Source organism: Perca flavescens, chromosome 6 (assembly GCF_004354835.1).
Source record: "Perca flavescens isolate YP-PL-M2 chromosome 6, PFLA_1.0, whole genome shotgun sequence".
In the NCBI taxonomy this organism is placed as follows: domain Eukaryota; kingdom Metazoa; phylum Chordata; class Actinopteri; order Perciformes; family Percidae; genus Perca; species Perca flavescens.
In genome coordinates, this window is record NC_041336.1 from 30,098,965 (window position 1) to 30,220,860 (window position 121,896).

At 42.4% G+C, this 121,896-nt stretch overlaps 2 protein-coding genes across 4 annotated transcripts; both read right to left on the reverse strand.

The window, feature by feature from the left end:
- Positions 1 to 34,018: 34,018 nt before the first annotated feature.
- Positions 34,019 to 34,546, reverse strand: LOC114557338 (hepcidin-like). The gene is made up of 3 exons (XM_028580767.1): positions 34,469 to 34,546; positions 34,281 to 34,358; positions 34,019 to 34,114 (listed from the first exon to the last, which is right to left on the reverse strand). Exons 1-3 carry the CDS (start codon positions 34,544 to 34,546, stop codon positions 34,019 to 34,021), a joined length of 252 nt encoding a protein of 83 aa, XP_028436568.1.
- A 17,816-nt stretch (positions 34,547 to 52,362) lies between these two features.
- Positions 52,363 to 121,292, reverse strand: rspo2 (R-spondin 2). 3 transcript variants are annotated; one of them, XM_028581353.1, is made up of 6 exons: positions 121,199 to 121,292; positions 120,302 to 120,647; positions 90,418 to 90,606; positions 79,879 to 80,022; positions 78,691 to 78,879; positions 52,363 to 52,517 (listed from the first exon to the last, which is right to left on the reverse strand). In XM_028581353.1, the coding sequence occupies exons 2-6, from the start codon at positions 120,399 to 120,401 to the stop codon at positions 52,402 to 52,404; spliced, it is 738 nt and encodes a 245-aa protein (XP_028437154.1). In that variant the 5' UTR covers positions 120,402 to 120,647; positions 121,199 to 121,292; the 3' UTR covers positions 52,363 to 52,401. The 3 variants fall into 3 exon arrangements, with proteins under 3 accessions (XP_028437154.1, XP_028437152.1, XP_028437155.1); XM_028581351.1 differs by having other exon boundaries at positions 120,952 to 121,292; XM_028581354.1 differs by lacking the exon at positions 121,199 to 121,292 and having other exon boundaries at positions 120,302 to 120,728.
- Between the last annotated feature and the right edge of the window lie 604 nt (positions 121,293 to 121,896).

Here is a 121,896-nt window from a genome sequence, read left to right on the forward strand (position 1 = left end):
TTTTCATAAGAGTCAACATTATGAATAATGATCTTTCATCTCCATTCATGAAGGTTTATTTTCAAAGGAGTGAACAATCAGCTTTCCACTAAACAACACCCACTGATGCGGTGTGAAACAAGTTTTAAAATCAACATTAGTCCTGTTATGTCACAAAATGTCCCTTTTATTCTTCAAGAGACACTCGCTCACATGTCCCAACTGTCCCTGTGTGGAACGTTTCCCCTTTAAAAAGAATAAAGGAACACTAAGCTTAAAAGCATTGTTTCACTGACCTCTTTTGGTTTAAAGTCTCAAGTCTGTTGGACAAGTGACCACACACAGCAGATGTGCAAGTGCTTTGAGAGAATGGAGAGATGCCAAAATCCAAAATGCTGTGTTTATAAGCTGTGTCGCACCATCCTCTTTTATTGAACCGTCTTCTATCAGAATATAAACTGCTCCATGAAGGAGGGATGGTTTGCAGACAGAAAACTGGAAGAAAAGCTACAAATGTATTTTTTTTAATGAAATGATCTTATTGTCCCGTTTGCGACTAATGAGCATGCTAAATGACAGTTAGCAGGCTGGCTAGCTCAGAGGGCTTTCCCTGTCCCTCTTCACTAACTCTTTATTGAATGACATAATGTTCAACCCTGATAACAAAATGCGAGGGGGAAATTACGTAGGTTGATTTATGAAGACTGTGGTTAACTGCTCCTCTCTCTATCTGTATCTCTGCAGGGTAAACCCAGACAGCTAGCTAGACTATCTGTCCACTCTGAGTTTTCTGTTGCACGACTAAAACAACTTTTGAGCGTACAAACGTTCCACCGGAACAAGTTCCTTCCCGAGGCGATTTTGCAGCGGCACCGAGGGCTCCGTCCTGCGCTTAGCTCCACCCATGACAATGTGAATAAACCAGAGCACGTTTGTTTCCCATCCTGGAATGCGGACCTTCCTCCGCAGCGCTGTGGAGGAAGATCTGGCAATGCGAGAATAGGGGGGAATAAACAAAGCACGTTCCAGGCTTTCTAGTGAGCTACAGTAGTTCATCAACTAGGCCTTTTTTTGATCCCTACGTCCAGCTTGGACACTGTGCCACTTTCTAACCAGGCCTTTAAAAGTGAGTTAAGTTCACTTAACACACTGCATCAATGAGTACATGTACGCACCGTATTGCGCGTTATAGTCAAGCCTACCTGCGATGCGAATGACAGCCCTCTCTGCTGGATCCAGAACTTCCCCAGAGGATGACTTGGAGCGTTTAACCCGCTGAAGTTTGGACAGGTTCCAGGGTAGGGTGTCTCCAGGACAGGGGACGCTGCTGCCCTCTCCATAGCTTTCCTCCGCTGGGGTTTGATCCCTGCGTCTGTCTTTACGGCTCGCCATCTCCTTCCTACAAAAAGAGATTAAAAGTCAGAGTTTGAGAAAAGCTGGAGGAGTCGGAGCAGTAACTGTCATGCTTATTGTAAACTATACAACTTGAAATTCTCTAGGCAAGTACCAGGCTAATCATTAAACCACTGACTCTTTTATCTAATGGGCAGAAACCGAGGTCTTCTAACGCTTAACTGCCATTGAAATGTATGACAAGATAAACTCAAAGTACTTAACACTAGAGTGCCATAAAATGCAAAATGCAGTGCTAGACACAGAATGTACTGTGGCATATCATCGGTGGTGTGTGGAGATGGCAGCAGGGTGAGGCTCCATGACCACGATAACAGCACTGCATGGACCTTCACACGCTCATGCAAAATACCAGATGTTACATGGCACCTCCATGGCTTGTTTTGCTCTTCCTATGTGGGCTTTGGTCAGGGGATGAGAGATGAGTAAAGTAAAACTGATATAGCACTGCATTGTCAGAGTTACAGTGAACAGTTTTTTTAAATCGATGCTGTAGAACCAGAGAATTTTTTTTTATTATTATAAATTATTTTCACTAATGTCAAAACATGGCACCTACATTGCCCACAATGCAACTAGACCGCCAACAGTTCAGGATGGAGATTCAGGTGTGTTATGCTAGTAGCGGCTAATGTAAATTCACACTAATCTAGTTTCACTTTAAGAAAAGCCACTACATTTTGCCTAACAACACAACCAATCCAGCAAAAATAACACAGCAGCAGTAGGAAGTAGAAAAGTAGAAGAAGCAGCAAAAAAAATAAAGTAAGTACTTAACTTAATATCTAGCTGTCCAGACTGTCAGACACCGCCTACCAAGAGTCTGGGTCTGCCGAGGTTTCTTCCTAAAAGGGAGTTTTTTCTTGCCACTGTCGCAATAGCCACTGCTAATGCTTGCTCTTGAGGGAATTACTGTAATTGTTGGGGTTTTGGAATTTATAGAGTGTGGTCTAGACCTACTCTATCTGTAAAGTGTCTCGAGATAACTTTTGTTATGATTTGATACTATAAATAAAATTGAATTGAAATTAACTTTAACGCCACACCCCCAGATCTTTTTTTTTTTTCAAACTTGAAATCTCCAGCCCCAACTGGAGAGGTGCCAGTTCACCTCCTGGGCACTGCCAAGGTGCTCTTGAGCAAGGCACCTGCTCGGGGCGCCTTTGAAAAACATGAGTGATGAGTGAAAACATTGTAATTTCCCCTTGTGGGATTAATAAAGTATACATTATTATTATTATTATTATTATTACTATTATTATTATTATCCGCCACCAACCGCAGACTCAAGGGACATGTTATGTGTAACACTGGGGTTTCCCTACTGCGTATCACTGCTTTACATTGCTGACAATCACTCACTATAGTTTTGACCATCTGCTCAGTCTCTGACCTTTGAACTTGGGTTAAATATTTACCAGTAATGTGCAACAGCATCAGATACTGTATGAATAGAAGAGAAGAAATCACCTGTGTCATGTGTCAAATATCACAACTGAGTATGGCATCATGCCCATCCTATTCCCCATTAATGTCTTGCACAGTACATTGTGTGTAGTGCTAAGGGGAATAAATTGTCCTACTTGCAGTTAGAACTCACAGTGGCTGATATCAAGGCAAGTGCCACATAATAGCAAACAGTTTATTCAACCATGAAACGTTAAAAAGGTGTGTACAAATAAATGTGTGTGGAGACCAGACCTCACACAGCCGAGGGAACATACACACACATCATGGCAATGTTCCCGGCTTAGCGAAAATACGACCTAACACTGATTAACCTGAGTTACAGTTGACACAGAGTACAGTCTTTTCCCTAGGTATGTAAGCCTTAGGTGCACATATTTGGTGGGGGTTTGGGGTCCTCCCTCAAGAAAATGTTAAGCTTTTTAATAAAAAAAAAAAAAGAAATGCAATTTCACACCATTTTGGACCGTTATTATTACAATATGTGTGTCTAAAAAGTAGGAAATGATAGATAATAACATTTTAAAAGCTCAAAGACAAAACTAAATAAAAGTCCACTGGGGACCAACTACAATCATTAGAACTGAGAAAAGTAATTTATTAAGTTTTGACGCTCACCTCGATTTCCCATTCATTTGGATCACGTGCTGCCCGAAACAGCTTTGGTGCTGTGGGGAAACCCTGTGAGTAGTTGCACTAGTCCTCAGCACTCATCAACTGTCTGTATATGTGCCAAAAAAACTGAAGTGTTTCCTGATATGCTCTCTTAGGTTTACACCTCATGACACTTTATCTGTCACCTCATGACACAACCACTTAACTTTCTGTCAGAGGAAGTATTTCAAGAGAGCTACGAAAGTACCTGTAGTCTTTGACTGAACTACAGCAACGATGACTTGGAAAATACATGTTATTAAACCATTTGAGTCAAGGAATATTACTGTTGCCAATGACAAACCCACTGTAAGATATGGCTGATGCCGTAGGTGATAGCCCTACCCCTCTTGATGTCACAGTTCGGAGTTGAGTCTTTGGTGAAGTTATCATGCTGTACTTCTAAATGTTTGGCAATCCAGCTAGCACTAGGTCATGATGTCATCACAAAACAGCAACCAGGTTCTCAGACACAGTGTGGCTCATTATCGTACTGCATTATAGACCACACAGGAATGACACACACAAATGAATGGCCGCTGCTGCAGGATTACAGTGAAAGCAAGTCTACTAATTGGCTCATACATTTTGTAATGTCAAGAGTCTGAGTCTCACTATTAGTAGGCCCTTACCTAGCCCTACATGTGATAAGATAGCGGTCACTATGTTTGTGTTGTCACGCTGTTGACAGTAAACTGTGGAATTGGCTGTTTATTTAGGAATTGTAGTAGGAGCGGCAGATATGATTTAGAACATGTTACTTTCTAATTGAGACATTTTATTCAGGGATCTGGTGCAATTATGCATAATTTTTACTGGCCTGATGCACCTGCAACAAACTGATCCCAAGCACACACCAATATAGGAATAATGGGATGACTCAGGAAAGCAAGTTAACACTACTAGACTACTTGAACTGCTCGCCCAAACTCAAACCCATGCACACGCACACACACACGCACACACACACACACACACACACACACACACACACACACACACACACACACACACACACACAGGCAGTGAGAAGGTGTATTGTCTTACCTTACTGCTGTGCTGGATCAATGCGTAAAAGCCTGTCAAACTGCCATGAATGCCGGTGCTTCAGTCTGCAGTGTCCTGCAGGTTATCGCCAGCCAAAACAAATAAAGTGTGTGTGTGTGTGTGTGTGTGTGTGTGTGTGTGTGTGTGTGTCACACAGCAAACTGTAATGTTGAGATAGCCACTCCTTTTACAGGAGGCAGGGCTGGTATGGAGGAGGCTGGAGAGACGACCCGCCGTGCAGAATCCGCAGTCATCTGTGATGTTTCTCTAGCTCCGCTCGCTCTCTCCCATCTACATGCCTCCCCTGGCGACACCTCGGGATTTAAAGCTCGTTCGTCAATCATGCATTCGTTAACCGACACGAAATGCTGCTTCTGATCTTCATTACTTGCAGATATAAGGACGCAGGCGTCCTTGCCGGAAAACATTCACACCGCGGAGCTGCTGTGAAGCTGTGTACCGATCGAGAGCAATTAACAGAGAGCAGCAGGGTCTCGCGCTGCGGTGAAAAGCTGCATGACTCACTGATCGATTAAGTTTGCCTGGTTGTCCCGGCCCGGGCTGAGGACGGTTGTGTCTGCAGCGCTCTCAGAGGGAAGAGTTTAAGAAAATGAAGGTTTTAGGCTGTCATGGTGTTTGGATTATGCTATCCTAAAGTACTGGGATGGGAGTGAGGTATTTAATTAAATATCCACGTGTTAAGAAATGACATACATATAGGCTATACATACATAGCCTACATACATGCATACATAAGCTACATACATACATATAGGCTACATACATACTGTATACATACACATAGGCTACATACATACATATAGGCTACATACATACTGTATACATAAGCAAACATAGGCTACATACATACATAGGCTACATACATGCAAACATAGGCTATATAGGCTACATACATACATACATTGCCTACATACATACTTACTGTATACATACATAGGCTGTATATATACATACATACATACATACATACATACATACTGTATACATACATAGGCTATATACATACATACATAGGCTACATACATACTGTACATGCATACATAGGCTACATACATATACATATAGGCTACATACATACTGTATACATACGCATACGTAGGCTACATACATGCATGCATACATACATACTGTATAGGCTATATACATACATACTGTACATACATATACATACATACATAGGCTACATAGCCTACAGACAATATTTAAAAAAAAATGCAAACACAGTAAGACCTCATTCTGGGATCCATCACCATTACTTCATTGAGAAACATGTTGAAGCAACCAATATGGACAAACGATGTGTAAATCCTTTAAAATAAGGAAAAGACCTATGGAAAATTCTAAATTTGAGATTATATAATAATGATCTCCCCAGGGATCCACAAGGCCAGCATGTACTGTCAACAGCTCTGAGTCAGCATTTGTTCCTGTTATATGCTGCTTACCCAGCGGTTCCCACGATTATTTTGTGTTTTTAATTTAAATGCTTGAACATTTCCAGGCCTACGGAGCCCCTAAGGGGACATGAGAAAAAAAAAAAAAAAAAAGAAGAAGAACAAACACTCTTTGGGTGCCTGTGGCTCAGGAGGTAGAGCAGCTGTCAAATGATCGGAAAGTCAGCGGTTTCGATCCATGGCCCCTGCAGTCTGGATTTCAAAGTGTCCTTAAGCAAGATCCTGAACTCCAAATTGCTCTGAATTTGTGAATTTTTATCCCTCTCCTCATGATGAACTGGTGGCACCTTGCATGGTATCCTCTGCCATCAGGGTATATGTGTGTGTGAATGGGTGAATGCTGATTTGTAATGTACAGAACTTTTTTTCTTTTTAAAGATTGTTTTTTGAGCATGTTAGGCCTTTATTTGTATAGGACAGCTGAAGACATTAAAGGGGAGAGAGAGCGGGAATGACATGCAGCAAAGGGCCGCAGGTCGGAGTGGAGCCCGTGGCCGCTGCATCAAGGAGTAAACCTCTATATATGGGCGTGCGCTCTCTACAAGGTGAGCTACCCAGACGCCCATAATGTACAGAACTTTAAGTGGTTGCTAAGAGTAGTACTCTAAGGCTGTAACCTGTGACAAAGGGTTACGTGGCAGACATTGCTTTATTTTAAAGGCTAAAGGCCTAAAAGGTTGGCAACCACTGCTCTATATCAGCCAGTGGGCCCTGCATCAAGAATAAATAATGTGTGCAATCTATCCAGCACTGAGTAGTTATCATGCTGTGGGTAAATATATGGAATTAGCATTGACTGATAAAATATGATACCTATCATGTGCAGGTTCTTTGCATAAAAGGCTTATAATTGATTAATTTCTGTACTGCAGAAGCAAAGGACTGTAAATCTAGCCACTTATAATGTTGCAACCACTGGACATCCTCGCCACACTGCAGTATATGGCCCATTAGTACAGCCTGATGGTAAAAAGCACTGAGAAGTCTAGACATAATCACACTCCAGTGCGTAGGTCAGGTAATACATCCGCTCAGTGAAACTGGGTTTTGACATTTCCACGCAGAGCCTAATTGCAGATATCACAAATGCTTTCAATACATGTCTGCTCTGTTCCAAAAAAAAAAAATACATCACTGTGAAAAACTGTTCCATCTCTGCAAATCAGCCACTCCTCCCTTCCAAACCCAAAGTTAAACCATAAAGTGGATATATACCTTACTGCAGTATTTCAACTGAAGACAACATTGCAGTGAGGGTTGGAAAATATGACCATATATACATTATACTGTCTACCATCACAGATATTGTCATTCCATTTACACTGAGATAGCATTTGTTTGGCACTGCCAAACCAACGTTTGTGTGAAGGTTTCCAGCCAAACGATTATCCCCTGACTCCAGGAAACAAACAAATTCGTAGAAGTGATGCACAGCCTGCAGCTGAAACTCACATACAGCCCAGCTTGTTCAAAGATCACCATTTTCCAGTGGCGGAAAGTACGTACATTTACTCAGGTACCATACTGAAGTACAATTTTGAGGTACTTTTACTTCACTTGAGCATGTCCATTTTATGCTACTCTGTACTTCTTCTGCAATACACACTACACTTTACACACAATACAATCATCTATGGTAAGCTTGTAGAATGCATTGGTAAACCTTTTTGGCATGGGCCACCAATCAAAAAGCAGTGTCTAGTTGGGGCCCCTTGTCACATTTCAGATGTCTATGAATTGTAATTCCACCAAAGAGACATTTCTTCTCTAGAAGTCCTACATGGTTTCATTTAAATGACTGTTTAAAATCCAGTATTTCACAAAAAAACAAAGATCCAGTCCAAAAAACACAAATATGAGTAGCAGTAGGTAACCACTAGCTGCACCTCTAGCAGCTCCAACAATAAAATGCTTACATATTGATGCATCAGCAACAATCTAACAATGTCATGTATAATAGTAATCAATCTTTTGCTGTAGCAGTTTTACTTTTGATGTCTGAAGTAGTACATTTGATGATTATACATATTCACTTCAGGTACACTAAGATTTTGAATCCAGGACTTTTACTTGTTATAGAGTATTTTGACATTGCTGTTTTGGACTTTTATTTTATTTTTTTATTTTTTTCACTTCATGTTTATTTGACATGGGACAGATGCTTGGACATAGACATCTGTGCAACAAATTTCTACAGCTTCACAGCCTTTATAGCTATTACTAATTTCCAATGCCCATCCCTAGAAGGGCTTTTAACCAGTAATTAAAACAACATTAAACATTGCCACAATTAAACTACATAAAGCACATAAACATACAAGACACCTAAATCTGACCCCCCCATTGTACTTCTATCACAACTGGATCTAAATACGTCTTCCTCCCCTGCTGCTCTCTGCTGCGTTGGCGGTGTACCCTCTCACCTCTGCTTTCCAGGGAGAACTAAATTATCTTGTCAATGACAAATGTCTCACAATCCCCTTACAGTACAGTACATGTACGAGACATTCAGTGACCTGGAAAGGACACGGGTCCTACAGCCTTGAATGACACGGTGTGAGGGGAGGAATACACTATGGACTCCATTCATGTATGGAAGATTTTGAAAAATCTTTATTTGCCAACATCTTTCATGTGACTATACAGTACAGGTTTTTTGAGGCCATGCACAGAACCATCTTTTTACATTATGGGCATAACAGATTTATAGGTTATAATTCTAGAGAAAGAAGTGTACATATCTGGAAAAAAAATAGATTATGATAATAAGGAGAGGATTAAGGCAATAAACAAGTACATTTGAGAGATGAGAAGATGTTTCCTATCTTCAAAAGATAACCTTGACTTGCTCACAGCACTCAGGCTCGCTTCAAAACCTTCTGCTGTAGTTCTTATCTCAAAGACTACAAAGCCAAAGGCACCTGAGACATTCCCATTGTCATACACAGAGGCTAACTCTGCCTGACAAGCAGAAAGTGGTGTGGTGCTGCCAGTGAAACGGTTGTTAGGAATTAAGTGATGGCCTTTCAAATGTAGCACTGTCAGCTGTCTGATTGTATGAATATAAATGTGGCAAGCTGACACCTTGTGTGAAGTTACAACTGGCAGAATCAAGATGGAACCAATCTCACTAAAAGGCTACACGTCTGGTTAGCTGCAGACAGAGCTGACCACAGAGAGAAGCCTTTTTAACAAACTCACGTGTATGAAATATGAATAGGTACTACTACTACTGTAGATCAAGGTGCACCCCAGCAAATGGACTACTCTACTATAATAATCTACTCGTATTATCACATTATTTGACCATTTCTCTATTAGTTTAAGTACGATATATGTTAATGTCACACTATATAAGAGCATTTGGTAACGCTTTAGATTACGGCCTGCAACATAGACAGCAAGTGGCGGAGGCCAACCCTCACCTGAAACGAGTCTGACTTACTGCCAAGAACCCGGACACAGCTCTCACTTTGGTCGTACAGAGATTGGATGGCCCTGGGAAGAGACCCCCTCACCCCATACTTCCGCAGCACCTCCCACAATATCTCCCAGGGGACCTGGTCATACGCCTTTTCCAGATCCACAAAACACATGTAGACCGGTTGGGCATACTCCCAGGCTCCCTCCAGGATCCTTGCGAGAGTGAAGAGCTGGTCCGTTGTTCCACGACCAGGATGGAATCCGCATTGTTCCTCTTCAACCCGAGGATCGACTATCGGCCGAACCCTCCTTTCCAGCAGTAGACTTTACCAGGGAGGCTGAGAAGTGTGATACCCCTGTAATTGGCACACACCCTCTGCCACCCGGTCTGCCACTCCTTTGGCACTGTCCCAGACTTCCATGCAATGTTGAAGAGGCGTGTCAACCAGGACAGCCCCTCCACACCCAGAGCCTTGAGCATTTCTGGACGGATCTCATCAATCCCAGGGGCTTTGCCACTGTGGAGTTGTTTGACTACATCAGTGACTTCCACCTGGGAAATTGACAATGATCCCCCATCATCCTCCAGCTCTGCCTCTAACATAGAGGGCGTATTAGTCGGATTCAGGAGTTCCTCAAAGTGCTCCTTCCACCGCCCTATTACTTCCTCAGTTGAGCTCAACAGTGTCCCATCTTTACCGTACACAGCGTGGATGGTTCCCCGCTTCCCCCTCCTGAGGTGGCGAACAGTTTTCCAGAAGCACCTTGGTGCCGACCAAAAGTCCTTCTCCATGTCTTCTCTAAACTTCTCCCACACCCGCTGCTTTGCCTTTTTCACGGCAGAGGCTGCAGCCCTTCGGGCCCTTCGGGCCCTTCGGTACCCTGCAACCGCCTCCGGAGTCCTCTGGGATAACATATCCCGGAAAGACTCCTTCTTCAGTCGGACGGCTTCCCTGACCACCGGTGTCCACCACGGTGTTCGTGGGTTACCGCCCCTTGAGGCATCTAAGAACCTAAGACCACAGCTCCTCGCCGCAGCTTCAGCAAGGGAAACTTTGAACATTGTCCACTCGGGTTCAATGCCCCCAGCCTCCACAGGGATGCACGAAAAGCTCCGCCGGAGGTGTGAGTTGAAAGTCTGTCAGACAGGGGCCTCCTCCAGACGTTCCCAATTTACCCGCACTACCCGTTTGGGCTTACCAGGTCAGTCCAGAGTCTTCCCCCACCCCCTGACCCAACTCACCACCAGATGGTGATCAGTTGACAGCTCCGCCCCTCTCTTCACCCGAGTGTCCAAAACATACTGCCTCAGATCAGATGAAACGATTATAAAATCGATCATTGACCTTTGGCCTAGGGTGCTCTGGTACCACGTACACTTATGAGCATCCCTATGTTCGAACATGGTGTTTGTTATAGACAATCCATGACTAGCACAGAAGTCCAACAACAAACAACCACTCTGGTTTAGATCAGGGAGGACGTTCCTCCCAATCACGCCTCTCCATGTGTCTCCATCATTGCCCACGTGCGCGTTGAAGTCCCCCAGCAGAACAATGGAGTCCCCCACTGGAGCCCCATGCAGGACTCCACTCAAGGTCTCCAAGAAGACAGAATACTCCGAACTCTTGTTTGGTGCATATGCACAAACAACAGTCAGAGTTTTCCCCCCCACAACCTGCAGGCGTAGGGAGGCGACCCTCTCGTCCACCGGGGTAAACTCCAACGTAGCGGCGCTCAGCCGGGGACTTGTGAGTATCCCCACACCCGCCCGGCGCCTCACACCCTGGGCAACTCCGGAGAAGAAAAGAGTCCAACCCCTATCCAGGAGTATGGTTCCAGAACCGAGACTGTGCGTAGAGGTAAGCCCCACCAGATCTAACCGGTAGCGCTCCACCTCCCGCACCAGTTCCGGCTCCTTCCCCCAGAGAGAGGTGGCGTTCCACGTCCCCAGAGCCAGCGTCTGCTGCCCGGGTCTGGTCCGTCGAGGCCCCTGACCTTCACTGCCACCCGTGTAGCAGCGCACCCGACCCCAGCGGTTCCTCCCACAGGTGGTGGGCCCATGGGATAGAGAGGGAGTTGCCACGTTGCTTCTTCGGGCTGTGCCCGACCGGGCTCCGTGGCAAACCCGGCCACCAGGCGCTCACTGACGAGCCCGCCATCTGGGCCTGGCTCCAGACGGGGGCCCCGGGCTTCCTCCGGGCAGGGTAACTTCACCTCTTCTACGTTGGCTCATAGGGTTTTTGAACCATTCTTTGTCTGGCCCCTCACCTGAGACCACTTTGCCTTGGGAGACCCTACCAGGATCACACAGCTCCAGACAACACAGCCCTCAGGTTCATAGGGACACACAAACCTCTCCACTACGATAAGGTGATGGTTCTCGGAGAGGCGGAATGTAATGTTACCCAATATTTGTATATTTTTGTATAAAGTCTGTTCTAAAAATGGTACGCGATGAGCTGTAAACGACAACACTGCTGAACTTTATATATTTTAACCCGAGAATCTTTGGGACATTTTGGAAATGTTTGAACGTTTTAACACCAGTTTTTAAGCAAGCTTCAGCAATGTTCTCAGTTAGGACTCTCCCAGTGTCTCTGTGAACGACTGACATTTCTCACTCCCCTGTTTGGAGTCTCCTAGCTACCTTTCAGATCTACTCACTCATTCTGCCCAGTTTAATGTCTTTATTTGGTCTGTAACTTTCACTTCTTGCCAAAACAACAACAGAACCAATTGTCTTGATGAGGTTTTGCCTTCTGCTGTTTGTGTCTCTGCATTAATAACAAACGACTTAAAGGCCAATGCCAACATTCACAGAGAGCTTCGGATAATATATACATGTGTTTTTATTTATTTTATTTTTTTTACAATCCATTATCTTTAACGTCAGACAGACATTATTTATTGGTTGGATTATATTTGTTTATTTGTTTGTTAATTTCCTTGCCACTTCTTTTTATTTATGGATATGACTTTTTTCATCCTCGAATGATACCAATTGACGTACATCAAAACTTTTACATTTAAATAAAATAATAATTTTCACAAAGTTTCTGAATATAACAGCAACATGCAGGAAAAAAAAAACAATTGTGTACTCTAGAACAAAATCTGGCTAACAATTCACATCACCAGATTTGGCTACAGTACATCTAGAAGAAAAGAAAACCTTGTATAATATCTTTTGCCAGTCCAATATTGGCCTGAAATATTGATCTACTTAACAGCTATTTTGTATATATTTGTCTCTGTTTCTGTATTAACTGTATTAATTAATTAATTTTGTCAATAATGTTTGTTTGTGGATGTATGCACCAATCACCAAGGCAAAATACCACATGGACTACTGGAGTAGACTGGAGGTTGACTGACGGCATAAATCAACCTCAGTGATTCCAGTGAGAGAGAGAGAGAGAGAGAGAGAGAGAGACACACACACACACACACACACACACACACACACACACACACACACACACCTGCAGCAGCCAGGAATTATTACTAAACCAACACTGCCCTCCAGTGGAATTATAACAAATATTTCATCTATCATATTTTATTAAAAAGTGGGATTCAGTTCAGGTCATGGATTTTTTGCCTAATTCCTCACGAGAACAGTGTTAAGGAGGGTTCAGTTTTAGAGGTCGATTCCCATCGTCATTGGGGCATCGGTCAGAATGCATGAGTAAGCCACAGAGAAATTCAGTGCATTCAATGAAGATTCATTTAACAAAACGGGGTGAGGCAAATGATAATGGAAAACATAACAGAACAGACACACATGGGTTGGAGAATCAGCTGCCGCCCCATGTGAAGGTGTAGAAAAAACTGAGAGGGAGTGCAGTCATTAAATAAGGAGTAACCAGGTAAACTCAATCAGGTAATTAGGGTGGAAACAAAAGCCAATCAGTGGTGATGACAGGGGAGGAAAGAAAGTGAGGTACAGGAAGTGAGGTAGGTGTGGAAAGCAAGTGCCAAAATAAGATTAAAAAAAATAGGGATCTTTAGTACAGTCTTATTAAAGCCATTGGAAGAAACTCTGTTTTATCGACTAAGCCTCAGACATAACATTCGCCACATCAATGGACATCGTCCTATCCCTCAAGCACTTAACATTCTCCAGGCATCTACTTCCTTAACCAACGGAAATACCACCTTAGCCACCGTGGGCCTTTTTCTGTTTAAAGCATCATAAGACTGAGATTTTTTTTAATCTGTTTCTATGATGGAAGGCACATATTTTCAGAGAGCGTCACGCCAATGAAGCCAGAAAGTAATGACTGAAATGTGGAACGCTGTGGGAAATGTTATGTTCATTCTATATGGTTTACGTAAACAATAAATGGAAAGACTGAACGCAATCTCTCCCGCAATGAGTCACTTTTGGAGCAGACTGCATCATGGGAGAGTTTGTGCAGGCAGTAAGAGGGAAGCAGAGAACGTGTTTGCTGTAACGTTTGACCGTGTATAAACAATATTAAAGTGGATATATAATGTGATTATTACAAACCGCCAAACACGCTTGCACACACAGTCACACCACACTGGCGTGCAGGATGCATCGCTGGCTAGACGCACACACAAACACACGCATAATCCACACACATGGCGGAGTGCGAAACCACATATACACACATGAGCACTCACTCACCATAACCACATTCATACACACACGCACACTCCTGCAGTGCATACCTCGCCACTATTGGTCCAGACCCAGACACCGCATGCCAGTGCACCTCGCTCACTGAGCCGCAAGCCGCAGGAGTAGAAGAAGAAACAGATGGGTACCAGCTGTTTGGATGAGAGCCTCGGGTACACAGCTACTGTATTGCAACCCCACACACACACACAAACACACACACGCACACACACATGCATGCATGAACACAAACTCATTCAAGTTGTTTAACTGTGCCCCTGCCTATACTGCCTATAGTATTTACTCACACAGCATTTACAGGTGATGTATTGTTAGGGCTCTGTTAAACAGCTGAAGATGTGAGGTCATCAACCCACTGATGTTAAGATGCTAGACAGAGCAACTTTAAAGAGGATTTACAGTGCAGTCTGTAACTGTTTGGACAGAGCAATTAGTTTACCTCTCTACCTAGGCGGGCAACCTTCATTTAAGACAAGAGAAAAAGGAGATATGAAATATAGAGAAGAAAATGTATGAAACAAAAAAGTATGGTTGAAGAATGAAGAATCAAGAAATATCCAAAGGAAACAAATGGGTTTTAAGATGTGCACTGATTTGGCTTCTCTGAGACGAGCACATTCCATTTGAATTGAAAGAATAACTACTGGAGGTTAAAGTGCTGACTTTGAATGTGTTCACATCCATATAAAACAGTGTAGGAATGGTACAAGGCAACCAAAGTTTTTTTTATGCCAAAATGTTGAATGCTCTTGACTGTCCGAGCCAGTCACCCCACTGAACTTATGTTTCACTTTCTGAAGAAAAGAACTAGAACTAGACTGCTGCACTACAGGCCGGGCAGGGGAGACACCAGGTTTCTGTCAAATAATGTGCAACCAAATATTAAAGCTGCCCAAATCTATATTTACAATATCTCACAAAAGTGAGTACACCCCTCATATTTAGTAAATATTTCATTATATCTTTTAATGGGACAACACTGAAGAAATTACACTTTGCTACAATGTAAAGTATTAAGTGTACAGCTTGTATAACAGTGTAAATGTGCTGTCCCCTCAAAATAACTCAACACACAGCCATTAATGTCTAAACTGCTGGCAACAAAAGTGAGTACACCCCTATGTTAAATTCCCATAGAGGCAGGCAGATTTTTATTTTTAAAGGCCAGTTATTTCATGGATCCAGGATACTATGCATCCTGATAAAGTTCCCTTGGCCTTTGGAATTAAAATAGCCCCACATCATCACATACCCACCATACCTAGAGATTGGCATGGGGTACTTTCCATAAAATCATCTCTCAATGCAAATCAAACCAGCTATTAGGCTAACCGACATAAAACCATGCCAATCTCTAGGTATGGTGAAGGGTATGTGATGATGTGGGGCTATTTTAATTCCAAAGGCCAAGGGAACTTTAACAGGATGCATAGTATCCTGGATCCATGAAATAACATAGGGGTGTACTCACTTTTGTTGCCAGTAGTTTAGACATTAATGGCTGTGTGTTGAGTTATTTTGAGGGGACAGCACATTTACACTGTTATACAAGCTGTACACTTAATACTTTACATTGTAGCAAAGTGTCATTTCTTCAGTGCTGTCCCATTAAAAGATATAATGAAATATTTACTAAAATGTGAGGGGTGTACTCACTTTTGTGAGATACTGTATATGTTAACAATTGGTCAAATGACTGCATAATGTGAAAGGGCTCGCTACAAACAGTCCCACAGAGAATTATTACCTGACTTTACAGGTTTGCCTGAGCTGTATGGAGAGTTTTCAGGTTGTTTTGGCACCTTCACTCTCACGGCTATCAGTGTAGTTTCCAGCGGTAGCTGTTTCCAGCAAAAAGCTCTGATGAGCTCACTGTACACTACCTACCCACCACCAAACAGTAAACAGACAAAGTTAGCACCTAGCTGGTCAACATAGCAGAGCATTTAGCAGCTAAAGAACCAGGTTTTCTCCTTCAGGAGTTGGTGGAGACCAAAACAGAGCTAAAAGGAGAGCGAACATCCAACTTATATTTGTCAGTTGGAGACAAATAGGCAAGAGCTTGAAATGAATGTTAATGTTGCTTCACAGCTGCTGGATGTGTAAATACCTGTAGGTAAGTGTTTTCCATATCAACTTCATACAGTACAGGCCAAAAGTTTGGACACACCTTCTCATTCAGTGTGTTTCTTTATTTTCATGACTATTTACATTGAAGATTCTCACTGAAGGCATCAAAACTATGAATGAACACATATGGAATTATGTACTTAACAAAAAGTGTGAAATAACTGAAAACATGTCTTATATTTTAGATTCCTCAAAGTAGCCACCCTTTGGTTTTTTTGATAACTCTGAAAACCCTTGGTGTTCTCTCAATGAGCTTCATGAGGTAGTCACCTGAAATGGTTTTCACTTCACAGGTGAGCTTTGTCAGCGTTAATTAGTGGAATTTTTTCCCTTATTAATAAAAAAGCAAAGGGTGGGTACTTTGAAGAATCTAAAATATAAGACATGTTTTCAGTTATTTCACACTTTTTTTTAAGTACATAATTCCATATGTGTTCATTCATAGTTTTGATGCCTTCAGTGAGAATCTACAATGTAAATAGTCATAAAAATAAAAAGGAAACACATTTGAATGAGAAAGTGTGTCCAAACTTTTGGCCTGTACTGTATGTCCATAACATATCAGCGTGTTGTTTACAGCTTGTTCCGCTGACCTTAAATGTAAAAATATAATATATATATATATATATATATATATATATATATATATATATATATATATATATATATATATATATATATAAATAAGATGTTTCTTTTTTAAATTGTTTATGTTAACTGTCGAAATTAGTAATGTCTACTAAATATGTGGGAGGTATGTATTGTATAAAAAGGGGCTACAATTCCCTCTATAATTAATTTGATCTAAATATCCTGAAACTGAGGCTGACAGTTTTTTGACAGTACTTTAAAACCTGAATTATTATTAAAAGGTTTATTTAGATAGGGACAGATACAAAAAAAAAAACATAGATAAGCTTCAACAGTCATCTGATGTATGGATCATAGTGTTTTTAGCCGAAGCTAATTCTCAATTATTGTTTCAAGGCAATAGAAAAATGTGTCACTTGACTGTACTACTAGTTACAGGCTTCACTGCATAACGTCGCAATGTCATTAGTACCGGTGTAAGAGAGCAGGTGTATATGTTGAAATAGTATCACTTCGGAACAATACGTGTAGAGAGTTACAGTATATTTAAAAAAAAGATATGAAATTAATATATCTTCAGATGTTTGTTTTCTCAACAACTGTGACCACTGTTGCCTAAATAGACGTCAAGTCAACTGTGTACAATGAGGGCAGTGGATGCTGTTTATCCTTCAGGAAAGGATTCTTTCTTTCTTTCTTTCTTTCTTTCTTTCTTTCTTTCTTTTCTTTGTGTTTACTCCCAGAACCCAGCAATTTGTGATCCAACCTCAGCTATCAACTTTCTTCCTATGAGTCAACCGAGGTGGTGACTCCTTCAGCTCATTACAACATGACTTATTGAAACCAAAACTCTCCCTCTAATGCCTGAAATGTGCGTTTCCTCTGTCTGATGCCATTAGTTACAGCCAGCGGTTGTTCCCTCTTATTACACCCACTTTGAACCCAATCTGTCTCATTAAATAAAAAATAAAAAGAGATTCTGCATTGTGTGATGTACAGTAAAAGTTAGGGTTTAATCCATCAGTATTTGAGGGTGCTTGTGACAGTCCTGCCACTACAAACGTGACATTAAACATCACAGAACGCCATCTGCGCAGCTTACCGGCATCCTGGAGCGACACTCCACACTACTGTACCAGCCATTGAACACTGTGCAGGAAAGAAATGACAAATGGAAATGGTATTGTGTGTATGGTTGACCACGGCCGTCCTGAGATTTCCAGCTTCGGCGCTGATGTGGTCGGGCCAGTGTGGGTTTAGAGGGCAGACCGGAGCAACAGTAGGCTGGTTCGGGATCTTTTTCCCTCCCGAAGCCAACAGGATGTCTTTAATGAACCACAGTGTGTTTGAACTGTCGCATCTCACCATACAGCAGTCAGGGCCTCATCGCTGGCGTGCACAACATGAAAAGGAAGACGCAGTGAAATAAGAAACACACAAAAAAAAAGAAAGAAAGATGTATCACATCCAGTAAACGCTGTCTCCGAGTCAACGACCACAAATCAAATGTTGGCAATAATGGAGGGGAACATCTTTGGGTAGCGTATTGTAGAGGTTTCAAGTGACTGGGGATAGGGGGATGGGGGGATTGCAGATTGCAGCCAATGTTTTAGTGAAGACTGTAGTTGCTTGTTGATTTATTTCTGAGTTTATATTTTTTTAGGGAAACCCTGTTGTTTACCACGGGGTCCACCGTACTGGGGTTGACCCTGCTTGATTTCTACTTGCTGCTACTTGAGTGAGTTTACCTGCTCTGTCCACAAGATGGTGTTGCTGGTGTGTGGTACGAACTGAGCGGTGCCATCTATTGTGGCAGCAACAAAGGGAAAACAAGCTTGCATCATTATCACGATATATCTGCAAACTGTGCTGATGGTTCAGTAACTGGGAGTGTTGATATGCTGCATATTGTTTCAATTACTCCAAACTGTTGTTCCGGACCATGCCATAGGAAAATGCTCAAAATACTCCATGTTTGATCTTGTGGGCTCTTGTGAAACTGGAAATGAATGGTGATTAACTATAATGATGATCATCATGGTGAAAGGTTTTGTGCCACAGGTTATTTGACTGTGTAGAGTAGGCCTTAAAAAAAGGAAAGCCCCTCAAAAGGATTACAGTTTGGGAAGAATATTGCACGTGGATCTAACATTCAAGTCACATTGTAGTTGATGAAACAGCGGCAACCATAATTTACAGTCAGCAAATAAACTTTTGTCATATTTAATCCAAAAACAAAAAAAAAGGCCAATAGCTCAGACACAAATTCTATAAATGTGTGACAAAGAGGTTTTCTTTCCACGTTGCATGGCAGTGGGAAACATGTGAACTGCTTAGGTCTAGCTCAGTTTTATTTATGTGTGTACGTGTGCATGTGTGTGGTGTTGTAGTGGGAGGCTTTGTCGTGTTGAGTGAGGAAAAAAAGGATATGGCTATGATTAAAGTAGGCACTAAAGCAAAGGTGGTAATTGGGGTCATAAACACTCACTTTTCCATTTACCCCCCTAATGAAGCATTCCTGTTTATTCTGAGCAGCCGATTCATCAGAAAAAAAAAAACAGCATCCACTCCGAGCCAGATCTGCTTATGTTATGGTGGTGGCGTGACGAAGGATGTCAACAAATACGGAATGTACAGGACGCAGCATAAACAGGCTTACGCTACTTACTCAAATCAGAACATGAAAATCGGTCCACATCAGATCCGATGTTTTCGTCTACCGCAGTGAAGCTTTAGTGGACATTTTACCCTCTGATGCATAAATTATGAAAGCCTGAGTCAAACATTTTTTTTATGTGTTTTTACTCCTCTTAGGGCATGAAAAAAACCAAATATTCACTTTTACACAGTTACAGACATGTCCACTACACTGGACTACATGTGCATAAGCACTCAACATAAACAGTATAAACTTAATGGAAGAATGGATCAAATTGAGTTTTATCATAAATCCATGAACAATTATTTAATGTTATGCTTGGAAAAGCACTTAACCATACTTTCACACACTTTAACATTCTATAGCCCTATTGCAGCAGCAGTGGCAGCCAAAACTATCCCGTCCTGTTAGTAGTGTCTTGAGGAGTGTCTCGGGACAGTCAGACACTGTCCTGTGATTCCATGACTGTCCCGGGACAGTCAGACACTGTCCTGTACACTGTCCTGTGACTCCCATGACTGTCCTGCAACTCCCATGACTGTCCTGGGACAGTCAGACACTGTCCTGTGACACCCAGACACTGCCCTGTGATTCACAGACATTGTCCTATGACTCCCAGACACTGTCCTGTGACTCCCATGACTGTCCCGGGACAGTCAGACACTGTACTGCGACACCCAGACACTGTCCTGTGACACCCAGACACTGTCCTGTGACTCTCATGACTGTCCTGGGACAGTCAGACACTGTCCTGTGACACCCAGACACTGCCCTGTGATTCACAAACATTGTCCTATGACTCCCAGACACTGTCCTGTGACTCCCATGACTGTCCAGGGACAGTCAGACACTGTCCTGTGACACCCAGACACTGTCCTGTGACTCCCAGACACTGTACTGTGACACCCAGACACTGTCCTGTGACACCCAGACACTGTCCTGTGACACCCAGACACTGTCCTGTGACTCTCATGACTGTCCCGGGACAGTCAGACACTGTCCTGTGACTTCCAGACACTGTCTGACTGACTATGTGTCGCTTCTGGCTATGTCATGTACGGCTGTTATCTCATTGGTTGCGCTTTCGAGAGGTCAGCGGCAACTAGAAGTTGAAATAATTTGAACTTTGAGCGCAGCGCAAAACGGCAAATCCGAGTATTGCGCAACACCAGGGATAACGCAGCGCATAGTTGGGTGGGACTGCTCTTCCCAAAGGAAATCAATCACAAAGCGGTTTTGCCAGTTGTCAGCTATCATGTGTACCCCCGGGAAGTGTTAGCATTTCTACTTAGGGCTGGGCAATGTATTGATATTATGTCAATATCAATATATGAGGCTCGATATCGTCTTAGATTTTGGATATCATGAAAATCGTAATATGATACAATGTTTTTTACTGGTTTTAAAGGCTGCACTACAGTAAAGTGATGTCATGATGACTGTTCTAGCTGTTATATTATTTGCCGTTACCCAGTTAGTCATTATCTCCACATTACTGTTGAAATTATGTCATTGTGTAAATTTTCCGTGAAAGCAACAATAGTCAACCCTACAATATCGCCGCAATATTGACATCGATGTAGTTGGTCAAAAATATCGTAATATTTAATTGTCTCCATATGGCCCAGCTCTATTTCTACTCTACAAAAATTGAAAATGCGCATAAAAACAGGAGGATAGAAATGTACTTCCTTTCCTTTGGTTAATATGGAACATAATATAGAGTTCAATAAGGAGATGAAATATAAATCGGCCTGACTCTCAGCTTTTCTGTCCTCATCTCTTCCTCAGGTTTCTGCACGCACAAGCTGAAAGCCTATTGTTAACCAATCTCTTCAGACAGGGGTCAGTTTAGGAGACATTTTGGTCTACAACCTCTCACCTTTAGCCAAACATCCCCTCTTCCCCCCATCCTTAATGGATGAAGTGTTTGAAGGCTGGTTTAGAAAAGGGCTCAAACAATTAAGGACCTATATATTGGCACCGTGTTTAGATCTGTCCGCAACTCTCTAACAAATACAATCTCCCACATTCATATTTCTCGATATTTTCCAGATCGCCACTTTGTGAGAAACACCAATCCACAATTCCCACACCCCTAAATCTGCCTTAGATAACATCTTAGAGGTCAATATCAGTAACAGGGCTTCTATTTTTCGCATGCGTGGCTCATTTCATTTCCACGAGACCTACTCTCCTTTCTTTACGTACTACTGTATTGTTTATATTGGTTCTGGAAAATAATAAAAAATTCAAGTTTGTTTTTCTTTTACTTGTAGTTTTTATATTTTTTTTTTTGCATCCCATTAATTTAACTGACAGATGAAACACGAAAGTGATAGCTGGAAATGAAAAGAAAAATGTGTATGTATGTATGCATGTGTGTTTATGTGTAAGTATATATGCATGTATGACTTTGTATACATATATAAATAAGTGAAGAATTAAATTGTTTGTATACAAGTACAAAAGTAGAAAAAGGGGATAGGACCAGAAAAGTTTTTTTTACTTCTTCCTATTCCTCTTTGAACATTGGAATCCTTATTTGAATCATTTGCAATCATTTTGAAAGATATGTTTGCTGAGATTTTTTGTTGTTGTTGCTTGTGCTAAATGTACATGTTCTTATTTATCCTTTATCTTTTTTTTAACATGTTCAAAATAAACTAAACCAACTTGTTTTTACTACTTACAGTACTGATGGTGTGTGTGTGTGTGTGTGTGTGTGTGTCTGTATTTCCATATCTTGTTTTTACTTTAAGTTTAGGAGCCAGAGGTTGAGGAAGGGGCGTGGGGTTGGGAGGGTGGATGGGATTGAGGAAGTTGCATTATTCATTATATATATATATATATATATATATATATATATATATATACACATATACAGTGAGGAAAATAAGTATTTGAACACCCTGCTATTTTGCAAGTTCTCCCACTTAGAAATCATGGAGGGGTCTGAAATTGTCATCGTAGGTGCATGTCCACTGTGAGAGTCATAATCTAAAAAAAATAAATCCAGAAATCACAATATAAGATTTTTTAACTATTTATTTGTATGATACAGCTGCAAATAAGTATTTCAACAACTGAGAAAATCAATGTTAATATTTGGTACAGTAGCCTTTGTTTGCAAGTTCAGAGGTCAAACGTTTCCTGTAGTTTTTCACCAGGTTTGCACACACTGCAGGAGGGATTTTGGCCCACTCCTCCACACAGATCTTCTCTAGATCAGTCAGGGTTCTGGGCTGTCGCTGAGAAACACAGAGTTTGAGCTCCCTCCAAAGATTCTCTATTGGGTTTAGGTCTGGAGACTGGCTAGGCCACGCCAGAACCTTGATATGCTTCTTACAGAGCCACTCCTTGGTTATCCTGGCTGTGTGCTTCGGGTCATTGTCATGTTGGAAGACCCAGCCTCAACCCATCTTCAATGCTCTAACTGAGGGAAGGAGGTTGTTCCCCAAAATCTCGCAGTACATGGCCCCGGTCATCCTCTCCTTAATACAGTGCAGTCGCCCTGTCCCATGTGCAGAAAAACACTCCCAAAGCATGATGCTACCACCCCCATGCTTCACAGTAGGGATGGTGTTCTTGGGATGGTACTCATCATTCTTCTTCCTCCAAACACGGTTAGAGGAATTATGACCAAAAAGTTCTATTTTGGTCTCATCTGACCACATGACTTTCTCCCATGACTCCTCTGGATCATCCAAATGGTCATTGGCAAACTTAAGACGGGCCTTGACATGTGCTGGTTTAAGCAGGGGAACCTTCCGTGCCATGCATGATTTCAAACCATGACGTCTTAGTGTATTACCAACAGTAACTTTGGAAACGGTGGTCCCAGCTCTTTTCAGGTCATTGACCAGCTCCTCCCGTGTAGTTCTGGGCTGATTTCTCACCTTTCTTAGGATCATTGAGACCCCACGAGGTGAGATCTTGCATGGAGCCCCAGTCCGAGGGAGATTGTCATGTTTAGCTTCTTCCGTTTTCTAATGATTGCTCCAACAGTGGACCTTTTTTCACCAAGCTGCTTGGCAATTTCCCTGTAGCCTTTTCCAGCCTTTTGGAGGTGTACAATTTTGTCTCTAGTGTCTTTTGACAGCTCTTTGGTCTTGGCCATGTTAGTAGTTGGATTCTTACTGATTGTATGGGGTGGACAGGTGTCTTTATGCAGCTAACAACCTCAAACAGGTGCATCTTATTTAGGATAATAAATGGAGTGGAGGTGGACATTTTAAAGGCAGACTTCTAGCTGATGGACAGGTATTCAAATACTTATTTGCAGCTGTATCATACAAATAAATAGTTAAAAAATGATATATTGTGATTTCTGGATTTTTTTTTTTTTAGATTATGTCTCTCACAGTGGACATGCACCTACGTTGACAATTTCGGACCCCTCCATGATTTCCAAGTGGGAGAACTTGCAAAATAGTAGGGTGTTCAAATACTTATTTGCCTCACTGTATATATTAGTGCTATCAAACAATTAAAATATTTAATTGCGATTAATCGCATTAATGTCATAGTTAACTCACAATTAATTGCAACAATCGCACATTTTTATCTATTTTAAATGTCCCTTGATTTCTTTTTGTCCCATTATTTTTTTCTCATTTTAACTTATCAACATGCTACGATACTTTTAAAATGGCGCCTGAACCAAAAGATAAATATATTGAAAAAGGAGGAGCACCTTGTTCACTTGTATTTGTCTGTTCTGTATGTTCAAAAATATAAAACAATAAAATGTTGATCTAAAAAAAAAAGGAGCACAAAACGGTGAAAACAACCACTGGATGGGAAAAGGGTATTTTACAATTACAGTGAATGCACCACGAGGCTGGCGAGGCGAGCAACATGACATCATGACTGTGTTTTTCAGACTACAGTCCGGTGTTGGAGTCCTCTCCAGTGAAATACAGACACACTTTACACCGTTTAGCTGTAAACATTTGAACCGTGTTTAATCCAGCTGCTAGCTAACGGTAGGCTAACGTTACCTGCTGCTAAGTGTAGTGTTGACTGGCCTCCTGTGCGGCAATGTTTCAGTTCCCTCTAATGTCCGTTTTCGGAGCATCAGAAAGAAGCGCAGGCATCTAAGTGGTACCTAAATAAGGCACCGAAATCCGAAATGCTATTTGGTCCGGTAGATAACGGTCGTTAAAGCACCGGTGCCGTATTAGCACCGGGTCTCAGACCCCATTCAAAACGGCAATTTTTGTCGAAATGCGACTAGTTTGCAGGTATGTACTACTCTTTGTCCGGCTCGCTAGTTGTTGCAACAGCATGTGAAAAAACTACAAAGTTTGCTGGGCCAAAAAGAACATTAATCTCACGATAAAAAAATTTATGCCGTTAAAATGGGTTTGCGTTAACGCCGTTAACGCGTTTAACTGACAGCACTAATATATATATATATATATATATATATATATATATATATATATATATATTAAGTGTCCATTACACTTTTATTGCCTTTGTCATGGAAAAATCAATAAAAAGATTTGTCAAATAGTTGGTGGGAACACAGAATCCACGGCCCGCATGGATCAAGGCTGAAACAGATCCTGACAATGTGCACTGCAGGAGTGGGTCAGCCTGCTGATCATCCACACACATCAAGTTTCACCAGGACCTCACACGTCTCTAATGGTAAAGCTTTAGTGCGTAACTTTTTGATATTAACGAACGTCCGTTACATACATTACTACGTCCATTGCTAAATGAGTTGCTACAAAGCTAATTAAGACTATCAGCTCCACACCAGGCTCTCTGGATTTCTCAGTGTGGCTATGTTCAGAAGACTGTGGCGTCCGGCGACTTTCCCGCGCAGAAACTCGAGTGAAGATAATGACCTCTTCTGAAGAGTCCATCATGTTTTTTTAATCCTCCATGTCCTCCTTGGCTACTAGCAACCGCGTGGAGGAGGGCGGTCTGTTTTGTTGTCATTACTTAGAATTCCTCATGAGGGTGGCAGAAACAGCGCACTATAGCTTTAACTCCGAAAAAAACAACAACTTGAAACATATAACACATCTCTCTCAGGGGAGCCCTGTCAGCGTAGAACAGCACTGGGCAGAACAGCAATTACAAAATTGGTAAAGGTTGAATCACTGTTGTATAAACTGGCAATAGAAATGGACATTTAATCACAGGAAAATATTAACGATAATTACTTTTTGGCAGGGTGAGGTTGGTTTTAATTGCAGGTTATTACAGACTGCCACCTCTGAAGCTGTTAAAAAAAACAGAGACAAAAAAAAACTGATTAAGAAATGTAAAAAAAAAATTCAATAAAATAAGTATATCTAAAAACCTGACACATTGTTTTCATCCTCACACACACAAAACTCTCACAGCCATGCAGGAAGATGTAGTGTCTTTAATCTTTGGGAAACTGCCATCACTAAACGGAGTATTTCATGGCGGCTAAGAAAGGGGAAAGTAAAACATAAGATTCAGGGGTTATGACAGGGTCAGGCCTAATTCGTAGCTTAACAGCCATTTTTTTATCTATTTTTCTGCAATTGACCTGACTCGGTTTGCTCTCTGGTTGTGTCTTTACAGAGGTAGTCATCACTGGAGGACAGCGCTGTCACGCAGTCCAGACACAGGCTTGTTTTACTGCCGATCGGCCTCTGCCAGCTTCTCCGCACACACTGGCGGTGGCTGCTGCAATGCAGAGTGTCAAGACATAAGAGATATAAAGTCACAGTAACTGGCTGCTCGTAATCGTAAATATCAGGAGGGAGATGTCGCTGTTGACTCATAAGCAGTATCAGACGACCCAAGATGTCACAAAGGCCAAAAATTATAAACAGCTCATAAAAACGGTGTGTGTTTTTTATCACTGGTCTGACAAATGCTTTATTACGACCGGAAGTGCTTAACTAAATATAACGCCCGCCCTCTAGCTGCTTAGATTAGGATCTGTTTAACATTCTTCTCTTTCCTTTTAAAAAGCAACACATATCTGTTAGGACCATCTGCGTTTCCAGGTCAACCCCACTTTTAAACCTGATTCTTTTTTTCGACTTTGCCGCTCACCCCAGTACATGGAACGTTAATTTATCGTAATCCTTTGAAGAGGGGACCTGGAGGAAGCTCGCCCAGTCAGTGTGTTCCCTTTTGCCGTTTCAAGTCCAAATGCTGTGTGGCATGTTTGACATAGGGAATGAAAGGAACAACTCAGGCTGTTAGCTAGGAGAGAGCCAGGGTACAAGGCCACGGCAATCAGGAAAACTTGGTCCGGCACTAGGCATGACCTCAATAAAATACCTCCAGTCCTACTTTTAAAAGCATTAGTCCAGGGCAAATTAAAAAGTAGAGTGCAATTAAAAGAAATCACTGTGTAAATGTTAGCATGTGGAAGTTTTTCTTTTCCTCCCCCCCTTCCTCCTAGCTGAACAAAGAATGCCCCAGAGGCAGAGCTGCGCAGCTGCTGAATATTACTACACCCATGTGTTTTAAATAAGACCCCATTATAATCAAAATCATAAAAACTCTTAAACGTTTAAATTTAAGTTAACCAATGTAGAGTTCAAGACTTTGTGAGCATTTTTGTAGTTCCTAATTGAATCTTTGGAAGGAACAGATTGAGCAGCCATCAAAGGAGCCATCATTATTTGTAACAAATACAATGCTCTATTGAAAGTACTTAAAGGAAAAGTACATGTGATTACCAGTTCTATTTCTGTAAACATTTTGTGTTTGTCCTTATGACCAGACGATGCATCCATCCAGGGAAATGCCTCTGTTATGCAAGACCGCAAGAAAGAGTTTACAGAGCATGTTGACTGATACAATCAGCTGCAGCACACTGAAAATGTGTGTGATGTTAATAGGTTATTTCCAAAAAACTCAAAACTACACGGATTATGCAGCTGCACACTGGTAACATCAGAATTATGGGATGTCCTAGTGGCCTAGTGGTCTTGTAATGGATTCCTGGGTTCAATACACTAAGAGATATCTGTGTATTAGCAGTTGTATGAATGTATATTTTAACAGATTAAAACAGATAAAAAAATGTATAATTAAGATATAGTGTCTTCAGTCTTTGGGAAACTGTCATCAGAGTATTTTATGTCAGCTAAGAAAGGGGAAATAAAACTTAAGATTCAGGGGTTATGACAGGGTCAGACCTTAACAGAAATTCTACACAGAATGTGTTTCACAGTTGTATTTTAGTTTATTACATTTAAAATTACATAATCTGTGCTCCGTAATCTTTTATCCGTTTATATTTATATAAGCGACTTTGAGTTTTTGAAAAGCGCTATATAAATCCAATTTATTATTATTATTATTATTATTATTATTATTATTATTATTATTATTATTATTATTATCTACCACAGAGGCTGGTTTTCGGGGATTAAAGGCCACAGTGTCGCTTTTTTGACTTGCCGCTTTTTTAGACTTTTGTGACCCTTTATACAATGGTTTTGTTGCATTTTTCAACCTCTCTGAGGCCTTTCCGATGTTTTTGTTGCTTTTTTCGGCGTTTGGCGCTTTTTTGGACGTTTTTTTTTCCAAATGTTCCGTATTTAGTTTCCGTTTTTTAATTACGGGGCAGAGTCCGGGTAATGAGCTGCCAGAACATTTTCTGTTTATTTACGGATTTATTTCTTAGAGTTAGCAATGGTTTTCAGCTTCACTGCGTCTGGGACGGCTGCTATCGTGTATCCTCGCTCATAGCTCCTCGGAGATCCCACCTCGATCCTCGATCCTAGTTCCTCGGGTCAGGAATAAGAGCTTTGGGACGGCCTTCACAAAGGAGGGCCAGAAAGACTTCTGGTTCAGGCTAGGAGCAAGAAGATATCAAATAAGAGACTTGGGAAGCAGCTGTTGTTGGCTAAAGTTAACTAGTTCCATTTCACAACGTTTACTACGTGTTTAAACCTGCACTTGTGACGTTAAATAGAACGGTCACATGATTACGGTCACATGATTAATCCGCCACTGTGCAGCTGTAAATAGAATGGTCGTATTTGTCGTTTTTGGAGTCCATTGGAGTTTATCCAGAGCGACTTCCAAATGAATCTAGTAGACTCTGATACAACCGTCCTGTAGAACAAAACCCCCAAAAGAATAGACAAAAAAATATATACACTTCATTAAAACAGCTGACTTAATTAGACAACCTGCAGTAGTCAGAGGAACTCATTCAAAGTGGATTTGAAGTGAATTAATTTTCCGAGAAACCATAGGACCAATTTGCGGATACATTCGGTGGGGCCTACTGGTCTGCAGAAGTCTGCTGTATGCTCAACCCTTTAGTTAGAAGTCACTGAGGGTGTCGCCTCACACCAGGACAGATGAGTTTCCATGGGAGGAACAAAGATGTCTGGCCAAATCCACTTTTCCCCCTTATTAAAATGGATATTTCCGAGCTGTCAGAGGGTGAAGTCTGGGTTTTCAGAGAGCCTCGCTGACTTCTCGCTGACAGAGGGCTTCCTTTCCCCATAGGTTCAATATCTCCTGTGGCTCTCCCTCCCACCGTGTGGTATAGCGGGTTCCCGTTGGGTCCCGAGCCAGTACAGCTCTGGCAAGCTGTTCACTTTTCACTTAGCAGCACACACTAATTTACTGAGACTGAGACTTTCAGGTCCGCGGTGCATTTCCCACGTTCCAGCTGAGAAAATATATCATTAGTCCCTCATCGTGTAATGCTTGCCACGTTACGTTATAAAAGCTGGGTGTAAAGCGACATGGATAAAACAGGAGTGATTTCCAGTGTGCCTCATTTTGACTGCCTGCTTGGAATAAGTGGTGGGTGTTAAGAATTTAAAAAGGGGACAAGATGCGGTGTTGAAAAGGCCATTTTGCTTACTAAATACTCCTGGGTGGCTGGAAAACTAAGCATTTCCATTGCAAATGCCTCCAATAACGTATTACAGCCATACGAGTGTAAGCCTTTACGAGCCTGCCTTGAAAGTTATATGGATTAATTAACTTTCCAGGCAAATTAAGATTCCATGCTAATTGTAGTCTAGGTATGTTTAATGAGATCGAAACAGAAGATGGGTACTGCACAAATAAGTCCCCCCCCCCACATATGGTTACTCTCTGCTGTAACGCTTGATGAAAGAATAAAAAGAAGTTTGTTTACCGCTCAGAGGCAAAGACTCCACAGTTAGGCCGACATCCACAGAACTGTCGCAGAGTCCAACCTTTGTGTTGCTCTGTCATTACGCGCCGAGTGTGAGCGAAGACCCTTTTTTTGGCACGAGACCACATCTTTCTGGGTTCTTCGCTTCACAAACATTTTTACAGGCGTGACAGGCTGCGACCGAGCGGGCCGCAACAGACAGCTCTGTCACCTCAAAACAACCACCCCGCAGGGCCACACGGGACGGCTAAATATATCGCCTCCCAGGAACTGTTGAGTCTGACCGGCTATCTTGTGGCTTAATTAACTAACACAGGACACAGGCGCAGCAAATTAGAGGCCAGTGGAAGCTCTTTGACTGGATGCTTTGCAGGCTTACCACATGGCGACCACAGTGCAAATGGCCTCTAATATCACTCATTGATGCCATATTGTACACCCAGTCACCCCACTTCATAGGGCTGGGATGACATGCTTTAGTCCAGAGTCGATTCTTTCACGATACATGGGTGCCGATTCAATTTGCATTGCGATTTTCATTTCCTTCTTTAACAAAACCAAAAGTTGAAAAATACACTTCTAGAGACAATATATCATGGGACATTTCTATGAACTGATAGTTGTTCTAAGAAGAATGCACATCACGTATCATCAGTCTGTCAGTCTGACATTTATTTCATTTGTAAAGAAACAACTGCTTTTGCTCTGTTTTGCTGGAAACGGATATGATGTAGCGCCGCCGTATTATTTAGGTAAAACATTAGTAAAGAAAATATTTTTTTTTAAAACTATCGATTCGAAGAATCAGTTAAAAGAAAGATAGTCACAAAAGAAATCCTGATATATACGATTTTGTCCCCCACCCCTACCACTTTACATCTTTACTCTGTGTTTAGCATGTTACCCAGTGCTCCTACCCGTCCACATTACTTGGAAACCATCTTCTACACCTCCATCCCTCTGTATCCTTAATCACAAGTGCACAAGCCATTCATGTGGTAGCAATTTGGGCCGGGCCGACACCCAGTGGTGAATGTGCCTGACCCCTTTTCTGCCCCCTCTATCCCCCCCACTCCACCTCCGACACCCTCAGGAAAGCCACATCTATGGCAGGAGCCTTCAGGGCCCTTACTGTCGGCCCCAGCCCATTAAAGTCAGGGTTGTGTGTGTGTGTTGGCATCTACGAATCAGAAGTATTACAGGTTACAAAATGTTGTTCTGGGCATGTAAGTGACTTCAGCAATGAGTATGGCATAAACACAGTTTCAGAAGCACTATAATCCTATTTAAATACCATTACTGTGCAGTTCCTATTAAAGTCTCTCGCAAGGATCACTGGCATTTTAATGAAAGTCATAAGCATCCACGTTACCTAGTTAAAACCAGTGTGCCTTTGCAGTGGTATCTGCTATTATTTATATCTTTTATCAGGAGTAGTGGAAAAGGATAAAAAAGAGCTTACATTAAAGCAAAAATCCATGAATGCATTTATTACATCCTCATATTAGGAAATAGAGTAGCAGTTTCACTTTTTTTTGCATCCACAGTAGCAGAACACAGGTTTTGTTGGTGCAGGGGCTCCTGTTAAATTGTTTCATTGCCACAGAAAAGCAGTGCCCTTTGACTCCGTGCAAAAGACATCATCCGCTTACAAGCTCTCACAATAAAACCCACGCGCGCTGTAATAAGCCCCGCTTTGTTTCGAATACATCCAAGTGAAAACATTTATTGGACTAATTACAATGGACTCCCATTGGATTTTCTTCCTGTCTTACACATGCTTTGGCATTGTTCCCAGTATTGTGTCAGAACGTCTCACCAGCCATGGCTGTGGTTCTAACTGCCATGCATGGAAAGGCGAGGAGAGGAAGGAAGGGAAGGAAACAAGGAATAGTGGATTAACACTGTGGCGGTCGTGTGCTTTCCATGGTCAGAGGCCATACTTCATACATCTTATTTTCAAACAAAAACGCAGATGGAGTTTCTGTCACGGCCTTGTTTTGAGGGAATATGTAAAGATCGAGGGCACTGTGAGAGGTGCAAGGAGCCTGGGGGATGCTTTATGGGTTTGGTAGCGATTAGTCAGTCGTAAATAAGTCGAGGTAATTCCTAGTAGGAACAGCAAACGCATGGGAATGGGGCGGGGGGGGTGAGAACTGGACAGAGACAAAAACAGGATGATGTTGAGACAGGGACAGATGGGGTCAGTCCAGATAGGTATAGTAACCCTCCGAGATCATACCTCTTATGTCATATTCAATATTTCCAGATCAATACAGTGCAGAGACTTATATAGCCTACAAATCTATATATCTCTACATTCTTAAGATATTGAAAACAAAGGCAGTTGTTGCAGTGATGAACCACACATTTATTTTACATTCAATTACTTTTTGGACACAAATTATACATTATATATTATGTAAAACCAATCATTACATCAACATTGAATGTAAATATATCTTTTTTTATTTTGAACATGAGAAATGTAACACTGAATTCATTGGTAACTTACTGGTTTTATCTGGCAAATTGTACTTACATAAAAGCAAAATAACAAATGTCCCCCCCCCCCAGTTTCACTGCTTTTTATGTGCATTCAAGGAATATATTAAGTCTCAAACTCAAACTTAGACACTAAAAAAAAGCAGTGTCAAAGTGTACAGTGAACTTTTAAAAATAATGTATTTTGTTTTGTCCCTTATTGCTATTTTATATAATTGTTTATTCATCCCCTTTTACATAGATTCTTTGTTAATAACACTATTTTTTATGGTCATATTATTGTTTCTCTGGATCAGTATTTTGATTAGGTTACGTATCTGAAATGTATATTTGAATGTTTTTTCAATAAAGTTGTGAAAAAAACACTGTAGACTTACTTTTTTTTGTTTAGAAGCAGAGCAACGTGCCGTTTCAACGAGGTCTTCCATGCAATTGTAGGCCATCCAGAAGCTTCTTAATACATCATGGAATTGCAGTGTCTTTGTACAATAAATCCATAATTATGAATCCATAAATCAAGTTACGTAATGTTCGATATTTCAGCATCATTTCAAGATAGCTTTGTTCTGATTGTTTACCATGGTAGCTAGAATCTGGCCCTTTCCAGAGAGGTCTTCCCCTAGGACTTCCAGAAGCTTTCTAATCCAGTCTGGAACCGCAGTGTCTTTTCTGAGACTTTGCACAATAATTCAGGAACCATAAATCCACTGTTTATCTTGATTCCCGGAATGTTGTCAGGTGAGTGTGTCGACCAACCAGAGGCTGACTTCCTGATATGAATATCTTCTTTTTTGGTGTTTTCAATCACAATGTTGGAGATGCTGCCCCCTTCCTTACTGTGTTACTTTGCCGCTACGTATACTAAATGTGGAACGAACACTAAATGTGAAACGAACGGGCCAAAATAACGATATAACTGCATAAATGCAATCAATAGTGCATCGATTCTCAGAGCCGAGCTGCAGGTTATTCAGGCAGCCTGTATCGATGAGTGCAATTTGGATGTATCATAGCAGACAGGAAGTGCATTGGAGATGGCACAACTAACTTTTTGGATAAAGCACATGCACTTTTCAATCTAAAGAGTGTTATATTTGTGTTAGTTACAGACAGTGCTTAGTTTAATGTCCTCTGATTGCTAAGACGTGGGAGAACAAGTTTCAAAATCCAAAAGCCTTAGACATTATTGATCTCTGTGTGATTTCAACCCATTTCTGTGAGATTCAATTCCAGTTTAGTCTTTTGTATTTATAGTCATTTAGCAATGTATAGATACATGTGACATCCCAACAGTATAGATGTCTTTATAGCCCAGATTGTCTGGTCTAAAACATGAATGTGCAAAACAGGGTTGAGGTTATATAAGCATTATTACAAGGAAACCAGGCGAACCAAAGATTGGTTAAAAATGGCTTAAACCTCTGAGTGTTAAACACAACTGCAACGTTTTGTAAAGGTAAAAATACGATACAATGACGTTTTTCCCCTTCTTCAGCCTTTGTTCACAGCAGACATTTTGACTCGGTGTTACTCCTGAAATTCAAGACGGCTCAGTTCTGTCCAAATGTCCCAGGAGCCAGAAACTGAAGCAGCTAAATGGAATTCTGCCATCATAATTAATTATAATTATTAATAATAGTTATTATGTATCCACCTGTGTTTTACCTACTGTGACAAAATGGCTTCTTTGAAAAAGCTCAATTTCTAATTAAAACACAATTTCATATAGTGACATTCAACTTTATTGTGAAAATCCACAGCAGTATCAGATATTTAGCAAAACCAGTGGACAATGCAGTCACATCACTGAGTACATGCACATTAACTACAGCATGATGAAGTTTAGAAACATTTGAATTGTACAGTAGTTGTTGGAGCAGGAATTCTCAGAATCTGCAGCACAATCCGCAGACACCGGGGGTGCAGCAGCTGCAGCAAAAGCGACAATCATAGCTACGCTTGTGTCTGTTGTTATACGGCATCTGTGTGAAAGACAAAAGACATGAGCAATGTGTTCATCTCCAGCGTCATCACTCACTCTGTCTATTCTCTCTCCTTCTATAGAGAGCATCAGGGCACTTTGTAGGGAAAACACACATTCACTTCCATTTAAATTAGCTCAACGTCCATTCAGTTAGCTGAACGTACCTTCCATGAGTCCACCGATGTCTCCTCATGTTCAGCAGCCAGATTCTCAATGCCCATTGGCTCCTCCAGCTCTTGCACCTGTTGAGGAGTTGTGCACATTTACAGAAGGAACCACATTTTAGCATTTTGATAAAACATTTAAAGCTAATAAGTGAATGAAATGAGTTTAAGTCAGGTTCTTCAGTGACTGGGACAGCAGAGCTCTGCTGAATACAAATAAAGGTGAGCACGACAGCCACTGCAACTGCAACACTGAATGTCTTCATCCTAGGATGGTTCAAATTGTTCAATCAAGTAGACTTCTTCTGACCTTTTGGTGTCTCCGTCAGCTCTTTGAGGGAGTTCCCCTGTGTGATGGCTGAGTGTGTAAAACATGCTGATATTTATAAATCACTCAGGCCACTGTTGCTCCATCACTGGCAGCACTGACATGGCTCCAGGAATGGGCTGGCATCACTCCCTGGATGATACTGGGAATGGTTGGAGGAAAGTCCAGAGGAATGGGATGTTCCCTAGTTTTGATTGTAGGAATCTAATGTTAAAAGGAGACCATACACCATTCAAATGAAAAATAACATCCATTTAAAACAACACTGATGCACGACGATGCACATCTTACACCTACGACCTACGGCTTAGATATGTACACAGGGTTTGGCTTATTAAAGCTGAGGTAAGGTAACATACAGAATGTTTTAGTTACGAGAAACATGTAAAAATGAAAATAGCATTACAAAAGTTTACAATCCAGCTTAACATTTGGTCAGAAATTCAACAGCCTGCTGGTAATACTGTCAGAAAATGACTATTGAAATATAATAAGGAAAGTGTTTATTTCTTAAAATGAATAAAACCCATTTGCGCGCCGCTCTGGGTCAGCTGGCTGCCCTTGAACAACTGTCCTATAGGTTGTTTGACAAAGTGGAGGAGAACAACTTGAAATGGGGGAAGTATCACTCGTACACTTGGGACATTTAATGGCGTTCCGGCTCATAAACATAGCATTTAACTGGAAAACATGACCGATGCATACATTTTGATAGAATACTGTACCTACAAACAGTAAAGGCAAGGTTGTAAACTCAAGGGCTCTTCATCACTGTCTTTTTCCTTTTTTTTTTATTTCCTTTTTTATAATTTTCTAAAATGTATTTACAGTTTAGTTTTTGTCTATGTCTTCCTTTCATTCGATTTTGTTGTACATGTACTGCTTCATTTTTCTGATATGCATGTGTGCTTACATTTTCTGAAAAACCAATAAACTGTTAATCATTTAAAAAAATTAAAATAAAACCCATTTAAAAAAAAAAAAGAATAAGCACACACCAATTGTCCCTGGATGGAAATTCCCTGGATTGGACAAAGAAAACATGGTTAAATAAAATGTTTACATCATGTGGGACATCTTTTAGACTTCTTTCATCTTCAAGTGGAAGTAAGCTTAAATCGTTCAACTTCAGTTTCTTTAACGGATTTGATAAAAGCTTTATCAAAGAACACAACCAGACCACTGAGAAGTTATATTGTAATAATTGGTTGTATTATTAAAAGACAAGGTGATGATTGCTCTTAATATGTAAACAGATGTGGATCCATTCATTGTTTTATTTGTTGACACTGATGTTGTGGTCACATGACAGGCCAGCAGGGTTTTTCCAGGGTAAATGAGAGGGAGTAAAGTCGGGGAAATTGATTTTTGCACAAGATACTGGGCGTTTCCCAATATGTGTCTTGACTACTATTGACTTGTGTTCTTGTGTCCCTGTGAAACGTCATCTTGTGTTGCCAAAGTACTGTCCCAATACACAAGTTCGCATTTCGCCAAGAACAGTTAAAATTCCCGGATGTATTCTTGACATGCCCATTTACCGAGGATACATCGGTTGGTAACTTGTATGAACTTCGCAGCACCTGTATCCCAACATTCATTTCGGCATTCAATGATGGTTGGATTTCTAGTACATAGACAGCCCAAAAACGGGACAATTTTAACAATTTTTGCCATCTTTTTCATCACTAAATTTATTTCTGAGAACATTTTAGGCGAGAAATGAAAGGTTTAGATTTCAAATATAGGCAGTCTTGCGAAAATCTTTGCCGAATTGCCAATATGCTCATAGACTGTAGTCTTAGTATGAGATATGCACGTTTCTTTTCGGGAGACTTGTTTAAATTATGCCCTAGGCTATAGCCTACATTATATTTTGTATTTAGTTCATATTTTTGTATTTGTTTTCTGATTTATTAGAAGTTGAGTTTCAGTCTGTATGATAAATGAACAGTTGTACATAAAGTGGTAACCTGCTATGATATTTATGTAGACTAAAGGGGAGACACCAACCTTTATAATTTGAATTTCTAATTTCCATCTCCCTGGGCATATACAGTGCACTACAAATAATATAGAAAAGATAATTCCACATAATACTAATAGGAACACATAGGGCACACCAGTGCATATGCCTATTTTTTATTTTTATTTAAACTGACTTAAACTTATACACTAATAATAGGGATCGCGTTTCACTCTTTTGAGTAAGTAAAGGGTGTTTGAGCTAAACCATAAACAATAAAATTAAAGCTCAATTAGTTTTATTTTTCAATATTATTGCAATAGTTGTAGCATTATGAGGTTATCTTGTCCGGAGATTGTTTTAATACAAAGTGGTTATATTGTTGTGGTTTTTATATCTAGCTGTTATTTTGGAGCCTTGCAGGTAGCCTCTGTGCTGGGGGTGCTGAGCAATAACAGGCAGAACACACCATCTCAAATTGTTAACATCATTTTCTGTGCTTGTGAACTTGCAAGTTTATTTTTCCAAGAACAACCAGCAAGAACGTTCTCCCCAAGAACACAAGTCCGTACTTTGCATTCTTGGTATTGAGAAACGCCCTTTGAACTCTCTTTCCAGAGGGCAGTAGTTGGATGAGGGACCTGGCAGGGTGGAAGGGGTCGTCAAGCACTTTCTGCACTTCGCTGAAGGACATCCTTTCATGTCCCTATTGTCAGGGTCCCACCGCCACCAGCACTCACTCCTCCCCCGTCACTCACTCCCCTCAGCCACTCACAATCTCCTCAGTACTGATTACACACACACCTGCACTTCATTACACCACATCATCAGTTCACCACCTGCACCTCATTAGTCCACCACCTTCATAAGCAGCACACACACACATACACTCCTTGTCTGGTCTCGTTTGTATTACGACACTTAGACTCACTCTCGCCGACTACCTGTTATCCTACTAAGTACTTACCTGTTGAAGATCTGCCAGTTTGTTCCTGCTCTCAGTTCCTCCTGTTGGATTTTGCAATAAAGCTCAACTTTACTCACCTTCAGTCTGACTCCTGGTCTATCCGTGACACCTATATACAGTGGGGGAAATAAGTATTTGACCCCTTGCTGATTTTGCAGGTTTGCCCACTTACAAAGAATGCAAAAATCTACAATTTTAATCATATGTACATTCTAACAGTGAAAGACAGAATCCCAAAGAAAATTCCAGAAAATCACATCATATGAATTTATTAAAATTGATAACCATCTGATGAGGAAAAACAAGTATTTGACCCCCTGGACAAACAGCATGTTAATATTTTGTAGAAAAGCCATTATTGGCCAGCACAGATGTCAAACGGTTTTTATAGTTGGTGACAAGGTTTGTGCACATTTCGGCAGGGATGTTGGCCCACTCCTCCCTGCAGACAGCCTCCAAATCATTCAGGTTCCGAGGTTGTCGCCTGGCAACTCGAATTTTAAGCTCCCTCCAATGATTTTCAATCGGATTCAGGTCTGGAGACTGGCTAGGCCACTCCAGAACCTTGATGTGCTTCTTCTTCAGCCACTCTTTTGTTGCTTTGGCGGTGTGCTTAGGGTCGTTGTCGTGCTGAAACACCCATCCTCGACCCATCTTCAGCTCTCTCACTGAGGGAAGGAGATGTCGGTCCAGAATTCCACGATACATGGCCCCGTCCATCCTCCCCTCAATACGATGGAGTTGTCCCGTCCCCTTGGCTGAAAAGCACCCCCAAAGCATGATGTTGCCACCACCATGCTTGACGGTGGGGATGGTGTTCTTTGGGTTGTACTCGGTGTTCTTTGCCCTCCAAACACGACGAGTTGAGTTGAGGCCAAAAAGTTCTATTTTGGTCTCATCTGACCACATCACCTTCTTCCAGGCCTCTTCTGAGTAATCCAGGTGGTGAATGGCGAACTTCATGCGGGCCTGTACATGTTTCTTCTTGAGCAGGGGGACCTTGCGTGCGCTGCAGGATTTCAATCCATGACGGCGTAGTGTGTTACCAACCGTTTCTTTTGTAACTGTGGTCCCAGCTGCCTTCAGTTGATTCATCAGTTCCCCCCTTGTGGTTTTGGGATGATTCCTCATCAGGGACACCCCATGAGGCAAGATCTTGTGTGGAGGCCCAGACCGAGGGAGGTTGGCGGTGGTGTGGTGCTTCTTCCATTTCCTGATAACTGCACCGACAGTTGATCTTTTCTCTCCAAGTTGCTTTCCGATTCTCTTGTAGCCCATCCCAGCCTTGTGCAGATCAACAATCTTGTCCCTGATGTCCGTAGAAAGCTCTTTGGTCTTGCCCATGGTGGTGATGTTGGATGCTGGTTGTTTGGGTGTTGACAGGTGTCTTTTATACAGGTAACGAGGTGAGGCAGGTGTATTTGATGTAGATAATTGGTTCGGATTGGGGCTGTGTCTTAAAGAAAGACTAACTGGCTTGTAGGAGCCAGAATACTTGCTGTTTGTCCAGGGGGTCAAATACTTGTTTTTCCTCATCAGATGGTTATCAATTTTAATAAATTCATATGATGTGATTTTCTGGAATTTTCTTTGGGATTCTGTCTTTCACTGTTAGAATGTACATATGATTAAAATTGTAGATTTTTGCATTCTTTGTAAGTGGGAAAACCTGCAAAATCAGCAAGGGGTCAAATACTTATTTCCCCCACTATATATCCCATATACATTTTAAATAAATCTCCTATAATTCACATTTGTGCACACACACACACAGTACATTTTTTTTCTCCATACTATTTATTTTAAAACATGTGCAGCAACATCTTCATGTATGGAACTGTGTGTTCTTTCTGTAGAAAATAAAGGTTCATGGTAGATTTCATATTGTCACACTGGGCCCTGATTTTTACCTTTACCTTTACCCTCCCGTTCCCATTCCTCTGGACTTTCCTCCAACCATTCCCAGCATCATCCAGGGAGTAATGCAAGCCCATTTCTGTCAGGTCCATTAAGTCAAGAATACATGACAATAAAAATGATTTAGGAAATTATTTTTTTAATAATTGCATTTCAGCTAATAAATTCTGAATTAAATTTTTGGTGGTATGGCTCTGTTCAGGGAGTCCTCTGACCTTTCATGAGCACCATGAAATAGCAGAGAGTCAGAGGACAGCAGCAGCATTAGGGAACGCTCACATAGTTTAGGACTGTGTGAGCTGAACTATTCCCCCACATGAACAGAGCAGCAATGATGACATAGAAGCAAATGCCACATGACAAGGAGGAGCTGGGGAGGTGGCGGGCGGCAGAGAAGCAAGCAGCAAGCAGGTAGGAGCCCTTCATGGAACTGTTTGTTGACACTGACGTGATCATTTAAATTTTTTTTTACTAAGGTCAGAAGGGTTTTTTAATGAATTGTAAATTGGACAGCGTTTCATGAAGAAAGGGCTTTTGGTTATTGCACAAAATATTTGGATGGACTGAAGTTCATACAAATAAAAATGACCCCCGACTGTATCAGTGTTAACTACACAATGATTACTTTATTTGTTTTTTGAATATGTTTTTACACTCACAATCTTAATAACAAAAATAGGAAAAAAATGCAATTATAATAGTTTTTCTGTACTATTCTTAATATTATATCACTGTGATTACATTCTTATATATTTGTATAACATTGATCTATAAATAATTGGTAACAAATGCCAAGACATCAGGATAACTATTGCATTACGCTCAACGAGGAAACAAAAGCTTTTACAAAATCAGCTTTCACTATAGATGCCATCTTGCACTACGCTGAAGGAACGTTCTTTCACATCTCTCCTAGGGAGTTTATATATTTTTTGAATAAATCTCATATAATTCACATTAGTGCATATAAGCACAGAGAACATTTTGCTGCCTTACCATATATTTAAAAAATGTTCATCAAGTTCTTCAAGTATGAAACTGTGTGTTCTTTCTGTAGAAAATAAAGGTTCATGGTAGATTTCATATTGACTTGGCCCTGACTTTTACCCTCCTGTTCCCATTCCTCTGGACTTTCCTCCAACCATTTCCAGCATCATCCAGGGAGTGATGCCAGCCCATTCCCTGACGCATGTCAGGGCTGCCAGTGATGGAGCAATGCTGATATTTATAATCACTCAGGCCACTATTGCTCCATCCATTCCCTGGATGATGCTGGAAATATGTATATAGTATACCCTTGAAAGAATTTACAAGTACACCCCACGAGAATCAAGCCAGTTTTGGGCCTGATTCTCAGCTCAAGACAATGGTCAGCAAATCCCTGAAATATAATTTGTTTGGTTCTAAAAAGTGTCTTATGTCTTTGCCTTAAGTATTTTAAAAGTGGCAAATATTGAACAAGTTCGATATTTACGATCCTATATCCTGTTGTGAGACCACATGCGGACTGTCAGATTAGGATGAAACCATTACACATACATGTCTGTGCTTCAATTGCGTACAATCAATAACACATAACTGTGAAAATCAGGAAGAGAGAGTGTAATGGTAATGGTACGGTGTAACTCTAAACACTTTATATCTGCCATGCAAGCCAAAATACTGAGGTGTTCAAGTCAAGTCAAACAACAAGTTCCAGAGGCAACATCCATTTCCAAGGGTGATCTGCTGTCCAAGTGCTAAGCGGGCCCAGTTCAGCTCTGCTGCGCTCCGCCTGCTAGTGAAGGGAGGTATGGCATCTAGCCATGGTGGTATGCATGCTATTGTGTTACTTTCAGCATGGCTGGATCTCGCCTCACAATTATAATGACCACAAATGTCAAATAAATGGTCTGGTGTTAACTCAGTGCACAAATGATTAGGGAACACACACAGATAGACTCTGTGATGGAGTTATGAATGGCGAACAAACATACAGAGAGGTCCACATGCTATAAGTGACAAGCAGAGCATTGGCGAACCTGTGGTTGCTATTTAAACCTATGCGATTACGATTTTATTAACCACACGCACGCACAAGTGCGTGTACACGTCGGAGCACACACATTTACTCACAGTCACACATGCACAGACATGCAGTCTGGAGCCTGGCAGACTCCTGCTCTGATCCCACCCTCATGCAGCCTTGCAGGGGGTTGAGCGCCATGCCAGGCCTGCCTCGCGCCCAGACGGATGCCCATTACACGCCCCCATACCAACGGAGCTGCTGCCAAACCACACAAGGAGATAGTAAATGAGAGCAGAGGGTTCTGTTCAGCTTCACACACACACACCATGTGGTTTATTTTATCTGACTCATACCCACATACACACACAAAACACAATGCAGGCAGGCAGGCAGGCATCAATTAGGGGCCTGTTCATCAGTAAACTACAGTAGCTCTATAAATCTGCAAACTAGTGTTTTAAAGTGTACAACGGGCTCAAGTGGAAAGCTTTTCAAAGGATGCTACTGTTATTGAGAAGAACTGGAAGCTTTCGTTTTCCTGAGATAGGTCAGCCGCAAGATTGATGAGGTGGACACATGATCCCACTTCACCGACGGATGGGCTCCGTTCTGAACTTTGAATGGTCTGAATGCAGCCATAGTTTAGCATGACAGCATGCTAATTTCCGTAGTTAGTGCTGGATTAAAGGTGACTCTTTAGACTTATAAAAAATTCGACCTGATGATTGATGGCAGTAGATGAAAAGTCAGGAGATAACTTAAGTCATTACAATTCATCCTGAGGGACACATGAGTGTCCGTACCAAATTTAATGTCAGTTCTTCCAATAGTTGTCAAGACAGTTTACTCAAAAACCACACGTCAATTACACTCTGGCGCTAGAGGAAGTCAGGTCATAGGCGCCGATTTATGTTTTCCTCCGCGGGTGCTCACAGGCGCACGCCCTTTAAAAAAAGCTTGCATTTTAGAACCTTAGGAAATGGACAGCGGCCGACACGAACACACATGTCGATTAACTCGATAATAAAGCCGTAATGTAGGCTATCTTTCAACTCAGGACAGCGCCACTTCTCACAAATACGTGAGTTTACGAAGTTTAACTGACACATAACCGCGATCAGCTTCGTGGAAAGGATATGGAGCAGGGGACTGACAGCGACATAACCAATCACACTTTGACAGACGCTCCACTTAGCACCAACTGCAATGATTAATTTTAAATGAATGTAGCCTACTGGCAGTCTGGCACACGTATCGGGTATCGGCGCCTATGAGTCAGGTGATCACCAACGTCCTCAGGACTCATTATCTGGGAACCGTGAATGTCACGGAAACCCATCTATTAGTGACTGACATGGCCTTCCCTGCTGCCAGCATGGCTAAAAATGACAATTGTATGGTATTTTCTAGCAAAGTATATTAGTTAACTTGACTCTATGGATGGTAAAATACGAAACATTTTACAGACCAATTTCTCTTTAGTGAGCGACACCTTGCTATCTGATATCTAAAACTCTGGAATTGCTTTCTATCAGTGGCCCCCTTGATTGGATCCAGAGGTCCACATTATGTACAATATTGCCTGTAATATCTCATTTGACTGCTATTGTTTCAGACTCTTAAACGACAGATTAGTCATCACTTTCTACAGTTAATCACTTAAACCAGCAACAGCAGAGAGCGGAGTGTGAACCAGAGGCTCCACCGCAGGTCACACTCCACAGCAAAGGCTGGGAGCCATTCACACATGCACACACGCGCACACACACACACACACACACACACACACACACACACACACACACACACACACACACACACACACACACACACAGACACACTCAGGGGTAAGAACCACTGACATTAGGTCAAGACCTCCCCTACGACTGAGTTGATTAAACACGTTTCTACAACCCACCCAATAAAATGTGTTGTGCCGAGGATGAGGACTGTGTTGCACACACTGGGAGCATCACTGGCTCCAGGCTTCCCAGAGAGCCCAGCCCAGCCAGGGAGACTGACGTACAACACGCTGCTCCAGCGGCTCCACTTCCACCTCCTCGCTGTGCCTCGAGGGAGCAATCAACCTGGCTTGTTATAAGAAGGATAATGCCCGGGTGTACGTGTGTATATGTATGAATGAATATTTCCTCCACAGACCCTCCAAGTGGAGGCAAAGGTTGCTTCGGAACCATGGCGCTGCATAATCGAGTCTTGAATGAAGGCGGGCAGGGGGAGATAAACATTCCTGGACAATGAGACCCTCCGTTACCCCCTGCTGTGCTCATACCCACTTAAAATGTGCTTACCCACAATGCAACACTTGGCTCAAGTGAATAGCCCCCCTGGAACCAGTGCAGTGCCACTACAGAATAACACAGCCCCGCTCCTAGAAGCCACAAGTGTCAGCTATGGTTCAGATACAAGCCTTCTGGGCCCTTAGTGAGCACATTATATCCAATTCAACTGGTCTTAATATACTTTAATAAGACCTGTTTTTGATTAATTCTCCCTTGAAACTGGTAGTAACACAGCTACTAGGCACATATAAAAATTGAATGAATGGAGTAAGGCTGCCAGAGAGTCAGAAGGGGGAAAATAGGAATCCTTGTGGATTTGTCCTCACCGGCTGGCTCTTGAGCCCTATATAATGCCTGTGCCCATGGCTCTGAGAGCACCAGTATAGAGGAAATATTTGCCCAGCCTGTAATGTGTTTAAGGTGCGCAGTATGATTCAGATCAGGTCATAAAGGACAGAGCTGCTCTCCTCTATATTCCCCTCAAGGGAATGGGGACAATGGCTTTGTGTTGTGTTTGGATCCAAATGTAAAAAAAAAAAAAATCCTGGCTTTTTAGAGCAATGTGAGGTTAAATAAGCCCAAAAATACTTACAGCACCCATAGGAAACACCACACTGGGTTGTCTGTTCCATGTTATAGATGGTGATAAAAAAAATCCCGTGTCCCCCACTGCACCTGTGGTTATGAGGCCTAACCGCAGAAACACTAGCACAGCAAGTGACCATAAATATTCCCCGATTTGTCAAATCAAGCACAGCATGGTGATATTAATGCGTAAGGTGAGCGTGTAGGACATTAATCTTTTGTACTTCCTGTTCAGCAGGTGAAGCAGATGTGGAGGGACTAAATAACTGGGATTGTACTTCCAGTACGGCTCGGGATCTCTCTTTCTTTTTTCTTTCCAGTTTCCCATTTCAAATGTCTTTGCAGAAAAGCAAATAACTGTCACAGACAATTAGCTTTTACTGAAGAACATATTTATTTTTGGGATTAACTTGTAGCCTAGCAACTCCAAATGAAGCCAGAATCTGCACTGAGAGTTGACTTTGGATTGCATTTTTGCAATTAGGAGCGATTTTAGTAATAAAAGTCCCCCATTAATGCCACCATTTAGCGGGCTTGTACACACCATGATGGCTCACATATGGCAAACTTGTTCAAAATATTAAGATCTGCTTGTCCTTTGACACCACTATGTTCCTACTCATTGCTGTTACAGCCTCTGCCAAACACCACGGCTAACCCATATGAAGATTAATGATTCCAGATTTCCCTCAGCTCTAAGGGCAAGCGATGGCTCAGGATATAGTTATTAAAAACTGCAAATTATTACAACATTTATTATCCCGGGCAATCTCATTTGCCCCACTAATGTCATAACTTCCATTTCTGCCATCTGCATTGGAACAAATGTGTCACATGAGCCACAACTGCACACTCACAGTAGGTTAATATGTAGAGCAGAGGTCCCCTCCCTCAGCCTCTCACTGCATTGCGAGCAGTGGTGGGCAAGTTACTCAGGAAGTGTAATATGTTCCTTTTGACTTATTACTTCTTAAAAAGGTAATGATATTACCTTGATTCTTACTTCCTATCAAAAGGAATTAGTGAACTCGCTCTGCGTGCACAAGACGAGAGAGGAGAGGGACGCTGCTCTGCTCACAGTGACAAGTTCCCACCCAGACAAAGCCTTTATGCCATTTTATTGTTTATTTATCAGGGACAATAGCTATAACATTATCGCAAACAGATGTGAAAGATGCAAATAGTTAAGGACATCTAGCTTAGACGCTAATTTGCAGTCCTTGTCCCTGGTCAGGCTTTTACAAACACAACAACTACAACAACAAAACAAATCTATAATCTATAAAATACTCAGAAAATACAGAAAGAAAAAAGAAATACATTACAGAGCTAAGAGACACCATTACTGCTCACATCTCTGTTGTTGTTTAAGCCATAATTTGGCTTTTGTGTTAAACATTTTTAGTTTTTTGGCGCTATGCAGTTTGGGCCATTTCTTCGCTGTTTGCTCGCAGGTTTCTCTATAGAGCCCCCCTACAGCTTCGCAGTAGATATTTGGCAGCTCCGATGTTTACTCGTGTCTGACTCCTCGCTCAGTCAGTCTGCCGTTTCCTCTTTCTCTGTTCCTCCGACAATGCTTTCCAAGCTTTCTGCTTCTTTTTTTTCCGGCTCAGCCATGACGATAGTGTGAAAAACTCCATCGCTACCTTGTTAGCCGGTTCCTGAATGGGGGCGTGTACGTATGCAGTGCCGTTATGGAGCTAAATTGGGGCCAAAAGTTTTGTTCATTTGAAAAAAATATATATAGTTGAAAAAATAAAGCTTGAAATTGAAAATTTAAGTTTTGGTCAAAACTTGGAAAAAATAAAACCATGTATTCAAACTAAAAATAAGTGTACCAATTTTTCTTTCAGTTTGAATTCTGGAATTATTTTGAATAAATTATAATTGAAGTGGGAGTGAAGAAGGTCTCCTTTTATAGAGTAGACAAATAAAACTTTACATTAATGCGGACCAGGATAAGTTATGTTGTTAAACTAACCATGAAAAGGTAACAATAGCAATGTTAGTTATCTATAATGTTTTACATTTATAAGGCTGTACGGCTGCAGGCAGCCACTGTCGAGTTATGGTCATTCTGACAAACAGAGGTTAACAAAGACCACTACACGTTAAAGTCAAAAAACTTGAGCTGGACACTAAAATTGGTGTAAAAACAACAGCTAGTGGGAAGCTAACGTTAGTTAATGCTAACTTTTGTGCTAGCGATGCTTCATTTCCAGCTGTCCACCTATTTTCCCTTTATGTGTTAATGACAAAAAAAATGCCACTGCGGGGATAATGTCCCAAAGTATCTATTCAAAAAGGCTAATATCTTTCACGTCTTACCTGTGGGCTGAGCCAGCATGTTGCCTTGGCGGAGCGGACGCTATGCTGACTGCCAGTGAATTCTGTGGTGCTACATTCAATGTCATACATGGAAGTGGGAGAAGTCATTGTTCCTGCCGAACTGCACAATCTGGCAGAGTTTATTGCTCTTATAGTGTAATTGGTACCATGTGTTGTCCAAAACAATTTTTTAAATGGAACTTTGTCACTTGCATCAGTTTATTAAGTAAAAATCACATGTATATAGTGGATAGAAAGCATTCAGTCATAGTTCTCACAGTAACACCATTTCCTGAAGTCAACATGACAGAGGAGTCTTCTGCCTTCTTAGTTAGTCTGTCACTCATAATACCACGCCCCTCTGAGTTGAAGCCACGCCCCTCACGCAAAATCAGGGCCAAAAGTCTGAAACCGAAAAAAAATTATCTGAAAGTGAAAAACAGATCTGAAAACGAAAAAAAAAAAAAGATTTGAAACTGAAAAAAAAAGATTTGAAGGCGTAAAAAAAATAAGTTTTGAATCTGAAAACATGAAATGTGGAACTGAAAACAAATATAAAAGTGAAAAATGAAAATTTATAATTTATTCAAAATAATTCCAGAATTTAATATATATTTTATTTAAACTGAAAGAAAAATTGGTACACTTATTTTAAGTTTGAATACATGGTTTTATTTTTTCCAAGTTTTGACCAAAACTTAAATTTTCAATTTCAAGCTTTATTTTTTCAACTATATATATTTTTTTCAAATGAACAAAACATTTGGCCCTGATTTAGCTCCATATGCCGTGAGACGGCCACCATTCAACCCGAAAAAAAGTCATATAACCATTCCAATGACTCCGAAGCTGTTCAGTTAAGGTAAATTAAGCTAAAAAAAACTGCATAGTTCCCCTTTAAGTTCCGTGGGTCAAGAATTCAATAAGTGTTCAACTTTTACTGACCTGAGGAGGTATTGACCAAAATGCGTTCTGCACATTGGGACTCAATGTACAATTCTGGTTAGCTACTCCTGTTGTCATGAACCGGACATTATTTCTCTGTGTAATGAGTTCAGACACCACACCAGGGGCCAGCCCTTTCCAACACTTAGAAATAAGTTTAAAAAATGCAAAATTTATAACATTGTCAAAATTCGAAAGTAGTCCTCTCTCCGTCATCCTCCATCCTTCGTTTCGCTTTTTGGCCAGTAGACGATGTGACCTGACCTGCCTCGCGCTAAATTACAACAAGCTCCAACGTCACGTCGTCATTTAAGAAGGCCTGCCTGGGACAATAAAAGCAAATCCCATATTACTTGGATTAATAACTGTAATTCAATCAGGAGAGACTACGTTGCAGATATGCAAGATTTATTTGTAAGCTACATATGCAAAATATGAATTGTACATAGTCTTTGGAGATTAGACTCCATCGTATAAAATGTAAATATATTTTAAAGGGTTATGAAAACCCGAACATATCCCCGATGGAGTCTAGACGCTGGTGGTGGTGGTGAAAGGGGATGAAGACCGGAACGAAGGAGTCGAAGGAAGCGGACAGCCGGAAGCAAACCGAGAGTGCCGTGGGTGAAGATGCCTGGAGGTGTAAGGGGAGGAGGTGGGTCGAACTCTTGCCTGAAATGACAACTGACAGCCGTAGAGGAGAGAACACATTTAAAACCTGGATGTCATGCTGTGATTGGCTTTTGAAACACGAGGCCGAATCTGATTGGTTTGACTGGAAATCGACTCTCTCGAAAACAGCTGATCAGTTTAGGAGAAAAGTGATAAAGTTATGGAAGTCTCCCTGAAAGAATTTACGCTGCGCTACATTAGAATTACTGTTTTTTATAATTCCAGGGAAGGAGCGCGTTAGTGCCCAACAGTGTATTGTGAGGTACAATATAGTGTGTACAATAGATGCTCTTACGTGCCATAACAACCTGCTTTGAAAACACAGATTGCTGTCACTGATCTATACAGTAACAGCGTAGAGCCCACTGGGTCATTTCCTCCTAGTGGTTTCACTTGTTGTGCCTTTGAAGAAGGCTTTAATAATAGGACCCAACAGAAGTAATTAAAAACACTCTCTGTCAGATTAAAAGGGAGCTTCAGTCCCAGCCACCTAACCACATTCAGCACAAACAGTAAAACACACGCACACGCACAGAGGCATGCGTGCACACATACATACAGTTGACAGAAGTGGTTTACACAGAGAGGACCATTACTTCTGATGTGTGGATGACTGCTAACCCCTCTTAACAACACTGAGAACACTATCAGTGTCCAGTTTCTCACAGCAGTAGTTAAAAAAAAAAAAGTGGATTGATGTCAGAGGGGAAAGGTGAGGTGAAATAAAGACACCCGTTTCTTCAAAATGTGTCATGCGATTCTCTCCGTATCCCTTTTTTTTTCCGTAGATGCTGCAATGTGTGCTGTAGTGGTGGTCTTGTGCTTAATGAATCCACTTCAGTGCAGTTCCTCTCCGTAAGCCTTTAGGTTTAATCCCTCAGTCTGGAGCAGTGATAGTCTGGCCCAGGGGATGACATCTGTGAATCGTTCATTAACTTGTAACCAGCAGCAGATGTCTTCAAAAACAACTCACAGCATCTACGTCTCATTCCTTTTCCCTGCAACAGTCATTTTCGCTATGCTTCATTCATGGTGTGCCCAACTGGCTACACGGAGCCACTTATTGAGCTAATATTTTAAAGGAATATGCAATTTTATGACAATGAAGACTCATGCGACGTTAAGGATTTAGCCTATTTGAAAAGAATATGCACTTTTAGGACAACGATGGTGCGCGATACGGAGCCCTGAATGACAAAATGTGATAAAAAGTTAGCAGACATAAAGTATTTTTATTCCTTATGCACCAATCAGTTGTCTTAATGAAATAAAACATAAATAACTTGATTTTTTATTAGCTCATTGTATTTCTTTAACTCCCTTTTACCCAAATCCACCGGAGTTTAGAAATACAACACAAAGAAGGCGGAAGGTAACGGACATCCGACCAAAAAGAGTGACATACTGTGGGAATAATTATAGTTATTATAAGTTATTAGTTGATACGTGTAAATGTATCGAACCTTTAGAATTTTGGCACTTTTTACAAAATATGGCGTCAGTTTCTCTGTGACACGGTCATCCTTGACATTTTGTAGATGAAGTGTGAGATTTAATGCCTTCTGTCTCTTTAATATCATAATGTCTTGTTGGCTAAAATGCTTTAGCTACTGTTTATAAGTTTATAAATTGATGAGTCTGAGTTTATAAATTGATGCGACAGGCCGAACACAGCATGCAGGAAGTAGGTGATTAACATGCACTGGCTGGACGAAAGTTAGCTTTAGCTATGTCGCTTATTATTCTTTGTATAGGATGTAATCCATTATATTTTTGCCTTTAACCTTTTACTACATTTTGTTAGTTTTCGGGGCTCCATAGCGCAAATGTTGGAAGTGTTAAGCTATGAAAATGAATAGCCTCCTGTGTAAAATGTGCCGTGCCACTTTGAACACCTGTGAAAGATGTTTAGGCGAATAAAACTGCTCAGCATTAGGCCTTGAGATGGGCATGGAGCATATGAAGAGTTGGGTATTTCAACGCTGGCAGCCTCTCTATGGAAATATCATGTGTGACTTCAGGCGGGTTAACCAGAGCAGGAAGAATGTGGTCTGTGTCTCCCAGAATGATATATATGTGACACAGTCTGATGCATCTGCTACTGTGCATCCATAAGATGTCTGACAGATTTAGCTTCTTTTTTTTTTTTTTTTACTTTTGGGACAATGATTACATAGAGTGGATCTCAAGCTAAATCAGCCATGACTTGCATTTTGATGTTTATAAAAAATTTTCTTTGCCCATGTACCAGTCAGATTTAGCCTAGACAGGACTTTTTGTATGTGTTTAGTGTTTTGTGGACCACAAAAGTGAATAAGTGCGACATGCATCACATAAAGAGGTGATCGAAACTGTGTGTGTGTGTCTGTGTGTGTGCGCGGGCGTTACGGTACGGTACGATGTTGGAAATGAATGAGCCACCAACGACATGCACTGGTTTTGTACCATTCCTGAGGATACGTCATCGTGAATTACAAGCCCCTTAACGGTGCCGTCATGCTGTTTAGGCCCAATCGACCATATCCAATCCTTTGGCTGGAGGTAGCACTTGTGTCATGCAGCACAATGTGATGGATTTCACAAATGTTTTTTTTTTTAAGTCACATAAGTGCACACTGAAGTGAGACAAGGAAACAGCAGTTTCGGAGTTCAGCCACATATATTATAGCCATAGACAATAATGAAAGGCTTCATCGTACAGTCACATGAAATGTATTTTAATAAAACACAATGTACACATATGCAGTCCTATGACCATACATTTGCTGGATCCTAATCATTAAACCTAGAATATGTCAAAGCATAGTTTTGTCTTTTTTGCTTCTTCTTGAAAACATTGAAATCAGTAGATGAGGTCAAATGAATGTAATACAAGACTTTGCATGACATCAGAACAAAAACCTTTTCCACGTGTTAGAGATATGCACTGTTATAAGGACCTCAAAGAATATTTCAGCATATAAGAGTTAACAGTATGAGGCAAACGTTCTCACTGAACAAAAAAAGTACAAAATAGAATTAATAAATAAATCAAATATATACCATATAAATGAAACAGCTATGTGGCGGCTATGTTTATTATTTGTTTTTAATCATTTTAATCTGTAGCTTGGTATTACAACCGTTTAATCTCTAAAACATTTAGAATGGTGAACAAGTCAATACTGAAAATACAGTAATAAGCTTTCATAATTAGATAAACTATGTACACATGAGTCTGTTGCCATGCTTGTCAAACAACTAAATTTCTTCTTTTTTTTATATCCACACTATACAGTTAGAGCATAAAAGCGGTTTGAACGTAAACAGTTTGTGCTGAGAATAAAATACTTTGCAACTACGCATGGTAATTTCTTTAATATTACTCTCAAAAATGTACATAACATAAAGGCCACACATGGGAACGCTCCGTCTCCATTTAGAGGGGGAAGGTGAGGGTAGTTTTAACATAAATATAGGAACAAAAAAACAACTGTCTCTTTCAGTTCCAGATGCCCTTTTCTTGTCCACCAGCATCATTCGCTTCAGTCGAATCTCTATTGTCTCTTCATCTGCTCTCTTTTTTTACATCCTCCCTGGTCATATTTCCCCCACCCCACCACCCCACCCCACCCCACCCCACCCCACCCCCACCCACGAGCAGTTTAGCTTGCCAACTCCCTCGCTACCTCTCCTATCCGCCTCTCCCGCCTCCACAGTCTCTGGTTGCCCCTGCGTCTTCCATCACTCTGCACGGTTAATGGCATTGTTAATGACAGGAAATGAGTTTGGTAATGTCAACTGTAAAGGTCCACAAGGCAAGGCAAGGCAAGGGGTGGGGCTGAGAGTCACCTGGCTTGTTACTGCAGCCGGGTGGGGTGGGGGGGTGGGGGGGGGGGAGCAGCGGGAGGCATGAAGCATGTGTTTAGTGTGTTGATACTGATATTGTACGTTAGACATATAGATATATTTGTAGTGACGGACTTGTGAGTTATGGTTGTGTATCCTGGTGCGCGCACGGGGGTGGCGGGGGGGGGGGGGGTCAGAATATGTGTGCAGCAGCGGCTAGCAGCGTTGCGTTGGTTTCTTTGTTCAATGGGAAGTCTAGTTTCGGGTTTTTAAGTCCTCATTGGCTGGAGCGTGCGGAGGCCAAGTGGTCGCTGTGCTGGTTCTGGGCCCGAAACCGCAGCCTCTGCTTGTTCTTCTTCTTTGGTTCTTTGGGTCGCTGCTTCCCTGAGCCATCTGTGGAGGGGGGGGGAAACAGAGAAGTGGTTATCCCTTTGATTAGTGCTACCCGCACTTTGATTCTCCAGGTAACGGCTTTCCTGTGTTTCAGACAACCTCATGTCAAAGTCCTTCTACTCAATGCAATGTGATCGGATTCTATAGCAAATGTGACACGACTACCAAGGCTGGATTACCAGCAGGGCAAAGCGGCCCCAGACACTTGGGGGCCCTGAAGGCCAAAGGCTTTCAGTGTGGCAATTACTTTGTGGTAACTTGATTGATTGCAAATCAGTTTGTAAATCCGTCAATAGGTGCCCACATCTTGTTTTTTCCCCATGGCCCCGTGTTAGCTTAATCCAGCCCTGCATGTAACCCCCCCCTAAACTAGTATTTCTTAATAAATTCTCAGCTTTTTCGACACAAATATGCACTTCTGTTAGACAGACGAGAAACTCTGACGCATCCATACGAAAAAAGAATCTCAAACGTCAGCACGTATCAGGTATTTTGTTTGTGAAAAGATCCATGCAGTCCCACACAGAAAAACAGATCCATCACATAACCTCATTGACCTGGCCTCGCTTTAAAGAGATTGTTGGCAGCAGCGTGGTGCTGCACTAAGCATATTTGCTTTTAGTGCGCCAGGGACAGGGCTGTAGTATTGGTGACTGCACTCACACTAGAATACTTGAACACAGTCAGACTGAATGTTGTGTTGAATTTGTACCTGTACGTAACAACCAGTGATTGGATGACGTATAACATTTTGATGGGTGCAAAGTATTGCTTTTCAAGCAACAGATTGATGACCAGTGAGCTTCATTTCTATTGACGTTACTGTAACACGGAGCTATGTAAAAGCACAGTCATGAAACAGACTGCTGTGGAATAGATTACATGAACTCAATCTGCTTATTTTGGGCTGGAGCACTCAGGATTTGGGCCTTGGATTTGATTCCACCATTCAAGAGTTGGGAAAATGTAAAACGATAAAGGTGATGGAATAGGAAGATAAGCACTTGAAATCTGTTTCGATTTGCACTACAAGCAACTACAAAAGAATCAAAGTGTGCTTTGGGTATAAAGATTTCGTAAAAGCCCTAACAGTGATGTCTTACAAGTTCTCCTACTTTTGCCAATTTAAAAGGCTGTGTTACATAAAGAAGTGAACCTTCTATGAGGGAACATCACATATCAGGTCTATGGTTTGCTCCACCACTCGGGACTGAACCATCAGTTTTCACTGCCACTGCAATAGAGAGGGGAGATAAGTATGGGAAGTTGCATAACTCTCTATCCAAGTTGGAAAGGTCCCCCAGCCCAAGGTTAATCCATCCCAGGTTTCACTGGGACGGGCAAAGCATGCTGGGAACTGACTTCCTGCTCTCATGGAAGCTTATGTGGTGGAGGTTCTGCACCCACGGCTCTCGGTGACAGAGAAAACTCCGGCTACCGAACCGCAAGGCAACAATCTGGCTGCCAAGGCCACAAATAAGATAACGAGGTGTGTGTGCGAGATGTATGTGTGGGAGGGAGGGGGGTGGGGAGTGAGTGTGAGGGAATTTAAGGGGGGAAAAGTGGAGTAAGGCTTGGATGATGAGACGCTATCTGAATCCTGATCTAGAACACAAAGAAACAAGCCACGCCATGGTTCGCAGAGGGGGGAAGCACAGGAAAGCCGCTACAGAAAAACAAGTCTCGCCGTTTCCTTGCCTGATTCTTATGGTGGTCTTATTACTGCACTTGTTGGAGATTTTTCTCTCACGAAAAACAGGTAACGGTGTGTAACATGTGGCATTATCTCTAATTGCCTTCTCATATGTGCTGGCATCACGGTGGCCTTTTAAGATACCCCTACAAAAGACCTATTTCACATTCTCAGGGCTACACTGTGAGGTCGATTTGAAAATATTCACTCGTTTAAGCCGACACGCATGAGAAAGCAAGATATTGCTCTGCTAACAGGGTCTCCCGATGAATAATACAGATGCATGCAAACATCAAACCATCTCAGAGCTATTTCCTGCAATTAATCTAATCTTGTTATTTTGAGTCACATAGCCAATCTGAGCCGTGGCAATAAAGTTTCTCGCACACAGCTCCTATTTAAAATCACCCTTTGAAAACAACTTTCACATCTCTTCCATCAACATCTCATGGCCTTCAATTGAAAAATATGACTTTGGGGGACATTGTACACTTGCTTAGCTGATGCCACTTTTGATTTTTTTTTTTTCTTGATTTACGCTACGTCAAAGTAAATCTGGAGCTGAAAGGCATTTGGCCTACAGGTTTGTTTTCCTAATTGCTCTTTAAAGAGGTAATTTTCATTCAAAACAGTGTTGCTAGGTGCCTGATAAACACAGCTTACAGTGCAATCAACTCAAGACGAATTACATTTGACGGCAGTAAAGTACATGATGCAGCATTAAACTCCCTCTGTAACGGGCAAAGCCTTCGTGGGCCATTCCTGGGACGCAGGGCTGCATTTAAACTGAAAAAGCCTGCATTTACAGCAACTGCTTGAAAAACAAAGACATATGTGGGTGTTAGGTTAAAACATACTTTTTCCTGGCTAGTTCAGGACTGGGCAGGAGATGTGTAATCCAAAGAGTTTTAACGCTCTCTGTAGCAGCGCTTACAACACACGCACGCACGCACGCACACACACACAAAACTGCAGGAAAGAAACAAATTCAGCAACTGCACATGCAGAGTTCATGCCAAGCAGATAGATTGCATATATATCCTAATTAGTCAACTTACATTGATAAGACATATTTTGAAAGCTTTGTGATCAAACTAACTCGTATTATTTCACCCCTTACGTCCTTCTTTCCTTCCTTTTTTTGTTGTTGTTGCAGTAATTGCAAAACTGAGCCAAAGAAACTAGCCACAGCTAGCCTTAGCTAACTCTAAACGCACCCGGCTGTTATTGCAAATGATAAAAATCCATTTTGATGAAGTGATATCTTGCTTTTCTACATATCTAAATAAGGTAGCTAAATCTTGCCAGCTGTCAAGACAGCGTACAAGTCAAAAGATCATGCTGCACATGGGATTTACAAAACACTCCAAACCAAATCCACTCAGTTGATGCCAGATGCCTGACACTGAAGCTTTCCAATTGTACCGTTATAAATCACCAGATTCTGGATATTGTATCTCATGTGGATATGGTATTCTTACAAAATCCAGTGTACTGATAAGATCCACTCCATGTTATTTTTTATTTTGCTTTATTATACACAGAAGTGCTAACTTGTTTCAAGCTTCAGCTGAAACTCCCCCAAACTAACTGATGAGACGCCATGAACTCACCTACGCAACAATCTCAGACCACATTTTATAACCCAATCTCAACGCTGACAGCTAGAGGGCAACCAATCCCCACATAAGCCCCTCTCCCCCCATGCATCTGATACTAGAGAGATGCTCTATCATATCTAACCAAGAACTCCCGTTTAGCCTTTCCTCAGGGCACTGCGCACTCACTGAACAACTGGAGCTTTCATCATCTCATATTTACGGCCGATGTAATCACTTAAGCGGATTACCGGGGTTCACAGAGGAAACAGTTTAATTTGCCTGGAAAAGAAATGATTAACTCATCTCAATTGCTTTCAAAACCAACAACAAATTCTTAAATCTTAGGGCATGTAAAGATAATTTTGTCTTGGAAGGCACGGTAGGTTTCAAATCATCTACTGTCTTTGTGTTGCGTCGTAACTGTAACAGGAAGGATCCAATCAAAGGAGTATGGCTTTTATCAATCCTCTTTTTTTTATACTTTTCTTTCCGTTCTGGCTGCATTTTCTATCACTACTGCAAACCATAATTTCACCAATGTTTAGTTTTGCTTCATAGATACCATCTTCCTCTGCCAGCTTGACATTTGGGTTTGAGTATGAAAATGAAAATTCAATCAAACAAACAAACACAAATCTCAAGAGCAAATCAAAATGTTTTGTATTTCTGAATCAGAAACAGAGCCTGTGGTAGGACGGTTGTTTATTGCTGTCAAAAATGACCTCTATGGAAGTCTTTTATGTGTCTGCGAGTGTGTGTGTGTGTGCGCGCGCGTGTGTGAGTGATTGAGTGAATGATATACAGTACATCCCCTTTATGTCTGTGCATAAGTGATTGTAAGATTCTATATCACCTACGTGAGCTTGAGAAATACTTAGTGTCATTTTCAATCGTTTCAGTTGCCAAACCAGTGCGAAAAAGAAATATTAAACTCCTGTTGCACGCTGTGGTGGACGTTCCTCCATAACCTCTCAAAGCCAGGCGGAATCCACCGCCTTTTTCTTTTTCTTCCCCGCCATTCTACTTCTCCCTTCTCTCTTTTCCCCTCTCCGTGTCCCTGCCGTTGCTATTTGAGGCTCTCAGCAATAGTCGAGACGACGGCATGGGGAAGGTCCAAGTAAGAGTTAAGCGCTATTAGACGTATCATATTATTAGGCTCACGCTCCAGAATAATATCTCCTTGCGGAACGGCAATATGACTACTCGTCCAACTGATGCTCTGAAAGATAATCAGTCAAATCCATATCCAGGGGGAAGGAAGCCAAAGCCAATGCTCCCTTCATCAGTGTCAAAGCTAATATCTTTATTTTGGAAAAGGGGACCGAAGTCAAGAATATGCATACGTTTACACGAGAGTCGGTGTCATATTCTCTGAAATAAAGGCTTTTATTCACCATTTCGTCACTCAGCATAGAGTAGAAGATTTCTCCGCAAAAGAAAAAAACTTTGTCGAATGTATGTGTATGTATGTGTATGTGGTCCTACAGTACAATCCCAGAGGCCATGACCTGCTAAAAAAGAGCAATGCACCGACTGTCGGCACAGGCCATGTGATTTCATCCACTAACGGCTCCGGTGGCAGTGCAGGAATCGAAGGCCTAATCTTATCTCCTTTTGCTCGCGGTTTTAGAAAAGAATCAATGGCTGACCTCGAGAAGGCATTAAGACATACGGTAAATGGGATCCTATGCTGCTGAAAACTCTCCCCTGCTCTCCTGTTACCTCATCCCTCCACTCGACGCAGACGGTCAATTAATAACTTTCGTAGGACAAAGAGAGGGCGGGCGAGGGGTGTTGTTGGGCAGAGAAAAAAAAAATCCAACATTTTTTGGTGAAGATTCAGGTGGATTTAAGGAAGGCAAAAAAAAAAAAGAGCGGCCCGTCTTTTTTCACAAACAGGCCAAAGCAGAGGCCATTATTTGTGAGGGAAGGAGAGAACTACTGGCGCCAGTGAGATTTGATTTCAGTGGCAGAAATTGGATTAGCAGCCATTAAGGGCCTCCTCACACATACATTTATAACGCTGTGAAGGGGAAAGGATCTGTAGCCAGCCAGCGCTCTCTTTACTCACACACCGACAACTCCTCTGTCTGGGAAAAGGTTACGCACCCTGACGCTGCCCTATTCTGCTGCCGAACCTTGTTTGCAGTTGATTTATAGGTGGGACACAGTGTATGACCTCAGGTGACCAATAGTTCATTAAGGCGTAGGCCAAAACTTTTATCGCCGCTTTGTACTGTTGTCTGCCTGCAGGGACCTGCTCTAGAAGGGTCATTTGACATTTGACAGATGAAAATAATGTGTAAAAAGGTGAGACTTTGTAACAAATACAGGCAAAGTGAAAAAGCTACAATATTTGGGAGGAAAACTACCGGGGAAATACTGCGGCAGAGACCCAGACGTCAGATGTAGGAAAAAAGAAATCAGCCTTTTGACAGAGAGGACAATCATTTACAAGAAGCTCATCTTGCCAACCAACTGACAAGAGGCTCTCTGCACAGCGTCACTTAGCCCTAACAAGGTTACTCTGGATCACACTCTTTCATTCACTTTTTCATTCTTTCGTTCCCTTTTCCCCCCAGTGCTCTGCTTACTATCACCGCGCTGCGAGGCGAGAATGATGTAAAACATATGCATTCCGATTTTAAAAGCTAATGTTGGGATTAGGTCGGTCATTATTTTCTCATCTATGACCCAACGGAGGATCTGCGCGGAGATTAAAAAAGCAGGTTAGCTCACCGCTCGGGCTCTTTGATGCTTCGTTTCACTGACAATAAGTTAAACCCGGCTCGGAGATTAACGTCTCTAAGCGGAGAAGTCCCGGCAACACATGCATGACTGAGACGGTGATTAATACGCCTGATGGTCAGTGCAGACAGCGTGTTCTTTCCCCCTCTGGAGAAGGTCGATCACACCGGCGAGAAGCAGCCACAGCCTGCCCAGTAAGGGTACAGAACAGATGATGTTACATGTGACATTAACATTCTTCTCCATCGGTCTACTCAGAGTTTAAAGTCACGCTCTGCTGCGTTTCACAATACGGGGACTGTTTCCATTTGCGCTGTTTGGGTTACCACCTCTGGCTCGAGCGCTCAAAGGTACGTTATCGAGTAGAAACCTTCGATGACAGATGTTAAATTAGGCCAACTTCCAAAAAAGTTCTAACGGTCGGAATTGGCTTTCCAGAGCTGTTTCCTCTAGTACAAACTTCCCTTAAACACTTGTGCTGTGTTTCAGAAATGTTGGAAAGTTGGGAATTACTTCTTCCTACTGTACTAGGAAAAATTAAATGGCATAATCCCTTAGGTCAGATTTCCAAGCTGGAAACTTGGGGCATGATTTCTCAGGTTTCTGAGATGCACTTTGATGCCGACATGTCAACATGGCACTTGTAATCCTTAAAATACTCCTAAAGTCAATACAGCGTGGTACTCTACAAATGCATTAAAACATCTGTGTGGCAAACTTAGTTAATTGAAGTTAATTGAAACATGTAAGCAGTTTCTTGTTACTCATTGAAAAATGTCATTATTTTTACATTCATCAGCCCAGCTCAGTGCCTTTAAACAACTCGGAAGCCTTCATGCGTCACATCTTCTGAGGTATAACTAGCTTAGCAACTGTGACTGCACGTAGCGCTCCAGAGGTCCCCGTCCACACAGTGAAGCTGCGGGGCTAACACCCTGAAACTCTAAATGCAAAAAATGCAGGCTAAACCAATGTGGGCAAATGCTGCGTTCACGCAACTTCGGCAGAATAGGAATTTGGAAGTGTTCATGCATTATTCCAAGAGTGTCAGCCCACTTTAAAAACTTGTTGTAGGCTACTCCTTGCCTACAGTTAGCAATTTATCTAACATTGCACAACAAAATTGGACTCCGTGGTGAATAAGGTAGGCATATTTTCATAATTCAGATATAATTGCCATCATTGTGATCAGGGAATCACAGATTGGTTCCACAAATACTACACCTGTAGCCTACTTAACGTGTTCATTCGATTAGATTTAATTTTCACTCCATTAGCCGTACCTTTTCAGTGGTTGAAAGTAGCCATACTATGACGACCTAATTCCCCAAAGCTTCTGTGCGGACTGAAGAGTGGGCTGAGGCGCCCTCGTTCAGGTAATCGCAGATAGGCTGTTGACTTTAGGCTACAACTGAGCTGAGCCTGTCGTCATTTATCCTATTCCATCGCTAAAATCAGGTTTGCAGAAGTAATAACATTTGAACACTAAACGATTTCACAAAATCACAATGATAAGGACTTTATTTTATACTGAGATGATTTTAAAAAAATATTAAAATAGCCTATAAGTGTTAACTAGCTCTAGTGTTAACCTTGTAGTCAAGCCAGATAAATAGCCTAAAGTAGCATATTTTGTTGCGTTACATTTGTAGCAGTTTGTTACCAAGTCAAACCAGATTCAAACAAACGGTGTGTAGCTAATTAAATAAATTAGCTGCACATGGTTGTATTAGTGTTAATATTGGATTTGATCGTGATGTAACGGTCAGCATTGTTGCATTTGCAAACCTTATGCGAACAGCTTCTTGACATTTCATCGGTGACAGAAATTCCAGATATCTCAGACTTAGCATTTCAAGTTCGGAGGCTGACATGAAGGTTTTTTTCCCCCACTAGGCCACTCGTAATTACAGTTTAAACGATATAACGTGAAAGCGGCAAAATCTACCGATGCATACCTTAGCAGCTAGGAAAACACAACACATAAATAAGACAACTTTGGAATTACCTGGAGGTGAGTTACTCTTTCGGGTATTATTTGGTAACGGGCAGTGTTTGGAATAACTTTAAAAGAACGGCGTTATTTTTTCAGTAACGGGGTAATCTAACTAATTACTTTTCCCGTCGTTACGCCGTTAACGTTACTGGACGTTAAATGTGGTGAGTTACTATGCATTGATTGAATAAACTGTGTAATCCGAACACATCCCTTGCTAACAGCTACCTTATATATATATATCTATATATATATATATCTATATATATATATATATATATATATATATATATATATATATATAGATATATCTATATATATATATCAATGACAGCTACTGAGGTGGGTTAATAACGAGGTAAGCGTTTATGATTGGCTAAGGCAGAGTCGTGTTTCATGGTAGCCAATCAGAGCCAGTGTTTTTACACACATGCCAGCACACGCGCCACACACACAACAGCTAAACAGATTAGGCAGAGATGGCGAGTCAGGAGCAATCCGATGAAAAGTTGGCATTTTCAAGGTGGAGATATGCACTACTTGAAAAGGAGCGAAGACTTTGTCGACATCTGTTATAAGCAACTCTAATTTAATGAAGCATCTCACAACGACACACGCATCTACAAAGCTAGTGGCCGAAACCAGCGATACCTCCACCACAGATGATAGCTCGCCATCTGCTAGCAAAGAAGGACTCGGAGCAAAGTCCTCCAAGCAGCAAAAGCTAGATCTTTCTGCCTCACAACAAAAACCTATGACACAGGCTGAAGTCAACCGTATGACAGGCAGGTGTTAAAAGTCTATGTGTCATATAAGTTTATATGGTGTAACTGTTTACAGTGCAGGATAAATCTCTTGCGGTCTGTTGACGTGCAATAAATATCAAAAGTTATGTACGTTAAACACCTGTCTGTTCTACTCATTTCAACTGACTTGTGAAAACTGCAAAAAAAAAAATCCAAATTCTTTGACATATAGCAACTTTCTTTTTTTTAAAGTAACGCAAATAGTTACTTTCCCTGGTAACGAGTTACTTTTATTATGGAGTAATTCAGTTACTAACTCAATTACTTTTTTGAACAAGTAGTGAGTAACTATAACTAATTACTTTTGTAAAGTAACGTTCCCAACACTAGTAAAGGGATGGTTGACCGTGTTAAGTACTGTGATCAATGTTGAGTTTTTTTTAACTTTTATAACAGCTTAAAAAGCTGTAAAGTGCGTTGACTTTTGTTGGACATTTCTTGTACTGTCACCAGTTTCACTACTGCAATACATGACTAGTGCAGCAGGAACATTCTTGACTGGAAAAAAATGATGTTTACATGGAAAAATACACCGTAGCTTTTGAGCCTACATTTAAAAATGGGGGTCGTTGTTGTACCGTTTTTGCCCAAATTAATTTCTAGTAACAGCACACAACACAAAAACAGAAAGTGTTTCACATAAACTCCACATCAAAATATACACGTCTCTCCTAAACTGCGGCAAACGCTAGATTTCCACATCCCAGTGGTAAAGTGGTTCAGCCATTATTCCTAAATGTCTGGTGTGGGTATCAAACACAGAGAAGAAGAAATTAGTTCTGAGTAGTTAAATCACATGACGTTATATGGTTTCTGGGCTATGACATCCTGCCAACTGTTAAGGTTTTCCCACTTCCGCTCGAAGTTGCCAAAATATAAACGACTCGTCGTCCAGCTTAAAAGCAAAAAAAAAATAAAAAATGTGTACGCACGCTGTCGCCCCCTGCAGCAAGGAGACGTCATTTAAATAGAAGCCTGCTGTTTATGTGACTCAGCCACTACAAAACTTAGAAAATGTGCCAGCCATTGAGGTTTGATACTCTCTCTTCATTATTCAGTTTTTTTAAACGAAGGCATAGAACTGATCATTATCGACTTTTCCCCCACTAAATGGAACCTTTCTGTATTGCAGCGGCTTGACACAGCCAATGGTGTCATGAGGCTAACGTCAGCAGCCAGGCAGCAAACAGGCGTTGCGACCGGCCCTCTGAGTCTGATGCGCCTCGAAACCGCAGCACTCAAAGAGTGAAGTGAGCAGGCCCCCTCTGCGGTCTGCTATCTCCCGACTGACTCATCGACACATCTGGGCCTAAGTATATGGGGCTCTCCTGCCGTCGGGCACTTGGGTAAATGAGGGATAATTAGCTTTAGATGACTTTAATGAATGGCTTAATGTTGTGTTTCATTTCTGATGAGAAAAATATGAAGCTCAGCACTTATCAAAGAAGGACTAGCCACAAAATCATCCAGTAAAAACTCCATAAGTCCCCCCACACACCAAAAAACTGCCAACCAGAACAAACCAACACTCACCGACCGAACAGACCCGGAAACAAAGCGCGACAAGAAGACGGAACAAGCACCCATTCTTGTTACGCCCCAGTCTAGGGGTGCCTAGGACGCAACATGGAAAGGCCCCATCCCTGGGTGTGGGTCTGTTTGTTTTTGTATTTGTCGCGCGCGTTGGGGGCGAGGCGGGCTGAGCTGAAGATTGCTGCAGCAATGTGACCGCAGATCCAAAGATCAGGAAATGCTGGGATACACGGTGGCAAATCCATAATTCTAGCAGCGAAGTTACTACAGATGTGGAAAAGGGCCATAGCACTCCACTTTGATTCTACTGTGAATAAAGATGAGACCTTTGAAGGCTTTGATCCATTTCCTATTGCCCGCACTCTTTGATACTAATCTTAGTTTCCGAAAAGTGTATTGCATTGAGCTGATGAAATCAATCATACAACAGGCACAGAATCCCTCATGGATTTAGGTGTTCTATTTAATCTTTGCTAACCAGCTGCTCTCAAGCTACTCTGATATAACTGTCATCTACATTTCTGTGTCTTTACACTGATGCACTATCGCTTGCCACTGCAGCTCAATACTGTTCATTATCTTTGCAGAGCCATTAAGAAGTAAAAGCTAATAAAAGCTGTACTTGGCAGATCAATTTAGTGTACTTTGACACACTACCTTTTCATTTATTTATTTTTTTTTACAACAAATCAGGCTAATCAAGTGAAACACACTCACTCCAGAGGAAAAGCACATCCTGCAACGGAGGTGACCGCCTCGCACCCCTTTTAAACACATATTTGGGACACTTATTATTTATCCGAGGAGGGGAATGTGCATTTCCAGGATCTGTTGAGCATAATGTAAGTCTGAGCCTCGGGTAACAGAGAGGGGGGGGGGGTGTCAACCCCCAATGGAGGGCCCTGGCTTGGGGGATTTACCTGGCTCTGCCCCCTCCCATGAACCTCTAGGTCTTCACCAACAATCCCTCTGCATTATAGAACCCCAACTCACTTTATGGAGAGGAATAAAATGGTTGTTAACACAGCCATGAGGAGGCACGCAATAAGGTGTGCTAATAGTAAAGGGCTTTCTGTAGGCCCATGGGGGGTATGAGGGGGAGGAGGGAAGGATGAATGAGGGTTTCAACAAACAATCTGTCTACTACTGGCAAGTAGTACATGCCTAAAGTCAAAGTCCATGCTAGGGTGGATTTTGGTATGTCAGTGCACACTCACAGTTTGCCCTACCGCCCTGAACAGGGATGGTCCAATTATATCATATGCTGCTTCTCAAGTCTCCTATTTAATAGCTCCTCTTTCCTACCTTGAACCGGAAGTTGTTTCCGAGGAGCGAGGAGGGATTGCCGAGAAGCTAGGAGGGAGGATACACGAGAGCAGCCTTCCCGGAAGCCATGCAGCTAAAAAGCTGCTAACTCCGCCCATAGAGCTGAGAAATTCAAGTGCACTTCAGAGGAAAGGACGTCCCAGCTCTCTGAAAACACATTCCCTCGTTTCCTCTCACCTCGCATGATTTCCTCGCAGAAGAAGGGAAGCAAGTGAACGAAACGGGGATGCAATTTCAGAAAATGGAATGTACCAAAAATGGCATGCCTATCAAGCTTTCTCCGTATGTGCTTGGGGCTACAGTAAGAGCATTTTGGAGAGTTTGGAGAGGGGTGTCTTTTTAGCCTTTAAAAAAGCCAGAAACACACAAACAAAAATGTAAAGAATGGATTAAGTATTGTAGGTCTGCTCCAATGTTACCTGCAACCACAACTACATGACCAGCTGACTAGGTCCTTGCCTAGTAACCAAGCATTACTTCCAAGGCCAAAAAGCATTACCTAACTACATTAGTTTGTGTGGTTCCAGATTACGATAAAAAAAGCTCCAGTGTTACAGTAGTGTTCCTCCACTGTGTGGAAGCCAGATCCTGGATTCTATCAGAGTTTAAGGTCATGTTAGGAGCTCTGTCCTGCTTTTTATTGGAAGAGCAACCCCCGGCCAAACTCATTACCAGAGAGCGGTACATTTGGCAAACATCGGACAGTCCTGATCCTAAAAGGCTTTTCTGTTGTAATGTAAAAATTAAAACATGCTGTTTGAAAAGTATATAAACTCAGCTGCCAAAAAGAATGCAATAAACGTCTGATCTTTCACCTTTCCTTAATATCTATATAATACTAGGCCTAGCTCTACACGGCAGTATAGGAACAATGCCGTTTCTTTACTTCTGTGTCTGTTACATGGATCATCTCTTAATTAATCTCCACATCCACTTAATTTAACAATCGTGCTCTCATATTTAGTTCTTACACTGTGCTCTCTCTGTATACTTTCTTTCCTTTTTCATTTCATTCCATTTTATTTCATCTTGTCCTATTTTTAATAATGTAAATCTGTATTTCTATTTTTAACCAAAAGCCCTACTAGGGACTAGTGAATTAGCTTCGGCTAAAAACACTATTATACATACATCGGATGACTGTTGAAGCTTATCTATGTCTATCTGTCCCTATCTAAATAAACCTTTAATAATAATAAAATCATCAACTGGTGAGGATCTGACTAGGGATGGCAATGATTAACCTTTTAGTTAGTTAAACAGTTAAAAACAATATTATTAAAACAAAAATAAAAAAGTTAATGAGCAAGAAAAATAGGCTATGCAATCTATTTGCAAACTTTGCACTAGCGAGTTGCTTTTTAAGCTGCTCTTTTGTTTTCTGTCCGTAGCTCTCTTGTTGGCTGGTGCTCACAATGGAGAGCTACGAGACACATGCTGGTATATCGATGAGGACTGGCGGGTTAAATCGTCTGTCCTACGCAGTAGGGTAGAGTATGCCAGGCAGACGCACAGCTAACAACCACGCAGGTGGTTGCGGTGGAGACAGGCTGTCCCAGGAAAGTGGCTGCACGTGTCCACGTCAATGCACAGAACATCGTGGGGTGCGCGACCGGTACAAGTCCGCATCTGTCCACGGAACGCGGGAAGTATGTCCGAGCCTCCCGGACGGGTAAACTGGGACTCCGTTGCCTGCTTGTCGATTACCGGTTAGCAATCGGTTAACTAGGATCCGCTATCGGTAAGAAAACCCCCTTCTAAATTAGCATCCCTAGTTATGACTTACGATATCATTAAGGCTACATGATTAAGACAATTTTAGTATATCTACAGCGCTGCATCACTGCTGGGGAGAACCTGGCTGCCCGAGTTGACATTCTGCGATAGCTAGGGGGGAAAAACTTTTGTATTTCTTTAAGCAATCTGTGCCCTTGCAAAAATAGATAGCGGAGATAGCGCAAAGGGAGGAGAATGCCGGCTATTATCCCAAACTTGTAACCAATTATTTCCATAAATCAATGCTATTAGTCCCCCTATACGTTTAAACAGTGCCAAGGCGATTCTGCCTGAATTCCTCTGAAGTAAATAGCTTAGTAAAATGTTTCCAACTTAGCCTTTTTTTCATTTCCTGAAAAACAACGCTTTTGGACATAAAAGGTTTTCAACCAACAGTTATGATTTGAGCCCTGTGCCGTGTGAGAGCAGAAAGCTCAACATAGCAACAATAACTAAGCGGGGCAGGGTGCTATGGGTATACTGAGAGAAAACAAGGCGACCATGTGTGATCCACACAGTCGCCCTTCTCCACCTCGCATGCGTACAACAATGTGTGTTCATGCACGTGTGCGCACACGCTCTCCGTTCTCTATTTCCACCTGGTCTGCATCCTCCTGGTCTCCGTGGGTCTGTAAGGGAACAGAGGAGGATATAGGAGGAAATTGTCCAGCATGATTCCCTCTTTATATCTCATTTCTGCACAAGTCCCTTTATCCATTCTCCTCTCTACTAGGAAACCCCAGGAGGAAATCCCTCACATGTTTGGACGGGGAGCACAACTGTCCCCGAAACAGGACCAGACCCTAACAAGCGGGGAGCCAAGCTAAGTCAGACGGGCTTAGACACTAAAACAGAGACAGGGGCCATCAGGATCATGCCGCAATCCCCATGCAATGTCCAGTGATGAGGGAATCAAGTCTGGCCGGCCGCGTTTTGTTTTCTTTGATTGTTCAACTAACTCTCGGTAGGCGCTAGTGTTCAGTCTCCATATTTTTTGATAAAAATAGTTCATCAGATCATGGCGGAAGAAAGGGGGAAGGGTGTGTTTGATGTGCTCGCAGAGCTCCTGTTGCATTGGGAGAGAGGTAAAGCCAATCCAGGAAGGGCTTGATCCCCTCTAAGGCCTGTGCTGCATCAAACACTTGTCAAACACCGGGCAGACGGACAGCTGAGTGGCTCTGACAGATCTGATCACAGACACGGGCAAATAAGAGCCACCGCCGCTCAGCTCCCTCTATCCAGGCAGCGCTCTCCCACTCTTGTCAATAATCCCCCTTTGACTCACTAAAACACAAACAGAGGGCTTTGAGGCATATGGCAGACATTTTCTTGTTGTTTTTAGCTGCGTATGATTACAGTGCAATTTCAACGGTCATTTCAGGGTCTCACCTCGCCGAGGAGAGGTTTGTGTACTCCAGAAGGCAGCAGCATCTGTCAGAGATGTAGCAGGGGAGGGAGAAAGGAATCAAATCAAAGGGATGCTTAAGCTCCCACTAATCCGAAAGAAATGTCTCAAGGCCTGCCGGGATCATGGTCCTGAACCTTGCCACCCAGCGGGAAGGAGCATTTATGTTTGAAGGGATTTGATATGGTACCTGGGAATGGGTTGAGTTTCATGACACCGACCACTCAATCATTGTCCTCGGAGAGCCATCATGTTAAATTCACTGAAAAGGCAATATCATAGGTATTCCTCGCATAGCAGATCACTCAAAATACGGACATGGGGAAAGTACTCGCCAAATGCAAGTATCCCAAATTAGGGAGGTTACGTATCCTAGAAATTGTTAAGAATCAGACGCATAGTTATTTTATAGCTCATAACTGTATAATGTTGTACATTGACATTGTTATATTTGATATAACATATTTCACTTTTTGACATTTTAAAAGGTAAATTTAAATATTTAAACACTCAATATGTTTACTGCATTTGGCTGCAACCACCAAAACTGAACAAATACTTAAGTTTGAGAAATCATCCTTGCATATACATACCGGTATGTCTAAAATGACAGTTATATCACGCTCATAGCAGCATATTTTAGAGAACAAATTCCCCTCGTCTTTGATTTACATGATGCCTGGGACTAGGAGCACAGAGCATCATTAAACGAGCATACATTAATCTGTAACTTTCTCCCTATTGTCCACTGGGTGTGGAGACTTTATTATACACTTTTAATGTAAAAAGAAACACATTATTTTTCTCATACTTTCTGTCTGAATATAATGTATTCACTCTCTGTCTGAAACGCTCCATTTTAGTGCCTGTCTCTTTAAGCCCCACTCCCTCTGATTGGTCAGCGTTTCCAGATCTTCTGCATCCCCCCGGTCATTGCAGCCGGGGGAAAGACTGTAACGGCACTGTTGCAGCACTTTCTACCTATATACAGTATAGTTGTGACATCACAACCGTACAGAAGTCCTGACGGCTTGTTTGAAGGTACTGTTTCTGAATACAGGCTGTGGATTGTACGTTTACTTTCACAGTATTTATATAGCACCTTGACCTGCTTTACAATAAAAAAAAAAATAGACATGGAAATCTCACTTTTTACAACATGGGACCGTTAATGCAGATTAGTTAGACGTGTGTATAAATCCCCTGCTCTGAGCAGGCTGCTCATAGTTTCTGGCTCCAGACCAGCGTCTTTTTGTTCAACTCGCAGATAAGCAGTTTATCACGGCAGACAGGCATGTGTCACTAAGTTGTCCGTAAATTTATCCGTTAAGCTGAAATTGCTAACCTGTGACATCACCTTAGTGTTCAGCTTTTTTTGTTTTAATGGGGGTGTAGTGCTCTACAACCTTGGTAAATTGGCCTTGGCCTTTACTTACCACTGTAATGGCACTGTGATTAGTCTGCAATCCCCCCTGTATTTGTCACTGTTAATTCATACACACACACACACACAGACAAACACCCAGACACACAGAGAGCACACAGCCAAAGGTCTGGCAGGTCTGTACTTGCTGCGTTGTTGTGTCTGCATGTCTGTGCTCTGGGTCCACGCTCATGGACGTGAGTGGGTCAGAAGCCACAGGCTCTCTCTGAATCACCAGCTGTAATTAAAAGCTGTGATGTCTCTATAAAGATGCCCACCAGAGATGGAGAAAGAGAGGGAATGAGGTTGGAAAGAGTAGGAGTAGTAGTGGCTGAGCCAGTGCAACTGTGCACCAGATGTTTTCTGGCTCCCCCGTTCGGCTTCCTTCTTTTCTCCTCCAGCCAGACCACTGGAGAGGGAGGACTCAAGCGCACGCAGCAGCGGTGCCTCGCAACATTGGTGCGCCACGCGAACACATCCTCCTCTGTGGCGTGCACATTGTTCCTCAGACGGCTGTGCGTTGTGATATGCGATACATGAGCGAGAGGGTGTCATTCGAGTGCGAGACAGGAAAAAGAGAATGGAAACAGGGACGAGAAAGAGACTGAAAAAGAACTCACTTGTTCTGCCTGTGAGGTCTGTTTCTTTATTGTTTGGCGGTGTCAATTACACGTGTCTTGCACTCACGGCTGCGTGAATGTGAATGTGTGTTTTATCTGCCTGGTGTGGTGGAGATGTGGAGATGACAGTGGCGGCCCACAGGAGAAACAGCCCTGGAGGTCTGGCAGACAGAAGAAACCTCACACAGATCAGACCCAGACAAATCTTAACAAGAGTTACCTCAAGACACTTTACAGATAGTCAGACCACCCTCTATAATTTACAAAGCTCAACAATTCCCCAAGTTATGGCTGTTGCGACAGTGAACAGTGGCGACCCAACTCTTGGTAGTCACTGCCGGTTGGGGTTATGATGAACAGTGGCGTAATAGTCACTATGACGTCTATATGAGGTGAGAAACCTCGACACAGGGGCTTACTCCAGCATAGGGTCGGACCGATACAGGCACTTGATGTTTTTTGACCGGACTGGAGCAGAAAACAGATACTTTGTTTGTTTTTTTATGGTTGCATTTCACCATTCCAAACACTTCCAATAAACTACAATTTTCCAGTTTTCCAGTTTCCTATGAATGTTACGCCTATCGCTCTGGAAGAGCCTCTGAAACTACATTTGGATCATCACTGCACACTCCAAATCTATACTAATGAAATGTTTTAAAGCAGGGTAAGCAGGTTTCATTATAGGTTTTATAGATTGCCACCCCTGAAGCTGCTCTGTAAAATCCTTTAAACACCTCACTGTATCGATTTCTCTGGCCCGCCTTCTGATATAAAATGAGGAAGATAATCACAGACTGCGGTCAGGAGCAAACCTCCATCATATCACAAGTGGACCGTTCTGGCTGGTAGTCACCAGATATTTCATAAAACAGAGGTCCATGTATGAATCCAACCCTACTTCAAAGATCTCATCACAAGCTGTTTGCCATCCATCCCTGTAAAGACACAGACCGTGTCTCGTCTGCTGTAAGAAAAAAGAAAAAAATCACAGGGTGTAACGGCACAAACTGCCCATCAAGGGAACGTTCAGCGAAGGCGCGGTTTATGGCCCCGACCGTGTCATGGGCAATATCAGCCCATATACTGCTCAGCGGGGGGAAATAGCTCCTGTTTGTGGGACATGAGAACATGAAAACATTCCACTTCTGTACAGTATTTTCCCCTTCACCTCCTCCTCCTCGTCCTCCTACTCCTTCTTCTTTCCCCACTCCAGTTTGCTGCCACTTTGTTTGTTTGTGTACGTCTGTCTTTGATGGGGGTGTTGATGTCGGCCCCATATGCCTCATTTCCTCCGCCAGAAGAACGACAACGGAAGCCTCGCAACCAACGCGGTGTTCCTCCTCTTTGACAAAGTCACGCCGAAACAATATGTGCAAGCAGGATGTCAAGCTTACAAATAATCCATTCGGGTCATGATTTCATAAAACTGTGCAGCTTGTAAGTCACTGCTGAGAATGAACATCAACTTTTTGTCCGTGTTTTGTCTGCCGAATAATTTATCTACTTGACATCAAAGAGTAGTCTTGAAAGATATCTACATCCGCTAGCTTGGATTTATTGGAACAACGTTGCTACCGGTGCACACTTCACAATAAAGCGAGTTAAACAAATAAGAGGACTGCTGTATCTAATGTGTGTACATGAGTCTACAAAAGGCAGCTCAGCAAAACCACAACTCAACTGGGCCAAAGAGTGTGAAAAAAAAAACCTTCACTAACACCCCCTCCCTCTTTCTTCCTGCTTGGAAAAGACCAGATGACAATAATGTGGAGTATGGAGTCCCAGTGAGCGCTGCTGGCCCCTCCTCTTCCACCTCCTCTTCCACCTCCCTCCTTCCACCCCTCCACCCCCTTGGTCTTTGAGAGGCCTCCACATGTTTATGGCTCATGCCTGTGGTATGACGATGGATTCTCCATATAAAAGCCAGCAGGATCATGGGGTGTTTCAAATATTGCTCTCTGAAGACAGTTGCTGACAAAATGACAGCAGCCATATTTATTTTGGTCAGAGAGCACGGGCACTTAGTGGGAAGTTAATCAGAGACCCCCCCTCCTCCCTCCTCCTCCTCCTCCTTCTCCCCCCACCCCACAATAAGGAATGTACCCTCGGCAAAGAAGTCTCAGAGACTGCTGGTAATGACTTTCTCCTCCGACAGAAGATTTAACGCCGCTAAACTGCACGAGAGGCAGAAAAGTAAACCCAAAAGTTTGGTTTGGGAACATCAGCATAAAGCAAGTGTTGATTGCCTGTCCAGACATGAGCCTAGATAATCAATTTCCATCTGGTTAGGAGGAGATATGAAACATAAGCGTGGAGACTGGGGGGGTTGGCGGGGAGGGGGGGGAGAATAATCTATGGCAGAGATTAGCAAATATGTTATAGCTGAAACAGAGCTTGTGTTAATTTGTGACTGTGACCGCAGCGGTGACCGTAACTGCCGTTGGCATTGGGATGCTGGAGACCTGGCCAAGTCAATGACAGGTTGATGTGTCATTCCTCTTCACCCATACTCTTATTCACTACAGTGCAGTGCAAAGCTTCTTCTCAGCTCTACAGTTTCGCAGTCGTGTGGAAATCATCATTATGTTTCTGTTTTAGTTTTTATTTAACTTTTTCATCTTCACAACCAGATTTCTGCTGCATTTAATTCAATTAATGAACGACGCAAGCGCTGGTGCGGTGGAAGGTGTTTGGTGTGGGGTGTGGCGGGTGGGGGTTGGGGGTGTTGTCACAGTCAGACGCCAATCCAGGCCCTGTGTCCGGAGCCAGGCCATCCATGCTGTTCAAAGGAGGCAGGGTCCTTCTGAGGGTCTTCTCACCAGCTACTGTGTCAGCCCCTATGGAGCTGCCTTATTAAATGAAGATTAAGCTGTGGCTGCGGTGTGAGGCATACATAATCACTATGACAGGTCGGCTGCCAATTAGTGCTCTCCTTCTGTCCTGGGAAAACGCTCCTCGCTCCGCTCCCGCTGGCGGGACGAACTGATCCGGATTGTTCATGATATTACCCGGGCCAGAGGTCGCCGTTAATCACCGCCCGTCATTCCACTGTGGCAGAAATGAGAGTGGGACTTGTCATCTGCGCACCAGCTCTCCCTTCCGACTGTCCTGACTTCCTGTAGAGCACACCCGGGGAACATTAATTGGAATAATGAGATAAGTACACGAAGGAGCAGAAGTGCAAACCTCTGTTCTCAAGTGCTTTGGGTCGACTTCAGAGCGGTGGCTCGAGCAGGCCTCGATTTGTTGTTTGGCTTGGACAAACTGCACCGTGAGCGCTGAGGCTGAGAAGACCACGCTCCATCAATTAGCTTTAAGTTGAAAAAGCGTGCATCTGTTTCAGAGAAAAGCTGGCCCGATTGTAAAAGGCTACATCTGACAAAAACACATCCAGAAATGTGTTTGGATGTCGGGGTTTCCAAGCCAAACACAGGCCAGACTCAGATGTGATCACACTGACTGTGTAACTAGAACGCTCAGAAGTGAATGGCATCTTTCGCCAGAGCTTAAACCTCTTGGCTCAGCGAGCGTAAACACCCCAAATTGTGTGTCACACGCTCGTACGCACGCACGCGGATTAACTGCCTGCTCGTACGCAAAGACTGCCAGAAACCGGAATTGTTTGGTGTCTCGAGCAGCGTGCGCTACAGACAAGGCGGTTGAGCTTCCTCCAGAGCGGATTTGAGGCAATCACCATTGCTCTGTGCATCGTTTTACAGGAGCAGAGACTTTGGAGCAGATGGTTCGCAGACGGCGAGGACCAGGAGGTCCACAGCACTGTGGATTCACCGCAGAACCACACTGGCTTCAGACAGAACCTGGCTTAAATCCCACCAGTCAACCAAATCCTGCTGGTCTGGTCGATCCGGGGCGGATCTGGGTTCACTTTGGTTCCCCTGCACCAGTAGGTGCTCGTTGGGGGGAAATTAAACAACTGCCCGCCTCTCTGTCATGTCCATGGCCTTAAATACTGTACAGACAAAGGACCTTGCGGGACCTTCAGATGTCACACTGCGGAGGAGTGATGACGTGGCAAACTGAGTCTAGGTGGGTTTATCCTGTGTACCAAAACTTGTTTATCCAGGGTTTCAAATTGATGGCAGAGGGAACAGACTGGGCATCATGGCTACAAGAGGTAGTTATCCCAGTTACAGTACAAACACAAACTGCACACAGAAGTTATGACAGACAGTATTAGTGGTGGCTGGAACAGAGCACTCAGATGACTGATGGGATGGAGGGCTTGGCCTCGACTGAGCCCTACAGCAGAAATGGTTTCTCTGGTTACACACAGGGGACATCAATAGCCCCACAAAAGGTCTGTAACTCTCCAAGCACAGGTACATAATCCAATGGCCAAATATAATCATTATGTGCTCCTTCTTTCTTATTCTTCCCTCTTTCTGCCTTTCCTTTTCCTTTCCCTTTCCCTTTCCACGGGGTCAGCAGGGTGACTGTGAGTCTTCATGGGCTCGTAGAAGCATTTAGAGTGTAAATTGAACTGCATTGTTCTGGAAAAAGCCAGGTCTTAAATACGTTTCTGTTTTCAGTTCCAACATTTGCTAAGCTATAACCCTCTACTGTTCCATAACTTCATATCGTAAAACTCCTGTTCTTGTTTGGGTTAACTTTGGGCTTGGCGTCCTCCTGTACTACAAATGCCACGCAGATTAAATCCACTTTTACCTACAAATCAAGCAAGCAGAGCTGCACAAAAGTCTGTATGGTAGCAGGCAGGAGTGACATGCCGTCTGAGAATCTGAAAGCCGATTTGTAAAATTAGCCCAAGTTGCAATGGTGCGTTTGTGTTGGACTTTAGTCCCTCTTAAATTGCAAATCAGGGATTACATTAAGAGTGGGAGTTTGGAGAGCTTTCACATTTTAAGTTGTTTACACAAGATCTAATGTCAATGACATGGCAGAAGCAGCTGTCGTTCAAAGATTATAGTAGAGTGGGTGGGCAAGAGAGGAAAAAAAGGAAAATACCCAGATGGATTGATTGGCAACGCAGAGCAGCAGAAGAAAAAAAAAAAGCAGCAGAGAAAGAGCGATCTAACCTGTCACACATGTCTGTTTGTAAACCAGTGAATCTGGTGACAGGGGTTGCTGGGAAATATCTGTAGGGAATTCCATAATGTGAGTGCAACAGCCGGGTGCTGCGGCGCTATCAACTCCGCTCACCTTCCCTCTCCTCTCCTCCCATCAGCTCACAAGACAGAGGGGGGAACCCAGTCTGTCAATGGTGATAGCACCGGAGCGGCTATTAATATAGTCTCTTTATTGTTTATAGTCTGTTCAGAGCACCACTCCAGGGATAGAGTGTTTTACCTTCTCAACGGTGCTATGCAAACGCCTGGCTCACATGTCATCCATCAGACAAGACCTCCTTATTCCCTATAGCACTGGTTCTCAAACTGTGGTACAAGTACCACTGGTGGTACGCGGATGGAATCTCTGATATTAAAGAAGAAAAACAACTAAATGAATTAATTTAAAAACAATACGATAGAAATACTACAACATTTTCCAATAATAATACTTAGCAATATGATCAGTTAAAAGTGATTTAAAATAAGTGTTTGTTTAAGTGTAATATTTTTGTTTTCGATATCAGCTTGCTTCATAGGAGAGCGCATAAATCCATAATTGGTTACGCTGTGATGGCAGGAGAGTAAGCAGTGGTAAAATGAGTGGCTATAATACTGAAATCGTGGCTCCAAACAGGAAGAGAAGTGTGGATGAGGAGGACAATATTTTGAACTGCCCTGTTGAAACTATATTGGACGCCTCCTGCGTGAACTGTCCATAGCTTAGTCTAAATCCATGACGTTCCGTTACTCTTTTCGGCCGGATGTCCGTTACCTTCCGATTTCTTTGTGTTGGCATTTTAAACTGCGGTGGATTTACGAGGACTATGGTTAGCTGCTCCTCAGATCTCTGCAGGGTAAATCCAGACAGCTAGCTAGACTATTTGTCCAATCTGAGTTTTCTGTTGCACGACTAAAACATCTTTAAAACGTACACACATTCCACCAAAACAAGTTCCTTCCTGAGGCTATTTTGCAGAGGCACCGTGGCTCCGTCCGGTGCATAGCGCCACCCAAGACGATTGGGATTGGTTTAAAGAAATGCCAAAAATTCAGAGCATGTTTTTCTCCCATCTCGGAATGCTGTGTGGACTAGCAAGACCCTCCTCCGCAGCGCTGGGGAGGAAGGTCTGGCAATGCGAGACTATACGTAGCTGAATAGGGTAGGGTACGCTACTCTATCTTAACGTGGGCCATAATGGTGGTACTTAGACAGCCTAATATTTTCTGAAGTGGTACATGATGTAAAACGTTTGAGAAACATTGCCTTAGAGAGAGATTGTCGAGCACATTTTCCATTGAAGTATTACATAAAAGCTATCCACCAATTTTAAACAGCTGGTGGAATTTGACAAAGATTTTCATCAACAATGCACGGACGGTTTTCTAATCACTCGATGTTTTCAAAAGTAATGTGATTAACAGCAATTGGAATACTTTTTCCAAATAAATAATGCTGCGGATGTTTAATCTCACTGTTTTGGCAGTCCCAAAAATATGATGCTTCGTTCAACGCAGCCGGTGGAAACGTACCAAATTCTTTTTTTCAAATTTTATTTTTTGCCAAACTTCAAACGTTTGCTGAAAATTCGCTTGACAGTTGCATGGAAATAGCGCTTGTGACATTGGACCACCACATACATTTGTCAGTCCATGTGCTCCACACAATCTTTCCCTACAATTTTGGGGACAGAGTGTGTTATCAGGAAAATGCTGTTCTGGCAAACACCGGCTGAGCTCAGCAAATGAATCCCAGCAGTGCGAATGATATATTGTTTACACTGATCAGCAACTGGTACGGAACACATCAGACACGGTTTACACAACTCGTCATGTTGCTGCTGTGAATGCCTCGCCTCTTGACATTATCTGGGCTTTACGTCCTCTGCTCGTGTGTGTTTTAAGGAGGGATTAGATCTTTGCCAACACAGAGGGAAAAGAAGAAGAACCTTTGCATTGTCCTTGTGCGTCTCGGTTAAGCTGAAAGACGGGGATCGGTCTGTGACGTCCAGTGTAATTTAAATACGTGGATATGTAGAAATGCAAACCCGGGTGATCAGATAAGCATTGCCATAAATAGTGCGTATACCTACATGCTCCGTCCTCTTATTTCCTGTCTCCATTTAATCCGCAGCATCCTTACGGTCTGCAGTTATATAATCCCGTGCTTATCCTAAACATTGGTGTCTGGAGTCCAGCAAGAAGAGCTGATAAAGTCTTAAGTTCCAAGTGATCATTATAAGCACTTCTTATATTTAGATTTCCTTCTGAATATAAAACACATACAGTACGTTGGGGTTACAGTTTTCTACATTCTATTGAAAAGATTCAATTTACCACACTGCATTGCAAATCCTGTTATTTTAAATAGTACTAGGGACCTACAGTATGGCTTGAAAAGTCTGTGAAATTTGTATTAATTTAAAAGGTCACATAGCAACATATTTCATTACGAACTCAGCCATATTGCAGCCCTTTCTTGAACCTTCACTTCCCGATCACCTGCATTTCAGAGGGTGGCCTGTCCTCCCATTTATTATCACTCACGGGAAGTGATTATTTTACAATGTCAGTCGGTTGAGCTCCCATGTGACGCCGCTGGATCTCTTCCCGTTCGACTTTCGGCAGCTTACATTTTTACATTGTGTTTATTTGAACTGAAGAGTGTTGCATTTCACTGGCTTTTGCCAAGTGGGGATTTTTCACTAGTGGTGGAGCGGCGGGGAATTAACAACACATGCCTAAGTCTGAAATGTACCTTTATTAAACTGGCCACCACAGCTCTTCACGAGCCCGGAGAGTCCTAAGATGCACACAGGGTGACACGTTTACACACAGCTTTTAACCAAAGAGCTGAGGCCACTGATCTTCCAAAGAGACGTAACTCAGCCATTGGATAAGAAACTGTACTGAGCGGCTTGCAATGAACAGTTGCTTCAAGTAAGATGGGCATGGGGAGTCTGCTGTCAGTTTATAAAGGACTGAAGAAGAATGGTCCTGCTACGCACTCAATTTAGACTTCACGACAACTTCCCATCAGTGACTTCATGCTTGGGATAATTTACGGCAGTAACCATGCGCAACAATGCTAACTTTTAATTAAAGGAGGTCATAAAGTTTCTTGGAAAAGGTCAAACAGGCATGGCGAAGTCATGAAGAGGTGCGTAGGGGTTGGGGAGAAATTCCCTGACAAACAGCACAGGGCTTTAGGAACTAAATGTGCCATGGAATCCCAGTTTCCTACCCTTGATAGTGTTGAAATATGAGAAACTATCAGGGTTTATTTCAAGTTTATTTACTCTTTCACCACTTCACTAAATGATCCTCCCATCCAAACACTCCAGGCCAAAAATGGAGAAAACTCCGCGAGGTTAGATTATTTTCCTCTTTCTGTTAAACAATGTTTTTCTTTTCTTTTTTTTGACAGCCTGAATGATATCTGCCACTGTAATTGCTTCCTTATTTGGTGAATTAAATATTTACACTTGGCCTATCCTAATCCAAAGTTTATGAGAGACCTAAAAGTGCATTAAGGGAACAGACATTTATTTTAAAAGCACTGCTAACTGCGGCCGTCACCCCCAAATGGTGTGTTTGGACCGTCTGAGAGAAACGGTTTACTTTTTGAAAAAAAATATTTCCCTTAGCTGTATTCACACAGAGAGAAATTCCAGAATTGACTTCTCATTTAATGGCCTGACATACATGCTGTGTGCACCGCAAATATCTCTCAGGCTGATGGGAGAAAACAGAGACGGCCATTGAGGAAACCTGCAGTCCGTACTTTGAAGAATTCCACTGAGGAGAGGAAAGGAGATGGGAGAGACGGGGGGAAAAATATACCTCAGAAAAAGAGCTGGCTCGAACAAGGCCTCCATGGAAAAATACTGATATTTCGTGCATAGGAACGCCACTATGCACCTCAAAAACACAGACGGTAAAAAAACAACAAGGCTGAGTGGAAGGTACAAAGGTTACATGAAACAGGTGGAACTCTGAGATGGGTTGAAACAGTTCTCCAATGGAATAAGTGGGCTGTTTTCTTTAATATTCACCAGAGTAGTGTAAACTTTGAAGTGAACATGGATGGAGTTTGGACCGGCTGACAGAATATCTCTCTGGCACACATTAACATATGGCTGTATAACATCCTTACCTCTCCTGCAGTGCCTCATGGCCATTTTGCACATCCTGGACTCAGCGATGGTGGGACAGGGTATTGTGTCCTTGGGTGGTTTCTTTACAATGTGCCGCGTCCGGGTCTCCAGACCCCACTTATAGCCACAGGTTTTGTTTCTCCTGGTGCAGGCTCCCCATTCGCTCCACTGGCCCACCTCACAGCCCTCTGTGGAGACACACAGAAACAGGGATGTGCAAGTGAACCCACGGCGGAGTGCAATTTTTAGAGGCAACTCAAAGACCCCAGGTCAAGCTTTAATACAGGGCGAAGGAGCTTTACTGGGATGCTATAACCTATTTGTGTGTGGCCCCAGTTCAACTGGGAGACACCTACCAAACCGACCTACAGTCGTTATATGCACATATATACAAAAGAGAGCAATCAGAATCGTCAATAACGTTGGATATCTGGAACAGACAGATCCATTATTCTTTAAGTCACATATACTGAAGTTGACTGAGCAGGTCCAATTTAAGATGGCACGAATCACGTTCAAAGCAGGAAATAATCTACTTCTGGGAAATTTACAAACTAATGTTTATGGAAAAGCAGGGTGGGTATAATCTAAGATTACTCTACTTTAAAAACGTCACTATTTGTGGGGTGAGTTTGTGGAGTGGTTCGGAGCAGGTGCTAAAACATTGCACAAACATTAACAAGTTGTATAAAAACCCTTTATTAAAAGGATATGAGGATGAAGAGAGGCTAATTGTGGGTGTGGGTTGTCGTACTGACTGTACTGGGACCGGTGAGTATAGAGGGATGGGTTGCGGTGTTTAAAATGACTGTATATTTGTTATCTTGCAATGAATATATAATGACATATGTAATATATAATGTGTACAGGAATGAGAGTTGAATAAAGGCAGGGAAAAATAACAAGCTTCTGCTTCGTCCACGATCCTTTTTGGAAATTTTGCATGTATTGTTTTTCAACACACTTGGCGTATTTTATAATTTTATTGTTGGGAAATTTTTTTTTTTTAAATAAATAAAGAAACCAGAAACTGCTTGTTTTTCAGTCCAAAATTAGCAAGCCAAGTGAGAAGTTATAAATACTGTGTACAGGTAAAGAAAGGTGTAAAAGACAATGTTGCTCACTCTCTTGATCTTGATTTTATTTCATTTTTTTTTTAGTTGACATATTTGTGTTGCTTCACGTACCTCCGCACTCCATGGTTTCCTCCAGCGGGGCGAAGCCCTCGGGGCACTTATCAAAGCAGCGCCCGTTGTGTAGGTAAAAGCCAGACTTGCACTTGGTGCAGAAGTCTTTGCTGAAGCAGGACTCACAGTTCTCTATCCTGCACCCTGGAGGAAGAAGGAGAGAGGAAGAAGAGAATCATCAGAGTCTGAGCAACTCTCTCATCTGGAGTTGATAGAAAGCAAAGGGGGTTGGGGAAAGGGGGTTCTTCAAAGGATTAGCCCGCAAAAAAAAGGCCGCCGCCGCCGATGCCCCGTGAATCATTTCTCTCCGGGGCTCAAGTGTATTTCAGCGAGCGTGTTTCGCCTGACAGATATTTTATTTTTCATCTTCCTGTTCTTGTTTAGAGTGAGAAAAAAGTCAACTGTGTGAAAACACAACAGCGGAGACAGTGAGGGATTATGTCACGCTGACCTCTTCCAACAAATTGCACTAGTGTACTAACACACGAGCTCACATGTTTTCAACTAATGGTGTGCTGCGACAGAAGAATACACCCCATTAGGGCTCTAAATAGTGTCCTACTATGCTATCCAATCACTCCACATTGCTCCAATCTGTGTCTGTGTCCATAACTGAGGAATATTGGAAAGTCGGGTTTTCATTATGATGGCTCATGATCACAGTGCTTGCCTGCTGTGTGGATCCTTTCAGTTCTGGCTACGATTAAAAAATATGGAATGGTTGGTTAGGAGTGGGGAGGCGTGGGGGACAACGACATTTCGTGTCACCTTAATTGCCAAACAAATGCTGACGCATTCAGTCGGCAAACACAACGGCGCACTTATCCTCCCACGCCACACCCTGCCGCTGCGCATGACACACAGCGCCGCGCTCGCAAAGAAAGGCACGGCGATGTGTCATCAAGCTCTTACTCTACAAATAGCTCGTCAGGCAGGGCCAAATTACAACAACCACACCAACACGGAGACGCACAGGCCCACATGATTAGAAGGGGGCCCTCCCAGAGCTGGCTAATTTACGACGTTCCTCAAAAGCTCTATGTGGCCCTATTTCCCAATAGGCTCCCAATGCCGGCGAACCACAATCTATAACCTGCAGCCACCATCACCCAACGCTCGCGGGGGGGGCTTCCCAGGTAGGGTGTCGTGCGCCCCTCTGATTTTGTGTCGCACGGTCTCGCCGCGTAAACCTGCCTTACTGTGATTTTCCACATGTGAGAGGGACGGAGGCTGAGGGCTGCTCTTTTATCTGTGACCCTTGCAGGGCCCGGGGAAGGGAAGGTTCTCACAATCACACCCCTTAATTACACCATCTCCAGCTAACCATCAGGCCTCCTCCTCGGCATTCCTCCGAAACGAGGGGGTCCCTCCCCGCTTCACTTTGAACCCTAAAGTATGGCCTCTGCCCACTCACTCTGGTCTCACGCTTTCCCGACCAGTCTAAACAAACCATGGACACACACACACACACACACACACACACACACACAGAAACACAGAAACACACACATACCAATCAGATATGGCTGGAGATAGACCCACTCTGCAATGTAGCTGTACTCCACATTCTGAAAACCGTAGATACACTGACCATAAACTGCTGATCTCTTTGGTAATTTCCTGTGTTCTCACATCATGTTATTCATTTAATCATCTGATATTATTTATCTCATCTAGGTATTATATTTTGCTCAATTTAATCTCACATCTCGACATATGTCTTGAACCTCACTGGAGTGCTGTGGAGATCTTGGTGTTGCATGTGTGAGTCTAAGGGAGGTATATTGGCGTATTGTTTTTCTAGTTTTAGTTTTTTTTTTAGCTGTTATCCACTTTTTTTTGGGTGATACGAGACAAACCCAACACAAAGAGCAGGCCAATTAATCACCAAGCTATTTGGAAAGCACAAAGCTGTCGTTTACCGTTCACACTTCCCAGGCCTGTCATCACCTGAGAGACTTTTAGCTCGCAAACAAAAAATAAAAGAGGAAGAGTGGGGAACAAGAACATCTGGCAGTACTTTCAAGCACTAGGGCTTGCTATTGTGCAATCCTCAGTTATTGACAGTAACTAGGAGCAACGCAGATGTCTGAAAAACTGTATCCTTGCAGCAGTAGTAGCACTTGACAAGGTTTTTTGATTCGAACATCACTGCCGGTTTCAGATGTAAGGCAAGTGTGCAAATGCCCCGGAAATGTTTTCTAAATCGAACGTTTTGTAATAATGTCACCCTGTGAGATGGATGAGGTGGATGACACATCAATGCGGCTCCAGCTCCATGGGAATTAGAATGCAGGGAGTCAAAGCTGGAGGGTCAGAGGGTCATCAGAGAGCGAGGTGGGTAGGAAGGGATCACTATGACGGACATTCATCCCTCTGTCCAGTTATCTGGCAATAAAAAAGGTTATCTGGGACAGCGTGGGCTATCTGCGACACTGGAGAAGCTCCCACACTGATCAATGGCCAAGTCGGCGGTGAAGCAGCTCCAGAAACTGATACAGGGGAGCGGGTTCATTCTCCCTGGAGGATTAACCTCTGGACCACCTTTAAAATCTTCATCTAGGTGCCTCAGGGAGACTAATGAGAAATAATGAGGTCATTAGATCCCACTGAAGGCCCGCTGTTCCTGGGACTTAAACGTATTATCATCATTATCTCCCGTCCTGGTTCTGGCCGTGAGCTATATTATGAACACAAGAGGAGAAGCCTTAGATTTCAGCTCTGAGGGGAATTTCAGAAGCTGCGGGTAAAGCGGGAGGGATGCATGATGTGAAGAACAGTACCACCGTTATGGTACGTGTCCAAATATGTGTTTTTTTGTTTATTTTCACGGAAGGGATAGCCCTGCTTCCAGGCATTGCACGCTAGTGGGCTACACCCTCCTACGTCCCCGATGGCTGCACCTGATTGGATGAACGCTTCACGTGGGGCTGTCTGCCTCCGGATTTAAAAATGGACCATAATGGCGGCTCATTTGGAAAAGTCTCAGAAAAATGTGCTTCTGAAAACATTTTATTCAAGAAATAGGCTACGCAGTTGCCGAATCCGTCTTCATGTCAGATGGACAACGGTCAGTTTATAAGATTTTCATGAGTTTTTAAGCCGAGCTGCCTGCTCCTCATTTGCATAAAGTAGCCCAGATTCAACTTTATGCAAATGAGGAGGAGAAGCGGAAGGAGAACGCCCCACTTCTCCAAAGTCCCCGCGACGCTACCAGAATGCATTGCACGTAGAAATTAATGGAAAGTGTGGAAATGACGCTTAACTCTATCACTGTTTTTGCTGTTTGTTTGACTTTACACTTGAATTGTATGTGGTTTGCATGTCAAGTGCATTTGAAGTTGAGAGATGAGTCACTAAATGTCACTCGTGACCTAATGGCGCGTTCTTGGCAGAAGTTGGTACCCCAGCTGTGGTCTAGATAGGGAACCCACCGATTGTATCACGGACCCTCAAAGCCTCAAGTCAGCTTCAGTCGACTGCTGTTCCTCCGCAGCCAGACAGCACCGTGTGTAATCTCTCCATTTATTTAAACGAATGTTCACCGTGTAAAGAAAGGGTGCTCAATCATCAAGTGAAGATGGATGAATCGCTCTTGTTCCAGACGGGGTCTTTTACGTTATCTGAGCTGAAGGTGGGTTGTGAGACCCCTCATCATCAGTCTACTGAGAGAGTCTCAGCCTCCCCCAGAAAGCTAACCAGAAGCAATGTTGCGCAGCAGGAGTGTCCATGTCGTAAAAAGGCCTGGCAGTGTGAGGGGGAAAACAAGCCCTATTTTTCCATCCTTTGCCTCCAAAGCTGAGTCGAACAGCTCTGACCTACTCTCTAGGCTCTGGGTTTGGCTGACATGGAAGCTTTGGCTTGCTCGCTGCCACCCAGCCATGTCATGTGGAGCTGCGGAATGGCAGGAGTTCATGGCAAAGGCCAGAGCTGCCATGTTCTTCCCAACTCTTTCAGCACAGTTTTTTCCACCTGGGTGCTCCTCCGCGCGCCAGCGTAAAGCTAGGTGAAGCAGAGTTGGTGTTCCTGTCGATCAGCATCTCCCAGAGAGAGAACTGCGATGACAGATGTGTCAGTGGCACTCCTTGCTTCTTCTCTCCAAGGAACACAGTCTGTGATATACCAGGATCTGCTCCTGTATCTGCTCAGCCAGCTCCAGCATACGCACAGACAGCCCAAGCTTCAGACAGTGGTCAAGCACAGACAGCCCTTCCACTCACACAATAGCATGCACAATTAGAGTTGTGAGAAATAACCCGATTCAACTCTGCAACTGGCTGCAATGTCCTGGGGGCAGGGCTTGGTCCATTCATTGTATTGTGAAAGAGCAGTTAGTAATGCTGTGATGATTAAATGTTCATGGTAAGGCTCAGAGGCCAAAAGCAACTGGTCTTTTTGTTGGTAAGACTGTGCAATTGAAATACCCACAAGCTCAGAATTAGAGTGAGAAAGATAGAACTTGAATGAGAGACATGGAGAGGCTGTCAGCGCTGCCAACTAAAGGTTGCAAAATCCATGTTAGTTGCTTTATACAGCCTTGGTACCAATTTGGCTGAGGCCCACAATGGCTCTTATCCGCCTCCAACCCAACAATTTCCCATGATGTACTTTAAAACTAAAACGATCTTGGAAAAGGCATATCTACTTCCAGCCCTAATTTAATGTGACAAAGCAGCGGGAAATACAACAATGGGATTTAGTAACAGATTTCCTCAGTCCGAGAAATGCAGTAAAAAATAAATCACAATTGGCAATCCAAAGAAATTACCTCTGACAGAGCAGTCCCTAGTGGCACATTAGGCTGGCACTGACGGAGCTGTGATATTTAAACCACCAGGATATTGGCAAACCTGGGCCTTGATCAGACTGGTTGTTGGTTGGCAGCGAACACAGCTGGGATTTCTGCGTTTTTTAAAGTCCCCTGCAGTGGGATAAGGCAACTGGGTTGGTGGCTAGAGTGTGTATGTGTGTGTGTAGCAGTGGGGGGTCCATAATACACCCTGAGGGAGGATGTTTTGAATACAGCCTTGCTCCAATGCCTAACCCTCTCAACACTTTCTCACTTTTAAAAGACAGCTCTTATAGTTGCCTTTCAGCTCATAATTCTTTCAGCCAGAGAGCTTGCGTGTGATACAAAATGACAGAATACGCTTTGGCTTGGGAATGTATGTTAAAACCGAGGTATTATGAAATGTGACTGAGGCGAGAGCATGACTGCACCGCATTCACACAGATTTGGCTGTACATAAAGCAGCACACTGTGTGCCCGTTGCTACAAATCTCCCCTGCAGAGCAGTGGGTTGACACCCACAGACACTGGTGTGGGGCCTCTTCTGGGCGGCTGATAAGAACCCCTGTGGATAACACTGGGTTACTGCATATGGTTTATGGCTCATATCAACACGTCTGTTAGCTGCTGAAAGGAGTTCTTACAAAGCAGAGACCCAGGAACATAATATATGGACATGCAGGAAGGTATTATGCAACAAAAAAAGGCATCGCTAACAAACGGCTACATCTCAGTAAACTGGCTTCTATGAAGGTCTAGCTGAAGTGTAGCTGTAAATGGGCTTCCAGTTATGTTATGTTGCGGAAAGTATAGTTCCCATTGTTGTTGGCTCTAATTATGGAGTTATTTTCTCTGCAGTGTAGAGAAAACCCCAGAAAAGTGAGCCTTACATTTTAAATTCATCAAGCGAAGCATCGTTTCTCAAGTAGTCCTGAATGCAATAAACTTTTTTGAAGTTTTTCTAACCAAAACCAGCATGAATGCAGATTTCTTTGCAAATTGCACAACTGAAAATAATCCAATATTTCATTTTCTTTGTACCTCTTCATTACAAAAAAGTACAATATTCCATAATTTTCTGTTCAAGTTTTTAACATTATTTTTTGGGCATAAAAGGGGAGGGAAGGGGAAATGACATGCAGCAAAGAGCCGCAGGTTGGAATCAAATTTTTAGGTGAGTTAAGGTGAGACTGTGATAACTATAGCTGTGTCCCAATTCAGGGGTCACAGTTTATCCCCTAAAGGATGAGGCCCATACTGGTGGGTCTTTTAGAGGACTAACCTTAAAAGAAATAAGCTAATGGAGGTTGATTTAAAATCAGAGAGAAAAGAAAATACTGGGGGACTCACCGATCCTGCTCTTGATTTCAATAGTCAAAGTCGAAAGCTTATCTTTTCCATTCAAAATCACAACACCCCTACTTACAGTCTGAACTGTGACATCTTACTTCAACACATGGCGAACAACTGGCAAAAAATGTTAATGGTGAAGATATCACACAGCTAATGATTTAGCCCAGTGATAAACTGATGACCTGTCCAGAGTTTAGGGGGCCCAGTGTATGCTAAGATAAGCTACAGCCCACCCATGGTGCTGAAAAGAAATACTTAAAAATGTTAGTTAAATGCTGTTTGGGAAGTTTAAAAATTAGGGTTAGGGTTATATATATTTAGGCCTATATATGTACATTTCAATAATAATAGTGCACTGGCCTTAAGCTTCTTATCGGTCAAACTATCTGTGTGACTTGCCTTGCGTCAAACTCCATAATATTGCTAGAGAAGAGTGAGTTCATCCCTTCTCTCCACCCATGGCTCTCTCTGTCACAAGCCTCAGGAGACCCTTCAGAAAAAGTGAAAGTGAAGTTTCAGCAATCGAGGTGTACAAGCCTCTTGCTTGCTTTGCTTGTTTTCCTTTACACAGGCAGTCCACAAAAAATATTCTTGAATGAGATAAGATCACATAGAAAAACTGGGGTAATAATACGCAGCTGCTCCCTAAGTGATTTCAGAGCCTGTGTTTAAAAAGCTCATGATAACAGAGACGTAATGCCACGTTTCAGGCCTCTTTGGAAACCAGGAGCACCCAGCGGCTCTGACCACATCGGGGGAGAACCCCTCACCCTCATTTGTCCACCGTGCCTTTGAGCTCTTGCGTACCAGTTGCCTGTTTCAATTCACAAAAAATATTCACTGACCCGACAATCAGCTTCCAAAATATCCTCTTATGGAGGTTGGACGTGAACTGTTTAGCGAAAATGACATGCGGAGCGCAGCTGAGAATGAGGCTCAAATAGGAAACTGGATTAGAGTGCCATGACTGAAGCAGCGATCACATCAAAGTAGGTCTCACTTTGAGATCTGATGTTATGTGACAATACAAGATGTTGTTCTATGAGCAGTTTGTACGGAGAGAGATTCAGATTAACTTGCCGCACATCAAGATCCGTTAAAGTCAAAATTCACCCAGCATGGGGATTGTACCAGAGAACAAGATGTCTTTCTTTTCCAATTCTCTGAGTCATAAAAAATAGGGTGAGTTCCGACCTCCCAGTGAAACCAGGGTTCACACACTCTAAAACTCGGATCCAAACCAAGCCATACCTGAATGTAGGCTTGCTGGGACTAAAGTTAGCAAGCCAGCTAAGAGCACGCGGCACGTAAATGAAGTTTTCCAGCTGGAGGCGCATTTTTCTTGTTAGCGGCTAACTACATCCTCACACCTGCTTACTAGCGGAACGGCCTGTCAAGTGAATGCACAGAGAGGATATAAACCCTTTATCTAATTCCTGGTAAGCTAAGGAACAAGCCTACCCCCAAAATATCGAGGTAACAGAGCATTTGTGGTATCAGCAACTGTTATGTTAGATGCATCTTCCACTGCTACATTTAAAAAGTCATCATTGTAACAAGGTGCTAATTAATGCATTACTACCCAATACTGATGTAGAATCACAGCTTGTCCAACTTAACATGAACATGCTCATGCCATTAAATTGCCAGATATCTGGGTACTGAACTGCTACAGCTATTATTTCTAGTCAGTTATATTACTATAAGTGCCACAGCACATCGTGCCAAATGCTATAATTACAACAGTGTCTCTGTGTCCCAAGCGGCAGCGGCAGATGGCCACCCCCCCCTAGAGCCAGGGTCTGTCTGAGGTTTCTGCCTGTAAAAAGGAAGTTTGTCCTCGACACTGTCCAAATGATTGCTCGTGGGAAATTGAAATTGTTGGGTCTTTGTAAATTATAGAGTGTGGTATAGACCTACTTTATCTGTAGAGTGTCCTGAGATAACCCCTGTTGTAATTTGACACTATAAATAAAATTGAATTGAATTCATTTTCTAAACCATATAAATTACCAACATCCAAAGTTAGCTGGTGCAGCTTTAACTTGCTTTTATTTTCTAAATCAAATGGACCAGCGGATGTACTTGCAGTGATTGGTCGGCAGTGACTGGTTAAGCAGTTTTCTTTCTGCGGTTGCTAAATATTCACATTATTGGGCCTAAAGGTCCGGACACCCTCCTCTGGGGCTTGCGTCTGTCAGGAGTTTGGCTCAGGGAACCAAATGAGTTCAAGTTCCTCTCTGTTTTTTTATATGAAACACTCAGCCAACACCTTGGGCTTGGTGTAAAGCTATAAAGACTCTTGCTCTCTCTCTTTGAGCATATTCCATGTTAAAATAAGGTTATGAGAACAGGGTGCTACATGAGGAGGAAAGGGAGACATTTCATTAATTGGATTTTAGAGTTATTCTTTAACGAGAATCATGAGAGCACATCAATTTTTTGATGTCATTGTTTGGAGTTTTTTTTAATAGTATAAACCATAATTTAGAGTGTGTGAGAGCGAAGGGGTGGTCTGTTTCAAGTTATTAAAACCAAAACAGTATTTTCCACAAAAACATATGGTGAAAAGCAAAATATCTTGATTTTATCGCTGAAACAAAGTGATTAAAAGTGAGTGTTTGAGCATGAATACACTAATAATGTTAAGGGTTAATGCTTTGCTACACATGATATATATAGATAGATAGATAGATAGATAGATAGATAGATAGATAGATAGATAGATACTTTAGGACAACTCATTCATTCATTGGATGTGCTTATTAAAAGTTATTTGTACAAAAAGTTGCAGAGAATGTAAATATGAGTCCAGTTACAGTTACTGATTGAGTCCAGAAGGAATCGAGCAGCCTGCCAGTCCAATGATGTCCATTCTTTGTGGGGATGAATTAAAAGGTTTGATGGCCGCCGGCCCCCCCATGTGCTGCTCGGTGGAACACCTTGGGGGTTTAGGTCTTTGGCTGATGACGCTCCTCTTCTCAACCACTATGTCGCGGAGGGGTTGGGAGACGTTGTTCAGGATGATAACCAAACATGGACAATATCCTGTTCTCCGTGACCACCTCCAGAGAGTCCAGCTCAACTCCTCCTCCAATCACTGGACTAGCTTTTTAAGTCCCTCGCCCTCACGCTCCGTCCCTAGCACATGGCAGTATAGAAGATTGGCACTGGCCACCACAGACTGGTAGAACATCTGCAGCATCGTGCTGCAGACGTTTAAGCCTATGAGCCTCCGCAGGAAGTAGAGCTGGCTCTGACCCTTCTTGTAGGGGGCCTCTGTGCAGCCTTGTCATCCAGGTGCACTCTGAGGTAATATAGGAGTGAGCCACCTCAACATCCTCCCCATGATGGATACAGGGGTAGGGCTGCACGATATGAAGAAAATATCTAATTGCGATTATTTTGACTGATATGCGATTGCGCTATGATTCACGATATCATTGTTCTCATTTTCATTAGAAGATAAAAAAAAATTATAAATTAAATTAGTATAGTGTAATTTCTGCAAGGATTTTTTTTCTTTGTCTGTAGGGTAGGATATGATTTGTAGGCTGGAACGTCTCTGCAGCACCACAATACTTCAAAATGGTTTGACACATATTTTGCCACATTGACTCTGTGTGGTGAACAGGAAGGGGGAGGAGACTGTTCCCTGGGGGGGCCCCCTGTGTTGCTCATCACAGTTCCTGAAATACATTATGTTTTGGTTTTATTCTTATCAAACTTCAATGAACGCACAGTTGATGGTGAAGAATCTGGACACGTCAGTTGTGACTGGCTTTCTGTTCGGAGTCAAAAACTACTTTTGGCTGCCAAGAAATGACACTGTCTGGTGAAAGTCTCAACCCACAAGCCCTTGCAGGCAGTCAACAAAAGAAGTTTCATGCTCTAATGCGAATATCTAATAATCTTTGTAGTTCAGATGATGGCCAAAAGGCCTGGTTTTTACATTTTAATGTGACGATACAAGTCTCTGGAGTAGGTTTGGCCGAATCTTGCCTGCATCTTGGTTGCATTTGCACCTGGGTTTTATGCTTTCAAACATCATCGTGACTGTAGGAAGTTTAGTATTGTAGGTGTAAAGGGAGTGTTCAAGAGAAATGAGAAACAGTGCTAATACTAGCTGGAGTTCACTGTTTAATCCCAAGGGAGACACTGCTAAGACAAGGCTTCACTATTTACATCCACCTGTGTGAACAGATGAGCCGTTCAAATTGTGAGGTATGTGTGTCTCCTCTGGATAGTTGACAATAAATCATGTGTTATGGGAAAAAGGGGAAAATGGAGTGGTGGGGTTGTTCGGGAAAAGTCAGCGGTGTAGGAGATTGAGGGGTAGGGGTATGTGGTGGAGTGTGAGGGAGACTGGGGGGGGGGTTAAAGTTGATCGTACTTACTGGAGCACATGTTGAGTTCAGGGCTGCGCATGCCGTAGTATCCGGCTGGACAGTCGTGAAGACACTCCCCATACTGCCTCATCCTCTCTCTCCGCAAAAACAGGAAGAGTTTGGGCTGGCAGTTTACACAGCCGTTGTCCCTGGAGCACACCGAGCAGCCTTTACAGATGGGGTACGCTCCATAGCTAGCTGCAGGACAAACACAGAAGAGTGAACAAACAACAAAGGTGATAAAAAGATGGAAGTACATACGTAAAGTTGTCACCGTCAGTATGCTTCGACCAAAGTGCTCATTAAATGGTCGATCTGAAACCACCTGCCTCCACACACGTTTTTGATGCTGACTTGGGGCTCCCCTCCAACAATTTTTTGTAACTTTCTGAAACAAAAATCCGATAAGCATGCCAGCTTCATGCAGCAGGTAGCCAGGTGTACGCATGTGAGAAAACAAGATTAGAATTTGTATTTCACGCCCTCTATTTCATTCTTTACAAAAATGTCATACATACAAATGAGTGCCGTTTGAGTGCTCGAATGCCTTTGAGGAAAGATTGTCCAAAGTGTGTGCAGTTATCTGAATTTGAATGATCATCATATCTCACCAATCTCTATGATGGCAGGATTTTTACCCTTTCGAATGGGATTGTTTAGAACAGCTTTAAACACGTTTGCCTTCAGACGTGGTTGGACGACATGCAGCATTAAATTTTCGAGCATAGTACGTACTATACATTGACAAAAAGTTGCCCAACAAATAAATTAAAACCTACAAACTATCTGGCTTCAAAACTATGCTAAGGCACACACATGCTTTTCACTGTTTTCCTATCAGGAGAGCACCAAACTTCTAGGCATTGCACAATGCTTGCATTTTACACCTCACCACTGTGCTCAATATACCTTCAAATAAGCAACATGTGAGATGACCATCTACTGTGACGTAACATGAAAGCGACCAGTGATCGCCAAAAAGGATAAGAAAGTTTGAATGCACCCATCCTTTATTGATCTTCAGATTGAAATCCATCTCTTGCTCTGAAGGACAGTTATTGACTGCCTACATCTATGCTAAATTTAAATACGGTGCGTTAAATTAACATTTGGCTCATTTTGTTATTCAATTTTCCTGGCAGTTTCCTGCTGCCTTGTGCATGATGGTGACGTAAACCCAATTACAGTTAGGGTTAGGGTTATGCTACAGTGAACATAGCTCCTATAGCTCATCATGTGTAGAGGGCCAAAGAGAATGTAGCAATGTTTAAAGCGCTATGGTTAGTTTTTCGCTACAGCCACATTGGAAGCTGGATCTAGCATTGTGGTTGAGGAGGCTGTTTATTTTGCACTAGTTACAGAAAAGCAAAGTTCTTTTAGATCGTTGTATCATCCCTCTTGTGTGGATGACCCGGACTTTACCCCTGATGACAAAGACAGGATGAACTCGAGGCAACAGACTCAACTGTGGGAGGGCTGACCAGTAGAATACAAGCCGAGTACAAGAATGAAACCAAAACAACCATAATAGATATATCAGCAGGATGTTCTCTAACTCATAGTAAATATGTCCAATTCAACAATTTGTCATTCATACAAACTCTGGCTCCCCTCTCGCCGTTCGAATGCTGATTGGTTATGAATGTGAATATTGCATTAATTCTGGTCAGAGCTGGCCTCTTGAACGATTTTGTTGAGACAGCCGATGAAAGCCCCCAAAACCGCAGTGGCTCTGGCCTCGGCTCGAGTTGCCTGCGGAAGACAAAGGAGCCAGTAACAAGACAGTCCATTCCACAATAAGTGACTTTCAATGTAAACTCCTTAGCGTCCCGTTTACAGGAAAATGTCCTTGGGCGAATCCAACCTCTCCAAACGAGAGACACTACAGTTGAGCGAAGCCAAGTCTTAAATATCACAAGCAGGGACCGCGTAACAGCGTCGCTCAAACTGAGCGACCTACCACAACGCTTAATAAAACACTGTGCAGCAAAGTGGACAAATCCTGAGAGACAAAGCAGAGCATGCATGCGTTCCTGGCCGCGGATTCATCAGCATATTAGATTTCTCCCGAACAGATTCACCCAGACGAACGTGAGCGCTAAGTGGGCCCAGTGCAGGCATCAGTTTGTAATCATGTAAAAATCAGTCAGCGAATGTCAGACTCATCTTCTTTCATTTCTTTTGTTGGTGTGCTGGGAGACGATCTTCAGAGAGGTATGCTGGCTCTGCCAAACTACACTCGTTTTCCTGAAGCCGGAGTGGATGGAAGTAAGATTAAGTGCGAATCAGAATGTGTCTCTGATGGTCTATAGGGATGAGGTTTACAGCGACACCCCATCGATCACAGCAGCGCCAGGAAGTGCGCTCCAAGCCTATTCATCACGCAGACTGGTGATTGTTCATCTCCAGTCGGCACTCGCTCGATAAGACATGAAGGAGAAAAGACAGAATTGGCCGTTCCAAATCTCAGATGGAAAATTGTGTCTTATGTTCAACTGACAATCCAATATCTAAGATATTATTTCCTATTTCAGTTGTGCCAATGCGGGTTGTCTCTCAATTCAGTACAGCTTCTTCAGAGTCACTTGGCTCTACTTGGTGGACACAGGAGCTGTTTATCAAGTTTACAACTGGCCTTTAACTAAGTACAGTATGTCAAATGTAAAGCTGTTTTTGAATTTTAGGATATAGTTTTTAAATCATATGCCTTGCAGGAATTGCTCAAATAATGTGCCGGCCTTTATTTATGTATTATCACACATAAAATTGAAATAGGTCTACTTAATATTAATTACTTATATTAAATTGAAACGATAGTAAATGTCGATTTTGTTTTTAAAAAAACCAAACTGTTGCAGCTGTATTCAAAATGTTTCAGGTAACACCACAAACGTAATTTCTAAAATATAGCTCATATTTCTGTCAGTCCTTCCATTCAGTAAAACTAAACTGCAACATTAGACCTAACCTCATACTTAAACATATATTTCTGTAGAATATACAATCTGGATGTGTTTACAGCAAACTGACATTCACATTAGCTTGGTCACATTTACTCTCTCTGCCCTCGCCAAACTTGAATACAACACTGACAGGAAGGAAAAGCCAACTTGGCAAAAGCAAAGAACTGTGAAGCTGGAAAGCTTATTTCCCCAGTCTGTTATGAGTGTGCTCTACTCTACAACTATTGACAGAGTGCTAACAATACTATCCTAACAATAATAGAAAAATAAAGCCAGGGCCTGTGGTTATCTTAGATCATTGGCCAGTCAATCAGCAGAGACATTACAGTCACTGAAAAGTTTCTTTATGACTGCGGCTCAAAAAAGCCAGCTCACTCTTTGTTGTCAAACATTTGTTTTGCTGGTTGCTAATCTCGCAATGCACGCTGATTGAGGACAACATAATCACGCGCCGTTTGAACGCAGCAGATCCCACATCCTGGAATTAGCGTACGATTGGGAGGGAAAAAGGGGGGAAAGGAAAGGCTGTACACGGTGCAGAGAAACTCTTTTGGTGCTGATCTTGGGAGATTAGCTTGTGTGTGTGTGTGTGTGTGTCTGTGGAAAGGTTTGGAGGTTCAGGCCACAGGTATGTCAGGAAGGAGGCCACAATTCACAGTGTCTGGAGCAGCGCTGTCCAACTCTCGTCCTACACTACCGGCATAACGTCTAGCGCACTTTACACCAATCTGTCGACCGCCAGCAGATTTCAGCCATTCTTAAAGAATATACATGTGAATATGATTTTTGAGACTAGAAGAAATATAAGAGTATCGTCTTTACAGCAGAACTGAGACTGTTGAAAAAAAGTATTCAGAAGAGGCTTAAAAATCTTTACCACAGGGTGCTTTATTGGCATGAAAATTGAAAACAGTTTGCCAAAGCATGTAGTAGCCATGTTTTAAAGTGGCACTGAAGAGGAGAAAATCAAAGGGAAATGGGTAAAGTGTTAGTTCTGAAGTCTCTATAGATCATTGCAGCTTAACCTAATTTGGCAGGACCATCGTGTTTAGTGTGCTGGGGAATGTGTTCTGAGTTATGGATGTGCTTTTTGTTTTGCAGATTGTTTCATTTGTCTTATTTTCTCAAACAGCAGACATGTCCAAACCCAGTCCTCCCGACTGATAACCGCGTTTGACACATGTTGAACTGCGCTCTATGGCTTCTTCTTTCCCCACAAATCACGTAATGCCTCGGCTCTTCTAGCGTTTCTTCTGTCAGTCACGTTGAAACCAAAGTGACCCAGGCACATCGAAAAGCCACGCAGGAAGTGGTCTTCGTGAAATTAGAGATACCAGGTTTACCATACGTGTTTTTGGAGACAGTAGAGGAGCGTACACGCCATTCGAAGTGGCACCCCCTGCACACGATAAACCGATGCCGTTTACGGTTTCAACCACAGAATACATATTACGTGAAACAAAACAAATCCGCAGTTCCCACTTCTGACAGCTAACTGTGGATCCCTCTAAGCCTTAAGTATTGTATTTACAAAAGACAGGGTCCATCACTGAAGAAGCTTTTGCAAGAACCTTTAAACACAAAGACTTAATAAGTGCCACAATGTGTCATGTCTACAGGGCAGAGGGCTGCTATAAAGCTGCTGCTCTTGTACAAGAACCACATGAAGGATCCTTCATTATGTTCGTTCTCACACATCAACAATATATTGTGACAGCTTGACTGAGGATGATTTTGTGCAACACATTTTTGTGCAGGTCTTAAAAGAATATTTCAACTTTTTGGGCCGCTTTCTTGCCGCGAGTTAGATGAAGAAGATATACCTCCCTTATGTCCGTGTGTAAATATGAAGCCACAGCCAGCCCCCCCCCTGTTAGCTTAGCTTAGAAAAAAAAATCTAGAAACAGGAAAACAATCATCCTGGCTCCGTGAAAAAAACTAAGTGTTGTTTTATATTAAACAAATTACATGAAATGTGTTATTTAGTGAGTTTAAGAGGTGCTAGTAGGCGGATTTCGTTACCTTAAACAGAGTCAAGCTAGCTGTTCCCCTGTTTCTGGTATTTATGCTGCTAGCGTCAGCTACGTAGTATGTAGGCCAATAGACGTGAGAGTGGTGTGGATCTTCTCATCTAACTTTCGCCAAAAAACAGTGAATACGTTTACTACCCCAAACACCGAGACAATTTTTAATAAGAACATCACAATTAAGACCATGAAATAGCATTACTCAGTGAAACGGCCTTGCAGATATTCATTGATAAGTATCTAGGATGTTCAGGTGACGTTTTGATCTTTCATTCAGGCGAAAGAGTCGAGCTCACAACATGAAGAATGACAGCATGTTTGGAGCGTAGCGCTTTCATTCTACAGCCGCAGGCTTGCTGGGAGGTTTGTTCTGAAGCAGCTCAGGAGCAATTAGGGTCGCAGTAAGATCCAGCAGAAACCCAAACTCTGTCTCAGGTACGTTTTTATGAGTCCAAAGCAAGCGTGACAGACTGCGCTGGAGGCTGCCAAAAGCCTCCACATATACAGAGGGTTCCATCCCACAGCCGTCTCACTTCCTGCCTTCCACTCACCTACCGTTACCCATGAAATCATTCACATTGACCCATTCCAACTTGCTGCAACCCGAAACCCTAACAAGGCAAATTGCACATAATTTTTGTGTTTCTTTTAGAGCCCCGAACTTTAAAATGAGAACAAGAAGACATTCTAACGTACGGTTTCACTGATGTGGGCTCTTGTGAGCTGACTTCGATAAAAAAAAAAAAAAAAAAAAAAAAACGTTTTAGAGCCCGCGCTGCTGAAAACTGATACTTTGGAACCATTTTTCAGCTCTTTAAATTTGACAATTTTATTATAATGCTAAAGAATAACATAAAGAAAATGCATTATATTATTAGAAATATAGTATAATATAAACCTACTTTATCACATCCATCATGTCAGAGGTGTAAAATACAAACTGGACCGTATCTGATTTTTTATTCAAATAGTAGCTTTCCCTATGTGTAATGTTTCATGGACAAAATGGGATGAACTAATCCATCCAATCCAACATTCACATTCATGTTGCTTTCACATGGATTATTTGTGGTCTGCCGTATTAAAATTAAAAATGGTTTTAAAAAAGGGGATACATGCCTCTTTCTCACCTCTCAGCTGCTTCGATTAATCACAGACTTGTCGACGAGCATCAACGATATTTTCTTTGAGACCAAACCCCATCCAGTCATCACTTCTCTAACCTGCAACCCCTACTTTTATTAGGATTATTGATTTCGTTCCCCTGTAAAAACCCAAAGTGAGTGCAGCGGGTCACCCATAGTTGAGCATTCGATCCAGTCTCATGGCAGTACGTGAAATGGTCACGTTATTTGGAGCATTAGACATAAACCAAAATGTGTCCACAGGGCACAGAGGTATAAAACAAAGGCAATCAAGATGGTTGTTCTGATGTGACCCTAGTTTATCTGTCACACATCATTTCAAACCACACAAAATGGAGAACGATAGCAAAGGATAGAAACTGGATAAAAGTTGTGTCTTGATTTACTAATAAGTTGATCTGGAAGTGCAGCAGACTTGAGGCAATGAATATCATAACGCAGCAGTGAATTCCAAACCCGGCGAAGGGGAGGACAAGAGCTTATATTAAAATACAACTGTTTCTATTCTCACAGTTCGCCTCCATTTCTCCGAGGGCCCCTGGTATGTAAATCTAATAATACAGCCTGTGAATGCAACTTACCAGCAGCCACACTGTCCATTGTTTGGTAAAGGCACTTACAGTGCAGTCTATGAGAAAGTTCATCACGTGACACGACAAAAAAGTTATTCACTACATAGACACTAACTATAAATGCCATATGAAGAGGCAGCGATGGCAAACCTCAAGTTTTGGAGTTGCATAGCAGCAGCAGGTCAAAAAGATATGTGCTCTCATGTGGAAAGCATCACATCCACCAACAGAATTATACACTTTCCTCGTGGCACTGAGACAATTATTGTTTATTGTCCACCCCCCCTATATGATGGTATAAGCTTACTGCTGCTCCACTTTAGAGGAAAAAGAGAAAGCTTGGCAGAGAGAAAGGGCAGATACGGGACAGAGCAGCACCGCAGCCATCAGCCGACGGGCGGCGGACTGAACCGTGAGAAGCAACGGGGGCTTTCTGGATCTCTGTTCAAACCCCCCTAACCATCCAGGCTTACACGGTGTAGCTGTAAAAGGCAGCAGAGCAGACGATGTCAACCCTCGCACTCAGAGTTCACCAGCCGTTGTTACATCTCAACATTGTTTCAAGCTCGTTAAAAGCTGGTGCATGGAAAATGAAATCAAACCGCCCGCTTTTCAGGCCCGTGACTTTATTTGTCATGGAACTGGAAGTTGCACTTAGCTCAAAGATTGTGGAGAAAAAACAGAAGAGGGTGAGAGGGGGTACTTCGGGCCTGTACGCTAAAGGCACATTTCTGTTCCAATTTAGCAGAAAATATGTTGGACTTGCCTCCGACTCCTTTCCAGCTGGAAATAGTCAGGTTTTAGGATCTACGTTTTTTTCCTCCGGTTTACTTTAACAGATCATACTGTAAGCACATGTTTATAATTCAGGACAGTCCTGCTGCTTATAATGATTTTGCAGCATGAGACTGAGCAAACACATTTGCTGTCAGACATAATAGTTTGGCTAAACTGACACAGATCCACCGGGCGAGGCGGGCAGCACAGAGATTTGAACCTTCACTTGAAAGGATGGTGGTTTACATAGTGAATGGGTAAAACAGGCAGCCGTGGTTCAAACAGGCAACTGGAAAACGGGGGCCAATTTAAAGCTGCACTTTTTAGTACACAATAAAACAGAAGCGCAAGGTAATTTACGTTGGTGTGATTCAACAGGTTGGGACACGTTCACATGCAGGTGAGAAAACTACATTTGAGTCATTGGATGACCACATCACCGTCAAACAAAGTGTTTGTTGTTAAAGGAATACTTATACGCATTTTTCGGAAATATGCAAATTTGATTTCTTGCCCAGTTGGAGTTCAACGAGAAGATCGAGACCATTCTCGGGAGCAGTAACTGCCTGGAGTCTCTGCTGGTGTAGCGGTGAACTGTCGTTTTTAAATGAAGGTTTTTGTACAGATTAAACAATCGAGAAATAACTTGTTAATCAGAGGTGCTAATAGGCGGATTTTGTTTTCAATTTGGACAGAGGAATGCTAGCTGCTTTCCTGTCTCCCGTCTTTATGATAAGCTAAGCTAAACGCTGCTGGCTCTGCTAGAAATGTTTTCGTACAGATGTGAGAGTGGTATTGCACTTTTCATGTGAGAATTAGAAATAGATATAAACTCTCAGCAAGAAATCCAATAAGCATATTTCCCAAAATGTCAAACTATCTCTAAAACGTGTAAAACGAGTAACAAGTATAAGATAAGGCTAAATGCTACACTTCTGTTTAGCAAAGAAAGTAGGGTGAATTAAGGGTGATTGGGACATAAGGTAAAATGGGATAGCATAACTATATTGAGTTCATTATCTCTCCTGATAAGTGAAAATAAAACCTTTTTTTTTTGCTGACCCCTAGCTGTGACACCACATAATCAAAATGGTATGCCCTCATTGGTGTTACATCACCTAGGTGGGCGGGGCAAGCATCAAACAGGAGGTTGACCCTGAAATGCAGGGGGTAATGGAAATCAAATTGTGCAATAATTATCTTACACTAGTCTAAATCAATAATAAGATGTGCTGTCCCAATCACCCAAATGTTACATAAAAAAAGGTTTTGGATCAGTTTACACAAAAGTGTATGGCACGTCTCTTTGGAATGTGATAGAACCTTCTTTCCTCCGCAAATGGATAGCTAACGTTAACACCTTCAGTATTACAGAAATGTATCATGTGTTGGGAAAATTCTTTAAATAAATGGAAAGAAAATGTACACAAGATGAAAATTCCAAAACTGTCCCAATCACCGTTAATTCACCCTACTACTGTTACTAGCTAAAAGCTTAGCTATGTTACAGTAGCAAACGCAGACAAAAGTCATAAAGTCAGCAAACTGACTCAATACTGTTTGTCAGATAGCGTTATTAGTTTGTTAACATTAGCTAACATAGCCAACATAAGCTAGTGGTCATACCGGACCAAGGCTGCGATAGCACCTCGAGTGTATTGATGCGTTTTACTGCTTATTAACTTAAATCCTAATTTGTAAGAGGAAACATTTGTTATTTCTCCTCTCAAAAGGTACATAGTCCTAACCTGGATGCCAGCCGAATTTAGCCCCGCCCACAACATTCGAGGTCGGAATCTGAGTATGACCATGTCAGGCTAACATAGTCCCTTCAATTGAATGTTTTTGCTGGTTAGGGTCATAGTGGCCACCAACTCTGTCTTAGTTTAGCTTACATTAAATCAAATTTTCCGTCATTTTATAATATAACTGTACAGAAAATGGCATCTGCACAGTGTTGGTAATCTCTGTCCTGTGTTTCTCAACTTGCAGCCAGTCAGATAGAGCCATTGACAGTGTTTCTGAGTCAATCTGGAAACGCTCTGTGCACCTTTCGCCCATCTGTCCAACTGAACTCATTATGGCTCTCACCCCTGCACTCTTTCCAACTCTATACGAAGACCCCTCAGTTAGTTCGCTTCCTTATTAATATCTTTATGATGGATTATGACTTAAATCCCATGTCCTGGGTCAGATCCCACATCTGGATCCCCTGATGTGAAAGAGACCTCGTGATTCTTGTTTGAGGAAAATCTGAAATAAAAGGTGACCTAATCTCACGGTACGTGCTGCAGTCTTTTAACACCTTTTGCCACGTTGATGGACACTTGACACTAGCACCCTTGACCACAGCAGACACGTGATCGCCATGGAAAGCTCCACGGTCACACAGGAGGAAAAAGAACTGAGAGAATAACCTTGATGTGGTGGTCAAGTAACAGCATGGCCTCTCCACTGTGGGTTGTGGTCTTATAAAATGTTTTACAGTTCAGTCGGGCCTTGAAAACAACGGAATATCTGTGCACAGTCAATGTCAACATAGCTTAAACAATGCACTAAAACGACGCAAACCTCTCATCAGCTTAACGTTTGTTCCAGTGAAGGAAAAATCCATTCCGAAAGACAGCTTTAACACTTGACCAAAAATAACTACTGGCATTTAGAGACTTTATTTTTGGTGGTGGATTTCATATAATAACGGCACAGCTATTAAGTGGTTACACCAAAAAAATAGTGTAAATTGCAACACTTCATTACAATATAATGCATGAAACATCACGCATTTAGTGGGATTTTCCCTTAACCTCTACACATGCTAAAAGACTGAAACCAAAAATGTGTCTCTCTTATCAATGTTTCTTCTTCGTTTTCCCTTTCTCTTCCTGCTGAGTGGCACGGGTCATCTGTCTTTGATTCTCTTGACGGTGAGACTCGCTTCATACGCCATTTTTGGTCAGCGCAGGTGCGAAAAGGACTTAACGACACTCAGGAATGGAAGCACAACGGGAGTTCATCGATGACTCACAGGGATAGACTTTAGCACTCTCTGGGCAGGCACTAGAAGATGAGCATGTGGTTTATCTTTCTTGCCAGCTCTTCCTCTCTCGCCCATCTTTATTCACTCTTTCAAAGAAAAAGGTTGACATTCTTGTGAAACGCCCCAGTCATTTTGGACTCATCTCCACCGTTTTTTCAGCAACTTGCTCCATACCTAGTGTAGTTCCATGAATGCAACATGATCTAAGATCTGTAGTCAAGCATTAAAGTACAGCTGCAAATGGAAATTGGCGAGCATCATAGAAATTATGGATGAACTAAGGATTTTGAAAGACTTTGCAGATTTAGTAAATATAAAACTTGAAAATTGTGTCTAAAGAAGTTAGATGATGAATAATGACATTGGTTTATATCTGAAGACTGGACTTGATAAATGATGGCGTCTTTGTAAATTTGTGCCAAAAACACATTGGACTTTTACTGCATATCTATGTGGAGTATCATAAATAATTTTATAGCTTTTAGTCGTGAGAGTCCCAAGATGATACACGCCACATTTGGAAATGATTAGTTCAACTGTCTGAGAGGTGTTTGCAAATAGATTTTTCACAAAATTCAAAAAATCAGAGAATTCCAGAAATCTAACAAGGAAAAAAAGAATGCAACTACGTGCAAATGATGGAGCCTCGCTACTATTTTTCTGCTGTGGGTCTAAAGACATTCATGATCTAATCGATAGATTTTCGCCTTAACCAGGCATCAAAATGAAAGGACCTCAGTCAACAATAGAGCAGGAAATAAATTAAGAGAAAGAAGACTTGCAAACAAATTATGGAGATTTAGAGTGTCTATAGTGCCCTTGAAAATTTAGCTGACATTTTTTACTTTATTGTAAAAGTTTTTCATCCCAAGAAATCCTATTATCTGTGGGGAATGTGTGCCTCATGTCAGAGGACAGAGGAAAGATAACACAGATGGATGTTAAGATTGTGATTAGCATTCGGTATATGTCATAAAAATCTGTTTAGGTGCCGGAAACGATCTATTTTTTTTTCCAAGTTCCTAAGTCTTTGACAGAAACTGATACAATACAAACTATGAAGTACAAGTGCAAAGGAAGAAACGAGCCCCAAAAGAAAGGGTAAAGTTTGAACTTTTCATATTCCAAATATTTTCAATATTTACACTCCCTCAAATCCACTCAAGCTGTGGGAAAAATGTGTTTTTCCCCTAATAGAAGGAAGAAAAGGGAAAAGAGGAAAAAGGTGGGTGGAGGAAAAGGTGGAGTGGCTCCGATTAGGCCACATGTTGGTAATTTATCACACATAAACCTCACACCTAATTTTCACACCTGTAGCTCAATGTGCTGGAAGTCTAGTAATTCACTCACTCACACACACTCCCACACCTCCCACACACACACCCACAAACCCCCACCCCCCCCCCCCCCACACACACACACACACGCACGCTGCTGAGTTGCACCTGGCTGTGGGTTTCCCTCGGTGTGGGAGGAGAAGCAGGACATCACAGACGAGGATCAGTAAAGTTAGCGGGCATGCTTGGGATTTTTGCACCCCATGATGTAGCATTGCTCTGTCTCTCCCACCCTAACCCGAGTTCACTCTCCCTTCCCCATTTGTCATCACCTTGACTAACCCCATCCCGACTTCCAGATCACACATCTGAGACACAGAAAGTGTTGGACGTGAATTGTTCATCCTTGCCAAAAAAGCACAGCATACTGTAGCTGCAAAGCCAGATGGGAAAAACTCATTGGCAGCGCCAGGGAGGGGCGTGGGGGGTGCTGTAGCTACCCCCTAGAATAGCAATAACACCGCCCAAGTAATTGCTGTGGTTTATTTGTTATCTTTATTTTTCCTGTGTTTATATCATAATTTATATTCAAAAAAGTATACATTAATAAACCAAACTATGATAATAAAACTATTTTTAGATTAAAAAAACATAAAGCCAACACAGGTGATCTGATTCGGCCAATGGGCGCGCACAGTTAAACTATTGACCTTACTTGCGCAGTATTTTACGCAGAAGATGAAGAGCGCAATTTTTTGGTAGCCGTTAGCATTAGCAAAGTGGGTGTAATCGGGGCTTAATTTGAGCTGGAACACGCCTAGAACATGTTCCGGCACCTCCGACGTTGGATCCGGAACCTTTTTTATTGGATCCGGCACCTCCTGTGTCACCAGGAAAAATTTATCGCCTAAATGAAAAAAATAAACTACTGTTTGTGTAGTGTACAATGCTGTTATCTGTTTTGTTAGTTGTTATTCCCCATTGAATTTCCTTGTGTTTGCATTTTCGATGCGTTTTTAGGTGAATTTTCAGGGTAAGACGGAGGGGAGAGGGATGGAGGGATGGAGGGATGGAGGGATGGAGGGAGGGGAGGCACTTCAACAGCGCGGTGCTGCACTTCAAGTGACACAAGCGCTTGTGCTGGTTGAGATTGCTGTTATAGCCTCGTTTAACTCTGGAGAAAAATGGCAAAGAGACAACAAAGTTTGCTTAACTTGTTCAAATACGCTGGCCAGTCGGATCCCAAACAAGCAAAAAACGTTTCTGCCGATCAAGAATGTGGAGACCACGGTGGGTTTCTTGGTAAATTTAATAGTCCGATGGATAACTGCTGCTTGTGAAGACGATTGTTGCAGTGTATTTTTTTTCGCACCGATGCAGTGCATGTTCTGAAATAAAAATAAATATTGCCCTCATGTACACACAGCGTTGTTTAGGTTTTTTTTAGTCAGCAAAGCTACTCAGTCCCTCCAGAAAAACGCGATTATGCGATCGCATAATTCAATGCACAATCAGCCAAATTCCGCATGTTTATGCGGGGCCGCATTTTTTCAAATACGCCGCACTTTCGCCGCATAAATTGCCGATTTCCGCGCAAAATATGCTGGGCTTGCATGATTTCATAATCCTCGCATTTGTGTTGCAAAAAAGTCACATATATCTTAGCAGAAAGTTGAAAAAGGTTGCGTTTACTTCACACAAGAGCAGCCATTTTCCCCTGTTGCCATGGTAACGTTATGAAGTGACGTAATTACGCAACGTGTACTTCATCGAAAAGATCGAAAAGCAGGGTGTTGGGAGGTTGAATTAGACATGTACTTTGAGTCTCTTAAGTTGGTATCAGAAAGCTATCTTAATATCTGATGTCTACTCAAATCTCTTTAAGTGCTCCTTGATATTATTAACAATTTTTGAAAGTCTGTCTCTTTTGTATCTTTTATTTCCCTCTGTTTAGGCTATTACTTTTATTTTTACTTTCATATTATATTATTTGTATAGGATTTTTGCCTGCAACAATCACAAAAAAACTCTGCGTTTTTCTGGAAGGACTGGTAATTTTTATTTTTTTGTTCAATTACCTCCAACCCCCGTTTTTAGTCACTGGATCCAACCCCCCCCCCTCTGTGCTCCAGGACCTCCCACTTTACAAATTAAGCACTGGGTGTAATAATGGATCGTTTTTTACTCCCTAAACATCCACGTGTAGAGACTCTAACAAAACCTGGAAACTAGAGAGACTGTGAATCTAATAGGGCTACAGGTGATGCTAATAAGTCTCATGAAGGTGTAGATACAACGCTAGTGTTCACTGACCAGGACCAGGAACAGTCGCCGGAGATAAGGAAGGCGAGGCCGTGCCCGCGATTACTGCTGAGGATGCTAACATTAGCAACCATCCCCAAGAGGGCCCGAGATGACCAGTTCTTCACGTCTTTGTTAGAAAGAGCACGCTTAGACGACATGTATGACCCGAAAACACACGCTTTCTATCGCACATAATTAGGCACAGGTTGTGTAATGGAGATGAAACTGCTTTTCAACAGAGATAAATTATGTCTTGAGAGGTGTGCCAGTTCTAAACCCCAAACACACATCTTTTCTAGACAACAAGGCATACTGAGGACATACTACACCAGCACTCAGGAGTTGCTATCCCTCATGAGCCCCGTACAAAGCAGAGATGGGGACTGGAGTTCGAGACACGGACTCGAGTCGCACTTAAGTCGCTCACACAGTGACTTCAGACTCTACTCGTGAACAATCCTAATTTTTAGCAAACGTCCGTTAACTAGTATGCCTTTCTGTTGTTATTTTTTCTGGTGTGTCACATTTAACGTCACGAACATTCCAGAAAAAACAAGGTTAGTTAACAACAGAAAACAGCATGGAGGTTAGTGAAAATGTTACAGCGGTTACTTATTTTGATATACCTGTTACATCTTCAGTCTCTCTTTTTAAACTCCGTGCCAAATAATTTGGAACAATGTTCGAGTTCGAAAAGGGTTGGAAGTTACCCACGGAGTTTACCAGCGTCATAGCATCGCACCGGAAAAGTGGTGAAAATAAGTTTGTCCACTCGGATGCGGGTGTTTATATTACTGCCAATCACAGCTGGAGCCAATAAATTCCCGTGACTGCAGACTCATTTGTTTGTTTTTTGGAATAAATGCTGATTGTACCCTTTCCCGCTAAAGACAAAAGCCAGATGTATGGGTGTTAGTTGTTTTTATCCAGTGGGAAAACATTCAATCGCTGACTGCTGATCGATTTACGCCGCCTTCCCATTGGCACTTGAAATCGGCTCCGATACAGCTGCGAAACGACCGGAAGTCATTCATTTCCTGTGGAGGTTCGCAGACCGCGTGCGAATGGGATCCGAACGAGTGCGGTGCGAAAAAGTTTTTGTCAGTTGGTCATCCGGATGCGTTAAAAATTTGTAACTCTTGAGACAGGCTACGTACGATTTCTATCCGACAAAATTCCAGCGGAAGTTAGCATTGCTATGGTACTGATAAACAAACCTGCTAATGCTAATTGCTTAGCAACAGCCATCGAACTATTGACATTATACCGCGATATCACATTTAACCGACCTGACACGTCAACGTCCTGGGCAACTTTTCTCCACGCAGCAGCCTTTCTATTTATATCTCGATAACACTCATCAGAGAGGTCGCAGAGAATCGTACATTCAGACACTTCGTGAGCTTAGAATTATAAGGTTCTATTTCCGTTTAGGGTAGTTCTGAGATACTGCGCATCAAAGTTTTTACATCCCAGCTGACAAAACTGTTATGTAGTATAATCTACTATTAATAACTAACAAAATATTTTCTTATACAAAAATAACACCACACAGGCATTAATAAACACCTAATGGATCAGATTATGTCAAACACTCAATTTCGACCAAAAGTGGAGATAGAACCTTATAATTCTAAACTCACGACTTCTCAGTCCTTCTAGTCTCTCCGACATTTTTGTGAGTCGTTTCCAACACTTTTCAACGGTGTAGTACAACGTCCGCTGGGGGCATATTGCGTATTACGGAGTTGATTTCAAGTACCAGTGGGAAGGCGATGTTAACTCTAAGCTTTTACATTTGCTGTTTGATGATAATTTCACGTAGACACACAAAGTGCTGAGTTTTAAAATTCCTGTTTGTTTGAAATAAATAAATAGAAGAAGCTGGTAGTTAGCATGAGCACATGAGCGCTGCCTAAACCAACTCAAGTTTCATCAACAGAATGGGAGAAGACGTCATACTGTTCGCTTGACATGTGATCTAAGTGGAGTACACCACAGGGGGCAGATGGCAAAGACATGGTCTCACTTTCACACATGGTGCCTGCCACAAAAAAAAAAAAAAAAAAAAAAATAGCCTTATTTTTTCCTCCCCCAAAAAACTGGGCTGGATCTAATATCTACATTAGGTCTCTCATGGGAAAAGAAGACAACTTACTGTGACTGGTTTTCTCACATACCTCAAGGAACAGCCGCACCATTATTTGATTATTGTGGTGCTTAGAGGGTTAAATATTAGACTAATACTGATATTTTGCTACTCAAGCGGTCACCAGCCAATATGTTTTCCAGTTGTCTTTAAAGGTCCGATATTATGCTCATTTTAAGCTTCATACTTGTATTTAGATTTTCCCCTAGAACATGTTTACATGCTTTAATGTTAAAAAAAAAACACATTTCTTTCCTCATACTGAGTATACCTCTGTATGAAACGCTCAGTTTTCAGTTTAAGTCCCCGTACCAAAAAAGTCCAGTCTGCTCTAATTGGTCAGTGTTTCAGTGGTCTTCCGCATCTGCATTCTCAGAGTCCTGCACCGTCATTGCAGCTGGGGAATGACTGTAACGGCCCTGTAGTGGCACTTTATACCTACAGTAAATATAGAATAGTTTTGACATCACAACTGTACGGAAGTCCTGACGGCTCCTTTAAAGGGACTGAGTACGGGCTGTGTGCCTTTCTCTGTGGATTGGGCAGTTTGATATTTTCACACACACAAACACACACACACACACACACACACTTGAGACAGAGGTTCATCTGAGGTGTTTCACAGGCCTGATATACAGTTTGTTTTGTTGTGTCCAGATGAGAGCGCCACCGACAGGTGGCGCGTGTCAGGATCACGTCTGGCCTCATGTTCTCACACAACAAAACTGCACCTGAATGGCTGGCACTGCCCGGGATTCTTAACACGAACCGGCCTGTGTTGGCTCTAAAGGGCCACACTCAGCCCTCAGGAGCAAACATGTCTTTTCTACAGTGCCCTTTGAGGAAGACATGGAATAAATGCTGTGGTCTCCACAGGCCAAAATGGCACACATAAAGCAAAATGAAAAAGACGACTGTGATGCAAAGATAGTTTCCTATCAGTAAAAGTACTATGTGTCCTTCTGGCTGTGGAAATGTCATCTGTTGCCACAAAAGAAAGTGAGCTTTGGTATGCAGGTGAGCTAGAATCTAACAAAGGGGTTAGATGTTGCGATAACAACAAAACTTTTGGATGAAGAAACAGAGACTCGCATCCAAAAATCTCTGGGTGGCATGAGGTCGCTAAGTGTATCATTACATGCAAGCAACAGATGCATGGAGCTGTACCTGTCTTGTGCCTACACGCCACAGTGTTTGCTGCTACAAATGAGCAGCAAATTGGGTTGTCGTGTATTGGCTGCTGTTACAACAATGTTCCAAAGTGCTGGATGTGCCAAGGAGCTATGCAATAAGTCAACCACAGGAGTTGTCTCATCTTCTCTAAACAGTCCTGGAAAAAAACCCCTTCTTAGATGTAATCTCTTATTCTGCAAAAATAACCCCTCGACCTGTAAAGTTATGTAAGCTCTTTTTAGGGAACATACTCTTCTAGACACCCATATGCATATGTATGTGTGCCCTTGTGCTCGTTGATGATGATAACCAGCCCCACATTGTCCAGCAGACTTCATGCCAGTACCATCTCTAAAGCCATTAGCTAGTAAACATGTAAACTACATGTGACCTCTGTCTACAGATACCTATAAGTCATGACTCCTGCTGGTGACAGATGTTTACACAGCTAAGGCTGCCGCTCCTGAGACCTGGCCCCAGTCCAAATAAAATAATATCCAGTTAAGGAGACGTCAGCCAACATGTAATCCAAGTGCATAACTAGAGGGGTGGCGGGGTTAGGGGGTGGTGAAGGAATCTGGAATATGTTAATAGTTTCTTATTCTTTTAAAGCTTTATACTTTTTTTCCCATCTAGCATTTGTCACTACCACAGCCTTGTTTCATTGTCTGGACCCTAAAACAAGATTCGTGAGACACCCTGATGGAGAAAGAAAAGTCAAAAGCAGTCACCACAATTTATGTCCTCTTTGACAAAGCGCGACATAAAAATGTGCTGTGTTCAAATCACAAGGCCGATTACAAATAGATTTCTACTCTCTTTTTACACTTCCACTCTTTTTACACTCTGTGTGTGTGTGTGTGTGTCCTGAGCCTGCATGGCGTGCAGCCAGAGCGAACAACAAAAACATACACTGGCTTAAGTCAACACAGACAACAACAAGACAAACTACAACAATGGCCACAACCACACGACAACAGCCCATTCTGGTGTATACGGGGCCCAGTGGCGGAGAAACATCTCGGTTTAGGAGAGCAACTTACAACTCAACTGCATTCAGCGAACTGTACAGTATTTATTATGAATATAAATAAAAAACGTAACAGCGAAAACTCCACTAAGACAAAGCTGCTTTATGAACTTAACATTCTCGTGATAAATGAATGCAACATAAAGTGTCATGGTTAAGTGATTGAGATCTGATGATTAAGAAGGACAAAGCCTTTGATCCACATTATTTTCATATTCACCAAACCATTCAGTGACCACTGCACTGTAGCATCTGCATTTATTTAGATTTTTTTACTTTAATTTGTCACCCAGCTGTATTTCACTCATGCAACCAAACTGCAACAACCACGGAAGCAAATTGCAAGCTGTAATTGGATTGACAAGATGTTGGATCCACCCACAAAAGGCTGATTGTGAAAGGTGTCAGCAAGGACGCCATTCAGTCTGGCTGTACTCAGAGTGTAACAGTCCCACTTTCAATGGTAGGATTTGCAAAGCCAAACACAGACAATCCTAACCTTAAATATGCTCTAAAAAATATGTTTTAGATTAACAATGGATCAAATGACTATGTGTAATACGGAAGGTGTTACTCATAGTTTCGAACACACAGATAATTATCGTTCAACTTTGTGATTCCCCTCAACTCTGCTGCGCTTCTTAGCATCTTTCAGCTCATTGCTTTGGTTTCACGACCGGCAACTTTACTGCGTTCAGTCTCAGCGCACGTATTGATGCCGTTTGTAGACACAGCAGGTTGTTTTTTAGCAAAAGAAAACTCACTGTAAACTACCTGTCCAGCAACAAACAGCAGACAAAGTTAGTGACTAACAGGTGAAAATAGTGGAGCATTTAACATTAGCAGCTAAAGTGCCACATATTTCCCTCAGAAGGATGGTGGAAACTAGGGTTGGGCATCGAGAACCGATTCCTACTTGGAATCGTGTCAAAAATTACGATTCCATCGGAATCGTTTGGAGGATTTGGTTTCAAATCTGATCATGGGTTCCAAATTTAACATGCGCAAGAAAATTTGGAACGTGGAACAAGGCAGGCCTGCTTGGTTCTTTCAGGGAATGATTGTAAAGATTTACAAAGAATATGTTTACTGAATATGAGGCATTTACTTTCTAACTGGGATGTTTCGGGACCCATTGGCGGGGATACACTGGTAAGAGCATATTACGTTTAACCATATATCGAGCTAAATTATATCGCTCAGGTTACTGTATTGTGTGGCGTTTTCTTTTGCGGGGCTGCAAATGTTCCACCAAAACAGGTTCCTTCCCGAGACTATTTTGCAGAGCCACCGTCGCTGCGTCCGGAGCTAAGCGCAGCCCAAGACGACTGTGATTGGTTTAAAGAACTGAATGTTCCAGAATGTATGTGTGGTAAAGCCAGACCTTACTCTCAGCGCTGGCAATGCAAGACTAGTGGAGACAAGACCCCCCCACCCTAGGGTGACCAGATTTCCGGGAGCTGAAACCGGGACACTTTGAGTGTGACCGTAGTGCTTGTGCACGCGCACACGCTTTTTAACGTGAACATGTGCCAGCCGAGGTCAGACATAGACAGTAACTTCATTATTTTGATCATAGGCTCCTCATCTAATAATAAATGTTTTTTTCGGTAAAATTAACAAAATTGCAGCAACAGCCTTTTTCAGTTCAGAATGAGATTTATGTTGAGACTTTTCTAAAAAAAAGATTTTTTAAGTGTTATTTATTCCAATAACACCAAAAGAATTAAAATGATTGAAAATTTTGAGCATTAAACACTTTTTCCTGCATTCTGGTGAATTTTTATGCATCTATTTCTACCTTTTTCTGAATCAATGTATGCTGCAAATATCGTTATGTAAAGAGAAAAATAGATTACAATCCAAATATAAAAACATAATATATTGAAGTAAGGCTAACAGGCATTATGTATTGCTTTCAAATATTATTCTCCTTTGGATGGACTTTTCTAATTATAGCTGAGTCAGCACACATGTAGCCTAGGCATCATTTACTCCTCCCTCCTGTTTTGCTCTTTTGTTGTTAATGTAGGCCTATTAATAAACCCCTGGACTGTAATATTTCAGATGTGTTTGAGCAATGTCCAAAACTGTGTGCACATTCAAAATACAGTATATCTGTGTTCTCTGTGATTTGGAGGAGTCGTGATTTTGAGAAAAATAAAGTTATAATAGGCTATTACAAGAATAAAGTCACTATTTCAGAAATCTACCTGCACCATAGTCTGGTTTTACGTGATTGCTGTGGCTCTCAGACCTTCTGGCAGACACAGAGCCCTGTTTGGGTGTCTGAATGAGACAAAGAGTTTAGCTAGGGAAGTGGCCGTACGCTGCTCTACATCGGAGGTGGAAAACCGAATCTACTGCAGAAATACACGGAGCACAAACGCAACACATCTACCGCAGCATGTCGACAGCAGAGCGCATCCGTTATAACCTGAGGCTGCGCTGCATTTTACAGAGAGAGTGGACACTAAGAGACGCACAGGTCTTCTTCAGAGCTCCGTGTGGTTGAGTCTGAACAATAGACTGTAAAAACATCACGTCACAGGAACTTCAAACTAAATCATTAGTATTCCGCTCCTTAACTTTGTGTTGATGGCATCAATGTATTATACTGATTTGACTAGGATTCCTCCGAAAACTTCACCCGGCTTTCACAGCTTTTCCTCCACGTAGAGACGTTTGCTAGGTGATGGCAACAAACACAGCATGGTCGGACCCTGCATGTAGCTGCCCGTTCTATTCGCCTCGGAAAAATAATCTGGAAAAAGTTACATTTGGGGCTACACTCAAAACATTCGGGGCTCAAGCCCCAGCAAAATCGTCTGACTCCGCTCCTCCTAAAACCGGGACATTTTAGCGTCCCGACAGGCTTTTGTCGTTTGTCGACATTAACTTCAAAATCGGGACTGTCCCGGTCAAATCGGGACTGTCCCGGTCAAACCGGGACGTATGGTCACCCTACCCCACCCCCCCTATGGACGCACATTTGTTGCATTGCCACAAACACAACTCCACCTTAATGCTAACGTTGCTTTGTATCTGGTATCTGCTGGATTTGTAGTTGAGCAACGGTTTGCTAACAAGTAAGCCACATCAGCTTTTAATGGAATGATATAGTGTCAAAGTTTTGTTTAACTTGTTTCCGCTGCCCCCAAGTGGCCAAGAAATCCGTTGCTGCAGGTTTAACCATCAAATAACACTTACTGCTTACTGCTTGACACCTAGCTAGGATGCTAGCAAGTTAGCTAGTAGTTGTGTAAAGACATAACGGAGGTGCTCTCTTTTCACAGACACAGCTCATCAAGAGGAGCGACAGTTATTGTGGTGTGAGCTTGAACAACTCTGGCGGAACCAGCGATAAACTCTGCTGCCATGAGGCAAAGTATTACGTACTGTAGCTTCCGTTACATAATTGATCTACAGTCTTATTGCTTTGCTCTGATAACAGACAGATGTATGTCTCATTCGTTCAATCACTCCTCTGCCGCTCTGTGCATCCTCTCTTCCCATCACTTTGCTCCTTCTATTATGATGATAACATAAATCTTCAGGGGATGACCCTCTAAGACCTCTTTACATCTGACATGCACGCTATGTTGCCCTCTCTGTCCCCCCTCCCCACCCATCGCCCCCTTCGCTCTCTGTCTTCCTCTCTCACTCTCTCTCCTCAGAGTGAGTCAGAGAGACAATGAGCTCAACGTCGAGGCCCAGTAATGACTCCCAGCCTTGTTCCTGATTAAAAACACACCGGGTGCTTCTGCACTCCGCAGGCAGCCATGAGGCCTTCCCCTCTTCACACCACAGGGCCTGAGAGCTGGGAGAACAAGCCAGCCTCAACACAGCTCCATCAACCCAAAAAAAAAAAAAAAAACTAAAAACTAAACAAAAATCCAGTGTAAGCCTTAACCACTGTAGCATTCAAAGTTCCTGTCCCAACTAGTCCAGGTCTAATTCCGCAGGCAAGTCTTCATTTAATCTAAGGGTGCTCAATTACCATCATTAACCCCAACCTCAGCCAAAACCATAACAGAGGCTGCCTACAGTCCCTGGCTCCAATACATCAAGGGTGGGGAAAAATATGTCCCGTCACATATTTGCACGTCTTTTAAAGTGTGTTGGGTTCATCTTTCACACTTCTTCATCATCATCATCATCATATTGGTAAAAAAACTAACAAATTGCAAAGCATAGCAATGCCACAGGTTTTCTGTGACTCGACAGATGGACACGTCAGACAGTGAGCATGCGAGAGTGGGGGCAGCTGCACCTTTACCTCTCCATGTCCATACTTGGGTGGCTAAATTACAGGCGAGCTCTGCATGGAGACTCTTTATTGCATCTGACCAGCTCACTTCCTCTCCATACCAAAGGCATTGCATGCTGAGCTTTATTTTGATGTGGCGTGTAAGCATAATTAGAGGTCCCATAAAAGCGGGGGAAGGAGTCTTGTCCATCTGTCGAGTGTTAAGGGGTGGGCACGGGGGTAGCGATCAGAGCCCAATGCCTCGCTGTTGTTAATGCGGCAGCCATCCGAACAGGCATTGATGCGAAGAGCCTTTAGCGCCAAACTAGAGGGTGTGTTTGTTTCTGCACTCGACGGTGTATTTTCTCAAGCGGCCTCCTTGAGTTTCAGATTTCCAGGCCTTGCAGATCGATGCAAAGTAGGTACTAGTCGGCACGCGCACAGAGGAACACACATGGCAAACAAGGGCAGATTCAGAGTGCGGCCTTTTCCAGAAACATTAGACATTAAGCATCCCTAAATCTCCACGCCTCTTTTAGGGCAGGTGAGAAATCAAATGTATGGCCTTGTCAGATCGACTCAGTTACTAAATAAAAAAGCAGTTTACAGAAAATACACTTATGTACTTTCTTGCCGAGAGTCAGATGAGGTGATGGATACCACTCTCACGTCTGTACAGTAAATATGTAGGTACAGCCAGCAGCCAGTTAGCTTAGCTAACCGTGAAGACGGGGAACAGCTAGCGTGGCTTCATCAACACCTCTATAGTTCACAAATTAAGTTTCACGTGGGGTTATGGGCTGGATTATTTCTCGGCCCGGGACCAACAAACTTCTTGGAATCTCATCTGGTTGCCCTGGCATCTGCTCTCTGCCAAGAAATAGTAAAAGGATTAATGTTCACACAATTTTTTTTTTTTTTTGTTAAACTAACAAGCCATGATGGTTAATTTGTGAGCTTTAGAGGTGCAAGTAGGTGGATTTGGTTAACATTCAGGCTAGCTGTTTCCCCCTGCTTTCAGTCGTCATGCTAATCTGGACATAGACAGACCACACAGACATCAGCAGTTAAATGCTTAATCTAACTAATAGAACAACAGTTCCTTCATTACTTTTAGCTTTGGCCTACTATTTCAACAGTTTATCCATTAGGCTACTTTGAGCTAACCATTTCAACAGTTCATTGTTTTTAAGCTAAGAATTAGCTAACTAGTTTTCACATTTGGCGCTTACTAAAGACACCAATTTATAATTCTGTTTATTTTCCACCTCATATACACAACTATGTAGACAGACCTCACAGACATGAGATTGGTATCGATTAGGGCTGCACAACATATCGTTTTTTTATCGTCATCGCAATATTAACTGCCGCAATACACATATCGCGAGAGGCTGCGACACATCGCGAAAGACATTCCGACTTTTTTTATTGAGTACTAAACGGCACTTTAAAATGTAACTGTCGTTCTTTTTTCAATGGTGCCCTTTATATTCAATTTAATTCAATGTGTTCCGTAAAAAAATGTTGGAGGTGATTTCCTTTTATTTGTTTTGAATTCAACAAGCAATTCGTTGTATTTTAGCACAATACTGAAAGCAGAAGAAATGCAGAAATGAGTACACTTCAATATCTGTTTATTTATCGCAAGTAATATCGCATCCAACAACGTTAGCCTATCGCATATTGCATATTTTTCTCATATCGATTTTCTCATCTAACTCTTGACAATAAGCCAATATGTGGATTTTCAAAAACGTCCACGTTTAGGTTCAAGTTTGATTTAGTTACCTTTTTTTTTTTTTTTTTTTTTAAACTGCAAAGGGGAAATCGTTCATTTTCAAACAATTCCCATGATCCAATTTATTGGGCAGAAAACACAATGGATGCCTATTGTCCCCACGTCATTAGCTCTAAACAGCTCTTCACTGAATTCTTTTAGAGGTGTGTGTGCTAGTAATGTGAGAGGTAAGTAGTCTGGAAGTGCATTTCGGTGGAAGCCTGAGGGGCTCCATCTCCGGCTCTGGGCAGCTCTCCTACCTGCGAAGCCCTTGTATGAGTCATTTTCTTTTTTGCTCCTTTAGTGTTGTTGTTTTATGTGTGGAACTTAGAAATGATTCCCACATTAGAATTTTTACGGCCCAATAAACTTGAGAGAATCGGACCAAATTGCCTGGTCATATTTAGCAGCTTTATAAGGAAACGTATTAAGGTGGAATTGCTTCTGGGGAACAGGCATAGGTGAGGGTTACAAAACTGCCCTCTGGTTAAAGAGGGACACTGCAGTTTTTTGTCTGCTGCTCGGGAGGTTCCAAATCACCGTGAGGAAATATGGAGTGTTTTATACGATTTGATATAATAACTTCATTTTATTTCATATTTCCGAAAAAGAAGAAGAAGAAAAAAAAGTTTTACAGTGTGGTAAAATGTAGCCTGAAATAAAACCATCTGTTTGGCATTTAGCTTTGCCAGCATATGGGATTCTCTGATGACAGTGATTGAGGGTAGACGAGAAGATCCCTTCGTGTATTTCCCCCCTCAGGGACCAAATCCGCTCACAATGAATGGTTCTTCGTTGCGGTGCGGTAGATGGAAGCCTGCAGAAGTGTTACAAAACAAGCTTAGATAAATATAGAGAAATATAAATCCTGTCTCCCACCTCCTTGTCTTGTTCACGTCACAAACCTGCTACATAAAAACGTGGGATAAGGGATCACCTAGCCAATTCAACTCATTTTGATAAATTGAATTTTTTTAGATTACAGGTATGAGGGTTGTTTTTTTTCTGAGGGGGAAAACAGAGAAAAACTGAAACGGATCATCCTGACTTTGTCACGTGGTGCCCGAAAGAATCTCTCTCTCTGTGTGTCTCTCTCTCTCTCTCTCTCTCTCTCTCTCTCCAGTAGAAAGTTCATGCCACCGCATGTTGTTTTTTTTCCCTCTGCTGGGGTTTTCTGCAGTGTAGCATGGCATGAGCGCACTGAGGAGCCTTTCACCGGCTTCATCTGATACCGCTGTGACTCGGAGCAGGAGCTGCGCTACAGGCCGGGATCGACATGCATGGGTTAGTAGGTCACACAAGGAGCTAGTCTTTCGACAGAGTTCGGAGGCTGGGTCAGACTAATGTGATTTATCAATACAGCGCATAAGTGAATCATTGTCCTTAATGGCCATGATAATCCCCAAGACAGACCGTGGACGTGATTGGTCGAGGGGTTTGGGGTGGGTGAGGACGAGGGTGGGGGGTATACATTGTTCTGGACTTGATGTCTTGATTAGAGCATCAGGAACTTGCACCTGCAGGGTGTCTCCTTGTACTCTTTTTCACACACACACACACACACACACAGATTTACACTTATGGAGGCTTGGCTGATGGGGCCTGGGAGAGAAAAAGACAGAGCTCTGTTTCTTGAGGTTGGAGCTCAGGCTCAGGTCAAGGCTCGGCTCGCTGTAATCCCTCTCAGGTGATGCTGTTCACATTCAGCCGTTTCCAGCTGATCTGCTTAAATATGCCTTCCTCATCCCCTAAAAAAAAAAAAAAAAAAAAAAAAAAAAAAAAAAGCCCCCACCTCTCCTCAACCGGCACCACCTCCTCCACGCTGTCACATCTCAAATCCCTTTCCGGCATTTCCTTTAAGCCATGAGTTTTAAAGAACACATTTGCACATCCAAACACTTCCTCTGTGCAGGTGCAAAGGACAATCACCATTTATTTAATAATCGGAGGATGCTGCAGCAAGAGCAGTGTGCGGGATTTTCTCTTTCTTCCAAGTTCTTTAAGCGACGAATAAAATAAACAAACTCCTTCTGTTTAACGGAATTCAAAAAAATCAGCTTCACCTGGATTCGAGTGGCATCATGTGAGAAAGCCTTGTTAACAGGTGCCGTCTACGGGGGCTTTTTCACTTTTTCCAAAGGCAAGAGTGGCAAGGCTGGTTTGAAAGCAGCCGTTTGGAGCGTTCCCTCTCCTCCCCGTTGGGCACTTAATCAATGTATTATATTGCACTTAAGTACCGGCTTCCAACATTAACACTTACACCCACAAACCTGGGACTATAGTGTGAGCTTTCAGCACACTGAGGCCTGGTTTCCAAGGCTTAGAAAGAGAGGCCACAGTGTTTGAATTACTTATCTGCATCCAAAGATTCTATTTTTGTTATTTTTTATTTTTTTATTATTCATACAGCCAAGAACTTTTGACTTAAGAATTTCCAAAATCTTTTTTTTTTTGCTTTATTATCAACAAACCGCAGTCAATTCACAAGTGACAACGAGAATCAAGTTTCCACACTCTTCTATATGGGATTCTTTGTCTATTCAGCCACAAATCACAACTATTTTATGTGTCTTCTGGGATCAAAAAGTCATCACACACGCCCTTGTTGCAGACGGTCATCACCGGTACAAAATGTCATGCACCTCTGACCTCACTCCCCACCCGCCCCACCCTGCTAGGCTGCAACACTGTTAAAGTAACAGATTACACAGTTTAATATGATCTGTAACATGCTGTGGCCCGCTGGGAATACAACTTTTGGATTTGTGGGTAGATGGGGAAGGGTACACAGTATCACATGGCAACTTTTCACCACTCACTACTGCTATTGCCTATTCATTACCTGTTTAAACGTCTCGGGGCCCCACTGTGTGTCTCTGTTCCTTCAGGCAGCATTGGTACTCAAGCCTGATTTTATGTAGTCAGCAGGTGGCATCATTAGCCAGAGAATAAAAATGAAAAGTAATACCCTTGCGTCTGGCTATGATATCATAGAAGGGCTCATTGGCATCATTTCACCACTTCTAGTGGGCAGGACAGGGGGTAAGGAGGTGTACATTTAATATGTTTTGTCGTCTGTTTTTCGTGAAGAAAGAAAGAAAAAAAATGTATATGCACAATTACCGCAGCCAAATGGGAGGTTGGGTCGTGCCATGCAGTGAGTGAGCGAGACAAGATCAGCCCAGAAAACCACAAAGATCCCAATCTTGCCTCTAGTCATACGTTTCAGCGGGCTCCAGTCGTACGCAATGACCGTTTTTCTCCTTGACATCCCCCTAATTATAATGGCATCTCCATCCCTTACACCTCACTTGGTCATGTGGCTGCATGCACACACAGTATTTCATGGGGAAACTTTTTTTTTTTTTTGCATGATGCATGTTAAAAATGAACAGGACATTTGTTAAATTATGCAGGATGTGTTTTGTTTCCCCGTGAAACAGCTACGCTTCGGGACCCGAGCGCGGCCAAATTGAGTTTCTAACGCGTCTGGGTCTCAACACTCCTGAACGGTTTGGATAGGTCTCCGTGCATGCCAGACAGGCTGTGTATAAAGCTGTCACAGGAACCTTGAGGGTTAGAAAAATATTCAAGCATTTCTGGGCCTATTGGACAATGATCTCTTACACAGGCTTCTTTCAATATAACCATGATAAATAAAGGAAGGAAGCAAATACCAAAAACTTGGCCAGCTGCCACTGCTTGCTAGAAGGGCACGTTTGGCCCAAAGTGCTGTTTCAAACACACACACACACAAATTCAACATTACTGTAAAGGCAGGGCCTGTACATATTTGCATGGGATTACTCTGACAAGTGTAACATCCGTTCTGAGAGCTGGTGGTAACAATGTGTAGCTTATTGTGCTCAGCCTAAAGCTGTTCTTAAAGGTCAAATGTGTAAGTTAACCTCTTGATCTCATCCCCATTGGTAACCCCCCCCCCCCCCTCTCTCTCTTTCCCTCTTTCTCACACAGCACACAGATAAGGAAGCACCTAAAGACAAATGTTAGGACTTGATTTGCTGCTTGACCATCCACAAATACCCTCCAGATCGAAGCAATTCCAACAACAACAAAAAAAAACGATCAAGCAACCTAAAAAAAAGAAAACATTCTATCTTGCTTACGCTATCTAAGATCACACAGTCCTCAGAGAAAGAAAGACAGAAACACACAGAGGAGAAGAAAAACGTGTGTGTGCCAGTACCCCGCAGTGATTGCCTGATTATTTGCAGATGGGCAGTGGAGGGCTCTCAGAGTGTGGAGGTTCCCCCTGGCACGCAGCGCATATGATTAAATATGTGATTGCCTTACAATTTACAAGACCCCCCCGCCCCTTTCTCTCTCTCTCTCTCTTGACTTGAAATGTTTCTACTGTACTGCCATACTGTGCGTAGTGTTTAGCGCTGCCCAAAAGTCCGCAACACGGTCCCCGTGCGCAAGCCTTCTCTCATGGTCACCCCGAGGGCCTTGGTGATGTGTTATGTCACGGGTCTGAGGAGGGCTCGGCGTGGGCCACTTTCCTAATCCCACTGTCTCCTCATTCATCCAGAGTATAGAGCAGTGTTTACAAAGGGGCTGATCCCCTCCTCAACTCCTGCGCCTCCGCTGAGCGATTGTTATGCGGGTTTCCTACCAACTGTTCAAAGTGGTTATGAGATCAATTAAAACCAGCTTAGGGAGCTGGAGTGGAGATGTGCAATTCATAAGTCAGAGGAAGGGGATTCCGTATCTATTCATTAAATAACTCCAACAATACGACCCCCTCCCTCTCTATAAGCCGCCAGCTCTCTATAGACCGATCCGCACCAGCAGCTTTTCTTTTTTTTTAGCAGTTCCACATGTAAATAATATAGGGACCAGGGAGCCTCTTTGTTGGGGCCACAACATTCGGGGATGCAGCGTTAACAGCCCGTCTGGCAACGTGGTTTAAATACAATTAGCCAATCCAATGACAAAACATGTTTTCATATTCATTTTTTTTTTAACTGCCACACGCGTGGCCACATTTTGCGCACATTTTACGCATTAGCTACCGGCTCAGAAATCGTTACATCATGTGGAAAATCTTCTTTTAAAAAGGCTGATTAATTACATAAAGCGCTGCGCGACTAAATTGTGGCTTAATTCCAATTTTCTTTCAGCGTGAATTTTCTGGAATGTCCCTGGTTTAGACTATAAGATGTGCTGGATCGGTAACTCTCACCTGTGCCGTTTACAACAAATCAAACGGAGATGGCGATCAATACTCCGCCTGCTCTGTGCGCTGTTCTGTGCAAACGCGGCCGTTTAACAGAACGTGAGAGCAACCCCGTTCAGGGCTGTTGCCTCCCGTGACCCACACAAACTCTTGAGCCATCTGTTAAAGTCAGCCCGCTGGATACTGGTCTAAAAGACAAGCCCGTGTTACCTCTCTTGTTTCTCCTCCAGCGGTGCGACGGCGCCTGACAGCTGCTGTACTCCATACAGTTCAATACGACCAGGGCAAATGAGAAGAGTCGAAACTGCATCTGGACGGCGATCGGTTGTTCGGACTCCAGTTAAAAAAAAAAAAAAAAAAAAAAAAAAAAATAGGTGCCAGCAGGGCTCGGGATGAATTCTCGGACTTTGTTATGTCCTCCCAGTTTCTTCTTTAGTCGATCCTCAACATGTGTCAAACATCAGACGCGATGCGACATGTTATCACGCCGCCGGTTGGGATCATTTTATGAAAGCGCGCTGATCCTCCAGTCACTAAAAGTGTCCGCTTTGGTGCGCTGCGGGGGGAGAATGACAAAGGAGGTTACAGCGTAATGAAATCAACACCTTCCTAAACAATGATGAGTGGGGTGATAAGAGGGGGATTCAAACTTTAAAAAAAAAAAAAAAAAAAAAAAACTCAAAGGAATAGATATTCTGTGTATTAATGTGTTGGAAGTTGGAACAATCACAGATGCAAAGGCAATGCGCGCTGCTCAAACGCCCCTTCCCAAGAAAAAAAAAGAAGAAATTAACATAAGCGCAATAGCCGTGCGTAATAGTCGCCAAGACGCTCCGTTAAAATAACGTGTCGGTGTATACCTTGCATCAGATGAAGTGTAATTCCGCTCCGGTCTACTTTTAGGTTCCCTCTGAGTGCAAGTGCGGCTCGGGAACACGCAGCATCCCTCTTTGTGTGAGAAACTTGTGTCTCCAGAAGAGAACAGAGGTCCGAGGAGGAGGAAAAAAAAAAAGAAAAAGGTGGTCGCGGACGGTGAAAAGGAGGGTGTGTGGAGGGGTGGGGGGGATTTCCTTCCCTCCTCTCTGAAAAAGCTTAGATTCCGTTTACCTGCGGTCCCCTCACTCAGACTTGTCCGCTCCGTGTCCTGTAGCGCAGCAGAAACAAACTCACATGTGTTGCTTTCTTTCCAAATGGGGGAGACGAGAGGCCGGTAAGTGAGAGTGGGTTTTGCGCGCCGCTGAGGTTGAGCGCTGACTCCCGACTGGTCCTGATGCTTGCTGCCTTTTTCCTCATATAGCGCCGTGCCGCTGTCACGTGTGGATGTTTTCTAGTCTTGTGTTTCTTCGTGTTTAAGATGTTGAAGATGACATTTAGTTAATCTCCCCCCCCCCCCACCACCACCACCACCACGCGCACTCACACACAGTGGCGGTACGAGGTGGCCTCTGGGTCCTAGTGAGCGTAAAAGCTGGAAACATCCCACAGGAAAAAAAAAAATGTATTTATTTATTTATTTTTTATTTTAAAGGGATATGGGATTGCAGCTTGTCTGTGGCGGGCAAACAATGGCTTTATTGCTTGCTATTTTAAGATCCAGAATATTCCTTTAATATTTCAACGGGAATCCCAATTTCGTATTATACGATGGCCGAATTACACTATACTTTTTTTTTTTTCCTTCATAAAGGCCTTCGTTTCAAATTGAAGTGTAGTGACCCGTCTCAATTGTAGATTAAAAAGGGGAGAGAATAATTGCGACACAGTCGATCTAACTCTCTCAGTTCAGCTTTTTTCCTCTGACGATA

Coding starts and splice junctions, on each gene's coding strand:
- LOC114557338 (XM_028580767.1), bottom strand. CDS start 34,546: ATGAAGACATTCAGTGTTGCAGTTGCAGTGGCTGTCGTGCTCACCTTT. Junction 34,359..34,468: donor AGCAGAGCTCTGCTGTCCCA/GTCACTGAAGAA, acceptor ACTCCTCAACAG/GTGCAAGAGCTGGAGGAGCC. Junction 34,115..34,280: donor CATCGGTGGACTCATGGAAG/GTACGTTCAGCT, acceptor TCTTTCACACAG/ATGCCGTATAACAACAGACA.
- rspo2 (XM_028581353.1), bottom strand. CDS start 120,401: ATGCAGTTTCGACTCTTCTCATTTGCCCTGGTCGTATTGAACTGTATG. Junction 90,607..120,301: donor CTGGAGGAGAAACAAGAGAG/GTAACACGGGCT, acceptor TTTGTCCTGCAG/CTAGCTATGGAGCGTACCCC. Junction 80,023..90,417: donor TGAACTCAACATGTGCTCCA/GTAAGTACGATC, acceptor TTCTTCCTCCAG/GGTGCAGGATAGAGAACTGT.